Source organism: Gobio gobio, assembly GCF_949357685.1.
Source record: "Gobio gobio genome assembly, chromosome: 20".
NCBI lineage: Eukaryota > Metazoa > Chordata > Actinopteri > Cypriniformes > Gobionidae > Gobio > Gobio gobio.
Window position 1 is genome coordinate 21,200,647 of NC_137113.1, and position 111,168 is coordinate 21,311,814.

The 111,168-nt window shown below is 37.8% G+C and overlaps 2 protein-coding genes across 14 annotated transcripts; both read left to right on the forward strand.

Annotated features, from left to right (window-relative positions):
- The first annotated feature begins 30,551 nt into the window (after window positions 1-30,551).
- Window positions 30,552-80,699, forward strand: opn4b (opsin 4b). Of its 5 annotated transcripts, none has more exons than XR_013815304.1 (12): window positions 30,631-31,104; window positions 42,480-42,622; window positions 46,164-46,297; window positions 53,918-54,121; window positions 54,315-54,486; window positions 54,746-54,910; window positions 56,372-56,479; window positions 60,661-60,844; window positions 62,006-62,218; window positions 64,474-64,539; window positions 69,067-69,478; window positions 80,524-80,699. XR_013815304.1 is itself a non-coding variant. In XM_079800999.1 (12 exons), exons 3-12 carry the CDS (start codon window positions 43,653-43,655, stop codon window positions 69,250-69,252), a joined length of 1,413 nt encoding a protein of 470 aa, XP_079657125.1. In that variant the 5' UTR covers window positions 30,663-31,104; window positions 42,480-42,622; window positions 43,492-43,652; the 3' UTR covers window positions 69,253-71,388. The 5 variants fall into 5 exon arrangements, 3 of the variants coding, with proteins under 3 accessions (XP_079657124.1, XP_079657123.1, XP_079657125.1); XR_013815305.1 differs by having other exon boundaries at window positions 64,474-64,509; window positions 80,524-80,698; XM_079800999.1 differs by lacking the exon at window positions 80,524-80,699 and adding an exon at window positions 43,492-43,663 and having other exon boundaries at window positions 30,663-31,104; window positions 64,474-64,509; window positions 69,067-71,388.
- A 1,062-nt stretch (window positions 80,700-81,761) lies between these two features.
- Window positions 81,762-110,906, forward strand: ldb3b (LIM domain binding 3b). Of its 9 annotated transcripts, none has more exons than XM_079801011.1 (10): window positions 81,805-81,934; window positions 82,176-82,395; window positions 97,295-97,446; window positions 100,026-100,101; window positions 102,723-102,745; window positions 103,334-103,534; window positions 105,963-105,992; window positions 106,537-106,706; window positions 106,893-106,929; window positions 110,337-110,906. In XM_079801011.1, exons 2-10 carry the CDS (start codon window positions 82,300-82,302, stop codon window positions 110,431-110,433), a joined length of 882 nt encoding a protein of 293 aa, XP_079657137.1. In that variant the 5' UTR covers window positions 81,805-81,934; window positions 82,176-82,299; the 3' UTR covers window positions 110,434-110,906. The 9 variants fall into 9 exon arrangements, with proteins under 9 accessions (XP_079657133.1, XP_079657137.1, XP_079657139.1 ...); XM_079801013.1 differs by having other exon boundaries at window positions 106,540-106,706; XM_079801012.1 differs by having other exon boundaries at window positions 81,901-82,037.
- The last annotated feature ends 262 nt before the right edge of the window (window positions 110,907-111,168 follow it).

Here is a 111,168-nt window from a genome sequence, read left to right on the forward strand (position 1 = left end):
TAGCGGCTGGGCTAATGGATAGCGTGTGCTCTGCAGGCGCGGGTCTACCTAGCCACTAGAAAAGCTCTGATTCATTGTAAATAATGTGTGGTGGCGTGCACTGAATAATGGGCGCCACTACATTAGAGTATTCGCGGCGTTTGCCAGCGAGCGAATTCACAGAGGTAAACGCATAACAGCGTCAATGTGCAACTGAGCATTTTTGGCCACAGGCTAGTTATTGCAATGTTACATCTCCAGTCACCTGAACTAAGGGAACTGGGAGAATATCAGGTTTATTGAGTGATTTTGTGGCACTGAATTAACAGTGCTTATGCAGGAGTGCACACTATGTAGTGGACACATTACCTACAGTGTTGAACCACTCCAGCCGCCTGAATAGGGGAACTGGGAGAAGTGATATTTGAGGGAAAAAAGGCGCAAGCTTGGCAGCCATTTTATGACATCGTTATGCTCTAGACGGAGAGCGCGTGTTATGACGCGCTCTAGTCAGCGAACGCGCGCTGTGCAGAGAGCGCGCGCTGCCATATAAGGCTGTTTACCTTTGGCAGCAAGCGCGTTCTCGGTATATCCAGCAGCCTGAGTTCGCATGCCTCTCCTCTAGCATTCTCTGCCCGCGGCATATCAGGGCGGCGGGGCGAGAGAGAATGAAGAGTGAGGAGAGCTTATGTTGAGTTCACTCGTGTGTAGAAGTGCACATCTTCCATCCGCGTGGCGGCAGTATCACATTCTCTGTCAGCGGCCATTTCAGGGCGGCGGAGTAAGAGAAGGAGCGAGTGAAAAGCCCAGTATGCCCGCGGAGCCATTAGCACGGCGGGAATAACATTCTCTGGCCACAGCCATTTTAGAGCGGCGGAGGAGAGAGAGGGAGGCGCGTGGAGAGCTCCATATGTCCGCGGCGTCATCAGCGCAGCGAGGATATAACCTTCTCGGTCCGCGACGCGTTTCAGCGCGACGGAATGAGAGGAAGGGAGAGCTCTGTATGTCCGCAGCGGGGATATAACGTTCTCTGTCCACGGCCATTTTAGAGCGGTGGGGATGAGAGAGGAAGGAGTGAAACTCTTTATGTCCGCGGCGTCATCAGTGCGGCGGGGAAAACCTTCTCCGTCCGCGGCGCTTCACAGCGCGACGGAACGAGAGAAAGGGAGAGCTCCGTATGCCTGCGGCGCCATAGAGCGGCGGGGGGTATCATATTCTCTGTCCGCGGCGCATTTCAGCGCGACGGAACGAGAGAAGAGGAGCGCTCCGTCTGTCCTCGGCTTTATTTGAAGCGGCGGAGGACCAATGTTCTCTGTTCGCGGCGTAAACACGCGGTGGGCACGAGAGAAGAGAGGTGGAGAGCTAGAAGCTCTTAGAAGTGGCGTTGGCAGCAACGCACACATCAAAACCCCACATAAACATAGTATAAAGGATATTTTAACGCCGGATGGCTCAGCTGGAACAGCAGGCGGCTGAAGGCGGAGACCAGGTTGGAATCCGTCGTCCTCAGGGCTGCAGGGAATTCCGCTGGGTGCGTGTCGACGGCGGGCTTCGATCCGGAGCTCAACGATTGCAAGTTGCTGAAGAAGAATTAATCTGACTAACCTTGCGAGAGTGGGTCTTATATACCCTTGGCTATGCAAATTCTGTTGCCCCTTGTGGCGGGAATTTGGAAGGACCTGATTGGTCCGTCCCGCCCCACGGTCTCGCCATAGGTTGCTGCAGTTGCAGCAGCACAGCCAATCAGCACGCAGCTGCTTCCTTCTGAGAGTTGTGCAGCTGCACTGCGTGTACATGGTATTTTTGGATAAAAATTTGCTTCAATATCTCGAGGAAAGGAATTCCCTATAGCGTTTTAGCAAAACGCAATACGAGAGTACTCTCGTAAGGGAACTGTCAATGAATGGAGGTAAGACTGCTGCGTGTATATATACCTCCTACTGTTGATTAGCTGAGTGCTCTCCACCTGTGTCAATTATCTGAACATGCTCCTCCCGAACTATGTTTATAAAACATTATTTGAAATTCACAACAATAAAACATTAACATAAATTGAATAAGATAAATTTCAGATTCTGCACTAAATCAAATAAGCATTGATCATTTGAACTCCTTTGTGCAGATGATAAGATGTACTTGCTTCTATTGAAGCTCAAGATGCTTTGGGTCATTTTCAAATCATGCTGGAGAACATGATCAGGTTTGACACAAACTTGTCATGTGGCTTGAGTGCTATTGTCATTAAAGAAATAAGGGAACAAACTAAATGCTAAGAAATTTACTGTAACACTTTATTTTACGGTGTCATTGTTACATACGTTACATGTAGTTGATAACTAAATTATGCATAATTACATGCAACTAACCATAAAAACAACCTAACCCTAGTAAATACATGTAGCCGAGTTACTTAATATTACTCAGTAGGAGGTATTTGAAAACTGACGCATGTTTAGTCATGTGACACATATTGAACCGATAGATTTCTATGTTTATACCGGTATTGTGCCTGTTATGGGCTATTCACTTTCAAACGGTTGCTAAAGATCATAGTCCTGCAAAGATGACAGGAAATTTAATAGCATGAGAACTTTATGATGTCTGTTCCGTTGTGGTGAGAAATCGGTGCTGCGTTCCAGTTAGTTTTTAGTATGCCCTTCACTTGCTAGATTTATGTACTAGCTTATGTACTAGCATAGCATTTATCTACCTGATTAGCCTGCTAGCTTATATTATATTAGGTATGTTTTTTTTTTTTATTTGCTTCCAATATAGTTCCCAATTGCATGTTTCAAATTAATGTTTGTGTGTGTGTACTTAGCATGACAATAATTGATTTAAAACGTATTATAGTGTTATTATATACTATACCACATTACTATTATTGTGTAAAATTAATATTAAATTACTGTTACAGAACATATTACTGTATGTTGCAATAATTCTTATCCTTTTAAAAATATATTGTTAGGCATGGTTGTTACAGTTTGTTTATTATGCAATACATAGGCATTCATTTTATGTTTCAAGCATGTTGTTTGTGCATTTCATGTAATAAACATCATATAATGGTTAAACAGGTTATAATTAGTCAAGACATCGCAATAACAACTTTTGAACTGGGTCCTAAAGGAGACCCGATTCCTAGGGGGGACTCCATTTCTCATGACACCGTCTGTATCATCTCAGCTTTTATAAGGGTTTACGCATGTGCAGTAAAGTGAAATTAGCGTTTTCTGACATTTAAATGTGTGGATGAAAAACTTTTGGAAAACGCCTATAAACGCTAGTGTGGACGGAGAGACGATTTTGTTGAAACGAAAACGCCGTTTTCAAATGTATCCGGATTAATAGCCTTAGCTTAGCCTAAACAAGGACATACTCTGCTATTCTCTATATATATGCTGCCACTTGGTAATATTATAAGAAAACATGGAATTAATTTCCACTGTTATGCTGATGACACTCAATTATATATTTCATCACGACCAGATGAAAACGCTAAATTATCTAAACTGACAGCGTGTGTTGATGATATTAAACACTGGATGACGTGTAATTTTCTGCTATTAAATTCAGATAAAACGGAGGTGTTACTTATTGGTCCAAAAAATTGCCCACAAAACCTCTCACAATACAACTTTAACTTGGAAGGATGTCCTGTCGCTTTATCCACTACAGTAAGAGACCTGGGTGTTATATTAGACCGCAACTTATCTTTCGAAAGTCATATTTCATATGTTACAAGAACGGCATTTTTCCACCTTAGAAACATTGCCAAGCTACGTAACATGCTATCTGTTTCTGATGCAGAAAAGTTAGTTCATGCATTCATGACCTCGAGACTAGATTACTGTAATGCTTTATTAGCTGGTTGTCCTGCATCATCGATAAACAAACTACAGTTAGTCCAAAACGCAGCTGCTAGAGTTCTTACTAGGTCAAGAAAATATGATCATATAACACCAATTTTATCATCCCTACACTGGTTACCTATTAAGTTCCGTATCAATTACAAAGTATTGCTACTGACCTATAAAGCCCTAAATGGGTTAGCTCCAGTGTATTTAACTGATCTTTTATCGCCCTACAATCCATCGCGCTCTTTAAGATCACTAAACTCGAGGCTTCTGGTCATTCCTAGGATATCTAAGTCCACTAAAGGAGGGAGGGCATTTTCACATTTAGCTCCTAAACTCTGGAATAGTCTTCCGGATATTGTTCGAGGTTCAGACTCGCTGTCCCAGTTTAAAACTAGATTAAAGACGCATCTCTTTAGCCAAGCATTCACATTATAAATAAGTTTTATACTACAGTTAAATCGCACCAACAGCATTAATATTCTGAACAGCAGCTATGCTAATTATTTCCCATCTGCTTTTCTGTTGTTATCTCGGGACACTAGTCCCGAGGTAACTAGTTCGTCAGCTCCAGTTTGTACCCAGCCTCTGATGGAGACTTCAGATGCCCCTGTGATGAGACGACTCGACGCCTGTGAAGAGACGACTCAACGCCAGCGTTGTTATGGCCTAAAATAATACATGATTGATTAACTTATCCTAACATTTTTTCTTTAACATTCTCTTTTCTAACATTTTTCAATGTACATTTATGAAATGCACTTTCTGTGAAGCTGCTTTGAAACAATGTGTATTGTGAAAAGCGCTATACAAATAAATTTGAATTGAATTGAATTGAATTGAACTTAATTCTCAGTGCTGCTGCAAGGGGCTAGCACAAATTAAAATGTCAGTTTTCCTTTTTTAGTTCAACTACTGTCATAGCAGAACAACAGTTTTGCTGAGCGTACGTTAGTGTTCAAGTATACACTTCAATGTAGGGGAGAACGGGGTAATGTGAGACACCCCCTGTATCTAGTCAACAGAACACATTTGTGGTCAGATGACCATTATGTTTTCAAGCCCCTTCAATTTCCCATTGGCCATGAAGGAGAGGACCTCATGGTGCTGTGGCAAGCATGTTTTTTGCACAAAAATATTTTTTTGCATGTAAAAGTACAATTTCTTGCTGTCAACTTAATCAACTGTTGTGCCAAAGCAAATTGATTCAGGTAGAAAAACTTATATCACACATGTTGATGAACTACCAACATATAAAACCATGTGATGATGCTAGCTGAAGATTATCCTGAATCGCTAAAATAGATCGTTTCTTCTAAAAATGTGGCGGTGGGGTAAAGTGAGACTTTAGTCTTAAACATATTTTAATGTAATATTACATTACATATGTTTTAATTTTAATGTCATAAACATTGTAGAAAAGCCATCAATGCCAAGGCAATACACCAGGGCCCGTATTCATAAAGAATCTTAATGCAAAGAGTAGCTCCTAGTGACAAAATTCTAAGAAAATTCTTAGAAATGTGGGCGTTTACTCTTTTAAAATTAACTAAAAAATCCTAGTAAAGAAAAAAGTAATTCAAAAAGCATCTTAACCCTTAAAAGAGGTCTTAAGGTCAAATTTGTTAGGAGCACGGATGAGGACTTTTAAGAGGCTTAAGAGTTTCTTTAGCAGCGGAGAAAATGGCAAAAAGACGAAGAGGGAGAAGAAATGTGTTGCAGACAATGGATGACAGTGACTTAATAAGACGCTATAGATTAGATCGTGCAGGGGTCATGTTTGTTGCATTAAACCCAACTTTCAAACCACCAATTAAATAGACATGCCAGCAATCAGTGTAATTGGAAAGAGTGGAACAATGTTTATAATTCTAAGCCAATCAAATACCTTATAGGAAATGAACAGCATGGTAAATAATAAAAGGATTTATATATATATATATATATATATAAATCCTATATATATATATATATATATATATATATATATATAAATCCTATATATATATATATATATATAAATCCTATATATATCCTATATATCCTATATATATATATATATATATATATATATATATATATATATATATATATATATATATATATATATATATATATATATATATATATATATATATATATATACATATATATATATATATATATATATATATATATATATATATATAAATCCTATATATATATATATATATATATATATAAATCCTATATATATCCTATATATCCTATATATATATATATATATATATATATATATATATATATATATATACACACATACATACAGGGAGTGCAGAATTATTAGGCACGTTGATTTTCTGATCATATTTTTTTTCCAGGCACATTTGACCATTTCCAAACCACAGTAATCCTAATAACTACTATTGATTTAGTATTTAATAATGTATAAGTGATATATAATTGTTCATGAAGGCTGGAAATGAAAATCACCTTATATTCAGGTGTGCAGAATTATTAGGCATGTTTTCTTTTACAGATAAATTGAGCCAAAAAAGAGATTTAACTCAGACTGAAAAGTCAAAAAGTATTAAATGCCCATGAGAAGGATGCAATACTAATGCAATACTAGACATTGCAGTTAAGGCATGACCATTGGACAGTGAAATGCTCGTTGGGTCAGCAGGATCTGACAAAAACAGGTGGTGAAGAAAAGACACCTGTTAACTGCAAAAGAATTAAGAATTAAGGTGAAGAATTAAGGGTGAAACCATCAGGAACCCTTTAGTCTCCAGCGGCACCATTTTCCAGAGCTGCAACCTACCTGGAGTCTCCAGAAGTGCAAGGTGTCAGGATCTCAGAGACTTCAGTTAGGTAAAGAATCCTAAAAAATGACCCCCACTAGATAAGAATCACAAGCTGAAGTGTTGTAAAATAAATGAAGAAGGTTTTTTTATAGGCTTTATGGACAGATAGGTTGAGAGTGACTCTTGAAGGACCAGCACCACATCCTCTAGTACCACTGTTTGAAGAATTCATCTTCCAGAATCTGGCAGTACGTTTTGGGAGTTCATTTTTAGTCCATCTCTGCAAAACGGACTTCAGGATGGACTAAAATGAACTCCCAAAACGTACTGCCAGATTCTGGAAGATTAATTCTTCAAACAGTGGTACTAGAGGATGTGGTGCTGGTCCTTCAAGAGTCACTCTAAATACGCATTAGTATTGCATCCTTCTCATGGCCATTTAATACTTTTTGACTTTTCAGTCTGAGTTAAATCTCTTTTTTGGCTCAATTTATCTGTAAAAGAAAACATGCCTAATAATTCTGCACACCTGAATATAAGGTGATTTTCATTTCCAGCCTTCATGAACAATTATATATCACTTATACATTATTAAATACTAAATCAATAGTAGTTATTAGGATTACTGTGGTTTGGAATTGGTCAAATGTGCCTGGAAAAAAAATATGATCAGAAAATCAACGTGCCTAATAATTCTGCACTCCCTGTGTGTGTGTGTGTGTGTGTGTGTGTGTGTGTGTGTGTGTGTGTGTGTGTGTGTGTGTGTGTGTGTGTGTGTGTGTGTGTGTGTGTGTGTGTGTGTGTGTGTGTGTGTGTGTGTGTGTGTGTGTGTGTGTGTGTGTGTGTGTGTGTGTGTGTGTGTGTGTGTGTGTGTGTGTGTGTGTGTGTGTGTGTGTGTGTGTGTGTGTGTGTGTGTGTGTGTGTGTGTGTGTGTGTGTGAGAGAGAGTGAGAGAGAGTGAGTGAGAGAGAGAGAACGGTAAAATAGGACAATTTGCGCTTGTAATTTCAAAGTGAAGGCTTAGAATAGACCCTATACTTAAAAGCGCTCCTTTTTTCCCCTTTTTGGACAACCAACCAATCACAGTCTTCAAAAGACTGTGTCATACGTAGCAACGGGGTCAGCCCCGCCTCTTCACTAAGATAAAAGTTTTAGTATTTTCCTTGCTCAGAGTTGCTCTCAGATTGGTCCCGAATAGCTCTTAAGCTAAGACTCCTACGTAAACGTTTTTAAGCTAAATTAGGAGTTTTCTGAGAGGACTCTTAGAATCTTTATGAATACGGGCCCAGGAAGACAACCTGGGGCACATGTTCCTAAAAGTGATGTGGTGAAGAAGCTGCCTCAACCTAAAAGGCCTGGAGGAGCCACACGTAGAGAGCAACTCCTCATCTTTCCCTGTAACCTTCAGGAATGTAGAGTAGGCCTAGTTGTAGAGTATGTCAGTAGGCTGATGTTCTAATCCAGTGGGTCTAGTCCTGTGTTCTGAGTCCCAGGCTGTTCTAGCTGGTTCTGATTGTCCTTTGCTCTGACCCCCAGACACTAGCTGGCTCTAAGGGTCCTGTGTTCTGAACCCCAGACTGTGCTCTAGTCTAACTGGTTCTATCTGTCATTTGAATGTTAATTAAAATATTTTGAATTATATTATGTTGTATTTGATTTTGTTCAGAGAAAAAAAAAATTGCTTAATTGACCAATCCCCATGATTCTGCTAGTCCGACATTGATTTTGACTTTTTTTTTAAACAATCGTATTTTCACTGACCTTCGTCCAAAACACATTCTGATAATTTCCATTGCTAGGAAACATCCTGAATTAGTGGGAAATGTGTCAATTTTACTGATATATCATTTTAGCTCGCTTCGAGGGGAGCAAATGTAAAAAATGGCTCACTTTACCCCACTCTCCCCTACATGCAATTCATTACAACAGGTAAATGATATGATCATCCAAATTGTTATTTAATCTCTTAAGCAACTCACAGGACACACGGGGAAAGTAGTAGCTCAAGCAGGTGAATGCATGCGATTCGTTAATGAGTTTCCAGAGACACACTGAGCCTTCCGCGGAAATTAATTAATTTGCTGCGTTCAGCATGCCTGTCACTCAGGACAAATTCATTGGTTCAGAAAACATGAAAACGCCACATATCATGCTCTAATTGTCAGCTGGCTATTAAGATATTAGTCCAGTGTTGGTAATGAAGTGAATGTCTGTTGCTGGAGCCAGGCGCAGCATTGTGCTTTACTCCAAAGCTAGACAGGACAGAAAAATTCCCTCATGACTGCAAAAGCAATTGTGTTGCTTAGCAACAGCTATAGCTGGGCTATCACCTTGTCACTGGTTTGTGAAATGTCAAGATAAAGGGGGCAATGCCATCAGTTTTTTTTTTTTTTTTATTACACAAGTACAGAGCTAAATTCCATGGCACTCCTTTGTGTTTTGTTGTAAGTGTGGGAAATTGGAGACTCCCATGGGTCTAACCCAACAAGATCAGATCCATGTTTTTGCTTTAGAAAGTCTTCAATCTCAATAATCCCGTTCTCAATTAGCATATGCCCTTGCCTCCATCGGGTGGTGCTGTTTTCACAAACCTATAACAGAGCTATAACCGAGTTCCCTCAGCAGTAATGTCATGCTTTTTCAAGTACTTGGTCAAAATGCACTTGCTCGTTTCATCGGACTCAAAGACATTATGAAATCTTTCTCTGAAATCTTTCCTGGTATGGCTAATAAAATCTCTGCCTATGCCTTTCACACCCAGAACTCCAAAAGCCTTGAGCGTTGAGCCCTGTAACAGTTGATAAGCATTAGCAAGAGTGTGCTCTCTCCGGACCAGAGTGAATCTGAGGCAGTGTGCATTCAAGAGACAATTATTCCCATGTGCAAACAGCACAGGAGGTGACAGATCTATAGATAGCCACAAAGCTCTAGGGTACATGCAGCACAGAAATGACTCTATTCAGAAAGATATCTGCCAGGATAATTCAGAAAACAGGCTGATTGTTGAGTAAATAAAATGCCTATGGGAACACTTTAGTATGGGGAACACATTCACTATTAACTACACACTTTTGCCTCAATAAACTCCTAATTTACTGCTTATAAATAGTTAGAAAGGTAGTTTTTGTAGCATTTAAGTTGTTTAAGTTAAGGTATTGGGTTGGATTAAGGGATGTAGAATAAGGTCATGCAGAATAAGGCATTAATATGTGCATTATAAGTACTAATAAACAGCCAATATCCTAGTAATATGCATGCTAATAAGCAACTTGTTAATAGTGAGAATTGAACCCTAAAATAGTGTTACCATGCCTATTTATGTCTCAAGAGTTTGTATCGTAATTGCAACTTTATGACTCTCAATTGTAACTTTATATCTTACAACAGTACTTAAACTTTACTTAGTTGCAACTTGCCCCTCCTCCCAAACTTCTCACAAATAACTTTTTTATTCTGAGAAAGAAACAGATGTCCACTTAATTTGTTAAAGGCATTTTAGAAAAGATGAAAAGAAAGACATTTCTCATCAACTATTTGGGATATTTGGTTTATCTGTTTTCAGAGTTTTCATTTTATTAGGTTTTTTTTGTGTGTCATTTTAATGTTTTTTAAAGTTTCTGATAACAGAGCAGATAAGCTTGAAACTGAAGATGTAGGTCAACTTTCTTTGGTGCACTATGAAGAAAAGCAATGTAAAACTATTGTGACAATAAGGGTACATTTACACGACAACTAAAAGCGGAAAAGTTTTTCCGTTGCAATTTTTGCGTACAGACGACAAGGTTGTCAAACGATCCCCGTTCACATGAATCCGTGAAAATGACTATAACGCTGTATTATGCAGGTACTATGTCAGGCCAGTAGTTGGCGATGTCACTTTGTGAGGAAGTGCCTATAGACAGTGCATGATGTCACCGTTTTCACAAATTCAGGTTTTCGTTGTTTTCTACAGTTATTGTCACAGAGACGATAACTATTTAATTTTCAAAAACTTGCACTTTGAAACCCGTTTTTGAAAGCTAGCTTTTTTAGACCCTCCAAAGTGCCTTTGTTGTGTAAATGAATGGCCAAAACACATAAAAGGTTTTCTTTTCTTTTTTTTATGAAAGATCATAATGGCATCTTAATGTTAAAACATATGCCATGCTTAGTTATGTCTTATGTCGTTTTACAATGAACATCATTTGACTTGGTTTTCTTAGACTTCACAACAGTTTGAGAATCAAGGTTTAATTGTTAAATATTCAATATTTTCATAGATGAAGAATTAAAGAAGAGTGTTTTGATAAAAAATACCTCAACTGAACTTTTACTGAGAGTCACATTGACCTTACAAAGTGCAAAATGTCTAATTTTCCAGTGACCCTGATTGTGAGTTAATTAAGTTGAGCATTACAGTATGTATGTGAGCCTGTGGGCTATGAGTTCATGATTGCTGATCAAAGTGATTGGGGATTGGAAAGGGAAGGGTGGTCTGACTATTGACAGCGACTGTTAGAGAACTGTCAATATCCTTCCTGGTAAGCTCATGAATCCTGTGGTCTGAGAATCATGTAGAGCCCATCAGCTTTCTGCCAGTTCATTTAAGGTCATTTAAGACTCCATCCTGAGGTTTTTATTAGAATTATATGAGTTGTCCTTGTACTTTCTGTCAATGCCACTCTACATACCTCGATCAGCTGTGTGTGTCTGCTGTCTAAAAAGGTATCACCTCTCCTGCCAGTTCACCACTGAGACGCCTGAACCGTGAAAGACGGATGATCACTATCCACCTGCTTTACACTTTCATTCTGTCTCTGAAGGCCTCTATTGTAAAAACCAATCATTCAGTTGAACATGAAACAATCACTGACGGGCTGTCATGTGCCTTTTACTTCCGTCTGGCCACTCTACCTTACAGGCCTGATTGGTGGAGTGCTGTAGAGATGGTTGTTCTTCTGGAAGGTTCTCCTCCCTCCACAGAGAAACGCTGGAGCACTGTCAGAGTGACCATCGGGTTCTTGGTCACCTCCCTGACTAAGGCCCTTCTCCCCCGATTGCTCGGTTTGGCCAGGCGGCCAGCTCTAGGAAGAGTTTTGGTAGTTCCAAACTTCTTCCATTTACGGATGATGGAGGCCACTGTGCTCATTGGGACCTTCAACGTTGCATACATTTTTCTGTACCCTTCCCCAGATCTGTGCCTCAATACAATCCTGTCTTGGTGGTCTACAGACAATTCCTTGAACTTCATGGCTTGGTTTGTGCTCTGACATGCACTGTTAACTGTGGGACCTTAAATAGACAGGTGTGTGCCTTTACAAATCATGTCCAATCAACTGAATTTACCACAGGTGGACTCCAATCAAGTTGTAGAAACATCTCAAGGATGATCACTGGAAACAGGAGCACCTGAGCAAAATTTTGAGTGTCATTGGCAAAGAATCACACTTTGAAAGGCAGTGAATACACATGTACATGTGATTTTTTTTTTTTTTAATTTGCAAAGATTTCAAACAAACTTCTTTCACGTTGTAATTATGGGGTATTGTCTGTAGAATTATGAGGATAATAATGAATGTAATCCATTTTGTTATAAGGCCGTAACATTACAAAATGTGGAAAAAGTGAAGTGCTGTGAATACTTTCCGTATATATATATATATATATATATATATATATAACTCTGGAAAAAAAATTTAGTGACCACTTAACATTAAACAACGTTACACTTAACGTAACACTTTTATCAACGTTATATATATATATATATATATATATATATATATATATATATATATATATATATATATATATATATATATATATATATATATATATATATATATATATATATATATATATATATATATAACTATATGCTATATTAAAGGTGAAACTATTTAATTTGTACTTTTAAAGTTTATTCTTTTAATGACTACTCATTGGTAGATGTTTATTATTATTTATTTATTTCAACGTATTCTTCACTTATTTTACACTTATTGCTTGATTTTACATACATTTTTGCAGTTTAAATGGTAATTGCTTGTTTCAATGTTGCAGTGTGTGTTTCATGCACAGCAAGGTTACACAAGGTTTTATTGTGAATGCCGAGGAACCGTAAATCCTTAAAGCTGTTTATTCTAAGGCTAAAACCGATGATTGATACGATCTGGCTCCTGTCTTTGAAGGTCATGTGGTCAATTCTTTTGATGCAAGAGTGACTGATCACAGAGGCCTTTTAGATGTGGTGAATGACCTACCATTACCTGCGAGATGCACTTTTAATGGAACCTCTCTGCTTTTTACTAGTGCTCTCGTGAAATCCTTGTCGCTCAAACCGTTTTGTCCAAATGATTGAGTGAAGTTACTCGCATTCTGTCTCCTGTCAGAAGTGCGATTAAATGTCCTTTGTGAAGATGAGCAGAATTGGTCCACTGTCATCAAGGCTGTTTTCCTCTAACATGATGTGAAATAGAATAACTTTATGAGAGGACTTGAGGTTGTGTTGTTAGACTCTGCTTAGCAAGTTGTTGAACGTCACTGGTTGCCATCTCTGTGAACACAGCATAAGCTTGTTGTTTCGGTCCAGGAGGAACTGTAAAAGGCGGCATAGCCTCATCGAATGTGCTGTTGATGTGGGATGTCTGCGTGAGCTTGAAAATTTTTTGGTCTTTTTGGTACTTCCACAGAATATATATATATATATTTCCCATGCAGCCATTGACGGAAATTTCCGGCTTTCCGTGTTTTCACTGTTATATGGTAGGGGGGCGCTATGACGCATTTTCTGAAAGAGTACTGAATCTCCAAAATTCAGATGCTCTGTTCTTTCTTTTGATATTTTGCAAGTTCAGATATTCATACAACAAAATATTCTGGGGGTCTTGACAATTTTGTGAAAACGCTGGCAGTGGCTGGCAACTTAAAAAAAAAAAAAAAAACACTGGTGGGGAAAGAGTCAATATTTAGACCAGTTCTATTATTGATTGCTATTAGGTTGTTAAGGTTGAAAGTGTTTATAAAAACATTGCCTGCCCTAACTTTAAATGACCAATGACCCTTTTTTATGCAGTGAATGTGACATTCATTTGCTTTAGCTACTATCAGATGTCATGTCTTGTATCAGTGAGTATAGGCTTAGGCAAGGATATACATCACTATGGTTACATCCCCTGCATATTGGAGCACATTTGAGTGTTAAGGCTCTCGTGAACCACCACCAACTGTAGTTTCAATGGGTTCAAAAGCAATTTCAGAACACAAAAGAAAATTAAGTCTATTTTGATGCTCCAAGATCTCTCACCTCTTTTGCAGGGCAATGAGAAGCTCATCTTGTCTGGTTCTCTCAGGGCACGAATGCTGGAATGTAAGTTCCTGATCAATAGAGTTTCCCGTGTATTGATTTGTCACATGGAAAGTGGCAGACAGAGAGATATTAATCAGCCGTGTGGTCCCAACAAGTGGCTCCGTTTTTGCTCTGAATGTTCCCTTAGATGAGTCAAGTTTGTTTCAGTTATGAGTCAGTTTCCCCATAAACCACTGCTGCCTGCTTGACGAGAACTCAGTGTACGAAAACAATAATGTCAGAAAGAAAATGATTGGTAGGCTACAACACTGCAAGTACAAACAAGAATGTCAGAAAATTCAATAATCAGATTGGATCTATTTACAGAATATTCACAAAATATTTGCAATGATTCTGTTTAAGCTATAAAATTAAGCAGAATTATGAATATTATAATTATTTTAATAAAGTTTTTTATGAAGACTGTTACATTTTATGAACAGTCTATTTTAAAAAGATATTTCAGAATAGCTTTCCATTCGGTTGACTTTCCTCACATTCTTTCACTTCTTTTCCCTTTACTGTCTCACCTGGTGCCGCCACTGACACCTGACTGATTCATGGGCTTTCTCTTGCAGTTTTTCATTCTCTCACGCTCTCTCTTTCTCCACACATTATCTCACCCAGTGCTCTTGCTCATGCCACCCCTGTTTATGAAAGGGACGCGAGGCTGTACCTGCGTGTGTTTTGACGTGGGAGGGAATGCTGTGGGATGGGATTATTGTGGGATTTATGTTCTTTAAAAAATCCCATCTCCCTGTTTTCATGGTAATCCTTCCATCAGTGTAAATCCAGGCGATTCAGAGCAGGCTTCTAATCACAGCAGACCTCCACACTGATGCTCTCAGACATGACTTACGTCCACATTTGTCTTGTATGTCTTCAGAAAATCCACCCTTTCCCTGCGGCACAGAATGAAGTCAACAAACACAATTCTGAGGCAACATTTTTGACCACTTGCCCAATTCCTGTCTCTATAAGTATAACTGGATGATGCAAGAAAAGATTAATGCAGTGCAGTGATGACTCAGTGAGCAAAAACTGACTATGTACATGGATATGGATTCATATGATGAAAATTACAGATGTATCTGCGTCACCCGTCAAAGTGTTGAGAGGTCTGCCTTTGATGAAGTCATTCTAATATTCACTTAAATGGGAAAACAAAACTTTCTTCTACTACAAATAATAGAAATTAGAATTAAAGTAGTGATTAAATATAGCAACAAATGTTTGGTAATATCCAGACTAGTCTAAAAACTAGACCAGACTAAAATGAGAAGAAATGAGAAAGAGAGAGAGAGAGAGAGAGAGAGAGAGAGAGAGAGAGAGTATAAGTCAGAATATAAAAATGTAATTCTGAATATAGAGTTATAAGTCAAAATATATATTTACAAATTCTGAATATAGAGTTATAACTCTGAATATGTAAATACTGAATATATAGTATCAGACAGAATATATATTTATAAATCCTGAATATATAAATGCATATATTGTCTACTTAGAGCCTGAATTTTTGCACAGGATTGTGGGTATTGCACATAATTGTACTCATTCCCACAAGTTCCATGCTTTAATGTGTTACATTCCGGCAAACAATTATTATCATGCAGGCTGAATGAGTAAACTAATTCATCCAGATGAACAGATTGAGACAGTCATTTTAAATCTTAAAGCTGTCAGACTGTAATTTCAGTGAATCAGTGCAACTGCATCTCTCCTCTCTCTCGGAGTTCAGTGTGCACGCGAAATGAGCTGTATGTAAAGCACATTCTCGCTTATTTAAGAAAAAGGATCGACCACCCACAGTTGATTTTGATATCATAGGTATTATTAACTGGACTTTATTATTGACTTTATCTCACAATTCTGATTCTGTTTCTAAACAATTGTGAAATTTAAACTGGCAATTGTGAGTTGTACAGTATACTTAAATTGCTAAATGTAAACTTAGAAAAAAATTGTGAATTGTGAAATTAAAAGTCACAATTACTACTTTAATTATTTTTTTTATTATTCTGTGGTGGAGCAAGCTTCCATACCTACAAGTTCATTGAGGTCACAAAATCCTTGTCAGTTAATAATACCTAGGATAACAAAATCACTTTTCTTAATAAGCATATGTGAGAACGTACTTTTCACACAGCTATAAGTGTATATGCTATAGTGAATCATTGTTTGCAGGAATTTAGCACATTATAAGCATGGGACTTATGGGAATCCTGTGCCAAAATTCATGCCCTAAGTAGACTATATGCATTTATATATTCAGGATTTATAAATATATATATTCTGACTTATAACTATACAGAATTTATTTTGTGGCTTATAACTATATATTCAGATTTACATTTATATATTCAGGCTTATAACTAATGTATATATTCAGATTTGTATCTATATATTCACAATTTACATACTGTAATGATTCCACTGACAAGGCAAGTATTTTGAACCCAAGTGCAGTTTATTCATCCAACATAAAGCTTAACATAAATCAAAACCATAAAACAAAGACTTGAACAGAAACAAAGACTTGGCAAAACCGGGACATAAACAGACTTGCCTTACAACGGGTTACAATGTCAATAACAGACAAGGACACACAGCATACATGAGGGCTTAAATACACAGACTAATGACAAGACAAGTGACACCTGTAAACAGTGATGAGACAATTAGACAATGACATGACACAACACATGAGGGCATGGGAATCACATGACAATGAAACACATGACAAAACCAGGAAGCAAGGTAATGGGAAAACAAACGTGAAAACATGAACCAACACCAAAACACCCTGTGACACACACACACACACACACACATATATACATATACTTTGAACATTTTTGATATTCAATACCATTTTCGATACTATGGGGAAAACTGACATATATACTGCCTTATACTGTATATATATCAATTTGGTAAACTTTGTTGCAATAGCTTACACACAGTACAGGGAGAACACAGTAAAACAGTACAGTAAAAGTAAACAATAGAACGGTAAGTAAACAATAAAATAAGAACAAATAAACAAAATGGAAATTATTGCACAAATAAATACAATAGAATAAAGCGAAAAAGAAAAAAATGAAATAAAGTAATCAGTCCTTAGTATTAGGTGTCCTATGTACTAACATGTAATTTAATCGTTTGGTACAATGCACTTTTTTTGTACATGTTTTTACATTGTACACATATTTAAAAGAAAATACTGTTATTACAGATGTAATGAATTTTCTGTAATTACATCTATAATTACACTGTTGAGCCTTCCTTTTGACCTTAACCCACCCTTGAACCTACACTCTAAAAAATGCTGGGTTAAAAACAACCCAAGTTGGGTTGAAAATGGACTAACCCAGCAATTGGGTTGTTTTAACCCAGCGATTGGGTTGTTTTAAGCAAACATTTAACACAACCGCTGGGTTAAAATGTTCCATTCACTGGGTTAAAACAACCCAATTGCTGGGTTGGTCCATTTTCAACCCAACTTGGGTTGTTTTTTACCCAGCATTTTTTGTGTAGGTTCAAGGTTCAAGGGTGGGTTAAGGTCAAAAGGAAGGCTCAAAAGTGTAATTATAGATGTAATGGGTTGGGTTGTTTTTAACCCAGCATTTTTTAGAGTGTACCCATATCGCCAAACCTGTCCCTAGTATCCCACCTGAATAATAGCAAGTGTTTTTCAATACCATGAGTTTTTTGATGTACGTACATAGTTAAAGACACTTAATATAAAGTGTGACCAAGTAATCAAATGTGAAATAACACTCCTAGTCTTCGTTGTAAAAATTAAATACAGATCAATGCTTACAATTAAAATGACAAAAGTTATTCAGTCAAGAGCAAAGAGTCCCTTTCTCTTTCTCTTTTGTTCTCTGATTAAACTGACAGATAGCAGCAGGAATATTTGACTGCTGTCACTTTAAGATTTTATGCACAGAACCAATATACTGTTACACAACATGTATTTTCAACTCTTTACGTTCCAAAACTGATTAACTTAATACTTGCCAAGATGGGCATTTTGACATCATTTTTGTGTGTATTTGACAGTTTAAGTGCAACAAGCCACAAAAAAGAAACTAAATTTGGCATTCGCAAGCTGTTTGAGAGGCAGCTTTGATATAAGATAAGAATATAATATAAGATTATATTATATATTATAATATTTAATTTTCAATATAATAATTTACATATACATATATTTTACTTATTGTATACTTATTTAATTTATTTCTGGTCCCTTCACCGTCAAAATTAAACATCTGTTTTCGGCATCTTTTCACTTAGTGATCATAGTTTTCAACAACAATAACTTTAGATTCAGAAGAAAGGCAGGTGCAACAATGACCTCCATATACGTACTTGCACATAATCAGAAAATAATCTGTCTTAAAGCCTAAAGGATAAGCACTTAACAACTGAAGGAAAGCACTGAGGGATTGCCAAGCCTTTTTGCCCCCTGCTTTATGCCAAAAATTGAAATGTCTGCAAGTAGTTCCAATTGGACAGGGTTATGGTGATTTAGAAGTGGTAAAATGACCTCACCAGCCTGTTGGAGTCTGAGAGGAGAGTAATATGACCAATCTCTTCTTTTGTCTCAGGAGAATCTGTGTTCCAAAATCCCTATTTAAATTCTGCAGTTTAATCCATCTTTTCATAATCATAGCCAACATAGACCGTGACTTATATTTCCTCTATGTTCACCTTGTTCCAATAATCCTTCTTTATTTTTATCTTGTTTTTTGTTTTCTACATTTATATTCAAGAGCTATGGCATACTTTTCATTTTGCACACACACACACACACGTTGTGTTTTCATGTTTTATGGGGACTTTCCATAGACATAATGATTTTTATACTCTACAATCTGTAGAGTCTTCTATCCCTATACCCATCAACTTTCCATCACTTAGTATGATTTATAAGCTGTTTTCCTCATGGGGACCAAAAAATGTCCCCAACTAGGGCAAGGACATTGTCGTCTTTTGGTGGGACATTTTGTCCCCATAACTTAGGGGGAATTTCCTATGACAGCGCTAGTCAATGCATTTGTAAGTTGCAACTTATTGTTTACAACCTTGTCTCAGTCCCTTACAATATAAGTCTTTGCTATGACTCACTCATTGCTGCCATCTAAAGGCGCAATAATGTAACTTTCACTGAAGTTGGAATCACAATCACTAACGGACCTTCTCTTAATACCAAATATGGCATATTATTTACAGTGCATGGTAGCCAAAATTATTAGAACACCTGACAGATCTGAAAATATTGACCTTTTTTGCCTTCAAAACATGATTTCATTTCATAATGTTCATGAAACATGCAGATGGTTGCTCTGACCATTAAATATCAGATGAAGTGAGTTTACTGTTTGTATCCACTTTTAACTTTAATATTTGGCATGTCCACCTTTTGCAGCAATTACAGCATCTCTCTGGCATAGTGTCAATATATTTCCTCTGAGAACTTCAACTCTAATGTTATGCCATGCCTTCTGCAACTGAAGCCAAATGCTTTCCTTTGAATGTACAATAGATCTGTCTAGTTTATTTTCCAACTCGTCCCAAATGTGCTCGATGGGGTTGAGGTCTGGACTTTGAGGGGGCCAGTCCATCATTTTCAATGTTCCAACAGATTCCTTCCGTCACAGGTAGTTCTGGCAATAGTTAGAAGAATGTTTCAGGTCATTATCCTCTTGGAAAATAAATTGAGGCCCAATAAGACGACTCCCAGATGCTAAGTGTTCTAATAATTTTGGCCACCACTGTATATAAAATATATATAGAAAAATTATATTTAAATAAAATATATTAGCCATTATAAAAGTATAAGAATTTGTACAATAGGAAATAAACACAAGCAAACACTTCAGTCACAGTAAAGCAGCGCTAGTTATAGTACAGGATTCTAGTAAAAATATAAAGCAATGAAACTTAACTTTACCCTAACAAGTAATATATTAATAAGACAAAACTGTCAAGGAGGCGCTATGTTTATATATAAGTCACATGTTTGAGATCTAAATAACTACAACAAACTCTTAAAACTACATTCCGTGACACAACAACAAGTAGTATTTGTAAAATTACGGTACTTGTCCATCATGACACTCTCTGTGAAGACTCAAACTGTGAAGCGGCTGGAAAAGGCTGGAAAAGGCTCTTAGCCAATCAGAACCGAGAACCAGAACTATATATATGGTGAAGTGAATAACACTGAATATCTCATCATCACGGCACCTGTTAGCGGGTGGGATATATTGGGTTGCAAGTGAAAATTTTTTCCTCAAAGTTGATGTGTTAGAAGCAGGGAAAATAGGCAACCGTAAGGATTGAGTTTGACAAGGGCCAAATTGTGATGGCTAGACGACTGTGTCAGAGTATCTCCAAAACTGCAGCTCTTGTGGGGTGTCTATCAAAAGTGGTCATATAGTGTATTTTGTACAATGAGAGCAATGCATGCCTGTGAATCTTTTTTATTGTCTTAATTTATCACTCAAAAAGTGTAAAAAGTTCCTGCAGTGTGTGACCTCAATTGTGTTTTGCAGATATTGCGGATACATGCTTAGAAATCAATATTCTGGGGACATGCAGATCCTAGATATACCCATTTTGTGAGTTTTTTTGATCTGTTACAGCTGTCACTGTGACATACGTTTAGCAAACTTTGTTTTACTGTCCATGCAGAACAAGATGAGATTGCTAGTAACACTCCTTTGCATGAGGGACATGTATCGAATGGGATCATTAGCACCGTCCAACACAGCGGGAACAGTGATGCCATTCTGGGCAGCCCCATTAATCTTTTATGATCAAATTAACGTCACATGGTTCACATATGGCCTGACACTGGCCGTGCCGTCCCTTTTAAAACCACATTGCACATAGATTGTAAAACACAAAATGCATGAGATACAAGAGGGGAGATGTTAAATATGGGATGAAAAAAAAAAAACGGTTATCAGAGTGAACATCTGGTGCTGTGGCGTCCGCCTGTGTTTCATGCGCTATAGTGACTCTGCATTGCGCAAAGCTCATATAGGGATGAAATGGGATTGTGTAGCTGAAGTGCAAGGCTCACTATCATTAATCTTTGAAATTGGTAAAAAATAGAAAGAGATTGACAGAGAAAAAGAGAGAGAGAGAAATAAAGGCTAAAACTAACATGAAAATGTTCTTATCCGTACGCCAGCTGAAGAGCATACAAACTTTGGTAACACTTTAGTTTAATGTCCAATTCTCACTATTAAGTTGCTTATTAGCATATTACTTATTACTAGGATATTGGCTGTTTATTAGAACTTATAAAGCACATATTAATCTGGAAATGCGGACATTGTACATATTAATCCTACCCAATACCTAAACTTAACAATTACCTTAATAACTATTAATAAGCAGTAATTAGGAGTTTATTGAGGCAAAAGTCGTAGTTAATGGTTAGTTATTAATGGGAATTGGACCCTAATCTAAAGTGTGTCCCAAACTTTTTGTGCTCATATCTACCACTAATTAAAATAATACAAAAAAAAAAAAAAAAATTAAGATCAATATAAAGATGTGAAAAATCACAATTATGCATTAATATCATTATATGACTGCTTTTTAATAATTTTGTCACTGAAATTAATTAAAAGTATGTAAAAAAAAAAAGTATGTATGTACGCTTGCGATTTATAAAGTGAGATGGATTTATCATATTTAGTGCATATGGATGTTTTAGACATTGTCTAGGAAATTGTATGTTCACATTTAGGATCATTCTACGACCGTCTTTATAAATGTAAGTTTTCTTCCTTGCAGAAGAAGCAAATGGTTTCAATTTCGAATTTCCAATGCATTAATATACATTAACATTTTTTTTCGTCTTCTCATTTTTGTTCATACACTCTCAGAAACAAAAGGTACAAAAGCTGTCACTGGGGTGGTCCCTTTTCAAAAGGTACAATTTTGTTCTTTTTAGGTACCAATATGCACCCTTTAGGTACAAAAGTGTCACTTTTACAAAGGTACTGCCCCAGTGATAGCTTTTGTACCTTTTTTCTGAGAGTGTATGATCTTCGGACTTCATAGATTTTTAAAAAAGTTTGCCTCAACTTGGTATAACTGGTGTGTTAGCACCAAGGGTTGTGGTTCAAACAAGCGGCAACCTCCTCCAGTTTCTCTTGAAGCCAACAAGGAAGAGCCTTAAACTGCAGTTCATCGACTTGTTAAAATGCCCAACTTTACAGCAGAAAACATGTTTACAGCCTGGTACAAATTGTGGTTTTGGTCTATACGGCTAATTTTGCCCTTCATGACAACTGTGAGGGTTTTTTCAGAGTTTTTATAACTCATACGTTTACATTATATAAAGCCTTAAAGTTTTGCATAATTAAGGGCGTGGCCACTTTGAGTGACAGGTGGATCGCCGTTTGTCTGCTGTCTGTTAGTCATAACGTCACCTCAGCTCCACCCACGTCCCGCCTCTTTGCCCATTTTCAGTTATCAGGGAGTGACACGCTGCCAAGATGGCAACGGCCGAGTTTGAGGCTTCAAAAACTCTCTTCAGAAATAGGTGATGTCACGGACACTATGTCCATGTTTTTTTACAGTCTATGGGTTCAAACCACAACTAGGCTAGTCTTCCAGTGCAATGTTGTCATTGAACTCTGTATTACATTAGTAAAGTTGATTCCATAAATTCTGCTTTTAGCTTTACTTTAAATATTACTGTTATTTTTTTTATTAATTTGTTTTTAAATGGTTTGTTTATTTGTTAGTTATAGTTAGTGTCTCAATCAATAGAATTTGATTTCAAAACATGACTCAGTTGACCTCCACATTGATCAGACTGTTATAAATAGCCAAAGTCTTTGCTGGTTTAAAGTGCTCCTATTATGTTTTTTTTTTCCGAATATTCCCTTTCATGCAGTGTGTAATATAGCTGCCTGTGAATGTAAATGGTCTGCAAAGTTATTGTCTCCCAAAAGAAAGAATTGACTCTGAAACACCTAAATGAGTAGTCAGGGATTCTAGTCTCACCTTCGTGACCTGCATATGTAAAGCGGTAACACATTTGCACATTCTTTGTAAACACTTCCTAGGATGAGAATGGGAAGAGTCAGTGGTTAAAATTGCCTCAGCGATACAATAAAACCTTTTTACGATTGTTTCTCAAATCTCTTTGATGTCTAAATGGGATTTACAAAAAGCTCATCCATTAAAGATGGGACAGTATCCACTTTATTTGGACCAACTTGCTCCTCAGAATCACAACCTGTAAGTATGATTAATTATTGATGTACTGTATATATTTTCTACCGGGTGTTCAAAAATATGTAGTTTAGGTCTAACTCTCCACTATTACCTAAAATTGTGTCCATTAATGCAGATTGTCTGTTGTTCTTACTACTTTGAGTAATGAATGAAGGATTGAGCAAGATTTTGTTTTACAAACTTTAAAGTGTTAATTCATGTTAGTGCTCAGCTAACTTATGCCTTGTGAAAAGTGAAGACAAAGCGTCTCGATAGCCTCCAGGTGGCTGGTCCCAGTAGAGCTCATAAACCCGCCCCCTCCATGTATTCTAATGGGATGCGAGACAAACGATCGAATTACACTTCAAATAGTTTTTTCCAAAGATGGTTTCTGTCATTTTAGGTCGTTTTTATCACACTGATGTAAGTTCAAGTGTTCGTTTTTTAAAATAAGTTTGTGTTTTGTTAATTATTTGATGCTATAAAATTGGGGGTGGGATGTCATGATTGACAGCTGTGATTGACAGTTTCTCTGGTCGAAGTAGTCACTGAGGCATCCACAGACCTTTTCTGGATTTTCGGGAGGAAATTGGAGCTTTAGCTTTAATAACTGCTTATTTCACACCGACATGAGTTATTCATTATGTCAGTGAAGTCAAAGTTCATACTGTACTAACAGATACTGTGGGAGTGTGGGCGGGGTTTTGATATCGCGGCTCTAATTCCTGCTCTCTACTGTGCAGACTTAAGTCCCGAGGTTGCTACTGCGCAGACGCAGCTCCCAAATCAGCGTAAGATGTCAGCGCCATATTCAGACATTTTGGCGGCTTCACTTTTCTTCAATGGAAGATAGTGAAGGGGTGTCGTCCACCTTTTTTACAGTTTATGGTTGTTATTGATACAGTTATTGATACAGTTCCTGCATGTGCACCGCAATAAATTGTTTGTTGATGGGCATACATTTGTTAATACTGATGCTGAGGAATTACAGTTGCAAAATCTCATGATGTATATCAAATTGAGTAGCGTGTCACTGAGAAACGTCCTTCTCAAGTCGTCCTTGCGATGGAGGTTTGGGTCGAATAACTAGTTCTTCTTATGTTTCATCATTGTACTCGCGCTCGGATTGATATGGTAAAATTGGCGCCATTGTTACTGTCTTTACAGTGTGTACAATCGCTCACTTTAGGAAGCCTCCAGAGCTGAAAATCAGTTATGGTAATGGCCGTTTCGTTTCCGACACATGCTGTAAGGTGTAGACCAATCACAACAGACTGGGCCATCTGGCCAATCACAGCAGAGTAGGCTCATGTAAAGGAGGGATTTAGAGAGACTGAATCTTCGGAGGAGTCATTTGAGAATCATTGAAAAATGTGGTGATGTGCATTGACCTTTGATGTGTTTTAAGACACTTCAAAATAAAATTAGAAAAGTTTAAAAAAGCATAATAGGGTCACTTTGAAGCTTAACAGTTATTAATGATATGGTAACATTTTCCTGCGGGAATCTCCTGTGAGTTTTATTTTTATACACAAAATGTCAAAAGCTATAGAGAATTTTGGAGCTGTGAGGCCGTGTGTCTTTAGATGGGCATCAGTATGTTACCTGACCTCTTAATTCGAGCACTGGAATACAAAAAACAGACACTTCAATGGTTGAAGACTCCTTCATAAGACTAACTAATGCTAAACAACAGGAATCAATTGACATCACGCAGAGAGTGCAGATGGTAAGGTCAGTTTTGGTGGTCTGTATTTGACTGAGTGCAGCTTCCCTTAAATGGATAGTCATTATTAACTAACCCTCATGTCATTCCAAACTTACATGACTTTATTTCTCCCATAGAAGAAGATAAATTATGCTGTCTTTCTGATGTGTGCTTTCCCCCCATGGAATTACAATGAAAGGTGACTGGAGCTTTAAGCTTTGAAAAGAACACAAACGCACATTAAATGTATTATTAAAAATGGTCTGTATGTGTGAGAAACAGACTGAGATGTTATTAATTGAAAATCAGCTCTAACTCTCAATGATGTATCAATGAGAGGTTAATGAATGATTCTGGTGGATGGTGGATAGTTCACAAAACTTTTTGAATGTGCCATTGAATGGCACACTGCCTTATTGATTGGGTCTCAGCAGTTATAAGATCACTGGAGGTGAAGAATATCATTCAGTCTGTCTCAGTGGTGGCACATCAGGGGAGCCACAATTTTGAGTTTTTACATGCAACAACGTCATCAGTGTAACACCGTGAAATATTACTCAAGTCAGAAACCACCGCTGCTCTTTCCTATAAATGTGTTGAACCATTTGGAGAACTATGCTAAAGTGAGTCTGAGGGAGAGAAAGTGAGGGGGAGGCATATCCATATACTCTTGCCTCCGTTAGTAAAAAAAAAAAAACAGCCAATCACCAATGAGTATTTGACTTTTGTTGGTTAAGCTTGAGAAAAAGTACATTGCAGAGGAGGCGAGCCTCCCTTCATATATGAACCAATCATCATAGAGATGTAATTCATGTGATAATAGTTTGAACTGCAACTACATTAATTATGGGGGGTAGAGATATTTAATATTTAATCTCCATTCAATTTATCAAGCTGTCATTCAAGCAACAGCTACAAAGCTACATCAGTCATCGCCACTAAACGGTCAAAAAGCCTCTTTTAACGCAGACATTTAAAGGGTTAGTTCATCCAAAAAGGAAAATTCTGTCATTAATTACTCACCCTCATGTCATTCCAAACCCATAAGACCGTTCATTTTCAGAACACAAATGAAGATCGTTTTGATGAAATCCGCGAGCTTTCTGACCTCCCATAGACTGCAACGTAACCACCGCTTTAAAGGTCCAGAAGGTAGTAAACCCACCAGTCGCCACTGATCAGTTTATTGTATAACATCACATGCCTTGAATCATATTCTATTATGATGCTGAAAATCCTCATTCATTATCCTCATTCATCCTCATTCATCCTCATCCTCATTCATTGCATGGAAAAGCATAACCAGTACACTATTCAGAATGTCCTTTTTCTGAGTTCCAGAGAACAAATGTAGTATATATAGATATAGATCTATAGATTTGGGAATGACTTGATGTTGAGAGAAGGATGACAGAATTTTCATTTCTGGTGAACTATCCCTTTAATAACCCCCACATCAATACTGGAAAGTTCAGAAAAATAAAAAAAACATTGTTGCTCATAGTCAGCGAGTCTACATGTGATTGTTGAAAATCTTATGACTTGGCGGTCTTCATCTTTGCTCTTTGGTGCCCTAGTTTCTCAAACCAGAGATATTTCACAAAATGATCCTTTTGATGAAAAACATAGATAACAATGAATGTGGGGCTAATTACTTGCATTTCTTTCCAGGCCAGGCTTTAGACATGTCTATACCCTAACTGAATGTTCCAGGTTGATTGTCCTCGAGATTCCAAGATGTCAGATGGTCAGAGGTCAGCGGTGTGAGTTACATCATCTCAATTCTTCACCATACACTTATTTGCTTCGTACTCTTCCTTCTATTCTCTCCTATATAATGAAAATGAAAACACACTAGCCAGCATTCCTGCCAGTGACATGAAGATGTTTTACCTCACCGTGGCATTACAATCATTTTCAACACAACGCATTCCAACTAGATCTGCTGGGATTTGTTCATGCATTGGGCAATGTGTCTCATGACACTGGAAAGCCAGTAAAATAGTAGGAGCAGAGTAAGAGGATAAGTCTTGTGGAAGCAGTGACAAGCACCTTACACACAAAAAGCTTGTATAACAGTAGATTTTACAGAAATTAACTCCATAAATCTCTATTTTCCCCCCTTAAATAACAGTGCTGCTCTTTGTTAGTAATTCATGACCCATATTCATGTACTTCCTCTTTTAAAACCTCCAGTGTTCAAATTACCACCACCTATTAAAAAGCCATAAATATATTCAGATGGACGTATTCGCACACAATATATAATGAATAAATAATGTAATGTAATATATTTATAATAATTCATATATATATAAAAAAAAGAAATGTCCTCTTACTTTCAACTGCTTTTTTCCCCTGTAAATGTATTAACATGTAAATATTTGTATGAACATAAAAAGATTTAACATCTGGGACGAACTGAACAAATTTCACAGACATTTGAGGAACAGAAATGGCAGCAGATTTGTCTTGAGTACTTGCTGTGAGATGTTACTCCACTCTTCCACCAGGGCATTTGCAAGTTACTCTGGTTACTCTGGACATCTTTCTCCTGGTGTTTTTCAGAGTAGAATGTTCTCTTTAGTGTCCTAAGTTTATGGAACTATGACCTTAATTGTCTACCGCCTGTAAACTGTTAGTGGTAGGGACAGACCAAAGGGACACACCAAACCAACGCCAAAGAACTAGTGCTGATGAAGGCCGACTGTGTTGTCGCCTTGCATCGGCTGCGTCTGGGAAAAAAGCTGCGCTTGAACGCAGCAAAAGAACAGCTGACTGTCAGCTAGCATGCACGTTCTGCGCCTGCGTGTAAAGGAGATATCTGTCTATTTCTGCAGATATATTTGTGTATATTCGCCATTCAAAAAGATAAACCGACACTGCAGGCTGCAGATACACAAACTGTAAACAAAGCAGCGCGTGCTTACTCTTTTGTTGATCACATTCTTTATTCCACTCGGCTCATGTTATTATTAAAATATTCACCCAGGAACACTCAGATAAGATGATGTAAAATTAGAACCGTCTTCTGTCTGTACGGTCTTGACTTCTTTGCTCACTGTTTTGCTATTCTTGTGCACTGACTCATTCAGTAAACTCAACAGCCAATCAGAGTTCTTTCTCTCACTGACAGCCCGACGCCGATTCTACATTCTGAATCAGCCCAAGAAAACCCAACTAGAGCCAACAGTGCAGAACACACCGAAAAAACTACGTCGGCCGACATTAAAAAAACGGCCCAATGTTGTCTGGCAGCTTGGTGTGTCCCTGGCTTTTAAGGACTGTGCATGTGCAAATATTGTTTATGGTTCATTGAACAAGCATGAAAAACAAGCATTGTTTAAACACCTTCTATGATAAATGAATGAATGAATGAATGAATGAATGAATGCATTTTGTGCAGTATTTATGTGTAAATGCAGTACAGTTGTTTTTAATACAATTTTAATCGTCAGCTCTGGGGTTTACACTGAATCTGTTTTTTTAAAAGTAGCTCTATGTCTTTGCTGCTGAGCTGACCGGCTGTTAAAGGTGTAGTTCACTTCAGAATTAAAAGTTCCTGATCATTTACTCACCCCCACGTCATTCAAGATGTTCATTTCTTTCTTTCTTCAGTCGAAAAGAAAGAGGTTTTTGAGGAAAACATTCCAGGATTTTTCTCCATATAGTGGACTTCAATGGGGTACAACGATTTGAAGGTCCAAATTGCAGTTTCAGTGCAGCTTCAAAGGGTTCTACACGATCCCAGATGAGGAATAAGGTTCTTATCTAGGCCATTTTCTAAAAAAACATTTTTTTTTAAATTATATACTTTTTAACCACAAATGTTTGTCTTGCGCTACTCTGAGATGCGGCACGTTTTATGTAATCACGTTGGAAAGGTCACGCGTGACGAAGGCAGAAGTATCGTGGTAGGGCGAAAATCTAATTTTCTCCTCCAACTTCAAAATCGTCCGACACTGGGTTTTTTTTAAACCTTTTTTTGTGAAGGTTGTTTGATTTTTGTGTAGAGCCCTTTGAAGCTAGCCTGGATGCCAGCCGAATTTAGCCCCGCCCACAAAAATGTTTGCTCGGGCAATTCGGTCTGGGCTTGCTCCATAGAGGAGTAATTATGCCCGAACAGAAACTGTTCGGACCAATGAAATTGTCAGGGTGGGCTTTAGACGATGATGGACAGATGATCAACAGTAACGTAATCATCCACGTCATCGAAGGCTCTTGGGTTCAATTTGCTCTTATCCTAAACGGAGAACTTGTTCGTATATGCATTCACCTTCACTATTTCTCTCAGAAACGATGATCGAACTTTCCGGGGGGTTCTCCGGACAAAAATGGCGTTTGGTTGGCAAAATATGTTATTTTGGCAAGGTTGCCTGCTAAAATTCGCATTCCTGGGTTTATATAATCACATAATTGGGGTCGCTTCAACCCGCGGACATGGAGAAAAACACGGACTTGGTAACAGTGCAGTTGAGTTCTGTTGACATTTGACAACTAACGTTACGCATCGCTCCGTTGCTCTGATTGGTTGTGGGTCTATCCAATTGAGGTCTTTCCTGGCTCGGTTGAAACACGCCCCATAATCAAAACTCAATGGAGCGGTACCAGACTCATATTCTGACTAGAATTGAGTATGGCCACGCCAGGCTACTTTGAAGCTGCAATGAAACTGGAATTTGGACCTTCAACCCATTGGACCCCATTGAAGTCCACTATATGGAGAAAAATCCTGGAATGTTTTCCTCAAAAACCTTAAAGGATTAGTTCACCCCAAAATGAAAATTTCCTGATAATTTACTCACCCCAATGCCATCCAAGATGTTCATGTCTTTCTTTCTTCAGTGGAAAGTAAGTTTTTTGAAGAAAACATTCCAGGATTTTTCAACATATAATGGTTTTCAATTGCAACCAAAATGTTGAAGGCCCAAATCAATGCAGTTTCAAAGCGCTCAGAGGCTCTGCGTGATCCCAGATGAGGAATAGGGTCTTATCTAGCGAAACGATCTGTCATTTTAAAAAAATAAAATAAAAATGAATATACTTTTTAATCTAAATTGTTCATCTTGCGCAGCTCTGCGAGCGCTTTGTAAACACGGGCGGTACTTCTGCCTACGTCTAGCTCTAGCGTGACCTTTCCGACGTGATTATGTCATCCTTAGCACCTCACAGAGCTGCGCAATATGAACAATTTAGGTTAAAAAGTATATTCATTTTTATTAATTTTTTTGAAAATGACTGATCGTTTCGCTAGAAAAGACCCTATTCCTCGTCTGGGATCACGCAGAGCCTAAGAAGCCCATCGAAGCGCTTTGAAACTGCATTGATTTGGGCATTCAGCATTTTGGTTGCAATTGAAAACCATTATATGATGAAAAATCCTGGAATGCTTACTTCAAGAAGCTTAATTTCTTTTTGACTGAAGAAAGAAAGACATGAACATCTTAGATGAGATGGGGGTGAGTAAATCATCAGTACATTTTCATTTTGGGGTGAACTAATCCTTTACTTTCTTTTTGTCTGAAGAAAGAAAGACATGAACGTCTTGGATGTTGCTGGGGTGAGGAAATTATCAGGGAATTTTAATTCTGAAGTGAACTACTCCTTTAAAGCTGTTTCTGAATCTGTGAAAGAGAGAGAGAGAGGCAGGGGAGGACTGAGCATGTGCAGGTTCTTAAAATATAGGCTATTGATATGAATGTCCTGTTGGCACATTTACATAGGGCAAACAGGCACATAAGGCTTACACTTGGTGTGGTTATGAAAGGCTTAGCACAGAGCTGTTGTGTTATATGTGGGATGCTTGAGTTTGCTTAACTGAGCATCCCTCCTCATGCGTACTCGAATCGGCACATGGCATTACTGGCATTGACAAACTCATCACACACACATGTTGGCAGCTTAGCTCTGGGTAGCTGACAGAGAGGCAGAGGAAGACATCCAAAAACCTTCTCATATAGTAATGCTGTTTCTCAGGTTTAAGCTAACTCTTTTTGCTTACCAACTCTGAGCTCCTCTCCCTGCGCACGCCGTGTCCACTGCGATGAACGATTCTCGCTCGGTCAGCATGGGAATTCCCACTCAAGCCCCTAACAGAACCGCGGTGAGTGCGGACACACTCGCCCCGTGGAATTACAGCGCAGTGAACGCGCACAAGCTGATGGAGCTGCCCGCGCGAGCCACTACGGTAAGATGATGGAGTTTGTTATAGAACCATGCGTTTAGTGGTAGGATGCGCGCGGATTCGGATTCATCTATGAGCGTATACTGATCTGTTGTAACATATACTGTATGATCATGTGTGTTTGACTTTAAGACAGTTGTATATTATCAACACAAATTAAAAATGGAACGAATATTGAAAAGTTAACGCTAAGAGCGCGTGCGTAATCGAAAGAGCTTTGGGGAAGTTCATCAGTTCCTGCTCGTTTCAGGTTAACGGGTGCGAATTGCGATGATTCCCTCCAAATTGTAGTCAAAAGTACATGTAAGTATTGTACATACAAGTGTTGTGTTTTAAATCGCTTTAGTAAGCTTCGCATCAACAAAAGTTACAAGCAGAAGTTGCATGTTGCGTCGACGGTCATTTACATTTACTTTTCTTAGGTCTAATTAGAAATGTATTTACCAAACGCTGTTAAAAATAGCTTTAGGAGAGGAACCTAGATATCCAAATGGACATACAAGGATTTGCCTTATAAATATTTTAGCTAAGCACGCCTCATTGTTATAGCCTCTATAGTGCATGCATGGTTATGCATAGTTGATTCACAATTGTACGTTTAATAATGAACCATTGAAACTTATTGCACATGCCATAATATATGATTGAGTCTTAAAACACTTAACCAACAAAGGATGCAACTTTATGCTCGTTTTAATTAGGAATATGACCTAAAATGACTGCATTAAATTGTTTAAAAGATCATTATAGTAAAAGATATTCATTAAAAAAGAAATGATTAAGTATTTTTGTACATTTAATGTATTTTACAGTACCTGGCTGTAGACAATTAGAGCATTGAATATGTTGCAGCAAAATCTGAAATAGTATAGCAGCTGTACGTCTCCCATCAGTGGAGCAATCGAGTAATACAAGATATAGCTAGTAGTATCCATTCTGTGCATTTATGTCGAGTTATTGCTCAACATCAGAAATGATTTATAGGAATTTCTTTGATTAGTCTGTATTAAATAAAGTTAGTCTAAAGAGTAAACTAAATATAATTTCGTCGTTTTGTTCCGTTTATTTTTTCTGTAATCATTTGTTTCTAGGAATACATTTTATGTATGTTAGACATTCAAGTTTTTAAGAGTAATTGAAGTGGTACTCATTTCTCATAGTGATAAAATGAAGACATATTTGGATCAAGTCTCTAAACTCTAATCTGTATGGTGTCTTTGTGATAGTGTGCAGCTGGATTGCAGCTGCTCACTATCACCCACACACACTCCACCAGAGGTGTTACAACACGACAAGTGGAATTACTCAGCAAATGAGCACAATTGACCAGACCTAGACAATAAGAATCAGACATATTTACACAAATGTCAGTAGTAGTCCTATAGAATCATGTGGGGATCTCGCACATGGGATTGATTTCTTTAAGAGGTAAGCTATTTCCTGTCTGGCGATTGAAAATGAGTACTTGGACATACAGAAAATGAAGAAATGCTTTGTATCATTTCATCACATAAAATTATATTGATATAGCATATGATGTGGGGTCCTAAAGAAGAGCTTTATCCCATTTCAGGGCTTTAAAACCACATTTTACTAAAACATAATACTACCCAGGAAAACTATTTGCTGATGCTTTACTGCCAGTTGTCCCGTTTGTTTAACAATTCAAATGTATTGATTGCATTTATTGATAGCAATCCACACAAATGTTAGGAGTATGCATAGTGCCATATGAATGAGTGTTATGGCATTTCACAAACAGATGAGGGCCCTGTTCCTCTCATGAATCAAGACTTTATTTTTTAATGTCATAGCTACAACACAGAGCTTGCATTAATATGCTGATGTGATGAGAATACAAAGCTTAACCTCTATATCTTCCATTGGCCTAATTTGATATTCTTCAGTCCATTTTTTTTTTTTTCCCGAAAACATCAATGGCAGTCATTGTGAATCTAACTAGTTATTTTCCCCCACCAATGGAGCACTATATATCAGTGTATATAATTGATTTCCCATCTGAACCTTGTCTCATTGTGTGTTGTTATTCCTGCAGCTGTGTACTATTATATAGCTGTTTTAACCTCTCACCCTTCACCATTTGATTTCAAACAACAGACTGATTCTAGGTGTGGAGAGAATCAATGTGTGGGAGATAAAAAGTGATGCAAATGTGAGTTTGAAAAGGAGCTTGAAAGGGAAAGTGAAAGGTCATGGTTGTACAGGGTCGTATTGTGCCAAAGACGTTTGTAATTATCAGCGGGGCTCCTAGTGTTTGCCCACAGCTAATATTTGACCATCTACATCAGTCAAACAGTTTGTGATGATACTGCTTGAAAATGATCCTTTATGGTTGCATAAATTCCCCAAACCAAAGGCCTGCAATTAAATGTTTAGAGATGCCCATGTGGTTTCAAAAACAACCGGTGGAATCCGATTTTTTATTTAAATGAAAGGCAAAATACCAGCATTTGCCCAACAATAAAAGCAGTGAAAATATCAATTGAGCATGTGTTTGTCTTCAGCAATAAATACACTGAAATCACAATTGTAAGTTTATATCTCGCAATTCTGACTTTGCAACTCGCAATTGAAAGTTTATATTTTTATATTTCATATTCATTTCTCGCAATTGTTTATAACGCAATTCTGACTTTTTTTTCTGACTTTTTTCATATATATATATATATATTATTTCTATATTATTTCTGTGGTTATATATACACACATATATATATATATATATATATATATATATATATATATATATATATATATATATATATATATATATATATATATATATATATATATATATATATATATATATATATATATATATATATATATATATATATATATATATATATATGTGTGTATATATAACCACAGAAATAATAAAACACATTTATTCTTTCTTAGCATTTAATGTTTAGCTTCTATCTGCATGACTTATACTAGCTTTCAAAATCGAAGACAAGCACATGATCACAATTTGAATAATACTTTATTTGCTTTATACCATTCTGTGTGTAAACTTTCTGATCCTTGACTCTCTAATGCCAATGGGTTTGACATGAAATGTTCAAGCACTGGCTATTGTATTTTATTGTTGATGTACTTTTATCTTATGGATCTATATTTTAAACATCAGAAAGACGATAGATATTTAACCAACATCTGTTCAACTTCAGTGACATTGCCGTGTCCTTCAAGGCTTTCAGGCATTAGCATTCTTCTTAACATCTGAAATGATAATTCACATGGTGGATGTTCTTTACGTGTCCTGATGTTTCTGTCTGATTGTGCAAAGCTAGTGACATGCCTTGAAGGGACATATAGGATCAGACCCAGTGTGAAAATCTCCTTGCATACATTAAAGAGATTAATTTTACATTGTTCCATATTAAAATGCACATTAATTAATGCCAAATGTTTTGTTTTTTTAATGATCCACTATGAGCCTTTCATTGTGGGGAACATATTGTTGATTTTTTTAGTAAAACATATATTTTCAATTTTTTTTTTATGCCTGTGATAGATGCTTTTAACCTAAGCAGCAAGGTACATATTTTATCAGCATGACCTCGACGTTGCTAACGTTTTATCTACAAGCCTTAGCCATTAAACTACTAGTTCGCCTCCTGACAAAGACATGAAATAATAATGAAAGATGTGCTGTGATTTTCCTTCAAGTGCATGGGTCATGTCAGGTAGAGCAATTCAACTGAAATCTTTGTAATGAGATTGTTAGAGAATATATTTAACCCTCTGATGCATTCATTATTTAATTATAATTATAAAAGGAAATAAAGGAAAAAAAAGCTTAATGGTTTTTTTTAAAATTTAAAACAAGAATATAATCATTCTCAGTCTGATTATTTGTGATGTATTTTGAAAAAGTTGCAATTGCCAATTGCAATAGGTGCTTGGGGCATCAGAAATTATTTTGTCATAAACTGAAAAAGACACAAGGACATATAAAAAGGACAGTCATGTAGAAATAGTGAAAGACCGTTTGTCAATGTCCACCAAAGGGTTTTTACTAAAGCCAGCGTATTTTCTTTTTTCAAAGGAAGCACCGTTTATAACCAGCAGCTTGACGAGGCACTGAGCATCTTTCACACTGAATGCTGCACGAATGAGTTGAAAAATGTTCAACAGTGGAGTAGGGGCTGGACAAATCAGAGTTGCCAGGTCTGCACAACAAACCGCCCAATTGCTAATCAAAACTACCCCAATCACGGCCCAATCTAGCCCATTCACATGCGCATATTTTTTTCGGGGGATCGGTGGGATTACAAAATCTACCTGTGGCAGACTACAAAATCTACCTGTGGCAACAGTATAAAAGTAGCCCAGTTCTGCAGGAAAAATGCGGACTTTAAAAATGACACATGACCAATCCTGCTTTTACAACAAAAAAATCATTTAAAAGAAGGGCCAGAGCAAGTGGTGATATTTTTATTTTCAGAAACATATTACCTGCAAAATCAGATAGTAACACTTCAGCGGATTTTCCGTATCATAGAAACCAGACTCTCTCAACTGAAAAAAAACGCCACCGAAGTGCTCTCAAACACCCACAGCTAATATCAGTTCTGTCTCTTTAGATAAGGCAAAATGACAGTCGAGACACTAATATTACTAATATATGTTTGTAGTACATCTAGTAGTACTAGATGTTTTCAGAAGAGCACCTGCCATTTTCAGCTGGCTAAAATGCTTTGGGGGACTTACAGCCTAACGGTCAAAGGTCTCTGTATTTTGGATGTAGCATCAGACCCGGAATGGCTAAAAATGGCTCATAAAGTTCCGTCCACTGTAGTGAAGGGTTACATAATGATTCACTACGTTAAAAACTACCAAGAGTAGTTGAGAAGCCAAGAAAAATGGGTCAGTGGTATCAGTTAAAGCATGCATAGATTGAAGTCATCAGCATCTCAGAGCTGCACATTGCTTTGAAAATTGTCTCTCGATCTAATGTTTTTCCCTAGTAATGTTGTAGACATCAATCAACAGGAATTTGTGTAGTTTGAAAACTTTAGCTTGAATTCAACTTCACTTCTTTCAGGAAATACACCCCTGTTCTTTGCTGAAAGGTCTCAGCTTTTGTTGGACAGGCGGAGTAGATAAAAGAAAGCAGTGGATCAGCTGTCCTTTATCACAGTTTCTGCTTGAGAAGTTGGGGGCCGTGCTCTTTAAAAAGGTTCCTCACTGATCAGGAAACTGTCAGCTGACGGATTTGTAATTGATTGTGTGCGCTTTGCTCTTATCCTGACTGTTTCTACTAACCACAAGCTATCGTAAGTAGGGCGGCACAGACAAACAAGTTCATTCAACACAATCTGTTGCTCTCAGCCTTTAAAACAATTCAAACATATCTATAGTACTTAAACTGTTATATCTTTAAATGTAATTAAATGATTTGCTCTTTGTTGTGCATTGGTATTATACACCGATCAGGCATAATATTATGACCACTTTCCTTATATGTTTTGGTCCCGCTTTTGCTGCCAAAACAGCCCTGACCCGTCGAAGCATGGACTCCACTAGACACCTGATGGTGTGCTGTGGTATCTGGCACCAAGATATTAACAACATATCCTTTAAGTCCTGTAAGTTGCGAAATGGGGCCTCCGTGGATTGGACTTGTTTGTCCAGTACATCCCACAGATGCTCGATTGGATTGAGATCTGGGGAATTTGGAGGCCAAGTCAACACCTCAAACTCGTTGTTGTGCTCCTCAAACCATTCCTGAGCCATTTTTGCTTTGTGGCAGGGCGCATTATCCTGCTGAAAGAGGACACAGCCACCAGGGAATACCGTTTCCATGAAAGGGTATACATGGTCTGCATCAATGCTTAGGTGGGTGGTACGTGTCAAAGTAACATCCACCAAGGATTCTCAGCAGAACATTGCCCAAAGGATCACACTGCCTCCGTTTGCCCATTTTTCCTGCTTCTAAGGGTGTTTTCACACTTGGTCCTTTTCAGGGGGTCTGAGCGTGGTTCGCGTGATTTTGGCCCATATGTGAACACTCCAAACGATCTCAGACCCCTTTAAAGCGAACCGAACCAAGACCATCTCGGGAGGTGGTCTGGGTACGGATCGATCTCATCATATGGTACGGTTTGCTAAAAACACGTAATCTGAACACAAACCGCTCTTGGCTTTCTTGATTTTTCTGTTCGCGAATTCCAGTGTAGTTTGGTCATCAGATGTCTCCGTACAAATCGGCTGTTCATCATGGCTGCTTCTTCTGGCAATTCTCTACAAATTATTCGTTCACAACTTACACTTGTTTATTGCAATTTCAACCGCTTCCGCACTGTGTAAGAGAGATGCTGCGCGCCTTGCCAGTTTAAAATGGTGTTACGAGCGCACACACCTAAAGCGCGTGCACATAAGCCAGCTGTCACAGCGCTTGTACTAAACGGAATCTTTAGCGTCCTATTGCACTTATTTTGTAAGTGTCAAAAACACACAAGATTCACATAAACAGGTGGTTTTGTTTTAAGTGAATGTAAACATCTGCATTACTAGCCTTTTGTAGTTTTCCATTTCTTACTTGAATGCTGTTTTAAGGCATACCTACTTTACCTGGAAATTTTAAAGCAGTTTATTTAAATTGCATCTTTTTAAATTATTTTATTGTATTGTTTATTTTTTGTATGCTGATGTTATCATTGCCCTCTGCAATAAAATAAACATGATTCAAGGAAAACAATTCAAAATGTTATTTACAAAAGTGGATGTGTGATATAGCTAGTGCAAGAATATGTAGTATTGCAAAAAAAATTTTTTTTTTGTGTAAAAAGATAAACAACTCAATTAATTTGAAGCAATGTCATTTTATTTTTTTTATTTTTTTTTTACAAATAAATATCTTGGTTACCGAGGCACAAACAATGTGAGTGAATGGGATCAAATATTGAAGGCCGTAGGGTCAGCCATCAAACACTGAACTGGACTAGATCCAAAAAGCAACAGTATGAACACAAAGGGGTCTGGGACCCCATTCCTACTAAAGTGGACCAAAAAAGGATCTGAGTCCTCTTTCAGGTACAGGGGCAGTGTGAACGTGAAGAGAACTGGGTCCTTTTTCACTTGGTTCACGTTTTGGTCCACTTAAAGGAGTCTGAGTTTGGTTCTTTTAAAGAGGACCCAAGTGTGAAAACACCCTAACACATCACCTTTGAGGACAAAGTGTTCACTTGCTGTCTAATATATAGGTGCCATGATGAAGAGATAATCAGTGTTATTCACTTCACCTGTCAGTGGTCATAATGTTATGCATGATCGGTGTACTAAACAGCTGCAGCTCTAAAATGAAACACCATGACATCATTCTCACTCAACTAATGGTACAAATAAGCTCCTTCTGCTGTGGTGAAGTGTAATTTCCCCTACTTTATCCATTTCTGTTTTTCTCTCTTTTTCTCCTTGTCTCTTTATATCGCTCACTGAATGTCTAAGTGATAGTGACATTTTAAGAGCACTTCTCATCTATTTGTGCCGCAGAATCTTCCCTCCAAGAAGCAGCACATGCTCTCGTTCAAATCCCTCATCGATAGTCTTAACAGAGAAGCACTGACATATGAGGATTCAAGCAAATATCAGTTCTGTCTCTTTAGGCGAAATGGCAGTCGAGGCCATGCGCATTGGATACACTGATTTCTGACTTGCTTTATGGAGGTTGTCTTCGGAAATTGTGCCGTTTGCATGTTTTTTGGGGGGTAATTTTAGTTACCGCCTATATATTACTACCATTCAAAAATGTTGTGGTCAGTAAGATTTTTTGGTTTTGTTTCTGAATATAATCTCTTATGCTCACCATGGCTGCATTTATTTGATCCAATGGTAACATTGTCAAATATTATTACTTATTTATTTATTTATTCCTTAATATTTTTGTGAAAACCATGATATTTGAGAAAATAATCTATTTAAAATAAAAAAAAATTTGTAAATGTCTTTACTGTCACTTTTGATCACTTTATGTGTCCTTGCTGAATAATTGTAATTCAATTTACATTTAAAATAAGAGTAAGAGTTTTCATTTTTTCCCCTCTTATAAACACTCACCTAAAAGATTATTAGGAACAACATACTAATACTGTGTTTGACCCCCTTTCGCCTTCAGAACTGCCTTAATTCTACATGGCATTGATTCAACAAGGTGCTGAAACCATTCTTTAGAAATGTTGGCCCATATTGATAGGATAGCATCTTGCAGTTGATGGAGATTTGTGGGATGCACATCCAGGGCACGAAGCTCCCGTTCCACCACATCCCAAAGATGCTCTATTGGGTTGAGATCTGGTGACTGTGGGGGCCATTTTAGAACAGTGAACTCATTGTCATGTTCAAGAAACCAATTTGAAATGATTCGAGCTTTGTCACATGGTGCATTATACTGCTGGAAGTAGCCATCAGAGGATGGGTACATGGTGGTCATAAAGGGATGGACATGGTCAGAAACAATGCTCAAGTAGGCAGTGGCATTTAAACGATGCCCAATTGGCACTAAGGGGCCTAAAGTGTGCCAAGAACACATCCCCCACACCATTACACCACCACCACCAGCCTGCACAGTGGTAACAAGGCATGATGGATACATGTTCTCATTCTGTTTACGCCAAATTCTGACTCTACCATCTGAATGTCTCAACAGAAATCGAGACTCATCAGACCAGGCAACATTTTTCCATTCTTCAACTGTCCAAGCCCATCCGCCTCAAGAGTTGTGCGTGTTGTGCCTTCACAAATGCTTTGCTGCATACCTCGGTTGTAACGAGTGGTTATTTCAGTCAAAGTTGCTCTTCTATCAGCTTGAATCAGTCGGCCCATTCTCCTCTGACCTCTAGCATCAACAAGGCATTTTCGCCCATAGGACTGCCGCATACTGGCTGTTTTTCCCTTTTCACACCATTCTTTGTAAACCTTAGAAATGGTTGTGCGTGAAAATCCCAGTAACTGAGCAGATTGTGAAATACTCAGACCATGGCACCAACAACCATGCCACGCTCAAAATTGCTTAAATCCCCTTTCTTTCCCATTCTGACATTCAGTTTGGAGTTCAGGAGATTGTCTTGACCAGGACCACACCCCTAAATGCATTGAAGCAACTGCCATGTGATTGGTTGATTAGATAATTGCATTAATGAGAAATTGAACAGGTGTTCCTAATAATCCTTTAGGTGAGTGTATGTTAGTAGTACAGCATGGGCACACAAATGGCACTGTTTCCTGTGAATTAATCTACTCTGAGTTTCCTTAACATAATGGAAAAAGGTTTGATTTTGTGTTCCTGGAAGTAACACATTTCCAGGTATAAATTATAATGTTAGGAGAGCATCTGAGCGGCAAACCATGATTTCTGCAAACCTCCCACTGTGTAAAGAAAACCCCAATAAAGGAGAGGCACCAAAATGCAATTTGAATGAAGAACACTGCATGCAAGAGCTGAGTGTTCATAGATAGTTATGCTAGTCTGATTTTATTTATGGGTGGATAGACAGGAATAGTGAGTGACTTCCTGAATCACGATTCAGTATTGCAGAGTTTGAAATAATTGGTTGCACTTTTAATCTGTTGATCATTTGGTGATAGTTTTGTCAATTGATTGATCAACCGATTGTTGTGTAAGAAATGAATAACAATCTTGGCAGAGAATGTCTTTCATTGCAACCGAAACAAAATGTTAAAGTTTGTTTTGGGGAATTGCAACCACAAGCATAATTATATGCTGCAATCCGATTATTGTATTACTTTTGAGACCCATAAAGCACAGAGGAACTCATGTTGGAGTAGATCAATTTTGGAAGTGCTTACGATTGACCAAACATAAATACAAGGTGTGCAGGTTCATCGCCAGCTTTACTGAAACGCAATGATTGTTGCCTTTTTTGACTTTAATGAGACCTTAATGAGTCTTTTAGGCTGAGCTGGAAAAAAATGAAAAGGCGCTTTTGGTTCTCTCTCTCTATACATTTTCTGAAACACTATAAATGATTAAATCTAATTTAGAATAAGCCTTTTGAATCTAATTTAGTCAAGACCAGCTAAAACATTATTTTTTCTGTTACTTAAAATGACATAGCACACAGACTAAATAATAGGACGAACAAGAGCCATCTGATCGGATTAGTTGTGTCCAAAAAGATCAGCATTATCTCATCATGGCTCTTACACCTGCTTTTCTTTGCTGCTTAATTTTATTCTCAGCTGTTTGTAGGGAATACAATAGGATTCATAGTTTTAACCCACTTCTGGGATTCAAAATCCAATTTAAACCTGAATAAAACAGTACGTTTTTAGTGCAGATTCTGCACTATTTCTAGATCTAATCAAATAAGTACATTTTTGACGCTGATCCTACAAAGTCAGATGGTCAGATATTCTTCCATTGAATCTTTGGATCATTCTCAAGAACATGATCATCAGGTTTAATGCAAAATGTATTAAACTAAAGCAGTGTTTTTGCAGAAAACAAAGTTCTGCATTCTTCTTCCATTAGGATCATTGAGATGCTAAACTTACTCAAGGACCCGTTTATTTTCCCTCTGTTATATCATGAGCAAAGATGTCCACATACACACACATTGCATTAATCTGCCGCTGATCTGTGGCAGATTATAAACTCATTAGTTCTCAAATGTCCTTTTCTCTCACTTTGTATTCGAGATACTGAGCAGTCTTGCAATATCCGCTATCGATACCATCTCCACGTCCCCTTCTTCAAAGGCTAGCCGTAAACTTTTTCCAGTCATTGAGTGTTTTATTTATAATAAATGTGAATGATTGTCATTATTTACTAGTCTGTATTACTCATCCTTTGTATGCTCTAACTATAAAAGTGACCTACAGAGTGTCAATTCCACTTCTTTTGCTCTTGCTGGCTTCAGCCAATCGAGTCAGTAGAGTGGTTCGGGGGATTGATAGAAGTAAAAATGGGTAAAATGAAGCTAAAAGTGGCCGACTAAGACGTTGACACTGGTGAATCGAACTACAGTGTTTGATGTACTAATTGCCTCTTAAGAACTGAGCCTGACACAAGGGTGAAAAACCAAAAGCGGGCTCCACTTGCCGTTCTAAAAGCTTTTATGTGTTCTCTGTTCCACACACCAATAAGTGAATGCAACAGCTCAATCCACTGTGCAGTGCAGTCTTCAAAAACAGTAAATATGTCTGCTTAATTCCATCTCAGCTGGCTATTGAGGTATTAAATGGGTATTATAGAGATCTCAGGAACTAGGGGATTTGAAACCAATGGTATCTTGGTGAATGAGATATTTATAAGTAATGTAAAAATCAACTATTAAGATCCAATGTCCTTCACTATGTAGCATTCTTTGTTTTTTCGCTGTCCACAGGTGGCAATGGTGCAGGATGTTCGACATCCTTTCCCCACTGTTGATGTCCCAGACCACGCTCACTACACCATCGGCTCTGTCATTCTGGCAGTGGGCATCACTGGCATGGTGGGAAACTTCTTGGTCATGTATGCCTTCTGCAAGTGAGTCTAGCTATATCTTGTTTGTGTGATAGCCAATGAAATTCTTGTTAGGTCTGCTCTTCTGCAGTCATCTTTGCACTGCAAACTGCAAATTAAGATTTAGTTTTAAATTCATAAATGTATGAAAAGCTAATAATTAAATAAAAATGTATTAAAAAATAAAAAGTAATGTTAAAATAAATTAGAATGTTAGAAAACATTTATAATTAAAAATAAATAAATAATCAAAATAAAACACTAAATAAAAACCTGAATGTCATGTGACCATTAACCAACATCAGAGAACCTTGAACATGTGAATGTGTTGTTACATTATTGAAATATTAATTTAAAATCTCTACTTCAGGTAAATATTTTATATTAAACAAATGTTCAGCTGACAGGAAAAAAAGGTTGTGAATCTCTGATTTAAGGCCCGGTCACACCAAGAATGATAGCTATAAATATAAAGATAATGATAACTGTATTTGCGTCCACACCAGCGGAAAATATAGTTCTGTTTATTCTAAGTGCGCTGCAGTTTTGTTGTCTGCTGCTTTAAATGCTCAAGCTCTTTAAAGCAGGAAGGATTGCCTGATACATCAGCAAGAAAAAAAAGTGATTCCAAATTATGTTGTTTCTTGGTGCCGTTATCATTAGAGTTATGGTGTGGACCAGGGCTGGACTGGGGCTAAAATTCGGCCCTAGAAAAATCCTGCCCATGCGGCCCACAAGTTCCCCAGTGAATGTTTTTGCTAGGGTTAAGGCCTTAAATTAAATATAAATGAGTAATTAAAACTAGGACAGGAATGATGTGCAATCATTTGAATAGCAGTAAATTTACTGCTATTAAATGCTGTAATGATTTACTCACCCTTATGTCGTTCCAGTCGTACCTGTATGACTTTCTCTCTTCTGTGAAACACAAAAGAAGATATCTTGAAGAATGTTGGCAACTAAACCATTTTGGTTACCCTTGACTTCTGTTGTATGGACAAAAAAACAGACTCAAATGATTGTTCCATAGAAAAAAAGGTCATTCAGGATTGGAATGACATTAGGGTGAGTAAATGATGACATTTTGGGTTGAACTATACTTTTAAAAACAATAGCATTTTTAAAGAGTTAATACCTAATTTATGTAAGACACTGATAACTATCTTTCATGATGCTCTCATTGAACTAACAGTTTACTTCAATTAAAATTCATTAGAATTTTCTCTCTAGCTTTGCCCTTTCAATTCAGATGACAAACCAATGACAAACCGCTGTCCCTGCATGATGGGCCGTGAGAAAATAGTGCATCAGCCCACTAGGAAAATGCCCAGTATGCCCAATTACCTATCCAGCCCTGATGTGAACTTTTTTTTATTTATATTTAGAACCATTTTTAGGACTATATATTTATCGTTATCATTATAGTTATCATCCTTGGTGTGAAGGGGCCTTTAGACTTTCTAAATGAGAGAAATCAGGGAACATAAATTATGATGCTATTATACAGTATATATATATACATATATATATATATATATATATATATATATATATAGCCTATATGTAAATATTATACACTATATTGCCAAAAATATTGGGACACCCTTCCATATCATTGAATTCAGGTGTTCCAATCACTTCCTTGGCTACAGGTGTATAAAATCAAGCACCTGGCATGCAGACTGCTTCTACAAACATTTGTGAAAGAATTGGTCGCTCTCAGGAGCTCCGTGAATTCAAGCATGGTACCGTGATAGGTTGCCACCTGTGCAATAAGTCCATTCGTGATATTTCCTCACTACTAAATATTCCACGGTCAACTGTTAGCTGTATTTTAACAAAGTGGAAGCAATTGGGACCAATTGGGACCAACAGCAACTCAGCCACAAAGTGGTAGGCCGCGTAAAATCACAGAGCGGGGTCAGCGCATGCTGAGGCGCACAGTGCGCAGAAGTCGTTAAATTTCTGCAGAGTCAATAGCTACAGACCTCCAAACTTTGTGTGGCCTTCAGATTAGCTCAAGAAAATTGCACAGAGAGCTTCATGGAATGGGTTTCCATGGCCAAACAGCTGCATCACCAAGTGCAATGCAAAGCGTTGGATGCAGTGGTGTAAAGCACGCCGCGACTGGACTCTAGAGCAGTGGAGACGTGTTCTCTGGAGTGACGAATCCCTCTTCTCTGTCTGGCAATCTGATGCATGAGTCTGGGTTTGACGGTTGCCAGGAGAACGATACTTGCCTGACTGCATTGTGCCAAGGCGGGATTACACTGCAAAAAATTATCTTCTTACTTAGTATTTTTGTCTTGTCTCAAAAATCTAAATGAAGTGAGTTTTTGATTAAAACAAGCTAAATTATCTGCCAATGGGGTGAGAAAAATAATATTTTTTCTGTTTGGGACAGAAACAAGATTTCAATCAGAAACAAGATTATTTTTCTCACTCCATTGGCAGATAATTTTGCTTGTTTTAAGCAAAAGCTCAGTTTTTATTTTATTTTATTTTTACAGAAAACAAGAAAAAATATCTTATGTCATTTTACTTATCTAGTAAATACATCTTGATTTAACCATTTTTACATATTTGGACTGGAAACAAGAAAAAAATACTAAATAAAAGCATTTTTTGCAGTGTATGGTTGTTTTTCAGGGGTTGGGCTTGGCCCCTTAGTTCCAGTGAAAGGAACTCTTAGCTTCAGCGCGAGTTTGGTGTGGAGGAACTTGACTGGCCTGCACAGAGTCCTGACCGATATAACACCTTTGGGATGAATAAGAGTAGAGACTGCGACCCAGGCTTTCTCGTTCAACATCAGTGCCTGACCTCACATATGCGCTTCTAGAAGAATGGTAAAAAATTCCCATAAACACACTCCTAAACCTTGTGGAAAGCCTTCTCAGAAGAGTTGAAGCTGTTATAGCTGCAAAGGGTGGGCCAACTCCATATTAAATACGGTTGGGGCGTTTGAATGTTAAGGTCCGTTAATGTGGCGCTCGTCTGGAGAAAGACAGAATGCGCACAGAGTTGAAAGGGCTTAAATGAAGCGCGTATGGCTTTAGATAAACTACTAGAGGATATAGCGCTGAAATATCATTACCACAAACGATTTTGAGTGCTCTTTTGACGCTCGGCTCTCTTCAACTAGAAAAAGAAAAATTGTGCTACCGTTCTGTCTCGCAGTCCAGATGGAAACATGCTGGGGTCCGGATGCGGACCGCTGTCCGCCATTTGAATGTCATTGGTTTAGTTTGTTAAAACCTCAAGTAGCCTATAATTTGTTTGCCTTTTTTTGCACAATAGTGTTTAAATTGTGTTCATTGAACTGTTTTGAATGTAATTTGGATCGGGAAAAACTTCCTTATTTGAGAATGGGATGTCATTAAAGTTCATGTGCATGTAAAGGCGGGCGTCCCAAAAATGTTGTTTAGTGTATGTATATGATTTTAGATACATTATTCTATTTAATATTATTGTATATAAATAACACAATATAAAATACCACTGCCACTGATGAGCTGCCTCTTCTTTCTTTGACAGTTTTTGACAGTTCTTTTGTGTATCTTTTCAGGAGTAGGAGTCTGAGGACACCTGCCAACATGTTCATTATTAATCTGGCTCTGACTGACTTTCTGATGTGTGTCACTCAAACTCCAACCTTCTTCATCAACAGTATGCACAAGCGATGGATCTTTGGGGAAAAAGGTAATCCAGCTGTCAGATGATCATGGGCACTTGATCAAACCCATGGTTCATTTCCAGGCATTCATAGCTACTTGCACAGATGCTAAGAAGACAGAGATGTCAAGACAACTTTGCAGGGTATTTTTAACATCAGATTATCTTCATGAGACTGATTCTAGTGCAGATGAGAAGAAAGTATAACAGATAATGATAAAGGATCTCATCTGGAGAGGGATTATGCATTGATGCATAACTGTATCCCGGTGAAGGAGAAGGAATGCCTTAGTGTCCAGAGAGGTCAAAGCATATCTAGAAATGAATCAGTGTTCAGTTTGCTTGCCAAATCTGCAGGCACTGGAAAAATGTTTTCGTCTCACCAGACAGATAGTCTGATGAATCGGTGCTCAGAAAAAATAATTAGGGATCCTTTTGGCTGTTTTATCAAGCATGGGTAAAACATTGGTGATTATATTTTTATCATCATAAGAAAAATGTAAAAGCAAACATTTTTGTAAAATCACATTGAATAAACCGTTTAACACAAATTACACTTTTTGTGGAACTAACTAACAACTTAATTTGTTCATAGTACTTTTTTCTGCCTCATGATTTAATTGATAATTGATCATTTTTAACTGTAGTGTCTATATTTCTTGTAGTTTAAAGAAAGCAAGTTTTGCTTTCCTGATCAGTTGACAGTTTTAGTGTCAAATAAAGTTTATTTTACATTTGTTCAGTTTGTAGTTCTAAAACCCAGAAGAGAATTTGCATATTTGAGCCATTTTTTCTCGATAGCAGTTAGTGCATCATGACTGAACAGCTCCATACAAAGGCATTATATTACAAATGTGATATCTCATTCTATAAAGCTCACTTAAGTATATTATTGCAGTTAGAATTTGTAATATTAGTCATAATCACCCCTCCTTAAAGCACAACAGCTGCATGAAAACATATTCATCTGGTAACAAAGGTGGAATTTATGTGATGTTATAATGTTAGGCTTTCGAATAACGACTGATAAATGTCAAGTCATCCGAGAATCCCTTGATCACCGATGGTCTTGTTTAAATTCCAAACCTTTTAAGCACTTAAAGTGTGTTCTTTGAAGTGAAGTAGCTGCTGTATGATTGATGAAGTGGAATGAGCTCACTCATACTCTCTCGAGGTCTCTCTTCAACCTGAGGTATCTGTGAGAGATCTGCCATGCTTCTTCTGAATAATGTTTAATAAAAAAAAACTCAACAGTGCTGTAGGGCAGCATTATAAGATGCTGTAGAGAAAAGGGAAAGACAGAGAACTATGACACACCCATTCACAATCATCATATGAGTTAGACCCCTTTGCGGATCAGAATTTGACATGCTTTGTTTATCTCCTATAGACATCATATTAATAATGTCTCGATTATGTATTATGTATGTTCCCTGAAGGAGGGAACGGAGACGGCACGTCGGAGACGACGAATAGGAATCTAGCTAGCGAGAGCCAATCTACTTAGAGTCTAACTAAACTAGCCAATGAACATTGATTGCAATGATGCACCATGCACCAGCTACTCATGCCACGCAGCGCGGGAATAAACTAGGCACAGGTGCTTGCATCAAAAAAAGTTTTTGCTCAGGAGCCGAGTAGGTGAACTGGCACCCCATCAGGGTACAGAGGACATGGCGAAGGAACGAGGGTTACATACTTAACCGAGACGTTCCCATTCAGTCGGTCCCTTCCGACGCCACGTCGGAGACCCTACCAAAGCGCCATGGCCTCTGCCCCCTTCCAGTGCCTCCTGAGCTCGCTTACCTGATGAGACGGGCCTCACACAGAGAAGACCATCACTGCTGTTCCACATCACTTGCTCAGTGACTTATTGGATAACACTGGGAAAGCGTGCCCTCTAGTAGGAGGGAACGCTGCGGAACCAACATTGTACCCCAGAGGAGTTATGTGGAGTACAACGCCGAGCCATAGCCCGCAACAAAGAGGGGGCTCCTCTCCCAAGGGAAAGACACTGGCTTCCGTTTAGGAGTAACCGTGGAAAAATATATGGGATCTCCGCAGGGTCACTCATATAACCCAATCCCAGTACCGGTTCTCAAGGATTCAGCGGCAAAGGGCCTGATGCCAGATGCTCCGCCACGTCCAGCACCGAGGGTGATGGAGGACTCGACAGAGTTTGCTTCTGGAGAATATAAACGCCATCGCACAGCAAGCCGACAAGAGCCGGGGCCTCTCCGTGCTTCTACCAGTTTGAGTTGAGAACACAGGAGGAAACCGGCTCTACACGTAGGCTATAGAATCTAGCGAACGTGTTGGCTGTCGCCCAGCCCACAGCTCTACAGATATCTGACAGCGAGGCGCCACGTGCCAGCACCCAGGAGGATGCAATACTTCTAGTAGAGTGTACTCTCACCCTGAGCGGACAGGGCACACCTTGTGCTTGGTAAGCCAAGGTGATGGCATCCACTATCATGTGGGTTATCCTCTGCTTGGAGACAGCCTTTTCCTTCCGCTGACCTCCGTGACAGACAAAGAGCTGATCTGAGGTCCCGAAGCTTTGTGTTCTATCCACGTGCAGCTGCAGAGTGCGGATGGGACAGAGCAAAGCCAGGGCAGGGTCTGCCTCCTTTGGCGGCAGTGCTTGCAGGTTCACTACATGGTCCCTGAAGGGAGTGGTAGGAACCTTGGGCACATAGCCAGGCCAGGGTTTCAGTACCACGTGGGTGTTACCCGGCCCAAAATCTAGGCACGATTCATCGACCGAAAATGCCTGCAGGTCTCCTACCCTCTTGATAGAGGCCAGTGCAGCCAGCAGCAAAGTCTTCATAGACAGAATCTTTAGCTCTGCCAAATGCAGAGGCTTGAATGGGGATTTCTGAAGTGTTCGGAGCACCAGAGGGAGGTTGAGGAGAATTTAACCGCCTCGCCCCCCAGAGGAACCTGACGACCAGATCGTGCTTCCCAACCGTCTTATCTTCTACATGGTCGTGATAAGCAGATATTGCAGCAACATAAACCTTGAGGGTGGAGGGGGACAGCCTACGCTCCAACCCTTGCTGCAGGAAGGAAAGCACAGACGCCATCGAACATCTTCAGCGGTCTTCTCCGACTCACTGGGGGAAACGCATATTTGGGCCGGCCCAGGGGGCCAGCTGTGCGCGAGTGCATCTGTGCCTAGTGTTCCCTCGGTCAGCGAATAAAACCACTGGCAGTGTGATGTTTCTGGGGAGACCAACAGGTCAACCTGCGCCTCCCCGAACTGTCTCCAGATCAGCTGGTGGAGTCGCCATTCTCCCGGGAGCACAGCACGTGATAGCTCGTCGGCCACACGGTTGAGCACACCGGGGATATGAATGGCCTGAAACTACCTAAGACACTTTTGACTCCAGAATGCTGAAGCAGTCTCATATGAAGCAGACCGAGTGGTGCTACTGCCGCCACGGCCACCATATGCCCCAGGAGCCTCTGAAATTGTTTCAGTGGGACCGCCGTCCTGCCTTGAAATGTGTTCGGGTAGTTCAGCATCCACTGGACACGCTCTTCTGTGAGGCGTGCCATCTGTTCGGCCGAATCAAATGCCATACAAAGAAAAGAGATCCTCTGCATGGGGACGAGTTTGCTCTTTTCCCAGCTGACCAGAAGACCCAACTGGCTGAGGTGTCTGAGCACCAGGTCCCTGTGTTCGCACAACTGATTCCTGGACTGTGCTAGAATGAGATAGTCGTCGAGATAGTTGAGAATGCGAACACCCTGTTCTCTCATGAGCCCCCTCCGTGACTTTTGTGAAGACACGGGTGGGGGACAGGGACAGCACGAAGGGCTGGACATTATACTGACATGCTTGACCCTCGAACGCAAAGCGCAGAAACGGCCTGTGTTGAGGAAGAATCGAGACATAAAAGTACGCGTCCTTCAGGTCGATCGCTGCAAACCAATTTCAGGGACGGATGCCTTCGAAAATGCGTTTCTGCGTGAGCATCTTGAACGGTGATGACCACCCTTGTGCAAGCTCTTCAGTTCCTGGGCCTGATGAACCTGCAACAACGCCATAGTGTGTAAGGCGGAGGCAGCATCCCCACAAGCCTGGTAGGCCTTTCTGATCAGATCGGACAAGTACCTACAGGCCCGGGAGGGGAGACACGGGTTCCCCCTAGAGGTAGAGTTAGGGCACCGTTGCACCGACACATCATCTCCAGAGACATCTGCCCCTCCCGCCGATGCAGCAATGGACATCTGGTCATCGAGAGGAGCCCCGAAGGATACGGATGGTGCACACCTCGTGGGTGGCCCACCGCGTTCCAATGGCAGCTCTACTGGATGGGAAGTGCCGGAGGAGTGAGGGTTCCCCGAGGGTTGGTTCCCTGGGGGAAGCCCGCTCACAGTAATCCTCAAATCACCCCCTCTACTGCCAGAAGTAACCCTCTGTGGAGGGTTAGATCTAGGCAGAGGCGTGGGGACTCCACCCCTTGCGAGATGGCGTCTCGACAGCAACTCCGAGATGTTCCCACAGTGAGAACATGAATCATCCACCAGTGCTGCCTCAGCGTGCTGAACGCCCAAACACAAGATACATTGCTGGTGACCATCCCTCAGTGACAGATTAGGGGTGCACCGATCCGATATTAGGATCGGATATCGGCCGCGATACTGACAAAATAGCTGGATCGGGGATCGGAAAAATGAACAGATCCACAAGCCGATCCAGGTGTTTTTTTCCGTCGCAGCAGAACCGACGTCATTCGTCAGCTTCACGTGTGTCGCATGCTAGAAGAGACTCGGCTGTGTGGAGGAGATATTTCACGCTTGCCACGCGAACTAGTTCGCAATGTCTGCAAAGGAACTTAAATGTTTCGAGGGGAGGTGGTATTACTGCAAAGTCAGGGTTTTTCCTGCATTGAACATTTTTTGACGGCCGCCAAAGCCTAATTTGATGAGTTATTGTGATTTACGAGCAATGTAGAACAGATGCTGCGCTTGTGACTGAGTGACAGAGAGACCGATCAGAGAATTCCTCCCCCGCGCGCGCTCTCTGGGTCTTCAAAATAATCAGCGTTAGCTCTCTCATATTTCACATATTAATCCAAATCAAAAGGTCGGAAGACCGAAACCATGTTGCACGTGACACATTCGGACAAATTTGTCCTTGAAATATCGCTGGTTGTGAATTGCGCTCAAAACACATTGCCTCTTCTCTTACCAGCTGACATAAAGAATACTTTCAATAAACGGGAGACAAATTTTATTCAGTTATGAAGTGTTTTCTTTGTGTTGACATCTTTCGCGATGTTCTTACAGACGGGATTCACACACAACGTGTCTGCTAATGTCCGATTCGTGACCTGATGACTCATTTGAACAGAATCATTTTAACGACTGGTTAGAACAACTGATCTGTCCAACACTGAACTCATGAATCAGTTTATTAATTTACTCAGAACGCATCTGAAATGAGAACACACGTGCTTACCCAATTAAGCAAGAGTGGGTAGTAAGAATTATTTTTAATTATCGACAGTATTTCAGCTTATTTCTGTTGACAATGTGTAGTAAAATAAATAGGCCTAGCCTACAATCATTTAGACAGGAGTGAGGTGAAACCAGAACAAAGTTGTTATTAGCTAGCTGATCATTTTTATTAAATTGCATATGGCAGAAAATTAAGACTATTTGTTAATTTGTAATGCTACTTTTTAATATTGATATGATTATATACCAAAACAATGATCTGTAGTGTAAAAAATGTTTGGTAACTGTCAGATTACTATTGTATGTTTGACTGTTTTTTGTTTCCACTGCTACATTTTATTTATTTAAAGAAGTTTGATTACATTCTATTTTAGATTTGAAAGCACAATTGTTTTTTAAATAAATAAGAATTCAACACTTTACATTCATCTGTTATTTTGTCTTAGTTATGTTTAGTTAGTAAAGTCTGGTGCCTTTAGTCTCTTCAAGGAAGGTATAAGGTGGAAGATATACAGTTTATTATTAATTCAACAATAGTATCGGATCGGTATCGGGTATCGACAGATACACAAAGCCCAGGCATCGGTATCGGTATCGGGACTGAAAAAGTCGGATCGGTGCACCCCTATGACAGATAACCACCGCATCCAGAAACACAGAGATAGAATGTCATCTTGAAAAAGACGCAAGCTCTATCTGTGTAGCTCTTTTTAGAAGGACGCTCTCCTTGGTGCTAATGCACGCAGGGGGAGTGGTCGCGGCGACACAGTCAGGGAACCTAGTGCACCGAACCAGCTGTGAGAACAGCCTTTGTGTTTACTCTTACGAACAAAAAAAGAGAGATAGTATGAATACCACGCGACCCGCTGCTGTGCCGTCACACCAACACCGCCTGAAGAGATCCAATTACAAAAAGGCAGGCTCAGTCAGTTCCACTGCTATGTAGAGAGTGATTTCAGGACGAACCATCCACCACTCCGCTCCGAAGCAAAAAGCTGATTTGATGCAAGCACCTGTGCCTAATTTATATCCGCGCTGCGTGGCATGAGCAGCTGGTGCAATCATTGCATGCCAATGTCCATTGGCCTTTTAAGTTACACTGGAAGTAGATTGGCTCTAGCTAGCGAGATTCCTATTTGTCGGTCTCCGACATGGCGTCGGAGGTGACCGACTGAATGGGAACTGAGAATCTTACAACCACCCTCAGTCTGTTGTTCATATTGTTTCATTGTTAATATATTATCCAATGTGTTATTGTAGTTTTATAATCAGAAAAGCATTGCTCCACAATTCCTAAATTTTGATTGTGATTTTTTTTAAATGCTATCTGATTCTGTTTGGTCAATTGTCATTCTGTGGTCAAGTATTTTTTATAACAAATGCAACCAAACGAAGAATGCTAGAAACGTGGCTTTCAAATGAAAGATATCAAAGTTATCAAAGAGCACACCCATGTTCCTAACTGACAACAAAGACTTGACACAATATCCAGAGCTAGACCGTATTCTAGCTTACTATGTGCTGAGGTTTTTTGTCCAAAAATTTGAAACTCTGTTTTTTCAGAATTAAGCTGTAGGAAATTACTCGTCATCCAATTTTTTATGTCAGCTATGCATTCCGTTAATTTTGTGAATTGGTAAGTTTTTTCGGGATATGAAGAAATATAGAGATATCAGCATAACAGTGAAAATATACACAATATTATGAATATAACATGAGCAATATTTAAATTAGTAGCCAATAAATATGGGCGTTTCAATGACATGTTCTTAACTTGTGCCCTTTTCCAATCTGTACAATGAAAAACATGTTCACATTAGTAACATTTCCCAAGCAATAATAGATTCATAGGTTTATAGGGTTTTTCATTATTATTATAATTACACATCCACAGTTGCCAGCATGTACATCTTGAATGAATTAACAGGTATTTCTATGTTGATAAGGAAAACATGTTCTCTTTTATCTGCGGCCATTTTCAGTCTCATTCTTTTCAGGAGCACGAGTGAAGTGATTGATTTAAATGGACTCTTCATGATTTATTACTCATGCAGTATGGAAGAAACAATGTGAAGAACTTGTTTTATTAATGCAGTACTAGATTACATATTTAGTGCCTTATGAAATGCATTAATGTTTCTTTTTACAGTATTTCTTTGTATTTCTCTCTATCCACAGCCTGTGAGTTATATGCATTCTGCGGCGCTCTGTTTGGTATCTGCTCAATGATCACGCTGATGATTATTGCGGTAGATCGATACTTCGTGATCACTCGTCCTTTGGCCTCGATTGGTGTTATGTCACGCAAACGAGCCCTGGTGATACTCTCAGGTGCTTGGGCGTACTCTATGGGCTGGAGCCTGCCTCCATTCTTTGGATGGAGTAAGTGCTTACAACTTACATGGAGTCTTTTATCTAAGAGACAAGAGCATGTCATTTTAAAATTTGAGATTGAATAATATGTAAATTCCTCATTTGTTAAAAACGACAAACACAGAAAGAGAATTTTACCTCGTCATTTCAGATGCCCGCACATATACGCACAGCAGCATGTAATTGTATTTTATATTCACAGGTGCGTATGTTCCTGAAGGTCTGCTGACATCCTGTTCATGGGACTACATGACCTTCAGTCCTTCAGTACGCGCCTACACAATGCTGCTCTTTACATTTGTATTCTTCATCCCCCTCTTCGTCATCATGTTTTGCTACTTCTTCATCTTCAGGGCTATCCGTGATACCAACAGGCAAGTTCTTTTACTTTTTCTATGAGTGTGTTTGACCACAGGTCTGAACCAGAAAGAGGAAAAATACAGGGTTTTTTTGTAAAGGGGAATTGTATTATTTATCAAAAAGAGATCAATTTTAGATTAGTGCTGTTACGGTGTTCTTTACAAAAGACAAAGACGATCAAATATGTTTGTACACTTTGATGTATGTGCCGTCTCTTCCTGTGTGTACGGAATCTATCTTTTTGTTTACATGTCTGTATGATGGGAATAACAGAGCTGTGGGAAAAATCAATGGAGAAGGAGGACCCAGAGACTCTATCAAGAAGATCCACCGAATGAAAAATGAATGGAAGCTGGCAAAGATAGCACTCATAGTGATCCTGCTGTATGTCATCTCTTGGTCCCCATACTCTTGTGTAGCTCTTACTGCTTTTGCTGGGTAAGAATCAACAATGACAATAATGTCTTTCACCCACAATTCTTTGCTTTTATTACGTCCTTCTTGATGATGTTATTTAATTAGTGTTGACTTTAGTCAGAAGTGACTGAAAAAGCTAAATAATTTGACAGATAAACACACACTTCACTGTGCTTACACATGCTACTCACTGTTAGAGATTTCAGTTATTTGTTCAAACAGTACAAAGCCTGTCTATACTTTCATGGCAGAAATAAGTTATATTAAAAAGATCAGAGATAACTTTAAATTAAAGATACTAAGGCCCGGTTTCACAGACAGTGCTAAGATTAAGCCAGGATTAGCTTAGTTCAGTGAGGGCATCTAAGTAGCTTTTATTAACGTGCCTTAGAAAAAAGAACATTACTGGTGTGCATCTTGAGACAAAACAATGTGTATAATATAATATAATATAATATAATATAATATAATATAATTAATATAATTAATATAATATAATATAATATAATATAATATAATATAATATAATATAATATAATATAATATAATATAATTAATATAATATAATATAATATAATATAATATAATATAATATAATATAATATAATATATATAGGGTTTCTCAAACTGGGGGTTCATGAGTTGTTTGTGAGGGAACTGCAGGGTTTCATAAGTTGATAAAAAGCAAACAATTAAATCATAAAAATGTAAAATTCAAAATTTAAAAATGAAACATTTAATAAAAGATGAAATACTGGTTTCACTTTATTTTGATGGTCTCTTTAACACATTCTGTTGACTATATATTAAGTAATGTTGCACCTACATGTCTACTAACTCTAATTAGAGTATTAGTAGAGTATTAGTAGACCGATAGGGTTAGAATAAGTAGACATGTAGTTGCAAAGTTACTTTTAGTCTGTAGAATGTCTGTTGGTGGACCATCACAATAAAGAGCAGATATAAAGCAGAGAGTCTACTAATACTCTTATGAGAGTTAGTTGACATGTAGTTACAAAGTTACTTATAGTCAACAGAATGTTCAAAAGGGACCATAAAAATAAACTGTTACAGAAATATTTTATTTCTTTACCTGCATGTTAACATTAGAGAACAAAAAACAAGCAAATGTGTTGTTAAATGATTTAAATATTAATTTAAAATCTAATGGATACTTCAAGTAAATATTAGAATATTAGAAAAGTTATATTTATAATAATATAATATAAAAGAGAGAAAATGTGTCAGACTGTGAAAGAAATGCACTGCTCTGTTTTCATCAGACTTCCTTTGTCAGATTAATGATCACATGCACCACATACCTGCTGCTACATTTTCAAAGGACCAGAGTGTTTTACTCATTTACCACCTCTTTGTAATCTAGTATGTCTGTGTAGAACTGTGATGCGATGTCTTGCGGGATAGAAGAAAGTAACTCATTATAATGATGTGTAATGTTATGTCCTCTTACTCTTTCCACAGATACGCTGACATGCTCACACCCTACATGAACTCTGTACCTGCTGTGATTGCCAAAGCATCCGCCATCCACAACCCAATCATCTATGCCATCACTCACCCCAAGTACAGGTTTGTTGATGCTGAGCGTAAGCCTTTTTATAAAGAGCTCTCTATTCTGCTGCATTTAATACAAATTTACAGTATATTCATGGCTACTAGTTGCTGCGCATTCACAGTCATTTTAACAATTTATTACAATTGTTTGGTGATTATATACTGTGACTTCACAGTGAACAGTAGCACAAAATAACTGTGATTTAGCAGCATAGGGTTTTTGTTTCATAATTTGTTGTATTGTGACAGACAATTACTTAGCTTGCTTTGATTTTATGTTAAAATCCTGAATACACTCTAGTGCTCAAATATAGGGGTGGGTAAGATTTTGTAATTGTTTTTTACATTTCTACATTTAACTAAAAACAGTCAAATTGGGAAATATTATTACAAAATAACTAAATAATTACATTTTGAAATGTGATGGCAAAGTAGAATTTTCTGCATCACTACTCGTCTTCAGGATCACATGATCCTTCAGAAATCATTCCAATGTGCTGATTTGGTGCTCAAGAAACATTTAATATTATTATCAATATTGAAATCTTTTTTTTGATGAAAAGAAAGTTAAAAAAGAACAGCATTTATAAGAAGTATTTTGTAACATTATGAATGCCAGACACTTTTGATCAATTTAATGCATCCTTGCTGTATACAAGTATTCATTTATTTTCTTCGACCCAATCTTTCAAATGGTAGCGTATTTATTTTTTTGTATTTCATTGTAAGATAAATTCCTGTTAAATATTGTAAAATCCTGGCAATATTTTACATTGTGCACAAAAATAAGACCATGGCATCATATTAAGGCACTGAAGCACACCCGACTCAATAACCAGAAGCTCCGGTTTATTACACAGTAGGGCTGTGCAATTAATCGAATTTCGATTTCGATTTCGATTTTGCCTCCCAACGATCACCAAAATAGTACAATCGAGAAAAAACGATTATTTTGCCTTGCGTTCTGAATGAAACGCGCACGCGCTCATCCGCCCCTCCCGAAGCCACAAACTTTCTCAGATCGGGAGTCTCGTGTGCAGAATTTAAAAACTCGGCGCGAGTAAAGATGGCAGAAGGAGGGCAGTTACAGCAGCGTTTGGTGAGCAAAAAAAGCAAAACCAACTCCGTTGTCTGGGAACAGTTTGGCTTCGAGGAATCAGACGACGAGCAGAAACATGCTACGTGCAAGATTTGTATACATGGTAGTGGCTGCAACGCAAGGGAACATCACGAATTTGTTTTACCACTTGAAAATTAAACACAGAGTGACCTATGACAATCTAATAAAGAAACAAAAACTGACGAGAGCAGGGGTGCCGTGTAAACGTCCTTTTTTCCCCTCATATTTTTCAAATAATTCTCTCTTTGTAAACTTTGTTCAATGCATGCGAGTGCTGCCGTATGTTTGAATATGACCAGTCGTTTTCACCGTCATCACCCGGGTTTTGTGCCAGAAGACGAGAATGAGAAGCCGCGCGCAATGAGAAAATGTATCTCTGTGCTCTCATCCGAGAGCGCGCACACGTCTCTCAGCGCGCAAATATTGAGTTCTCTTTCAAGTCTTGCTCTTGAACGGACAAACTCACACAAAACGTATGTCAACATGTCCATCTTGATGAGTATCCTAGCAGACATAGTCTGTATATGCCTTAAGTGAACTTTATACAGTCGAGAAAGACGACGCATATCCGATCCGGATTGAATAGCTTTTGTAAGTTTAATAGGATTCATCTTTAATTTATGCACTCAAATATGCAATGCTATTTTACATTTGATACATTTCTGTACCTGAAAACTAATGTTAGACGTACCTGAAAAGCATATCTAGCCGAACCATATTGTTGATCTTATTTATTTGTGATTATCATTTTTACGTGAATACTTTTATACTTTGATTTGAATATATGTTATATTATTTATTTTAATAGATCAAAAAGTACAACAAATGTTACAATTTCAATTGAATTTTTGAAAGGTGTATTTTTAATAAATACAACACATTCCCAAAGTCATGTGAAATAATTGTGTTACATAATCGTGATTTCAATATTGACCAAAATAATCGTGATTATGATTTTTTCCATAATCGAGCAGCCCTATTACACAGCCTAGTTACCAATACAAAGAGACCTGTCCAGTGAAATGAAACATTGTTCCACAAACATGCAGGCTGCGTGCTTCAAGGCCAGGCAGAGCCAAATCGATCAGCGGCTTTGTGTAAAGAGTGCAAGCACAAGTACCATAAGATGACAGTGGTAGATTCTGACCTTTAAAAGTCAGATTTACTTCAGATTGATCTGCTCTGTATGCATTGGACCATGTGCTGCTTATAACAGATCTGTGTTCAGCTGCAAAAGAATAATACCTCATGATGAAGCATCTTAATATGAGGCCATCATTTACACATTCCTATATATAATGAGATCCTTTTAAAAGATTGATCTGGGGCCTGTACCATGATGGTCGCTGAACAAACTCAGGGTTACAGGATTAGTTTTTCGAGTTGACAAAACCAAACCAATCCAATCTGGCTTTGTTGGTACCATGATGCTGATCATTAGCTTTCTCTGTCATCTCAGGCTTTGATCCTGACTTTGTGGAGTGCATGCACATGAAAGTATGACATCAGCAGTGAACAGCCAATCACATGCCTTTCAACACAGAGAAAGTGTGACTAATTTCTCGCGAGAGAGCCAACGTGATTCCAAACTCTTTTGCTAAAGATTAAGAGATTGAAGTATATAAAGAAATGAAATGCATTTACACAGAAGAAAATGCTTTTCCATGAAAGAGGATAAATAAAGAAAATATCTTGCTATTAGTGCAAGTGAAAGTTGTGAATTCAGTTTATATATTTGATATATATAGATACATACACTACCGGTCAAAAGTTTTAGAACGGTAAGATTTTTTCATGTTTTAAAAGAAGACTCTTATGCTCACCAAGGCTTCATTTATGTTATAAAAAAAAAAAACTAATATTGTGAAATATTATTAAAATGTAAAATAACTGTTTTCTATTTTAAAATATAATTTATTCCTGTGATCAATGCTGAATTTTCAGCATCATTACTCTAGTTGTCAGTGTCACATGATCCTTCAGAAATCAACATAATATGATGATTTGATGCTCAACAAACATTTATGATTATTATCCATGTTATAAGCAGTTGTGTAAAACAATTTTTTTTTTTTGGATTCTTTGATAAATAGAAAGTTCAAAAGAACGGTATTTATCTGAAATAGAAATCTTTTGCAACGTTGTACTACCATTCAAAGGGTTTGGGTCTGTAAGAATTTTTTTTTTTTTTGGGAAAGAACTTCAGCAACGATGCATTAAATTGATCAAGTGACAGTATAGACATTTATAATGTTGCAAAAGCTTTATATACACAAAATCTGTAAAATTGTACACAACTGTTTTCAACACTAATAATAATAATAATAATAATAAATGTTTCATAAGCAGCAAATCGGCATATTAGAATGATTTCTTAAGGATCATGTGACTCTTAAGACTGGAGTTGAAGTACACATTTTTAAAGCTTTATTTATTGTACAGTTTATTACATATGTGTATATATTTATATTCATTAAAACTAAATGCTTAATCATTTTTAATTAATACAATTATTTAGTTTATTGCATCAGACATGTCACTTTGCTCACAGCTGATTGGTTCAAATTGAGTTTGAGATTTCTTATCCCGAACATAACCTGCTCCGGAGCAGGTTAGCTGAGGAGCTTAAGTTACTATGACGATGAACACAGCTAAAAGCCAAGCCACTTTCATGGTACCTAAAACCCAGGATTGACACAATCTAAACTGAAACTTACCTGGCTAGCCAGCAAAACTGGCTTCATAGTACAGACCCCTGTACTGCCAATTCTGGTTTTGACATAAAACACAATAAACAAATAATATTCCCTCGCCCCAATTAATCATAAAGGATGTTTTTTATGTTTTATTTTTAAAAGGTAACTATTATTTAATTTACAACTATGTCGATCAACATGAACCATATGAACCATAAAGAATGGGTTTAAAAAAAATAGAAGGTTACTTTTATTTCATCGACAACAATGAAAGTCAATGTAAATTGCAGTTTGGGGTTTCCTCTTTCAATTTTCCTGCCATTCTTTCACAAATCACCTCTTGCTCTCTCTCTCTCTCTCTCCCTCTCTCCCTCTCCCAGGTCTGCCATTGCAAAGTACATACCGTTTCTGGGAGTGCTGCTGTGTGTACCTCATAGAGACCGCTTTGCCAGCAGTAGCTTTATGTCCACACGACGCTCCACTTTGACGAGCCAGTCCTCTGAAACCAGCAGCATGCACCGCGCTGGGAAGGCACGCTTGTCCTCGGTGTCTGACAGCGAGTCGGTAAGAAAGCACCTTTAGACCAGAAGAGTCATCCTTAACTTACATTGTTTAAAAATATTGATTTATAAAGAAAACAGATTTGTTCCTAATTCTGAGTATCTGAAGGCTGTGTAGACTAGTCCACTGGTAGTGTACATAGAAATTTACTCTTTCCCTGCCATTGACTGAATTTTCCAGCTGTCTGTGTTTTTACTGTTATATGGTAGTGGGCTCATCTACTGAAATAGTACAGAATCTCTGGATCAAAACACAGGTGAAGAAGCAGCAGAAATAAGTGGTAGAAGATTGTTTACGCAAATGTAAAACAACGTGATCATCATTAAACAGCATATAAATCAAAACTGCCTTATGTTACCGAGAAAGAGTTAACAACTGTGAAGCTTTGGGGGTGTTGATGGACTCAATGTTTTGATCTAGTCTGTGTTTTGATCATCTGTGTTTTGATCATCATTCTGAATCCGATCTGGACGTAGTCTTTGACAAAAATGCAATTTTCTCAGCATTTTGTTTAAAAAAACAAAAACTTGCCCACATTCAAGTGTTGATAATAAAGGAGGTATGCAGCTAGAATAAAATTGTTTTTAAAATGGAAAGAGTTGAAGTACAGTTAAAGGTATATTTCAAGTATAAAATCTAATAATTAATAGGAACATAGTCTAGTATTATACTTAAAGTGCAAAAATAATAAATAAATAGTAAACTATAAGTAGGATGTTATGTTCACTTTAAGAAACTTATGAGTATACTAGTAGTTTACTGAGAGTACACGTCAAAGTATACTTTCATAAACTAAAAAATTTACTAAAATAGTAAACTACTAGTATACTTATAAGTTCACTTGTAGCATAGATGCTGTACAAATGAGAAACAGAGTTTCCAATTTAGTCCTAAGCAGTATAGAAATAGTACACTTACAAGTTTACTACTAGTACATTGATATTAGTATACTTACTACATAAAGTATACTTAAAATATAAGTATAAGTATTTACTTAAGTATACTTCTTTTTCGAAAGAGCACGCCAAAATGAAAATTCTGTCATCATTTACTCACCCTTGTTCCAAACCTTTATTACAATTTGTCCATTGTATGGACAAAAAATACAATGGAAGTCAATGGGAAATGTTGGATCAGCACTCAGTGTTTGTTGTGTATGGACAGGGATGGACGGACACAGAGGCAGATCTATCCAGCTCGAGTTCACGGCCTGCTAGTCGTCAGGTCTCGTCTGACATCCGTAAAGATTTGTCTGATATCAAGCACTCCAGCTCCCTGAGGCTGAAAGTCAAGAGCAGAGATTCGGGTGTCTTCGACAGAAGCTCAGCTCAGAATCTGGCTGAGCCAAGCGTGAACCGGACCTGTGCGTACATCAGTGTAAGTATGAGTCTTCAAAAAGTGTTATATCTCACCTCATTAATCAGAAGCTTCTCAGCTCACTCAGCGCTCCTTGATTTATGAAATTAGGAAGCCCACATTAATTTTAGAGAGGAAGCGACTCCATCAGATTTAAAATTCATATGGAAATTTCATTCCATCCTTCATATCTTGAAGTTCACAGCCCTGGTTTCAGCCAGTGTACTTCAGTGACAAATGACAAGAGTACTCAAAAGTGTGCATGGTTGTATGTGCTAATGATGACTGTACATTAAGTTTAAGGGAGATTTGTACTTCTTTCACTGGCTTTTCTCTTAGATGTAGTGGAGCTATCACTTTTTGAGATCTACACATAGCTGTACTTGCTCAGCAGATGAAGATGGGATTTTTAATTCAGCTTCATGGTACTCCTGCTCAATAATGATGAATTTTCCTTTTCACTTGAATGATAAATCATGAGGGAACATTGTCATAAATTACTATTATTATCGAAAGCTGTACTAAAAATACCAGACAGAGTTTCATGCACTGAATCTTCACAACTGAATCTTCAGCACGGAACATTCAGTGTGATCATTATAGTCTGTTTCCTGATGGAATTACCCTTTGAGACACTTCTTTTTAGTGAATCAGAAACATACAGTGCAACCAGTGTAGCCTGATTCTCAAATAATTGACTGATTAAAATGGTACCATTAGTGAATTAAACACGATGAGAATCAACTAGTATACAAACAGTCAATCAGTCTAGTCCGATTCCTAAATGAATGAAAAACAAAATCAGAAACATACAGCACAACCAGTGCAGTCCAAGTTGTAGAACAAACAACCCCTACAAGCCATTTATTTATGTAGTCTGATTCCAGAACGAATGACTCTTAAGAGCTGGTTCCTTTTAGTGAATCAGTCAAATACAACCAGTGCAGTCCAATTTACAGAACGACTGACTCTTAAGAGCATCTACTTTTCAGTGAATCAGAAACATACAGTGCAACCAGTGTAGTCCAGTTCCCAAATGAATGACTCCTAATCTTGAATTAATGACTCTAATGTATCAGTTATTTTGTTTTCCTGCTGTCCTAGGCTAAAAACAGCATTTTTGTCTCCTCTAAATGAAATCACATTGCATGACCTTAAAAATTTTCCATAAATCTCAGAATTCTATCTTTGATTTTTATGAATTCTGACGATATGACAACAAGCTGCCAAATGTTTTCTTTCAAATGAGTCTACAATGTTTGAAATCCAAAGGCTTCATGAACTATGTATTTTAATTTAGGTAACATTATGCCATTTCCTGGATTTGGGTTTCAAATGGGGACACAAGTTAACAGCTTATGGTTTTGTTGTGTTCAATAATGCAATATATCGTTACCGCGAATCCTTTTGGCCACAATAACCGAGGTGTGAAAACTCTGATATTGTGACAGCCCTAGTTATAACATTTTTTGTTTATTTTATTTTAAACTATAATCATATGGTTTGTGGCACTTTATAATTTGGCATTTTAGATGTTTGTTTTTTTTGTCTGAACAGGCTAGTGACCCATTTTTGGATTGCAACCCACCATTTGAGAACCACTGATCTACTTCACTGAAGTGATTGTACAACATAAGAGAGTAATAGACACGCAATAACACTCATGTTAATAGACTGAAACAAATCCTAAGGATTTGTCAACAGGATATATAATGTAGCATTGTTTCTAGTTTCCAGTCACAGACACTTGATTCTATTAAAAGATCTGCTAGCACGTTACCATTTTTAAACGAAAAGAACTCCAATCAAATTGATTCCGCTTGTAAAAGCTCCTTTTGACAATATTATTTTAATGCACATAGGCCAGTAGATCAAGAAAAAGATGCAGATGGTACAGTGTGGTTCAGTGCACAAGAGGTTTCTTCAAAGAGCAGGCTTGAATGAGGGTCCATTACATTGAGATTAAGCCTGCTTTAATTCTCCTGCCCTAATCTGCTGGTTTTAGAGAGATAATCCCCATAAACAGAAGCTCATCCCATGTCATCAAGATGAACAGCATCAGTGTGTCCACTGGGTGGCACCTTCTGCTCTGCCCTTCCACCTTTTTTTTTTTTTGACTGGTCACAGTCCATTTAAACACTAGAAGGATGTGTGAACTTAATCAGTGATTAAATATCTTAACTTTAAGAATGAGAAAGAGAAGTGTTGAACTATGCAACTATGGCAAACCCTCATAATCGTAAATTTCATTCTTATCTCCTCTCTCCCGCTTTCAGACGGTAGACGACAAAGATGAGATCTCCATGGCCGAGGTCAGTCTATCCAGTTGTCTCTCGTCCTCTGTAAGTGCTCTTTTCGGACGGGATTTGTTTTTTAAATGATGTTTGAGTTACAATAATTAACATAGGATCCCTGTCACTTAGTGTACTAATTCAAATGGGATTGAGATTGTAGTTATTAACATGGCATTGTTTGTTTCTGAGCATTAACAGAAGGTCACATACATCACAAAAACACTGACATTTATTGTTTTACTATTTTAATTAATTGTTATTGTTACTAAAGGTCCTTTTTTCAACAAAGGTCAAATATAGGAGGAGAAATGTGGTGACAATAATCAGGGGCGGGGCTAGCAATTTTGGGCCCTACGAAAGAATATGATGTTGGGCCCTCTATACCGCACCAACCTAGCTATCCAAAATCTTTGTCTGAAATTGAATAATACTGACCAATTAAGCTCTGCTCGCTCAACCCAGAATACCACAAATGGCGGATGAAACATTGATTAAAATTAAGATATAATTTATACAAAACAAAACTTAATGAAGTGGTCACAATCATGTCTGACCCACTCCATGTCTCCTGGCATTGCGCATCTATTACATTACTACTAGTACTGTTACTACTTATAAAACCAATCTCTGGGGGCCCCAAAAGTGTGTGGGCCCTTAGAATCGTCCTAACTCCCCCCCCCCCCCCCCCCCCCCTTAGCAGCGCCCCTGACAATAATTATACACAGATATTCCTATCAGGACTGGAGTAGATTACTCAAGAGGTTGCTGAAAAACAATAGGTAATTTTCTCTGAAATCTTTTTTTGAGGTGGTGTTAAAAAAACAGACAAGTTCGATTCATATGGAATTAAAATCACTAAATCCATCTTTTTCTAACCTCCTTAGGGAACACTAGTCCCATCCAAATAGGTCTAATATTGATATTACAGCCATTCAGGTCCATTGGTGTATGTTGCTATTTATTAATCTGTTTAATTGTGCTCTTTGCGTACATTTTTAATGCAGTAATGAAGATGTTTGGTCCAACAAAATAAGCATAAGCAGTTTCTCACATTCTGAGCGAGAAAACAGATCTTCAGAGAGACGAGATACACAAATGCCAGACTTTAACATGTGAAACCAACCCACATGAGGTCAAATTAGGCATCTAAATTTGTTTTGTGCTCAGATGCTGTAGTGTGGATCAGAGAGGCCGGTCACAGTCACCCCAGTGTGTCATTATTAATAGCAATAGTGACTAGAACCCAGCGATGGCAGGAAGCAAACAAAGTCCAGAAAGTTCTCAAGCAGATCAAGCTGAAAAAACTCATGTTGCTGAGCATCAACATGACTATGGCAGGATTTGTTTTCAGTGCACTGGGAATTTTCATTGATCCCTCTGCAACAAGCAAGTCCTATACCTGCTCACGCACTCCCGGCCTATTCTCATTTGAATCAATTTTTTTTGTATGTTGGTGTATATACTGAATTTATTTTACATTTTTGTATCAACCTGGTCTCACAGAATTCCGTGAAATGAACACGGGCCCCTTAACTCAAAATCCGTGGAAGTTTCACGGAATCGCCGAAAATTCCGCTATGGGTCCACGGAAGTGATGCCTATGTAACTTCAGTCAATGACAGTAAAAAGTAGATATGATTTTATGAATATTTATGGGCTACTTTTATATTTTGGAGCAACTAACTCCACTCCTACCCTAAACCTACCCACTCTCAACAATATAAAACACATAACAGGCAAATACAAGTACAGTCACAGGTATTTATTGCAAAAACTGACCAAAAACAGCATAAAAGTATTAACTCATGTTGCATTCCAAGTCTTCTGAAGTCACACGATGTCTTCATGTAAAGAACAGAGTTGATCTTAATGTTTTAAACGCTAAAATGATGATCCCGCCGCTCCGTGAAAACACTCATTCATATCTCATTCAAATAATACACATGAGTCGACTCTTTAGCGTGACGCAATCTGTCACAAGACATACGACAGCCAATGCTGTCAAAGCTGACGTAACGTTTCTTCCGGTGGTAAAATTTGAAATGTGTTTTTGATCTTTGGCGTATGGACTGACGCTGCTGATCGCTTTTGGGGATTTTCTTCACACAAATTAATCGTTTGGCCTCGGAACACTTGGAATATTTGTACTTTTTGAATAAATAGTGCCTGCTGTCATATCTGCCTGTTATATCCTGTTTTTTATAATACACAAATAGGTTTATGGAAGGGATTGGGTTAGGTGTTCAGAACGTGTCTAAATGCTGTAAATAAATAAAAATTGAAAATATTTATAAATAAAATTATGCTGGCTGATTAAATCGAGAATCACACTCCATGTCATAATGGCAAAAATCATAGTTTCATGATAATAACCATGCCCAACGCGTCTGTATACGGTCATTGACTTACATAGGCATCACTTCCGTGGACCCATCACGGAATCTTCTGCGATTCTGTGAAACTCCCACGGATTTTGAGTTAAGGGGCCTGTGTTCATTTCACGGAATTTTGTGAGATCAGGTTTTTGCATATATATAAAAGATCATGTGGCATTGAAGACTGGAGTAATGGCTGCTATAAATTCAACTTTACCCAGAGGAAAAAATTGCTTTTCCGATGCTCAGGAGTGTATTCTCAAATATCTCTCATTTTAGTATCAACAGTGTCTCAGATGTTTTTCCTAAAATTCCTTAGGAGAAATTAAGGTAAACACAACTGAGACAAGAGAAATGTCTGAGAGAAAGGAGTCTGAGGAGTCCACAGAATGGGCTGTGAGAAACATGGGAGACCCTGTTGAAAAAAAACATATGCTGGTTAGGTATGTTTTGAAGAATGGCAGCTGGTTTGAATTTTTAGTTGGCCATGAGCTGGTTTAACCTGGTCCTGAGCTGGAGCTAATTTCTTAGGACCCGCACATGACCAGCTAAGGACCAGCTTAAACCATCTCAAACCAGCTGCCATGCTTCAAAACATACCTAACCAGCATATGCAGGTTTTTCAACAGGGGATCTCTTTATTGTCTTGGACAGATTGCTCGTTTTTATTATTATTACATTGGGGTTTTTCACCTTTAATGGACAGGACAGTTGGAGGAGAGACGGGAAACAATGGGAAAGGTGAAAAGGGAATAGGAACAGGAAAGTAGGCTAGCTTTTGCTGGGACTCAAACTCGTGCTGTCTGAGGTGTAGTTGTGTCTCGATGTCGATGTGCTGCCCATAAGGCTATGGCTCTGACAGGTTTCACTAAGCTAAGGATACAAAATGATGATTCTCTTATATGTCTCATTTAGGTATCAGTTTTGTCTTCAGATGTTTTCAAGGGGAAACCTGTGTTTCATGGTTGTTGCATAACCTTTTTTAACTTTGAAAATGTTTCCTTGTACAACCCATTTTGCATGCATGTAAATATAGGTCATTCCTCTATTAAATCATTGTGCAGCAGAACACTGTCTACACTAAACAACTTCAAATATGACAATGCGTGTATTGTGTTTGATTGAAATGGTGTGGATAAATGAGATTGAAGCTACCCAAAGTGAAGAAAAAAAAAAAATGTGATCTCAAATGTGACCATGGAACACAAAACCAGTCATAAGGGCCAATTTTCTGAAAGCGTTCCATTGATGTGTGGTTTGTTAGGATTGGACAATATTTGTCCAAGATACAACTATTTGAAAATCTGGAATCTGAGGGTGCAAAAAAATCTAAATATTGAGTAAGTTGCCTTAAAGTTGTCCAAAAGAAGTCCTTAGCAATGCATATTACTACTAGTAATAAATATTTGATTAGGGTAGGCAATGTACAAAATATCTTCATGGAACATGATCTTTACTTAATATCCTAAAGAATTTTGGCATAAAAGAAAAATTGATCATTTTGACCAATACAATGTATTGTTGGCTATTGCCACAAATATACCCGTTTCGACTTATGTTTCTGCTAGATATAAATGAGGTTACATTAACACCAAATGCAGACTTTTGCTTGAGTCTCCTGCTTCTTACACTTGTCTCCCGAGACAAAAAATTCTAACACTCTCACAATGGTCTCCTTTAAAGTTTTATCAAAATCTCAACAACATCACACACTGTGCTCAGATTTTTCTCCTAAACTAGAGACTCTGGAGCTCTCATATTTTTCTCCTAATTTTTGTCCAGGAAAAACATTTGAGATGTTAAAGAGGTCACTTTTTTATTTTTCTTTCCTCTGGGTACCATACAGGAGAAAGAGAGAAAGTGATGTCTGGCCTATGAAAAATCGACATCTTCACCCGTTATTCATACGTTATTATACAATTGTTAAAAACTGTTAAAGATTCTGTAAGCATGTTGCATAGGGTTGTGCTTGGAGTCAACGCAACACAATGAATCATGACAAATTATGCGGACATAATTTTTGGACTGGCTGTCATACAAAGAAATGATTAACACATGCAATAGCAAGAGAGAAACAACGACATATTGATTGTTGTAGTCAATGTATGCCTTGTCCTGTAAGCTTTTTGATTATTTTTAAATGATAAAACATTATTTATTTATTTCTTCACTCACTGTCTTTTCTCTGTCTCACATTAAGCCAAATGTGGTCTTAGACCAAGTTGATGAGAAAAGCCTGTTGGTCCGGATCCCTTCCATCATTGTGACGTCAGAGTCCAGTCCAGCCCTCCTCTCAGTAGGGCGCATCAGCGGCTCCTCCAGACAGCTCCCAGGTGCTTCGGTGGACGCAGCCTCTGTCACTGTGGAACCTGCTGGCACTGACTGAATACGGGCTGCACTACCACTGACTTATACTTCAGGACACAATCTCAACAAACTCTTAGTCATCTGACTTATACCTTCCACCTTTTTGTCTCCTTTACACAGGGCTCAAAATTGAACCTGCATGCTGTTACAACTGACATCTGAAATTTGCCAGTGCTGTTATTGTTGTATACTTTTGCCTGTTTCGAGGTGGAAAATGGGGGACCACAGCCTACAAGATGAACAAGGTCTGTATTTTTAAAGGAAAGTAAGGTCAGGACACCCTTTCAGGCTTCTTTCAGTGGTGTGGAGATGATCCTCTCCTCTCAGGGAAGAATTTGACAGTACTGAAAAACAGCAAGCAGTGTTTCACTTGTGGATTGACACTGCTCTGAATATGTATTCAGATACATCCATCCCTTTAGTGAGCTGCTTCATCCATTTAAGGTTGTGCTGTAGGCCATTGGAATAAACAGTTCCCAGTGCCACACAAGATCAAAAACAACACATGATCTGTGTCCTGAAGATTCAAACACCTAGTTTTTACCCAGCCAGAGATTTTGGTCTCACTATGAAATGTAGAGCACTGTACAGGTGTAAAAGTGGATCTTTTGACTTTTCTTTAAAGGTGAAGTGTGCAATTTCATGTACAAATGTAAATATTATGAAAACTAATATTTTCATTGTAATAGCTGATAAACGATGAATGGCAGATACTTAAATTCTATGCTATTTTATCTACATTATTTAAATTAATAAATATATAGTTTTAAATGATACAAGTGAATTTAGGCATCACAACATTATAATGTACAGTCTGAAAAATGTATATTAATTTTAAAATGTGATAAAGATTACATTTAACAAACAGATTAACTTTCCCTCTGCCATCATCTAACATTCATTTCATCTAAATGTTAAGGGGAATAAAATAGGGGAATTGTGCATGCACAGTAACTACAAATGTTAAAATCTCTAATATTGGAAGTAAACTGATATGGTACAGATATATTGTGCATCCTTAAAAAATAAGTTCAAGTTTTAAAGTATTATGTATTCCCACCAACATCTTCATAACAAAGCACATTAGGAACCAATTACATTTTTCTTGCTGCTTATTGAAATAAAATGATTGTCTTATTTTGTAGATTATATATTTTTTTTTCAGCACTGTATGGCCAATACATATATTTGTCGATTGAATGTTAATACGGAAGTGTGCTCAACAAAAGATCTCGACTGTATGATTTTTCATGCTTTTGTGTTGTGCCATGTTTCTCTATCCACATGTGAAAATCCCTATGGTTGTAATTACCCGCATGCTTTCTTAATGTAAAATAGGCTCTTTTGGTAGTTTTAAATGTTTTTCATTCTCTGTGCAGGCTACAATTACATCAAACCCCCTATAAATGTGAAAATTGTCTTTTAAATTCAAACGTCTGGTCTCGGAGCCTGTGGCTCTAATGAACTGTACCTTTCAGGTACAGATTTGCCTTTCCGCTGGATTTCAGAGATGCTTTAGTGGGATTAATATGCCAGCATCTGGGAGTCCTTAGGGATTAGAGGGGAAACGCTTTTAACAAGATTAGTTTTGGGGAAGTGCACATAGCCAGAACGCTCCATTGATTTTAAAGGCTGCTATGTTCTTAAAGTTACATACATTCTCAGATAATGGTCTCTGAAGCAGTTCAAAAGCTCTGTCTCTCCTGAAAGATATGTTTACCTTTTTTATTATGAGTTAAATATGCTTCATAGATGTTTTATGACTTTTCTATAGGGTGCTTGACTGGCATATTGACTGATATTGCCAGAATGTTCACCTGATTAGCAACTCTTCATTTAGCGTTGACACATTTAGCAGTGAACACCTACTGTATATCCAGTCACTCACAGTTATCAAGTAGGTCAATAGTGTGTCCTGCTGTCTTGCATGTGATTTGTTGCCTGGACGCCGTCTGGGTGACATAATCAAGTGCTATATGAATGATAAGTTACCTTATCAGCAAAAGCCACAGGTCATACATTATATTAGTGATTACATTGTCACGTCTTCATTGCCCTTACCTTTCCTGTTTTTGGACTCCAGTTCTGCTGTCATAACATATTTATATGTGCATGGTAAAGTTCATACAGTAAAATAAAAACTTTTTACCAATGCACCTGACAATGGCAGATAAACGGAGAAAAAAATATCTGCTTATTGCTTTATTTTTTAATTAAATAATTTGTTTCTTCTCATATAATTGTGATAAACAGTGCATGCCCATGCAGCATTATACAGTCCTAATATCTCTATGAAACAGCACCCATCACACACACACACACACACACACACACACACACACACACACACACAAAAAACATTGTGAAAACCTATTGTGATTTTGTTCTTAATATTTTTTTTTCTTTTTTGGTGATTTAACGTGACAAATATCCTACATATGTTTTGGGGTTGAACATTTTTTAACGTCCTATAGATAAACTAATGGCTTTATGATTCTTACAGTTTAATTTGGTAACACTTTACAAAATGGTTTCATTAGTTAACTACTTTAGTTTACATGAACTAGTAATGAACTGCACTTCTACAGCATTTATTAATCTTAGTTAATGTTAACTTCAACATTTACTAATGCATGATTAAAATAAAAAGTTGTATTTGTTAACATTAGGTAATGCACTGTGAACTAATAAGAACTTACAATGAATGACTGCATTTTTATTAACAAAGATTAATAAATACTCATTGTTAGTTCATGTTAGTTAATACATTAACTAATATTAACAAATGAGACCTTATTGTAAAGTGTTGCCTTTAATTTAAACCACTTGTGATGAGTGAACCAAAGTGTGCATGACACATCAGTGATTTGGGTTATGGGTTTAAAGTTGGCATGAAAAGAAGTTACGATAGTCTTTACTTCCCAATTTTGACGAATATCCAAGTGATGTCATGTGAGTCCCTCACGGCAGTAAACACACCATCAGAGAAGAGAGGTTATTTTGATTAAAGATTACATTGCATTTTAAAAAAAAACATGATGTGCACGGATTAATAATTTATAATAAATACACTGTAAAATCCAACAGTGATTCTAACTGACACTTTTTAGTTAACTTTACTTAATATCTTAACTTAATTGTAAAAATCTAGTAGTCTGTACTATTCGCATGCTATACCTTGTTTACTCAGAAAACCCAAGATAAGATTAATTAATTGGTTTCAGTGCCATTTTGTCAAGCAAATAAAAAAAAAACATTATGGTGATCAGTGTTCACTTTGGTTGGGCACTTGGAACATTCATATTATTGTAATTCTCTTCCTATTGATGCAGCAATGCAACAAGAAATCACAGTTATTTTGTTTTAAAGGAAGCTAAGTAATAAATAGGTTGCTTTTAAAATGTGACTTAGCTTCTGACTGAATAATTAACTTTAGTAAATGAGTTAGTCCGAAATTAGGTCACCTTTTAAATGCAACCTATGTAATAGTTCCCTTCATGTTGTTTAATAATTATTTACAATTTTATTGCTAACACTTAGGTCATAAACACCTTGTGAAACTTTTAATTGGGTTGATATAATCCGTCTATATTTGTAACAATATCTTGCAGTTAATAATGCTTGAGTCACACACAGACTTCAACATTCAGCATGCAAAACACAACAATGGTAGCTATACTAAGTCAAGAGTAAATCTAAAGTAAATTATCAAGTTCTCTCTATACGGTTCTTTTTTAGTTTCTAGAACTCTTGTGTAAGTGAACTATACTAACTAATCATTTGTTTACTTTTTTTTAAGGCAATCGTTGCATTGTTTTTTTTTAAGCAAGTCTATCTAATTAGATCTTACAGTATACTACAATATTCCATAAAAACATTCATTTTGATTTCACAGCCTGGTCTTATCGTTAATACGTAACACGTTAGGTATTAATACATAACTTTCAAAAACACAAAACGTATGTTTTTGTACGTTTGTATAGGTGCTGAAACTTAAAAATGGACGTATTGGCGACATTTAAATGTAGCATTATTACGTTTTTACAGCTAAAAACTTAAAATATTTACAAATCTTTCATTTCATACAGATATCTGTTTAATTTCCCTTTTACCATTTTACAGATGAATGTAAGATCCCCTGACCCTAATTAAAATTATATTTTGAGCCGCTAGTCCTACACCTACCCATAACTATTTCTCAAAACTATGTACTGTATAACAGTATATTTAGCATAATGGACATAATAAGTGTAATATTGTGTAATCACAATAATCAATTTTTTGTGCGAAAATGTCAAAAGCTCTACAAAGAGTATTCAGATGACAATGTGTTGCAGTCCCATTTCTCTTTGGTGGTAAAGTTTTGTATGAGGTACTGAGCAGAATTTAAATTATGAATCCATGAAAATGTTAATCCGGCTTCATTCCATGAAGGCGCACATTTTCCATTTCAAATGTACATTGACTAAAACATGACATGTCGCAATCTGTGACGATGAGAATTCGATACATGTCGTAAAATATGCGTAACGCTTCTTGAGTGCGCGATTTTTAAATTTTTTAATTCATAACAAGTCAAGTGCACAGGATTTGACGTTTACACGGTCGCTGCTTAGAATGGAGATGAAAATTGCTGGATAAAGGGCTAAATTTGGATCTGTTCCTTGCAAATTTATGGATTCTAATTATTTGGATTACTCCAAACAAATACAATTAATGTCTTTTGTGAATTTATGTTGTGTTTTGCTGTATTTGATTGTATTGTCAGTCGCTAGACTGGGTAAACCCAGCCTGATCTGCCGGCGATTTGATTTCGCCCTGCAACTGGAAACCTGTACATTCATGTCTACTGCTTCTGTTACACTTTTGCGAGAACCAATCACAGACTGGCTTATCCACCTGGCTCGCTATTGGCGGGTTTAACACGATGACGGATTGTTGCCCATTGATCATGCCTCTTGTGGTCTGATTGGTTGAAGTACTATCCAATTGCATATAGAGTCATTTGAATTATGCTCGTTTATCACGCCTCTTGTGGTCTTATTGGTTGAAGGACTATCCAATTGCGTACAGAGTCATTTAATTTATGCTCGTTTAGCACGCCTCTTGTGCAGTAGAAAATACATAGCAGACTCCCCAGACCAATGTTCAATCTTAAATTGAGCTTGGTCTGGTGATATCCAGACAAGTCAGTCGCTGCATAGGAGAAATATTACAGTAAGTAGACGAATGAACTGCATTTAATAAATGTCGACTGAAAACATGTAATTGATATGACAAATAAATACATTGAATTGAATCAAAACATTAATGCATTAATTAATTAATTAATTTAATATTCATACATGGGAGCTGCTACACATTCACATGGATACGTAAATATTTTATGTTTTAAGTGCTGTCAATACGTAAATTATTTACGTTTTAGTGCTGTCAATACGTAAATAGTTTGTTTTAGTGCCGTCGATACGTCAATATTGTACGTTATAGTGTGTATGAAAATGTAAGTAAGTGGTTGAACCACACTTTACGTAAAAATAGACGCGTATTCTCATGAAATCATGAATTTCATGGTAACTTCCACAGCAGCTTCCACTGAGCAAACCACAGTTATCAACCCAGACAGTCCACACCTGGATATAGACAGAAATCATTATGTGAGCTTGAACATGTTTGATAGTCAAGGAGTTCAGATTAGATGGTAATGAGTGGCTGTTATGCAGAGGTGCTGGCTGCTGTCTGTCGTTTTGCACCTCAGTAATAAAGACCTCATTCACCAGCCCAGATTAATATCACAAACTCCCTTTCTAAAGTATTCTATTCGTATTCAACTCTTCTGCTTCTAAATATTTAGATTCATACATTTCCCTTTCACTGTTTCGGCTTGATGGTAAAAAATGAAAAAAGTCAATAAAGCTATTTTTCCATAAACTAGACTTTCCAAAAACTGTAGAGAAACCTTGAGCAGCCTTAAGTATGTGGCTCTGCATTTATATAAGATTCACTCGTATATGTCTGACTCCTACAATGAGCTCTGAACAAGGTCACAAGCCCCCGGAGATAAGATTATGGAGTAAACAGCTCTATGCTATTAACTCTTTCCCTTGTAGCAATTTATAATAAACAGCCTGGACTCTCTGACCTAAATCAGAGGTGATCTGAGGATCTCTGCTGACCCTATTGGGGTCGCTGCAAAACAATGTTTAATAGTTCCAGCTTTGGTATTTGAAATGTATTTATATTTCTTTACGTATTGTATCTCCTAATCAGTAAATCTTGTGTGGTGCAACTGTGTTTTCTTCACAACTGTTCTTCATGCACATGCTAGGTGGCCAAAAGCATTCAAATATTAGTCCATGAGTGTAATTTAACTTTAATTTATTGAATGATGTATTTGGGTGATTGATAATGTTAATAAATATTATATTCTAATAAGTATTATGAATTATGCTTGCATGTAAAAATGTTGTTTATGCTTTTGGGTTGCAGCTAGGAAATTTGAAAATGTGTCAAATGTGCAGTGCAGTTCAATACAGCTTTATTTCACATGGTTTTGTGTTTGATGATTTAGAGTAAAGAACAAAACACTTATAAAATATACTGTGCAGGCTACTTGGCAACTGTCAGATTAAAACGGACTGAAATAGTAAAGCTTGTTAGATATAGACAGTTCTGTCACTTCTTTTGTATTGTTGTATCTGTGACCCAGTGTAACAAATACTCAATGACAGTAGAGAAAGAAACCATCTGTGCAGGCAATGCGTGATAATCTTTGGATAAGTCATGTGATAACAGTTGCTGTGACGTCCTCCATGCTAACTGAGTATCACAGATTTTCAGAAGAAACTTTATTAGCTTGTCAAGGTTGCGTTTGATCAATTTCCAGAAAGAAATGCGTCATAGCACATACTTTTAGAACGGGACAATACAATTCAATTCAATTCAAATTTATTTGTATTGCGCTTTTCACAATGCACATTGTTTCAAAGCAACTTTACAGAAAGTGCATTTCTAACAAGACCAAATGGTCGTTACATTTCCAAAAAAACATTTATTCCAGGATGTCATGCAACTTTAAAACATTTAAAGCTGCACTATGTAACTTTTCCATCCACTAGAGGTCGCCTATTCAAAACAAAAGTTTGATGATGTCAAGTTTGAGCCCAGAATCTTGGGACATGTGGTCTTCACCTCACAGCCGGTGGAAAAGAATCGGGATAGGACTCGGGCAGAAATTATGTTACGGTTATTAATCAAGATGTGGTTATTAAGGTTACTGTAGTATGAAGCAGAAGCAGGAGTGATTGTTAATAAGAAGAGCGCAACACAAGCCTGACGAGAAGCGGGACCTTTATTATGGCATAGTTGCCAGCGGGACTTTTATTATGCCACAATCGCTGACGCCATTTTACACTTTTATATAAAATATATAACACTGGGCTAGTGGTTTTTGGATATTTTACTGAAAGTGCACCTTTAATTATGTATTTATATTAATAAAATGTTAAAATCTGGATTACATGATTCTGATTGGTCAATCATGACATACAAATGCAGATCATGGTAACATGAGTCAAGAATTACAGAATCCTTCAGAAGGAATGACTAATTTTTTGGAAGAGTAATCTAAAGTGAAAAGCATTATATAACTCTCTAATGACTGAAGTCATTGTAACCTTTTTGGCGTTTTTGTAAGGTTTTGTAAATAATTAGTAATTCCATTAGAAATCATTAATGATGGGTTACCATGATCTTCACATTAGAATTAATCAATTATACATTATGCATTATTCACATATGAGCCTGTAGTAGTTTTTGGTAGTCCTCTAGGTATGAAAAAATAGTGAACTACCTCATTCAACTGAGCGCTATAAATTACTAATTTGTTTATATGATTTTCTTGTAAGTAAATAGTAGTTACTAGAATGTTACTTGCTCATTTGTTTCTGTGTAGTCATTCATTAATGATGGAACATTATTATAAATTGTTACTAAAAATTACTTCAAAGGACTTTAATGTTATTGTAATGTGGCATTTTCATCTTGTTTCTAGTGGATTATTTTTTTTTATTTTGAGCAGAATCTTTAAAATAGTATACAGGTAAGATGTTAAAAATCAACATTTTATGTTGTTCTACTACAACATTTGGTGAGTAGCTGTATAATAAGCAGGATAATTTAAACTACAGTACATCAGCAGTGTTGCTTTGCAATGAATGCAGGCAAAAAAAAAACAGTAGAAATGATAATTAAATAAATAAATAATAGGAGAATAAATAACTTCTAATTACAATACAATTATATATATTTTTATATATATTTTTAGTTTGGGCCTCCATATGAGGCAGATTGCACATTATCCTTTACTTATGCTGCGTTCTATTATTTATCCGTGTCGGAGCTCCGACTAGGAAGACAGACGTTACCTAGCAACACGCACCAACACGCCCCCTTTCCTCGGATTTTGCCGCTCGGAAGTTTGGACAACCGTGATGGTGCGTTCCATTATGGTCAACGATCCGACTCGGCCCTCGGATATGACGTCACTTCCACACTTCAAGCGTTCTGGTATGTTTTGCGCGTCCGAGTCGGAGAAAAACATGGACGGCGCCTCGTCATGCAGTGCGCGCTCCACACTCCGCACACACACTTGGTTATGCGCCTAATAATAGCTAACAATAATCTAGGTTAACGTTATCAAATCAAATCATGCATTTTCTAACGTTACCTACCGCGAGTCAGCGCTGCGCCAGTTTGAAAAAGGCGGGTACAGGACCCTTTTTAATGAACGTTTGTTGTATGTCTACTAGGCATAGAGATATCTGAACATCTTTGCCAAATGAACATTTAAACAACTAAATCGGTCCAAAAACAATGAAAACAATTCATACTTACAAGTCACACAGGTCGCAGCCATCTTGTATTCCGATTCGGAATTCTTGCTCGGTCTCCTCACGGTTGTCCAAACTTCCGAGCGGCAAAATCCGAGGAAAGGGGGCGTGTTGGTGCGTGTTGCTAGGTAACGTCTGTCTTCCTAGTCGGAGCTCCGACACGGAAAAATAATAGAACGCAGCATGAGGACACCGAGCAAGAATTCCGAATCGGAATACAAGATGGCTGCGACCTGTGTGACTTGTAAGTATGAATTGTTTTCATTGTTTTTGGACCAATTTAGTTGTTTAAATGTTCATTTGGCAAAGATGTTCAGATATCTCTATGCCTAGTGGACCTACAACAAACGTTCATTAAAAAGGGTCCTGTACCCGCCTTTTTCAAACTGGCGCAGCGCTGACTCGCGGTAGGTAACGTTAGAAAATGCATGATTTGATTTGATAACGTTAACCTAGATTATTGTTAGCTATTATTAGGCGCATAACCAAGTGTGTGTGCGGAGTGTGGAGCGCGCACTGCATGACGAGGCGCCGTCCATGTTTTTCTCCGACTCGGACGCGCAAAACATACCAGAACGCTTGAAGTGTGGAAGTGACGTCATATCCGAGGGCCGAGTCGGATCATTGACCATAATGGAACGCAGCATGTAACACATTGGCAACTTTCCTAAACACCAGTTTCGCGATTTAGGGGCCGTTTGCGTGATGCCGTTTAAAAAACATTCACACGACAACAGCGTTTTGGGGGCCTGAAAACGATGCTGTCATCGTCTTCGTGTAAACTACAAAAACGTGAATTTGTGTATTACATGTTCAATCTATAGACATGCATGAGTGTACTTGATTTGTGGACTCCCAATCCACATTTTCCTGACATTATGCTGCTTTATAATCCAGGGTCACTTGTAGTAATAAACCAACCTCATCGTCCATCTAGACAAATCCGAAATTGCTATTGATTGTTTGTATTCATTCACCTCTCTGTTGAAGAATGCGGTGCAGTGTTTCTTTACAAAGTGACATCGCCAACTGGCCTGACATGCATAATAAAGGTTTTTTCTTTTCTATTTTGACGAGGTTGTCGTCTGTATGCAAAACCTTTCAAAAACGGAAAGGAAAACTTTTCCATTTTTAGTACATTGTTGTGTAAACGTATCTTTAGTTTAAAAAAAATACATGAACTGTAATGTTTGCAGTATTATGTACATTGTCCATTCAAAGCAATGGGAAGATTAATGTAGCAGATGTGTTTTTTATAATTGTGAATTTGAATAAAGCTCACCCTCAGCCATAAAATAACTTTCCTCTCTGTCTTGGTGACATCACAGTGGACAAAGACAGAGAGGAAAGTTATTTTATAGCTGAGGGTGAGCTTTACTTTTCCATAGACCAGCATTGTTTGTAATAATAGCTATTGTGTGTGTCACTCTGTAACATAATGGAGCCAGAATGCTTTCTATACTTGTCACTCTTGAGAATAAGAGTGACAGGATTTAATCAGAATGACCTGGCTAAATTATACCTCTGATCCTTCACAGAAAAACATGAATGGCAGCTGTCTGAGTGTATTGACAGTGTCAGTCGTCTTCTCTGGTATGTGCTTCTTTTAACCCACCTGATGACAACAACATGGGATGACAGGAAAAGGGACATGTTTTCTTTAATTACCCTTAATCTACAAGAGAACGATATTTGAGATAAACTCAAACTTCATCAATATAAATGTATACTCACTGTTCATTTTCCTCTCTTAAAACGGCTTAAAACAACTTTGCAGCAGAAATGAGTGCCCTAAACAAAGATGGAAGAATACAAATCACAAACTTATGTGGGTCATGCACCAGTTGAGCAACTAAATTGAGTTGAATACGAATGCTAATGGATAGCTTACAGCAGGTATTATGAAACCAGAGATGGTCTTATTATTGAGAGATACCAAGGTCCTCTTCCATTGGAGAAAGCAGAAAGGTCAATTTGGATCATGTATGCCTTGATTACCAATTACATTACAGCCTTGACATCGTTGAGTTGTATAACAGTCAATCACTGTTGGCAGATACCATATGAAGGAGAATTGCTGTAAACTGAATCCTACCTGTCGTAAATAAAACTGCATTTCCGGTGTAAACTCTAAGAAAAGATACATCTAAAATTAGGGCGCATGGCTCAGGTGCACTTCGTGTCCGAATCCGCTTTTGCTATTGTGACGAGTCCACCCAGAGGAATCAGCGTCGCCCTGGCAACAACACACCTGCACATCATCACCATGGGCTGATCGGTCACAGCTGCACCTCATCAGCTCAGAGACATATAAGCGGCTACGGATGAGCAGACAGACAGACTCTGGTCTCGAGCTGAATGCACTGCTGGACTAACCTCTCTTTGTTGTTCTCCCCCAGAAAGCAGCGAGTGACCGACAGCCCACTTCACTGGAGCACGTTTGGACACCCACTTTCACGAGGATTGAGCACCACCGAGCACAAGGATCACCAGCCATCACGCACCGGCTCACTGACTGTTTTCACCTTTTCACGTGCACTGTAATAAAATCCACCCTCCGGGGCCTTTTTCACTCAGCCTGCCTTGTCGTGTGATTCCTCACCCCGTGACACTATACAGACAAAAAAAAAAACACCTTTGGCGCGCCAGGCGCATGGTCCAAAAGGGTTGTTCGTAGTCTCGTAATGAGTCATGGGTGTGTTTTGGGCATAACATGCTATAAACCAATCAGTCTCTCATCTCTTATTCCCTTGAAAAGCCAGTTGCGCTTGCACCATGGCGGATTCGCTATTTACATGGTGGATTTTGCAAGTGAAATGACTGAACGCTTCTCCAGAGAGGAATCCCTTTATTTTTAATATTTATGCATCGTACGTTATGCACCCACCTATAGGCGCATATTACTAACTCACCCTTTAAATAACAAAAAAATACTGCGCTATTGGCTTTAGACCAGGTTTTTGTTGGTCAATGACACGGTCGTTTTAAGTTGCCTCAAAATACCTGAACACACCTAATTTTCAGACCAGCGGACAGATGGGAGTGAGTGCATTTGCTATTTAAACAATGTGGCGCTGGACGTGAAAATTATAACTGCATCTGGCTGAAACTAGTAAAAAACATTTGCGTCGCACCTGGCATCACATTGCGCCGGGTGTATGATAGGGCCCTTAATGTTTAATAGAAGACATGTTGTAAATTAACCTATAGGCTGTCAATTTATTAAATGATAAGCTGTTTTCCCACTAAAGCAATTTATTCTGCATCGTTAAGCCTCTCCTTCATTGACATCAATAAAAAAAAAACAGCCTCTGGTCTTATGCCTTTTTTTTTTTTTTTTTTTTTTTTGCTAACCTTGAAAGCTTGCCTTAAAGCTGCTTAATGAAACTCCTTGCTTCACACAGGATTGGAAAAACCCATCAATCTAAACCACCATTGTGAAATTAGAAAGAAGGGACAAGGCACTTGATGAACGTTATAATCAGTCTCACCACCTCAAACAAATCTTGAACACCCTGAAACAGCTTTAAAGTGACATTACGTCAGACTTAGCCACTATGGCTCCTTGTTGTTTATTAGTTGCTTCCCACTTGCTCAAAATCTATGGTGCTCTATAGAGTGGACGCCCATAGGAGCAGAGAGGAAAAATGTGTTACCCTAAGAAGAGGCTATATTCGCCATGTGAATCATGGGGGCTTGGTATCCGGGGGTGTCCCCTTACATGCCATTTAAGGGCCAGAGGGCTTGAGTGTTATCACTTTCTGCAGAGAGGATCTATTCTTAGGCTGTCTGTCCAGGCCATCCGAGCAGGCAAGAACTCTCCTCCTTTTGCTTTTAAGACTTTTTTGTGTTATTTTGTCAGTGTAAACAGGGGTGGGATTGAACTATTTGTTAAAGTCTGATTCATTCTGTGGTATGTTTTTGAGTCTTATTGATAGTGCAGATATATTAACTCACATCCTGTGTGATGGTCGTATACTGACTAAGGGCATAAGGTAATACATATTTTTTCACTCTATTGCATTTCCTGTCTGTTGCTGTTGTGTTTCAGAGGCTCCTCGGTGCCTGCCCGTACCCGGGTGTTTGGTCTTCCCGACTACAGGGAGAAGAATTGAAAGGAAAGAAGGGACTTTACTGATCCGAGAAGAAGCTTTTCACTTTAAACTCTCTTCAAAATGAGCAATTACACAGTAACCCTGTCAGGACCTGCACCATGGGGCTTCAGGCTGCAGGGAGGCAAAGACTTCAACATGCCCCTTACCATCTCCCGGGTGAGACAACAGCTCTGCCTTGTAGAAAAAACAAACCCATCATGCTCTATTTAAACAAATTCCTGTTTTGATTTTTAAAAAAAAAGCTCCTATCAGAGATTATTTTGACTCGCTAAACAATGAAAATTCGCATTATGTAACAACGTGTTGCAGCTATTGTTGTATTGGTTATCATCCATGACAAAGCTGACATTCCCTAACCAGCTATTATGGCCCTTTGGCTTGAGAGAGGAGTTGTGGTTTATTGACAGTGGAAAACTCTATGAATAGCGTTAGATGATGCAAGCCTTAAGAAAATGAATCCGTGTATGTGAGGTTAAAAGTGAAAGGTGAGAGGCCGGAATGTATGCCACTTGTCTGGTTGAATCACAACCGCTAATTCGCCTAATGTGAAAAATTAACATGCTGGATATTTGTTTACGACACTGATTTAATCTATAAAATTAAACAAAAAAAGGATACTTTAGTTTTTCTCATGTAAAGCCCCGGAAGAAAATGTAATGTAAGGGAAAATCATTTATTTTTATTTTATTTTAACTCAACCTCATGACTTTCCAAACCTTTTTTGTGGAACACAAAAGGAGATATTTAGTAAAATGTCTGTGTCGTTTTGGACCCCATTGACATTCATTGTATGGGTGATACCTGTTTTTCCAAAATATCTGCTTTTATATTCTGCAGACGAAAGGAATGATATGAGGTTGAATAAAGGATGACAGAATTTTCATATTTGGGTGAACTATCCTTTTAAGTGAAAAAGTCATTTGCTTTTGGATGTCTCTACCATCTGCCATTTATGCTAAGCAGGCGTCGACGTCATGTTTCGTGGAAAGATGCGCAAATTCTTGTTGCTCTTCGTTTCTCCTTTTAGCTTTGGGATTTTTAAAAACAACACTGTTTTCCGAGAAGTCATTTCTTGATGGTAAACTGTTTGTAGACATTCAGAGCACTAAACAATGAAGCACACCCTTCCAAACTGATCAATAAGGTGTGCTATTGACAAGATAGCAACACTTTACCTTTAGAGAGTTGAATTGTTAATACAACACATAGCGTACAGTCTTCTGTTCAGTCTTCATCATGGCACCTATAGAATCCTCATTGTGCAAGTGTATGGATTCAGTGAAGTTGACATGCCTTGTCCAAAGGTTTAGACAGATTATTTTGTCTTAACAGAGGATGAGGTGATTTTCTATCTGCTATGACAATAAATCGTTACCGCTGTATAATCAGCCACAGGCGGTTCAGCCCAGTTTGTTTGTTTTATAGCTGACACCTTTCTTGACATTTGATTGGCTTTTACTTCAATAAGGGGAGAGTCATTACCTCTGTTTGTCTGGGTTGTGGCAGGTCCGACTCCTTATATTGGCTCCTTGTTGAAGTAATTACAGACAGGACCATCATACTGAGAAAACATTGTTCTTTTCTAATCAGAATTGTCGGTGGCTCACGCTTTGACGCTGTAATCAATGTCAATCCAGGCGTCCATCTGGATAGTCTCTCCTGACCCAGCTGTCACTGAATATGGCAGTAAATTGAAATGTGGAAGGTATTTGTGTTTGGATCAGGTGTCAGGTGATTGATGCACATGTAACCGCCAGAGGTGACAGTTTATGCTTTTCACAATTGATACTCACACACTGTAATAAGAGATCGGCCTCTATCCGAAACCACTGTGGACAATCTACATTGAATCTTAATCCTCGTCCCAAGGCTGATAGACCTGCTGTCTTCCACAAAGCAGCCCAGTAATTGCTTTTACTGCTTTTGTAATACTTACTGATTTTCTGTAGTCTTTTTAGACTACGTGTAAACGGATATAGAGACATGATGAAGACATTTTTGATTTCGTAAATTATTGCAATCTTATATTTTGTCCTCGTACTTGGAAAAAATTCCCCAGGATGTGTGATATTAGTGTCAATAAAGGAGCCGACAAACAGCTCATGTTGGACGGGACAGTCATTTACAGCAGCTATTGACAAATGGATTTAGACCTGAGATCTTTTGAAATATCAAATCACAGACATTCTTCAATTGTCCCATTTCGTTTTTCATGCAAGCTATGATCCAACTTTAATTAAGGTGTCGTGGCCTTAGAGTTACAGACATGGGGAAATGACAACACTAATATAAAGACCATGCTAAGTGAATGACAGTACAATATGAGGTTGTTAATATGGATCTATTTGTTTATGTGTGTGGGTTGATTTCGAGGTTGTGGATAGGGGAGGAGAGCTGCCTTATCATTTCCTAATGAAACATTTTAGGCTGATTTTTTAATTAAAAATCACATCACTGTCTCTTAGCTATTTACCATTTATCTACTTTTCCTCCTTTGTAACTATATAAAAAGCTCTGATGATAGAGCTCAGCTAATGATAGCACTGACGACCTGCGGGTGCAATGTCTGACTTATGGTCACTGATTTTAGCTTTGTACTGAAGGTCAGGCCAACAGAAATACATGCGAGGGCCATAAATGTGAAGAGCACAGAGACAATAGACACATGAGGTCATTGTGAATTTAAATATTGCTTTGACAGAGTTGCAGGAAGAAATTTAAAGGGATAGTTCACCCCAAAATTAAAATTATCCCATAATTTACTCACCTTCAAGCCATCCTAGGTGTATATGACATTCTTCTTTCAGACAAATACAATCAGAGTTATATAAAAAAATGTCCTGGCTCTTCCAAGCATTATAATGGCAGTTATAATAAAGGCCTTCTGAAGTGAATCGATGGGTTTGTGTAAGAAAATGATCCACTTTTAAAACTTTATAAAGTAAAATATCTACACTGTAAAAAAAATCCCGGCAGCTGTGGTTGCCAGAACTTTACCGTAAAAAATACGGCAGTAACGTTTTAGGTTTACAGCACCATATAATTTAAAGGTTTATAATGTAATAATTACGGTTAAAAAATGTTTTATTTTACAGTTCAAAACCGTATAATTTAAAGGTTTATATTGTAATGATTATGTTTACTGTAAACAATTTATGTTAAAAAAACATGTTTCATTAACTGAAATAATGTTAAACAATACTAATATATAGAAGGTGCTCAGTGTCATTCACACAAACACTAAACACCATCATGGTAAAACACATGAAATTTAAAAAATGCAATAAACATTAATTTAACAACATCAGATGTAACATAAAACCCTAATGTACATAACTGATTAGAAAAAACAAAGAAGAAACATAGTTATTGCAATGAAAATACATCAAATGCGAAGTGTTACGCGGGGAATTCTGGGAATGTCAATTTACGGGTTTTCACTGTAAATTACACAATGACTTGTTCTTTTTCACTCCCAAAAACTGTACATTTAACAGTATTTTACTGTAAAATGAAATGTAAGGTTAGATCTATTACAGTTATTCACCGTATATAGTACGGAAACTTTCTGTTAACCAATTAACTGTTTTTCACCGTAGCATACAGTAAAATACCGTTTTTAATTTTTTACAGTGTAGCTTCCGGTGGACCGCCTTCCGTATTTAAAGGGTAACTTCAGTGATTTAGCATTAGGCTTTGTATCAGTAGAAACCCGGTAGTATATTCAAATTATGGTACTTTCCCCCCTCATATCCCCCTGAGACGAGAGAATTATGCATTTTATTTCTGTAAAATTTCCTTCGATGACGCAAATATCGTTATTTTGCCTCATCTGAGGATTTTTTTGGCCAGAGGCTAAAACTACAGCCACTAGATGGAGCTGTTCCGCATGTTATCAACCCGCCCATAGGGGAGAGATCTCACGCACAGCATGTAAGACACAGACGACCGCACGGACAATCATAATAACGGAGCGCGGTGCAGAGTAAAGTGAGTTGGCGTTTCTCAATGTCAAGGAAGGATCCTCGGAAGACAGCATTCCGAGGATGCTATGTCATCGACATCCGTCGAAGGACTGTTCCAATGTCGAGGATCCTCGGAATTTCAACCAAGGTCTGAGTCCTTCGTTCGAAAAATATGCCATATACAGGAAAGGATGCATACGTGTAGCCTTCGCGCTCTTCGTGCTCTCAAATCACCCACAATCCTATGCGCGCAGCTTTGCTATCTTGTTCAAAAAATACAAAATATCGGACGTTGGCGGAGTCGGAGCGTTAACGGGGCAATATGCTTTCAAGTGTAAGTATTTACGTTACCAAACATTTGTTATAACCGTAGTAAATATAAGTAAAGTTTACCATTTAAATGCCAGTACAAATTACTACCTGATATTATACAAATTACATTATTGATGGCTAACGGACCTTTTCACTGACTTAATGACGCAATGACGTGCACTTGCTAGCCTGTTCCATGTACGCGTTCTCCGAATGCTAAAGAGGAGGCTTGCCTAGCCTCTGCAGGAAGTGACTTGGAAGGACCAGTCCTGCAGAGGAAGTATCCTTGACATTGAGAAACACCTACTGTTTCAACTTTTCAATGAATTCCTGTGATAGTTTAGCTTCCATATGCGATCTGAAAACGTGCCAGACTGGCGCTTAACGTTACCTCAGCTCCACGTGATGAAGGAAATCTGACACTGCTGCGTCTGTTACGTGACTTTCGTTCGGCTCACTCACACTTTATTGAAAAGACACGTTCAGTTTTTAATTGTAGTGTTTATTCTCTAACTGAACGAAATGATTGTATTACTATGAAGATCAAAACGACGGTGTACGGAGTGGCCTCATAGGGCAGCGAAGCAAGTGCATTCTGGGAGTTGTTGTCTCCACATGAGACAAAAATACATTTTCTGTCTTTTCTCAGTCTAGAAGGCACCAAATTCAAAAATAATTTCACATTTCTACTGCATAAATTACCCAGTTTAAATACACAGCTTAATGCTAAATCACTGAAGTTACCCTTTAACTTGCAAAGAAAGTGTAACGCCTCTCGCAGTTCAAAATGCATACGCTCCGTCCGATGTCATACGCCATGCCAGTTACCCTTTTTTCGTAAGTTGAATACGGAAGGCGGTCTGGCGGAAGCTAGATATTTTACTTTAGACAACTAGCTGTGAATCAGTTCTCTTTAAAACTGTTGAAAATATATGGGAGACTGGGGCTAGTTTTCACATTTATTACTCAATTGATTGTTTTCTCATTTTATTGTCAGTTTATTGTACAAAGTCAATTTCGTTATTTAATGTTTTTTTTAATTAAACAATAAAATGACATAAAAACTCAAAAATGAACAGACATTTCCAACAGAAATTCTAAACAATAAATTGTATAAAATTAGAATATGCTAAAACATGTGACGACCTGCCTTGACTGACATCTAAAAAGTTTTCCTGAGAACACAGTTCAAATACTTTCACTATATAGTTGACTCTTGTCTGAATTGGAAACATTTTCATTTAAATCATTCCTGTTTTCATCTTTTTGTCAAACAAAGCATTGCATAAAAAATGCAAAGAGCAGAAATGAGGAACTGCAATTGCAGCAACAGACTCTCAGCAATACATTTAGTAAATTCTGATAAGAGCATATACAGAGTCAACTTAATAGTGATGCATTTAAAATTGGGAGATTCTGTCAGTGGCTTTGTATGTGCCGGACAGCTTTGTGGAGCGGCACTGCTGATAGCATAAAACACTGGCACTAAATGTCCTCTCAGAGATAATTTCCGCCATTATATATCGTTGAGCATGATATTGAAGTCTAGCTACAAAGTGCCAATATTATATTCTGTGAAGCACTTCATAAAGTCCAAAACAAAGACAGTCTGTGGAGTCATTGTGATGTATTATATAGAGTAATTTCACTGCAGATGAATCCTTAGTGATGTACCCAAATCTTATTTTTATTAATTCAGTTGTCCTTTCATTCTCACATTGTGTCTCATGTGTATTGCAAATGTATAGAACTCATAAGTCTGTTCAATTCCACTTTGGCAACTGCTTTGTAAGCTCTCCAAGGCCTCTGACCCTGACTGTTCAGTGCTGTATATGACGTCAGGTTACATTATGCTGAGGACAAGGCCTTCCCGACATAAAAGTGGATAGAGTCAGGCCCTATTATGAATATATTCATGTGTGCTAGAGAGCTTAGCAACACAAAAAAAATTAAAAGAATATACTGCAAAGGCCTTCGGGGCCTTGCAAATACCCACAGGTACCAGATCATCACCCCAACCTTTGCTTTTAGTCATAACAGTCCAGGAAGTGGAAAAAGACAATTAAAGCTGGCATTTACCAAGGGCTGCCTCATAAATCACAATGCCAACAACGACAGGCCCCCAATTTCATAACTACACAGGTTCTTTTGGCAGACTTCTACTATCACTCGACAATCTGAAATAAAACAGATTGTAGTAATGTTAGTTTGTGTGGGAAGAAGGAGGCGGGAACCGGCGAACGTTCAACATACTTTAATAAAATAAACGAACACAAAATGAAAGTAAAACGACTGCCGCGCACACACATAACAAAACGAAAACAAAACACAAATTAAAATCCAGGCCTGGTCCTCTCTCGTCCTTCACTGTCGTCGCTCCTACTTTATACTCCCGTCACTCCTCCGTGAGACACGAGGTCGACGGCACGCAGCTGGCGCTCATCATCACTAATGGCCGCGGCCTCGTCCCGCTCTCACGGTCCCTCGGCCCCGCTGCTCGCCACACAGATGCTCTCATCTATAACTTACAATACATACTGGAACACCATATCATTAGAGAGTTGTCATCGGTGTTCGCATTCTCAACTATCTCGACGATTGGCTGTAGTAAAAACACAGCAATAAACTCAAATAAAATACACCCAAAGAACTGCTAAAGAACCACTGAAGCACCAAGATTGGTGCTAAACAGCACTTAAAGTGGTTCCCCTATGATTAAGAGCTAAGAACCACGTTTAGTGCCATATAGCACCATTTTTCTAGAGTGTATAGATGCAGGAGATCACAAGGGAAACATAATCCCAAGACGACATGGAACAATGAACCGAAGAAACTTAGGGCTTAAATACAGAGGGAATAATCAACGTAACAGCGAACAGGTGTGGAACTCAAATCAGTAACTATCAATGACAGGGAACACATGGCAAACTGAGAACAGGGAAAACGAAACCACAGACACGGCTTATGCCGAGTTCAGACTGCACGATTTTCAAACTTGTCGGATCACTGTTCTTTTCACACTGCAAGACTACCTGGGCCAGCATTCAGTCACTGTTGTGTTCACACTGCACGATGGATCAGCAACAGGAGGTTTCACACTGCATGACTGTCTCCGGTGTGCAGACTACAGGGAGTGCAGAATTATTAGGCACGTTGATTTTCTGATCATATTTTTTTTCCAGGCACATTTAACCAATTCCAAACCACAGTAATCCTAATAACTACTATTGATTTAGTATTTAATAATGTATAAGTGATATATAATTGTTCATGAAGGCTGGAAATGAAAATCACCTTATATTCAGGTGTGCAGAATTATTAGGCATGTTTTCTTTTACAGATAAATTGAGCCAAAAAAGAGATTTAACTATTTTAAAAGTATTAAATGCCCATGAGAAGGATGCAATACTAATGCAATACTAGACATTGCAGTTAAGGCATGACCATTGGACAGTGAAATGCTCGTTGGGTCAGCAGGATCTGACAAAAACAGGTGGTGAAGAAAAGACACCTGTTAACTGCATTAGTATTGCATTAGTATTGCATCCTTCTCATGGGCATTTAATACTTTTTGACTTTTCAGTCTGAGTTAAATCTCTTTTTTGGCTCAATTTATCTGTAAAAGAAAACATGCCTAATAATTCTGCACACCTGAATATAAGGTGTTTTTCATTTCCAGCCTTCATGAACAATTATATATCACTTATACATTATTAAATACTAAATCATTAGTAGTTATTAGGATTACTGTGGTTTGGAATTGGTCAAATGTGCCTGGAAAAAAAATATGATCAGAAAATCAACGTGCCTAATAATTCTGCACTCCCTGTACACTCTAAAAAATGGTTCTATATGGCACTAAAATTGGTTCTTGGCCGTAATCATAGGGGAACCTTTTTAAGTGCTGTATAGTACCAATTTTGGTGCTTCGGTGGTTCTTCAGCAGTTCTTTTGCTAAGGTGCTACATAGCGCCACTGACTAAGGTGCTAGCACCACTACCATATACAGAACATGTTAAGATATGGTTCTATATAGCACCATAAGTGGCTCCTCTATGATTACGACGAAGAACCACTTTTAGTGCCTTATAGAACCTTTTTACGTTTTCACAACTTATCACACGTGAGATGTGACAAGTAAACAATGCGAGATCACACGTGCATCAGACCGGATTTCTCGCGCAAGACTGTAATTGTTATTAAAAATGATAAACTGCAGAAGGTTTGTGATCCAAATTTTCTGTGCGCTGATTTGCAGCGAAAAGGAGAAAAAGCAAAAAGATTATGCCGAAGGAAATGTTTGGGGAGACACAGGGAGCAAGCATTGTGTCCTGCAAAGAGAGTTTAAGAGGTAAATAAATCATTTTGCAATGTGCTGCTGTTGCGGCTGGTCAAGCAAATGTTTGTGCTTTGTTTCTGTTTGATAGAATTGTAAATATATCTATTAAAATACTGATATTCTGGTCTATAACTCCTCCCGAAACCTCCCGCTGCCCTGTTTTTCACTGTGTCATTGGCTGTAGGTCGTCGCTGATGTCATTTTTGGTCAGAACTCATTTCACACCGCAGGATTTTGAATCGCCACAAGTCCAGATATTTAGCATGCCAAATATCTGACAGGGATTCTCTCATATCGCGTCTTTGATCATTCACACCGTGTGATTGTCACTCACGTGCACTAGCACCGATTTGCCTATAATTTAGGGAATTTGTCTGCAATTTCCCAAAACCTGTCGGCGAGTCAAAATCGGGTCTAAAATCGGACAGTGGGAACTCTGTATAAGATTAAGCCAGGATTAGGCCTTAAATTGGGTGCACACTGTGCGATTTTGGCCACGATTTGGCCGTCTGAGACAAATTTTGCAAATCCTAAAAGATTCCTCTGATCCTTGGCTAAAATCTGATTGATCAGATTTTGATCGTTAGTTTGGCATGTTTAAACGCTGCGATCAAATTTTCAGAAGATTTGGCACACAATCCTGCAGTGTGACTTCTCCTATGACGACTGTCAAATTATCTTCGTTTTTCAAGACAAACTATGACCAAAATGAGCACTTGAGTTTTCTTTGTAGCCACCATTTCAATCCTGCGTGTAATGCAGCTCACTGTCACCGAACGCATCATTGATTGATGATATAAAACTCTGGACGAGTTTTCATACGTGCGTCCGTTTTTAGCGCACCTTGACTATCGTACAGTGTGACATGGCTTACAGCGGGTATCATGTTCGTACAGTCTGACAAGGAACAATCGTAAAGGACAATTATAAATCGCACAGTGTGCACCCGGCTTTAGTTCAATTAGGACATTTCAGTAGCTTTTATAAACATGCCTTAGAAAAAAAACATTACTGATGTGCATCTTGAGACAAAACAATGGCACTGACATGTTATAATGCCTTATGCCAGTGCAAGTAGCTTTCAGTAAAAACAGCTCAAATGTATTTTAGTCTAGCTTAAGCCTCGTCTGTGAAACCAGGGGAAAGAAACTAAACAGATTAAAGCATAATCCTAACATACTCAAGTAAAGTGAAAATTCTCCAAATGATAAGTCATACAGTTACTCAAATACTGTTCACACCTGAATATGAATTATTTTGGAAAACTGTTATAAACAAAGCAATATTTCTTTCAAAATAAAAAGGTGAGAAAATGATAAAACATATTTTCCTGGCTCTCAGAAACTCAGATTCTGTCAAATCAGCCCCCTCTGTGTTTATTTAATTAGTCTGAATTCACCATGCAGTTCCATGATTGAAGTGTCGGTCAAGCAGCAGTCTGTTGACTTAAGTAAGATGAGAAAAGAGGGACGGGGGTGATGATTTATTTTTTTTATCTAGCAGCTTCATGATTGAAGTGTCGGTCAAACTGCAGTCTGTTGGCTTAAAGTGATAGTTCACACAAAAAATGAAAATTCTGTCATGGAATATTCACCCTAATGTTGTTCCAAACCCTGTAAGACTTTTGTTCATCTTCCAAATTTTCTGAAGAGACACAATCGCTTTATATGATGAAGAGATTGAATTTAGGCTTTTATTCATAAACATTCATCAACTCATCAAACATCAGTTGTGATAAACAGAAGCTCAAGCATATTCGCTTGAAGTGCAAGAACCAATGAGGTTCATTCTCGTGTGTTATGCAGCACATTTGAGCTTCAGCAAGAATCAATGAGGTTCATTCTCGTGTTACGCAGCAGGTTTGAGCTTCTGCAAGAACCAGTGAGGTTCATTCTTGTGTTACGCAGCACGTTTGAGCTTCCTCAAGAACCAATGAGGTTCATTCTTGTTTTACGCAGCACGTTTGAGCTTCCTCAAGAACCAATGAGGTTCATTCTTGTTTTACGCAGCACGTTTGAGCTTCAGCAAGAACCAATGAGGTTCATTCTTGTGTTACGCAGCACATTTGAGCTTCTGCAAGAACCAATGAGGTTCATTCTTGCTTGAAGTGCAAGAACCAATGAGGTTCATTCTTGTGTGTTATGCAGCACATTTGAGCTTCAGCAAGAATCAATGAGGTTCATTCTCGTGTTACGCAGCACGTTTGAGCTTCTGCAAGAACCAGTGAGGTTCATTCTTGTGTTACGCAGCACATTTGAGCTTCTGCAAGAACCAATGAGGTTCATTCTTGTTTTACGCAGCACGTTTGAGCTTCTGCAAGAATCAATGAGGTCAATTCTTGTGTGTTATGCAGCACATTTGAGCTTCAGCAAGAACCAATGAAGTTGGTTCAACTGACGAGCCTTCTAAGAACCGGTTTGCCTTTCCACGGGCAAGAGAGCCACCACAGAGCCAGGTCTTACGTCACTGTATACGTCTCATCTCATCAGCAACGTTAGCGAGGCAGCGGGGAACACAAACACTGAAACACACCAGGCTCTTTCAAGATGCGCAGACAATCAGCGTATGATATCAAAAGGAGTCGTATGCTCTCGTTGTCATACGGCGCTCGGTCTGCACAGCATCGATGCATCTCGAACAAGCCTTCCATCAACAATGACGAACGTTGCGTTACTATTGATTCACATGGCTTTACGATCCTACATCAGCATCAAAACACAGCGAATCCAACGCATTTGTGCAGTTCGCTGTAATTTGTATAGACAGAGATTACAATAGCAGCTATTAGCTCTATTAGCTGGTATTTCAAAAATGGCGGTCACAAGTTTGTGTTCATCTTGTTGGTCATGGTAACCCCGCCCCAGCCCCTGACGCAAGCGGTTCTTACTTCTTGACCAGCAATGTTTTGGTGCTACTTAAGAACCACTTTTCCTGGTTCGGACCTGGTGCTTTGGGCGTGGAAAGACAAAGAACTGATTTGAAACTAGGCTCTGGCTCCAAACCAGCACCAGCACTGCCTTGGTAGAAAAGGGGAAAATTATGTTAATTCTTGTGTTAAGCAGCACGTTTGAGCTTCTGCAAGAACCAATGAGGTTAATTCTCGTGTTTCGCAGCATGTTTAAGCTTCAGCAAGAACCAATGAGGTTCATTCTTGTGTTACGCAGCATGTTTAAGCTTCAGCAAGAACCAATGAGGTTCATTCTTGTGTTACGCAGCATGTTTAAGCTTCAGCAAGAACCAATGAGGTTCATTCTTGTGTTACGCAGCATGTTTAAGCTTCAGCAAGAACCAATGAGGTTAATTCTCGTGTTTCGCAGCATGTTTAAGCTTCAGCAAGAACCAATGAGGTTCATTCTCGTGTTACGCAGCATGTTTAAGCTTCAGCAAGAACCAATGAGGTTCATTCTTGTGTTACGCAGCATGTTTAAGCTTCAGCAAGAACCAATGAGGTTAACTCTCTTGTTACGCAGCATGTTTAAGCTTCAGCAAGAACCAATGAGGTTCATTCTTGTGTTACACAGCAAGTTTAAGCTTCAGCAAGAACCAATGAGGTTAATTCTCATGTTACGCAGCATGTTTAAGCTTCAGCAAGAACCAATGAGGTTAATTCTTTTGTTACGCAGCATGTTTAAGCTTCAGCAAGAACCAATGAGGTTCATTCTTGTGTTACACAGCAAGTTTAAGCTTCAGCAAGAACCAATGAGGTTAATTCTCATGTTACGCAGCATGTTTAAGCTTCAGCAAGAACCAATGAGGTTCATTCTTGTGTTACGCAGCACGTTTAAGCTTCAGCAAGAACCAATGAGGTTCATTCTTGTGTGTTACACAGCACGTTTGAGCTTCAGCAAGAACCAATGAGGTTCTCGAGGTTTATGTTTGCTGATCAATGTTTAAATGTGCTTAAATTCAATCTGTTCATAATGGAAAGCGATTGTGTCTCTTCAGAAAATCTGGACTGAACCGCTCGATTTATATGGATTATTATATGGATTAGTTTTACGATATCTTTATTAACTTTTTGAGGTGTCAAAGTGGTAGTTGCGTAGCTGTCAGTGGAGGGACAGAAATCTCTCAGATTTCATCATCATTTATCCCGAAAATGAACAAAAGTCTTATGGGTTTGGAATGACAGTGTGAGTAATTCATGACAGAAATTTCATTACTGGGTGAACTATCAAATAGTTTTGGGTGAACTATAAGTGAAATGTGAAGAGAGGGAGGGTGATGGGGATGTGAACGCCAAATGAATGTGAAGCGTTTCCCATTTATTATTATGCAAATTAATTAGTAGCCTAATATTTCTCATTTCCTTGCTGATTTGGAGTTAAGAGTAAAACCGTCCCAGACTTTTTCCTGTCCACTTTAAAAAATATATCATTATAGATTTCAGTTATTTACAGGTAAATCACATGATCAAGTTCTCTTTGCGTACCTTCAGAAGTTATAAATTGCATGGCAGTTGGGTTTTTACTAGCAGAACATTACATGAAGGAGAGCTCTCTCAGAAACATGTATATGTGTGCGCGTTGCAGTAATGGGAGCAGGTGGGACAGAAGGGTTGGTGGCAGGGGCCCAGAATACAGGGTCAAATTGAGGGAGGCAGGGGCATCAACAACAACCTTTATTTTTAACATTTTAATGAGGTGCCTGAAATAATAGCCACTTTTACTTTTTTTTTTACACCGACACACATTAAATACATTTTAACCATGCATATATTTCAAATGCAAAGGTCATTTGAGCTTCATATGAAAAAACATTATAAAGTATTAGAGAAATGGAATTTGCTCCTTTTTAACCAAAATACTGAAACACTGTCATACTGTCATGTGGTTTTCAGGTGAACAAATCGTCAGACGTCATAGATCATGCGGTATTGGCAAAAATGAATCAAGTTTCGTTTCAGTGCTTTAATGTGAAATATGTTGTTTTTGTTTTGTTTTGTTTTTCTTGACAAAGATTCTGAGCTTTGGTGTCGAATGTAACATCACTACATATCACTTCATGGCCCATGTCCATTCTCAAGACATTTGTTCAGATTTATGTAGATACAATGTATGTAGATAGCTATGCTGCAAATGGATTCTCTATTAAAGCTGCAGTCCGTAACTTTTTGCACTCTAGCGGTTAACTAACAGAACTGCATGCGTCTAGCGGAAGAACATTGCAGCCTGAGCTACTTCTCTCTGTTAATGTCTATGGCAAGTCACGCAGGGACTGTGCTCCTCCGCAGCGGTTCCTATCAGTCTGGACTGAAATAGTCCCAATATAAACACTTAATATAAGTGTACCATAATGATTCAAGGTAAGACAAAAACATGGTTTGGAAAATGAATTCATGTTGTACATTCTCATTAATTTTTTTTGTAAATCTTGAACACAAAAAAAAGGTACAGACAGCAGCTTTAAAAAGCAAGGCTGTAACCATGTCTTGACCATTGGACGGGGACAAAAGTGGTCTTTTTTCCCCCTTTTTTTTATTTAAAGAAATTACATATTTAAATGGATTTGAGGGAATAAAGAAGAAATAAGAATGGTAAAATAAGTTTTAGATCTAATTATAGCATGTAGTTGTGGAGTAATCCATTTAAACTCATGTTAGTATATCTAATATGTCAAAATTTGTATTAAAATAAAATAAAAAATATATAAAAAATATTTTTTTTGTCTAGTCACATTCGGTTATGAATGACATTTAAATTATTGCGTATTTTCAATTCAAAATAGCGAAATTATAATTAAAAAGTTAAGTAATTTGCATCACTGTTACTGTGGGTCATTAAATGTATCCATCGTAAAACAGTTGTCAAAAATTAAACGTTTAGCTACTTATATCTTAACACGCACGCACTCTTTCACTGTAAAAACTAAAAGCGCCACGTTGGAATTCACCCTCATCTTCAGTGAACATTCAGCCCCACCTTCTTTGATCTGATTGCCCATCATTTTGACATTGATGAGCATTATTAGACCGTTGAGGCAGACCAGACAAATTGTTAACAGTTTGCCATCTTAACAACAAACGTGTGTAATGGAGAGCACTTGTTCCCCTACAGACTTGTCCCCTATAGTGGTTACGTCCCTGTTAAAAAGATATCTCACTAAAGAGTAGAACATGTTTATGTTTGGCATGTCTTATGTCTACTGCCTTTTGAAACATCCCCTAGGGTTTCACGGTGCTTACACAGCAAGGCTGCTGTTATTACAGGGAAGTTACTCATTGAGCATTCCTTCTCGTTCTTTAAGGATTTTCATTTTCAAGGCCCCAAAGGTGTTAACATTAGTTTAAGAGGAGAACATTGTTTGTGTCGGCATGTACTCATATGCTCCGAGTCAGCTGCTGCACTTGACAGTGACAAATTATTAATTAAATGTGACCGATGTACCATGCAAATGTATGTACTGTAGCAAGCAAAATGTGTCTGGTGTCTGTCCACAGATCACACCAGGCAGCAAGGCAGCAAGCGGAAACCTCAATCAGGGTGACATTATTACCGCGATTGATGGGGTTAGCACTGAAGGCATGACCCATCTGGATGCCCAAAACAAGATAAAGGCAGCCACCACCAAACTCGTCCTCACCATGCAGAGGTAAACCTCAACAATAATGTGTTCAGACTTCAGAGGACCACCTGAACACCTTTTGATGCTTTTTATGTTTCTGAACATTCCATTTCTTTACACTTCTTTTATTTACTCCAAACTAAACTCCCTTTTTAAGCCTGTCCACACCAAGAATGATAACTATATTAGCAACCACACTGATACACAATAATGTTCTGTTTTGTCTGCCGCTTTAAATGCTCAAACTCTTTAAAGCAGGATGGATTCTGATTGGCTGTCAGAGTTTTTATCATTTATTAGCTGGAAGAAAAAAACACCACTGTGAAGGTGACTCCAATGATATCATTCCTCTCTGCCATTATAGTTATAGTTGTGGAGTGGACTATGCTATTCTTTTAAATTTAGAAGTTTTTTTTAAGACTATGTCGTTATCATTATAGTTTTTGTCCTTGGTGTGAACAGGCCTTTAGTCTTTCCATCTGATGATTTTCCATTATGTTTGTGATGAATGGGTTTGGTGAATGGGTTTTCTTAAGAGGGCATCAGCAATGCATCTCATTTACTTTGGGAGCAGTCAACTCTGGCAAGCAATACAAGTTCTCTGCAATTACACAGCTCGTTCATGAGGGATATAAGCAGTTGAGCTGACTCAAACTATGAGTGATGGTTAGCATACAAATATGCAGACAGGACAATAGAATTTAAAAAAAAAGTGTCTGTGAAAAATCACCTGGGTCTTGTGTAGTCCTTCAGGTTGCCAGCATGCATAAATTAAAGGCATTGATGTTTAGAAGGTAGGGGAAATTACATTCGGAAGGCTTTCCACCTTTTTAATATAGTTTTATTAATTTAGTATGGACACCCCAAAGCCTCTATCCGAAAGAAGATTAGGTCCTTTCATGTGGCCACCTGCACTACAGCAAAGGGAAGAAATGTTTCTCACAAAGATACCTTGGCTACCCTGTGACATTTCTTAATGCTGGCTCCAGTGTTCACTTTTATAAGCTACTTCTCCTCTCCATCTTTCAGTCGTGAGTGATCTTCAGAATCTTGATTCTCCTTATTTATTGACAGCATACACATTTATTGGTTGGAAGAGGCTGAATGTTCCTTTCACATAGAGATGTTAGTATTATTGTATGTTATATTAGCTGTATTTTATTTGATATAACATATTTATCATTGACAGATTTATGTAATTTTGCACTACCTTTCCTTGCTCCTCTCCAGTCAAAAGCATCTCAGGAGGATTGACAGGGTGCACATGTATTTCCCCTGGACTTCTATACTGCAGCAATGCTGCTTTTGTTTTACAAGAGCACTTACTTGGAGGTCACTCAATGAGTGCTCCTTCTCATTGTTGAAGGATTAAAGACCCCAAACATAGTAATTTCATTGGTTTAAGCAGTTTTTGTATTGATTTATCAACCACTCTACAAACCTGGAATGTTGTCAGTTCCTGACCACATTGATTATAGGCCTCGTGTCTCTGATTTCAGGAAAATTGTTTCTTTGAAAGATTTTTGATGAGCAGTTAAGTGCTGTTCTTTCCCTTTACATTTCTGCCTGATACACTACCATTCAAAAGTTTGGGGTGTGTAAGGTTTTTAATGTTTTTGAAAGAAGTCTCTTATGCTCACCAAGGATGCATTTATTTGATAAAAAAATAAATACATTAATATTGTCAAATACTATTACAAATTAAATTAACTTGTAAAATATTTTAAATTCCAAAGTTGAATTTTCAGCATCATTACTCCAATCTTCAATGTCACGGGATCCTTCAGAAATCATTCTAGTGTGCTGATTTAGTGCTCAAGAAACATTTCTGGTTATTATCAATGTTGAAACAGTTGTGTTCCTTAATTCCAGACATTTTTTCAGTATTCTTTGATGAACAGAAAGATCAAAATAACAGAAGGCTTATTTATTTGAAATAGAAAATGTCTTTATTGTCGCCTTTTTCATCACCTCTTTCATAATAGCTTTTACTATATGTGACCTTGGACCACAAAACCAGTCAAGTCGCATGGGTATATTTCCCAACAATACATTGTATTGGTCAAAATTATCCATTTTTCTTTTATGCCAAAAATCATGAGGATAATAAGTAAAGATCATGTTCCATGAATATATTTTGTAAATGTATATATATACGGTAGGACATTTACAAAATATATATATATATATAAATAAGTAGTAGAATGCCTTGCCAAGGACTCTATTTGGACAACTTCAAAGGCGATTTTCTTAATATTTAGATTTTTTTGCACCCTAAGATTCCAGGTTTTCAAACAGTTGTATCTCGGCCAAATATTGGCCTATCCTAACAAACCATATATCAATGGAAAGCTTATTTATTCACATCAATTTAGGAAAAAATTTTATGAAAATTTCCCTAATGACTGGTTTTGTGGTCCAGGGTCACATATAGGAGCAGAATAACATGTTGTGATACAGTTTTTATTATTATTAATTTTATCTTATTTTTCCTTTAATCTTCTTAAATATAGTTCTGACTCACTATATCACTACAATAAATTAACAATGCAAGTCTGATGTTTTGCATTATTGACCTTGGCTTATGAATTCTGTACTCTTCCCAGGTCGAGACGTCCTGCTCCTGTACCCACAGCCACACCAAGAATGGACTCACCCATGCCAGTTATCCCTCACCAGAAGGTAAAGTCAAGTTTTGTCCATCTGAAATGTTCTTTATCCAGTGTATGCATGTTAAACTGGTTGATGTCTGATAGGTGTATCAGTGTGGTGTAAAATATAACTCCAACATTCTGACATTTTTATTTTATTAATTTTTATTTAATTCATATTAATTTTGAAGTAAACTCAATGGTCGTTTTTGGTTATAGGCAAGCCATTTCTTTATAATCATCTCCATCAGTCATGGGAGTTTCCAAGCCATATCACAGAGAGGGGGACTGTGAAAACACACATTCTCTGTAAAGCTGACACTTAACTCCCTCTACAGGCATTTGTTGGTCAAGCAAGAATAAGCACATCATATGAAATCCTCATTAGTTTCCCACTGGTCTAATTTTCATTTGCATTTTTGTTGCTAGATGAATTCTGTTTGATGTTTTTGTGTGCTTCTACATGCCTCATTTGCCTCTTTCCTAAACATCTCTTTTTGTCTATGCCATGCCATTTTGGGCTAATGGTTCATTTTTTAGTCTTTAATTATTTATTTTATACTAAGGAAACCACGGACACTGAGGAAGGAGAAGATGATGAGAAACCAGTCAAAAGATATGGCATCCTCTTGGCCAAAAAACCTTCCAAAAAGTCTCTTATTCCAAACATTGAGAAGCAACCTCAGGAGAATGTAATTCATTCTCCTGCTAAAAGCCCTGTCCCCACTCTTTTGTCATTCGGCCAAGGGGCAAAAACCACCCCAAACCAGGGGGGACAGTATAATTCTCCTATAGGCCTGTATTCAGCAGAAACTTTAAGGGAAATGGTGGTCATGCAACAAGACAGTCTAAATGGCCTGCCATTGTTGGGGTAGGTAACCTTATAACGAACCCACAAATCTGTATCTTCATGAGCAATTCCACCAAATCTGCTTTAACAAACTAGTTGCTAGTGCTCACTTCTCACTAACGGCTCACAGAGGCATTGGCCAGCCTCACCTGTATCCCAGCAGTACTTTTAACAAATCTGTGGCAAAGAGTACTCAGAACATTCCATCCTCACCCCTGCACATTCTGCACTTACATGTAGCGGATCAGCTGGGAATGTACTTGGCAAAAGGCGGACCAGTGGTCCATCAGGCTCACCTGACCCGCTGGCATGCAACACGAGCAAGGCCTGGCAAAGTTGGATCTGTATCTAAGTTAGCTGTTTTCAAATGACAACATACTACAGTTATTTTAGTCGTGTCAGAGCTACATCTCTTGCGATTAGAAGAGGTTTGCTAAGCTTGAAGTTGAAGAAGGAGCTTTCACCTTTTTTTATATATGTTTTATCATTTATTAGCATCATAACTCTCCTAAGTCTGCTCTCTCAAAACATGTGAGCAAATTCCCACAGGCCCCGAGTAATGAGCCGCAATTGATCTTGGGTGCAAATGTGTGCTCGTTGGCTCTTTTAATGTGCTCAGAATGTCACAGCTCCTGTAATAGTATATCCCAAAAGAAGTCCTACCGAAGTGATGCCGTCACGCATCCTCTATTTGCAGCTCACAGGAACAGAATTCCCGCTATGCAACATCACATGCACAGCTAAGCAGAGCATGTGCGTCCATTGACTGTTAATTTGGTGACTCGAGTGGTCTGATATTGTACGCTACACTCTAAACTTTGATTCTTGTTGTCATGCAACTAGAAAGACACATCTTTGAGTTGTGATTGGTTCAGTGGTATTTTAGTATTATTATAGTATTTGTTAGAATTTTGACTTAGCTTTTATTTGAATATTTTCAGATGTGAAAGTTTTAGTAATATTGCTAGTAAAAATGCACTTTTGTGTCATGTTTTTTTTTCTATTAAGCTTTAATTTATTATTTTAGTTTTAGTTGAGTTTAACTTTATATACAGTTGCAAAAAAAGTATGTACCGCTTGCAGAATCTGTCAAATGTGAATAATTTTAACTAAATAAGAGAGATCATACAAAATGCATGTTATTTTTTTATTTAGTACTGTCCTGAATAAGATATTTTACATACATTTTTTTTACATAGTCCACAAGAAAAAAAACCTGCTGAATTTATTAAAATGACCCCGTTCAAAAGTTTATGAACCATTGATTCTTAATACTGTGTGTCGTTCCCTGGATGATCCACACCGTTTTATTTGTTTTGTGATGGTTGTTCTTGAGTCCCTTGTTTGTCCTGAGCAGTTAAACTGTCAAATGTTCTTCAGAAAAGTCCTCCTGGTCCTGCATATATTCTTCAGTTTTCCAGCACTTTTGCATATTTGAACCCTCTCCAGCAGTGACTGTATGATTTTGAGATCCATCTTTTAACAACTACTAAAAAAGGTTCAAAAACATTCACTGATACTCCAGAAGGAAACACAACGCATTAAGAGCCAGGGGGAGAAAACTATTGGGGGGGGTGGGATGGGTATGTGAACTAACACCAATATATTCAAATATATTCAGATTTAAGGTGCAAGTTCTTAGGAAATATTGAAGCAGTTTGCATTCTTTGTTAATGTTGTTTTTTCCCTGCTAATTTACATGGACGTGGATCCATTATCATTCAACACTGCCAAATCAAGGCTAACACTGCCTCTTTTGTCTGTCTTTTTTTTTGTCTATATTTTCCTCTATGTCGTCCCAGGTCATTGCCAACACAGCTGCCAAGTCAGTAACAGATTTTGAATACAAAATCTCCAGAGTTGCGTGTGAATCAGTGTGCTCTGAAGCATGGCCACATGTCGTACCGTGGTTGTGGTTTGCATGCTTACATTTTTTTAACTCCTGAATGTTCAAAAGCTATTTTGAACAATTTGACATTTCAGACCTGATGAAATGTTAAATGCTTTTGAGTGAAGTATTTCAACTGGATAAATCTATAGTTGGGTTTTGGTTATAGTTTTATTGGTCAATGCATCGTTGCATGATGTAATATCATATGTTGTTGAAATATCATAATGGGACCTATTGCATGCCATGTCTTTTACACTTTGGATGTTGTGCTTCAGACATGGTACTTTTTAAAAATTAGAATGTAAAACAAGAAATTAAAAGTTGGTGTAAAAAAATTTGAACTAATTAGAAAACTGTAGTATTGTAAAACTCAATGCTGTTTAATGATATTAAGTAAGGTAAGTCAAACATACATTGTTCTCACTGTCTCTCTGTTTTCACTCATATTTCTGCCTCCTCACCATCATCCACTCTCCTCTACACTATCGTACCCTGAACACTCCCTCACCTGAACTCTTACAGCCAAGAATATGTTCCCAGCTTCAACCCCATTGCACTGAAGGACTCAGCTTTGTCCACTCACAAGCCTATTGAGGTGAAGGGTCCTGGTGGGAAGGCTACTATCATCCATGCTCAGTACAACACTCCTATTAGTATGTACTCTCAAGATGCTATTATGGATGCCATTGCTGGTCAGGCCCAAGCCAGAGGAAATGAGATGAGGTAGGTCTCTGGTCATGTCCAGCACTTTTAAAATTTTACTACACTGATGCTTAGGTGAGAGCTCAGGTAGGAAAGGGATACAAAGGCCACAAAATGAACATTTAAGCCACACTACTTGAATTTCATTGCATTTGAAACAGTTTTATAATTATTTGCTAACTCTCATGGAAACAAATAAAAGTGAATGAGAACTTGGAAATCATAAAAAAGAAGTAGCCCATCATTAAAAGTGGTTCACACAACTTTCCAAATCTTCAGAAGTCATATCCTCCTGGGACCCAAGAATAGACTTTTGTCCACTGTAGTGGACATTATATTTTAGTGAATTTCTCTGACATCATACATGTCACATGTCACAGTCTGGATGTCCAGTAAAGAGCACATTCGGGGCTTTGCAGGGATACCAAATGTTTGGAGATACCATCTTCTTCTTGGTCTTTAAAAATGGCTGACATTAATGTTGAGCACTCTTATGGAAATATGATCATATTTTTTAATTATAATTTAAATCTGATTAATTTTCAAATTGTTTGTTATAAATCAACATCTCAGGAAAATGTTATGGGGTTTCTAATCAAAATATGACTTTCTGTTACAGAACAGGGCATTGATTTCATAAATGACCACTATAGTGGACACCAGGATTTAAATCATGTTTATCAGGCATTTTGGAGACATAACAAGTGAACAGGGAAAGAAATTACATATCAATATTCCTATGAAATATTAGATATTATTTTGAAAATGTTGCCAATTTTTCCTCCCATTATTACACTTCTTTTTTCATTACATGTTGCACCAAGAACACATTAATATGCAAATTAGATGCAGTGAATAGATACATTGTATTGAATGGGTAAATCCAAGTATTGTCATTTTACCCACATATTTCATAAAGTAAAATGGTATATGAATGCATTTCATTATATCTTTCATAACATAGTTCAGAATCATCTTTAAATAAAGTTTGTTTAAAAAAAACCCTGAAACCTAAAAATTGATTGATGAGTTAAAAATAAATCCCATTGTCCCAATCTCTGATTGGCAAAGCCATTGCATCACTGCAACTGCCATTAGTAATTTCGGTTCCCATAGAAACCTGAGACCTGCGCTTAGGACTGCACATGCGCATTGTCTAGCCGGATTTTTAAAAAAAAAGCTATTTGATAATAAGAAACAACATTTATGGGGCAGTTCATGTTAGATTTTGTTGCTGATTTGAAATACGTTATTTAATTGTGAGTTCGGCAAGCAGTTTTTGAGATTTCAGGATTCCCCCATTCAAATAGATAGGACTTGTGCTGCGTCCGAAATCACGTATTATGTAAGTAGATACTACATTTGAATTTGAATTAACTTTGCGGCCGTTAAAAAATTATGTTCTATATAGTATGAATGAGTGTAGTATGAATGTAATCCAGACATACTGCATTCGCCATGTTGTCATTGTCATGTGACCTACCAGCGTCAGTTGCGTCCCTTCACCTCCATTCATAAATCCTCTCCCGTGGCCTCGTGGGATAGTAAAGTGTTCATCGTGTGCACACTTCAGAATCTCGCCGGAAGTACTATTCGCCTACTGTTGGCTTATCTATTCGCCTATACTACTCTGTTGGCGTACTGTTTTTCGAATACTATATAGTAGAGAAGTATTCGATTTCCGACGCAGCCTATCTTGTATGCCCGCAATAGCTGCCCCGGAGGAGTTGCAAATATGGCCGCAGAGTGAACAGACTTTCCTTGAAAGGGACTTTGGTTTTCCATCTTTTCCATGAATTGGTCGATCCAGTACACAAAATTGGTCTGGGACGCGTTTCCCAAAAGCATCATGAGCCGAAGTATATAATTTGATCATAGGTGGTTTCTACGGTCTACTTAAGTGCACAAAGCTATTGAGAGATGTTTCATGATCCGGTACCCATGTTTTAACGACCGACTCTTTGTTATACTCTTCTATCAGAGAATAACCAGAAGATGGCAGAATTTTAATTTTTTAGTGTACTATTTCAGTGTCTACATTTTTTAAGGACCACTGCAGCAGATAAGAAGGCATATTCTTGCAATTTGTTATGAGATGTTAGGAAAAGTAAATGTATTTCCCCTCATTTCGCATCTTTATATTTACAGTGTACTGTTTTTGATTAGCGTCTATAAAACTTGCTTCAGTTTGCAGTGTTTGTAACAGTAAGAGCTCATTATTAGTCATCTAGTCTGGGCTGATTTCAGGCTTCCACAAGGTCATGTGTATCAACCTCATCTGTGCTTTTCCTCCCTCTTCTGCTTGTAATTATGGCACTCCACCCACAACCGATCACCCAACCATACCTCATCACTCAACCTCGCCTCACCCCCTCCACCTTTCCCCTCCCTCCATGCGACACGGCTCTGTCTTGTTCCCTTCCATCCCGGTTCATCATGTGATTGACAGTGGCGATGACTCCGCTGGATCTCCCTTGGCGTAAGTAGCCAACAGTCTATTTAGATCCATCACAGCTGCATTGACTCATCTCACATGTTATATTCTCTGTTAAAGGCTGATTGCATAAACACTGAAGTGGACTTTTTTGGTCATTTTTCAATTACCATGTTACACTGTTGGGAATATGTAAGTAAAGTAAATAGAGCTCAATAAAGAAAAATAAATAATCTTGTATTAAAAACGAATGAAGACAAAACCTAAAAGCAATGTTCTGAGTATATTTGCCAGGGGAGAATTACATAACATCTAACATTTTAATCTACCTTCTCCTAACATGGGAACTCTGCATACAGTTTTACCCTAACTCATTCTTGAGTCACTTCCTCCATCACAGATGTCTCACTATAATGGAACTGTAATTCCATTGCAATGCACATCTTCAAAAGGAAGCATAATGTAAAAAAGTTTGTCACTGTCCATTTATTATGATTATTGAAACTAATTATTTGATGGACCCAAATTCAGAGAACACAGATGAAAAACTGATCTTGGTCCCCCACCCTTTTCTCTCTGTTTGGTATAGTAGCTCACTTCCTATTAAAGACCCTCTTGTGGACAGTGCTTCTCCAGTCTACCAGGCCGTGATCAAACCTGATGATAAGGAGCCAGAGATGTCTGAGTGGGCCCGTCGTGCCGCCAACCTGCAGTCCAAATCCTTCCGCATCCTTGCTCATATCACAGGAACGGAGTATTGTGAGTACAGCCTTTCTTAATCACATCACTGTGTGGACTGGAAATTGGTTTGAACTGAAAGGGCTGACATGCTTTGTTTAGACGCACTGACATAAGTTGACAGCTAGTGTTCATGTGATAAAAATCCCTTTATTTTGGAGATTCGGCCTGTAAAGGGTGACTCGATTTTTATTTTTTATCTCACAGTGCAAGATCCAGATGAAGAGGCTCTTAGAAAATCAAGGTAATCCACTTTGTCTCCATATTTGCTGTCTTCAGCCTTCAAAAGAAGTAAATTTAACATACTTTTAAAAAGAGAACATATTAAGCAAATTATATACTCAAGTGCTATGTGAATGTAATGTTTTCGGACACTTAATCGAATGATATTTACAATTAAATGAAAATATATTATAGTTTAAATGTATATTACATTGTGTTCCAATTTATGAAAGTGACATATGTAGGATTTCAGTACAATAAACATTTAGATTTGAGTTTTTCAAAGAAACTGTTTTTTTTTTTTCATTTCTCATATCTGTGTCAGTCTCAGACAGGTTTGTTCAGCAGTTGTGCATAAAGTTGCATTTCAGCCACCCCTACCTAACCAAAACTCACAAAGAGAAAGGTTTACAGGGTGTATAAATACATGATACTTTTTGTATAGCTGTCCTTTTAATACAGTTAATTAGTTTGACAGAAACCTTTCTTAATAAGCCTTTTCTGGTCGAGTTCTTCTGTGCTCTAAATAACTTTATAATAACAAATCTTTCGATAATCTCTGTTCAGTTTTAGCTAAATATTAGTTGTTTTCATGCCTTTCGCAAGACATTGCACCATTTCATGCTTTTCATCTTCAGAAAATACCTTTCTTCCTCCCCATATTGCATGAGAACAGTGACTTGCTTAATAATGTGGAAAGTAGATTATATAGGTTTTCCATTTACCTAAGAAGACCTGGCAAACAACTGAACGAACCTGTCTGAGATTGATCCTAGTTATCTAAAAATATATGAGAAATAAAACAAACAAACACTTTCTTTGAAATACTAAAATCTGAATGTTTTTTGTACTCAAAAATCCTACTGACATGTCACTCGCATAATCACTTAACACATAGATGCAATTAGAAAGACTTTGTGACCCACTTAAGTATAACTTTATATGTAATTTCATGATTATTTCTATTGTATTTCTGAAAAGTGTACTGATAAATGTACTGACAAGCATTTTTGGTAACTAATATAATATAGTTTCTAATATAGTTTCTATTGAAATCTGAATGTCATGTATTGGAATATATTTGTAATTACACGTTTGTAAGGATGACGTTTCAATTTAGCACATTTAAAATATATTAACTTTAAATGTAATATTAAATAACACAATACAGTTCAAATTATAATCAAGTACTTTGCATGTTTGTCAAGACAAGAAATGTATTTGTCAAAATAAGTTTACAAATCACAGCAAAAGATTGTTAAAACATAATGATTTAAAATGTATTTTAAAGTAAAAAAAAAATTGACATTATTACAAAGTGCACTTTTTAAAAGTGTACTTCAGTGTGCTAAGAAACATAGTCAGGTAGTCTTTTAAAGTGTCCTTTTTTTAAATACTTGACACCAAGTCCAATCTATATGAATGGGGAAACTGTTAGCTATGCACACATTTAAATACAGTATATTTCAAATCTGCAACAAAATCTGACATGAACTATCCCATAAGTTGTTTCTGTGTTCCATAAGTTCTGCTCAAACAGTGTAAAAAAGGCTTATATTTCAGGCTGGACCAGCCAATGTGCAGTCCTAGGCATGCGTCTCTAGAAACTGCGAGCCATATTTTAACGACCTGATTGCATGGTCTGAAGCGCATGGCGCAGGTGCACTTAGGGTGTGTCCGAATCCACTTTAACAAAGCAAAAAACAGTCGGCGCGCCAGGTGCATGGTCCAAAAGGGTTGTACCTAGTCTCTTAATTAGTCATGGGTGTGATTTGGGCGTAACATGCAATAACCCAATCAGAGTCTCATCTCCCATTCCCTTTAAAAGTCAGTTGCGCTTGTACCATGGCAGAGTCTATATTTACATGACGGAATATAGACACCCTCAACTTGACGAGTCAGTTTAAATACATGTGTGCCACGATTGGTTAAAGGGTTAATTCACCCAAAAATGAAAATTCTGTCATTAATTACTTACCCTCATGTCGTTGGACACCCGTAAGACCTCCATTCATCTTCGGGACACAAATGAAGATATTTTAGTTGAAATCTGATCGCTCTGAAAGCCTCCATTGGCACAATGGCACGGTTCACTTTCAAGACCCTTAAAAGGTACTAAAGACGTCATTACAAAGTCCATCTCACTACAGTGGTTCTAAAATAACTTTATGAATCGGCGAGAATAGTTTTTGTGCGCAAAAAAACCCTAAATAACGACTTCAAAACACGGCCTCGTGAAGCTTCGAAGCGTTATGAATCATTGAGTCGAATCAGCAGTTTGGATCGCCAAATTTCAGCAGTTTGGCGGTTTGACACGCGATCCGAATCATGATTCGACTCACTGATTCATAACGCTTCGAAGCTTCATGAAGCCGTGTTTTGAAATCGTCATCACTATATAAGTCGTTATTTAGGGTATTTTTGCGCACAAAAACTATTCTCGCCGATTCATAAAGTTATTTTAGAACCACTGTAGTGAGATGGACTTTGTAACAACGTCTTTAGTACCTTTTAAGGGTCTTGAGAGTGTACCGTGCATTGTGCCAATGGAGGCCTTTCAGAGCCATCAGATTTCAACTAAAATATCTTCATTTGTGTTCCGAAGATGAACGGAGGTCTTACGGGTGTCGAACGACATGAGGGTAAGTAATTAATGACAGAATTTTTATTTTTGGTTGAACTGACCCTTTAAATACAGTAAGTAGCCAATTTCATTAGTCATTACTGTAAATAGGTCATTCTGATAAATGCTATGACTATCCATTTTGACATGTAGGCATTTTTATATTTATGTACACAATAATAATCTTTTACATTGTAATCCTTTTTTTATATTTAGCATGTTTGTGTGCTGCTGCGTGTCCCTGTGTGTGTAATAAGCAGAGCATGTTGTGCACCCGCCTATAGGCGCATATTACTAACGCGGCCTATAAATAATACAAAAAATACTGTGCTATTGACTTTATACCAGGTTTTTTTTGGTCAATGGCGTTTTCAGTTGCCTCAAAATGGTAACGCGCCAACAATGCGCCTAAACATGCATGAACAGATGGGCGTGAGTGCATTTGCTATTTAAACAACGTTACGCTGGACATGAAAAGGATAAGTGCGTCGTGCCTGTCGTCGCATTGCCCCAGGTGTATGATAGGACCCTGACTGTTTCTAGGGAGCTTATAATGGCAGCTGCAGTGACACAATGACTTCACCAATTGGCGATTGTCTGTTTTATTTAAAAGGCGGGGCTTATTCTGCCATATTGCATGTCGCACATTCATAATAATATGTAAGTCTTAGTATATTTAAAGTCTTTGATTCAGTCTTTGATTAAGCACACTTCTTTTTTTGGGCATTGACACAGTTTGGATGGTTGGACCATATAAAGCCCTATTAAGCATAATCATTTACACATTTTTCTTTTTTCTTTTACAGGGAGAAATTTGAATCAGAGGTAAAAGGCCCACGATTTGCCAAACTGAAAAACTGGCACCACGGCCTATCTGCACAGATCCTTAACATCCAGGGGTAAATGCCTCCCGATGTTGCTGGACAGAAGTTGATGCAACAATCAACAAAGAAACCAGAAGATGATGTAAAATGAGGGTGCAATAGGTAGAAAGGAGTAGTCTAGTGACTGGAATGTGAGTTAGAGTTATAAACTAGCCTGTAAGTGAACACACAAAGCTCCTGTTTGATGTTCATATGTCTGTTTGTTTCATGTAACTGAAACATAGTCTATAGTGCTCAGTTGTCATTTTCTTTTTCATTTTATGTTTCTCTTTTTCTTCTCTTTTGGCTGCACTGTTTATCATAAATTATTGCTGAATAATGAATTGCCTGAATGAATTGCTGATGTAAAAAAAAAAAAACTAACCCTGAGAGAAATGATAAAATGATGTACCACATCCACTGCAATACTCCACAGCACATATTGAAATACAAACCAAATGTACTATTGTTAATGTGAATAAAACATTATTACGTTTAACCAAATAAACAAAACTGTCAGTGTGACTTATTTACAAAGTCTTCTAGGATCGACTATTTTGAGTGTACTAAGTTATTTGTAAGGTAAACGGTAATACATTCCCACAAAAAAACAACAACAAACATTTCGAATTATAAAGCCAGATGTACTTCATTATTATTTGCCAAGAAAATAATGAAAGGTTGGGTCAGTAATATTTTAGTAAAAAAAAAAAAAAACATTTAATAAGGAAAGTACGGCTGCATTAAACTGATCAAAAGTGACAGTAAAGACTTT

Bases quoted from the DNA above. Each gene is read 5' to 3' on its own strand.
- ldb3b (XM_079801007.1), top strand. From the start codon at position 82,300: ATGAGCAATTACACAGTAACCCTGTCAGGACCTGCACCATGGGGCTTC. The intron at 82,396-97,294 runs GTGAGACAACAG...GTCTGTCCACAG, and splicing joins TGCCCCTTACCATCTCCCGG to ATCACACCAGGCAGCAAGGC. The intron at 100,102-100,636 runs GTAAAGTCAAGT...TTTTATACTAAG, and splicing joins CAGTTATCCCTCACCAGAAG to GAAACCACGGACACTGAGGA.
- opn4b (XM_079800997.1), top strand. From the start codon at position 30,961: ATGAACGATTCTCGCTCGGTCAGCATGGGAATTCCCACTCAAGCCCCT. The intron at 42,623-46,163 runs GTGAGTCTAGCT...GTATCTTTTCAG, and splicing joins GTCATGTATGCCTTCTGCAA to GAGTAGGAGTCTGAGGACAC. The intron at 64,540-69,066 runs GTAAGTGCTCTT...TCTCACATTAAG, and splicing joins CCAGTTGTCTCTCGTCCTCT to CCAAATGTGGTCTTAGACCA.